The sequence below is a fragment of the Pinus tabuliformis genome, chromosome X (genome assembly GCF_031772625.1).
Source record: "Pinus tabuliformis cultivar Carrire ecotype Pingquan chromosome X, CPIR1, whole genome shotgun sequence".
Classification (NCBI taxonomy): domain Eukaryota; kingdom Viridiplantae; phylum Streptophyta; class Pinopsida; order Pinales; family Pinaceae; genus Pinus; species Pinus tabuliformis.
In genome coordinates this window covers 995,474,428-995,618,606 of record NC_142308.1, presented here as the reverse complement: position 1 = coordinate 995,618,606, position 144,179 = coordinate 995,474,428, and the positions used below count along the sequence as shown (strand labels likewise).

The 144,179-nt window shown below is 38.7% G+C and overlaps 1 protein-coding gene and 1 pseudogene across 1 annotated transcript; one reads left to right on the top strand and one right to left on the bottom strand.

The window, feature by feature from the left end:
• Window positions 1–22,934: 22,934 nt before the first annotated feature.
• On the bottom strand, window positions 22,935–25,843 carry LOC149143079 (putative U3 small nucleolar RNA-associated protein 11; annotated as a pseudogene).
• A 7,884-nt stretch (window positions 25,844–33,727) lies between these two features.
• LOC149143078 (putative phospholipid-transporting ATPase 4) lies at window positions 33,728–93,402 on the top strand. The gene is made up of 10 exons (XM_089449768.1): window positions 33,728–36,050; window positions 36,144–36,254; window positions 46,724–47,000; window positions 47,112–47,200; window positions 47,302–47,392; window positions 47,486–47,695; window positions 47,795–47,920; window positions 91,616–91,714; window positions 91,902–92,093; window positions 92,280–93,402. The coding sequence occupies exons 1-10, from the start codon at window positions 34,204–34,206 to the stop codon at window positions 92,940–92,942; spliced, it is 3,705 nt and encodes a 1,234-aa protein (XP_089305894.1). The 5' UTR covers window positions 33,728–34,203; the 3' UTR covers window positions 92,943–93,402.
• Window positions 93,403–144,179: the final 50,777 nt, after the last annotated feature.

Sequence of the window (144,179 nt, the reverse complement as noted above, 5' to 3'; positions counted from 1 at the left end):
TTCGTACAAACTTGGAAGCGACGGTGTTGTATGCACAAGTACTAGCTCTTGTCGCAGCTGTCACTTGGTCAGCTGGCACAAGTCCGCTAGGGCTCAAGCCAACTTCTATATGCTCTCAGAAGAAGCTTGCTAAATGATGGACGAAGGCTATCTTAAAGGAAATTAATCTATTTTGCAAAAATGAACTGAAAGCCAACCAAAACATGGAAACCCTAGTAAACCCTAATCTGACTAGCTTAACCTCTAGGATGCAATGGATGGAGTGCAAGTGTATGGAAATGATGCCATTACTTCTAATGATGTAAAATGCATGAACTTAAACTACTTTTATTGAAAAGAACATGTTTTTGTATTTTTGCTTAAATGGTTGGAGTGATGATGATTTTGTTTCTTATTAGGGTTTGGTTGTGCAGAGGTGGTGCGAAAGGAAGGAAAGCTTGGGAAAGGTCAGGGGGGGCTAGGAGAGGTTCCAGGGGATCTCTAACATCATCCCATAGAAGTTCCACATGTCCAGATGTTCAACAACCGAGTTTGCAGGCTTCTACAGGATGTCTGCAGGGGATCCTACAGGAAGTCTCGGGATTTCTACAGGAAGGTCTGTGGTTGGAGTTTTGGGTGATGGAGGAGTGGAGGAAGTGTATGGTGAATAGGTAGGATGGAAATGAGGCTTGTGATGGCTCAGGAACAGAGAACTAAAGTGGAGAAAGAGTGCATGCATGGATCTATAACTAAAATAACTATGTGGCAGCTTGCATGAAAGCATAAGACTGCGTTTTTTTTGGTGGTTGGTACAACCCACACCCCCAATCTCTAAACAGAGATGGCAGCGAGTGCACTATCAACCTTTTCTTGACTCTAATGAATTACAATCCTCCTCCTCTAATCTAAACAACTAAAAGCACTTAAACCATAAGCTAATCCTACTTCAATCACACAAAACAAATCAAATCAGCAGACTGGAAATTCTAAATGCATGTGAAAGCAAAGGAAATAAAGTGCTGCAAGGAAACAAGTAACGATACAAGGAAGAGGAGGTCTATTGCTCTCAGGTTGGGCCCTAACCTGAGAGCTATAGCTCCCTTAAAAACTCAGAATTGAATCCAAAGCTGCCTGCCTTTATTGAATAATCATGAATCTAACATCATGCCAAAACTGGCTTACAAAAAGACTAACTGTCTAACCAAATTGACTAACTAGCTAATCCCAAAAATGACTAACTACTAGCTACGAAAATGACTATCAACGAGCTCCCCAAAATGACTAACTGAAATGAGGTCTTAAGCCCTCTTATTTATACAATTTGAGGACCCAACAGTCCTCCTAAAATTTAGGGACTTGGCTGCCCGAGACTTGTAGTTAACAGCAGTCCAACTTGACTTGCTTGGCTGCCCTTGTGCTCATTGATTTGGTGGCCTTTGAACTCCGAGCTGATGGTGGAGAATTCAAGGTAAGGGCCCATAAATGAGGGGGACACCTTCCTACAAATCCTCTAGCTTGTTCTCCCACGAATTTGGCTGCCAAGTGCTCATTAAGACCTTCAATTTTGTCTCCAAGTTGACCAAAAAGGCTACACAAAGCACCCATTAGACTTGTTGGCATAATGACTAACCAAATTCACTCTATTAACATAAAAATAATCAAAAACATGCAATAAACCAATGAGAATGGTGGATTAAGTCAACTTAGGAGGTTGGATGAGCCCAAATAATTGTCCATTTTTGGGGCTCATCATCACCCCCCTACTGAAAGTTTTGCTCATCCTCTGAGCAACCAATCTCTCTCCTTATCTTTGATGGCCCTGGTGGCTTCTTTGGCTAACATCTCGGCTTTTTTCTCCCTTGGCTTCCCTCTTTTCAAACTTCCTGTAGAAACAGTTCACTGGCTTCCTGTAGAAACAGTCCTCTGTCTTCCTGTAGAACTGTTTTTAAGTCCATTGTCTGAATTCTCTCTCTTCCAGTGAAGGTTTTTGGCTTTCGCATTCGTAGGTGATGGACATCCTTGAAGGAGACTCCTCCTTTTGTTTAGCTTTTGTGTCCTCAATGACAGTTTGATTCTTTGACTGTGGTTTGGGGTCTGCCAGTTCTTATCTGCATGCCTTTTCTCGCCTTAAAATGTAGTGGAAGCTCCCTCTTTTACTTCTCCCTCAGCTTGGGAGAGGTACTTAGGGCGGCCAGCACAGCTACTGCCTCCCTAGCTAGGATGTCCGCCTTCTTCTCCTTGGGTTTCGCCTTTTTAAGGCTTCCTGTAGAAGACCCTGTTTTAGCCAATTTCGGGCTTCCTGTAGAAGACCCTTTTACTGTTTTCGGGCTTCCTGTAGAAGCCTGTTTCTGCTTTCCTGTAGACACGGGTGTCACCACCTTTGCTTGCTTTGCTGCGTGGGTTTTGCTTTTTGGTTTGGTTGCAGGTGTTGATGAGGTACTTGGGCTGATGTGGACCACCTCAGCTTTGTCCGTTCTGCTCTTCAACCTCTTTTCTTTTGCTGACAAGATGGGTGTGTCACCTTCTTCTTTGTCATCCTTTTTCTCATGCTTCCCCTTTTGTTCTTTCTTCTGCACTGTGGTCGGGGTCTTCTGGCTTGTTTCTTTCTTTCCCTCGGCCACTGCTTCTTTTTCCTCACTGCTGGAGGAAGTGTAAGTTCACATGACAACCATGGATAATGCAGAATCATGAATCCCCCTGGCATGGTAAGAGTGCTCCCTTTTTCTTATTCTTTTTTCAGAAACAGAAGTGTTGTTTATAGTTTCCCCTGGACTTAAGGAAGAATTCCTCAGCTGTTTGATATCAATGAACAACAATTCCCTCGTTTCAAGACTTTTGCTGCCCAAATACTCGACTGTCAGAAGGGAATTAGGCTCCCACAGACAAAGTGTAGAGCTTAAGTTTCATCCCCAGCACGCATACAACCACATAAATTTCACATCCTTCATGCACATGTTAGTCCTCACAGTGCTTTAACTTTTGTACAAGAGAAATTTGTTAATAGGACCCGTGGAGGGGAATGTGATGCATAACCAACTGAAAAAATTTCGTGTATCAGACAGGAAAACTACCATTCTTGACCCACAGACAGATTTCTTTCATACTTTCTTATTCAAAAATAGTTTTAATTCACCACCTTTCAGATGTATCATGCATGGAAGAGTTTTTTTTCAAGCCTACCACTTTCGGGATTCCCAATTTGTCGAAGAAAAATCCAAGCTTTTCTGCTCTAGAAGGCTCTGCTGTACTTTCCTGTAGAATGTCTTCCTGTAGCAACGCCTGTAGAGTGCGACAGGCGGGAATTGTTTAAGGAATTGTAGAGATCTCGAGAAAAAAAGGCAGAACTCTTGTAGAGCACCATCGGTTAACTGATCTGGAAAGGGTTTCAGTTGACTGCAGTTGAATGGTGAGAGTTTCAGCTGAGTGTTGATTAAATTACTGCGTGATTTTTGGAGTGAGGTGGCACATACGTGTGCTGGCTTATACGACTGTTGTCTCCACTGCAGTGTAATTATGAACTGTAGTCCCCTTCTATTTGTTAATCAACTGATGCCCTGTTCACTGGAGTTCAACACATCTACCATTGCCGGTACTTTTCAACTTCCACGTGAATCTCATCCACGCATGCTATGTGATTTTTCAGGAGTGCTAGAGAAGACAATCGGTTGAGCCTTGCTAATCCGTGGCTTAATTCCACCATTCCATCAATTCATGCAATTTTCAAATTAAATCTATGCAATTGAAGAATGAGATCAGTCACATACCTCGAAGTTGAATGGCTGCCGTGAGCTTTTTGCTGCTGCCTGCTCTGATTCTGCTGCTGCATGCTTGGATCCTTTGATTGCATGAGGCTTGGCTGATGGTTTTGATTGCTTTTCCTTGTACAGGTGTCCTCTGACCGGATCTGAGCTGCATGCAATCGTTTCCACGTTCAACTCTGCCCGTTCAAGCTGCTGCTGCTGCATGGTCACAAAACCAGAAATTCTTTTTGCCATTTCTCCCAAACGGTAGATTGGATTGATCTGAAACTCGGTGAGCATGTTCCTACCATCATTATGCATCTCCCATAGCAAAATCGTGATCAATGGATGCACGGATTTTGAGAAAAATGGGAAATGGCTGAAGATTTCCGAGATCGATTTCTCGGAAACCGTGCATCGGAATCGGCTGAAACTGCTTGGGTAGGTTACCATCACTCACATGCATATCCCCATGAAACAGGTTTTGAAACGGATGCACGGATATGGAGAAAATGCAAAAATGGCTGATGGTGATGGAGGCTGATTTCTTGGAAACCGTGCACCGGAATTGGCTGAAACTGCTCAAGCATGTTGCCATCACCCTTGTACAATTCCCCATAAAACGGTTTGTCAAATGGATGCATGGTTTTCAAGTTATGGCAAAAACAAATTTTGTTCTATGGATTTTTGCCTCAAGGCTTTTTGCAAGTGTTGGCATGGAAGGGAAAACTGAGCTTGGGCTATGATGCAGGTATGGAGATGATGGAGGAGGAGTTGGAAGGTTGCATGAGGACTTCTGAACCCTTGAGGAAGCTACCATGTTCACCAAACCACTTTTTGAAATCCATGTCTAGTTTCCCACAATTTCTACAGGAAGTTCCTGTAGAAGCACAATGAGAAGCACAATGAGGTGGAAAAAATGATGGAGAAAGGCAAGGGATGGACACACAAGTGCTTGTAGGCCTCATCAACAGATTCCCACCATTAGATTCACTTTTGAAATTGGATTTGGCTCTCCAAAGGTTCTACAGGATGTTTCCTGTAGAAATACAGAGCTTCGTGTAGAAGGCACAAGAAAAATTCCTTTGATCTTGATTTGAGTGCTCCTCCTGTCGTGAAATGTCCTTCTTGCAACCTGCAATGTCATTGCTGCAACATGAAATTATTCAATGGAGATTAGCTTTATTTTTCTTTTTCTTTTTCTCTTTTTTTTTTTTGAAAAACAACTAGGGCGCCTCATGGAGGTTTTCACCCTAATTGCCTGCCTTGGGCGCCTCCAAGGGAGGTTTTCACCCAAAGATCTTTTTCTCTTTTCTCTTTTTTTTTCAACCCATTGACCGCCTCATGGAGGTTTTCAATCAATGAGCCAATCTAAGGCGCCTCCGAGGAGGTTTTCACCTTAGATTTCTATTTTCCTCTTTTTTCATTTTTTTTTCTTTTCCTTTTTTCTCTTTTTTTTCTTTTTTTTCTTTTTCTTTTTCTACCCTACCCTACTTGAAAAACAAAATCGTTCTCAAGTATAAGAATACTTCCAATGGAGCCATGTGCACATCGAGATTAGAGAAAAAATGATGTGAAGGCTCAAAATGCATGCTTTGACAGGTATCCAGATCTCAGAGACCAAATGATCTGGCGTTGAAGGGATCAAACAAGGCTGAGGAAGAAAGTACTGCTGCAACTTAGTGACCTTCTGAAACCATATCTCAATATAGCTTTGATATCCTTGGTCATCTTGCTGATTTGGATCATTCTTCATGTCACCTTCTATCATGACCTTCTGATCTTCCTCTTGTTGTTGATTTTTCTCTTGAATACATGGAAGATTTGATGGTAACCATGAGGAAGCTTTCTTGATCTCTGATTCTGATCTCTTCTCTTCATCAAGTGCAGCCCATGGTTCTTTGATCTCTTCTTTTGAATCTTCTTTTACTGGATGTGATCCTTCAATGCTTTCAAGATGATCTCTTTTTTGCAATGCTTTTCCTGAGCTATGGTGAAGATCATTGAGCTCAAGAGGAGTCATTTGCACATGTTGTGCCTCAGCTTTGCAATTGGGTTGAGCTACTCCATTGCATGGTTTTGGAAATGGTGGCACGGGTGGTTGAGTGGAGGTGTGTAATTGAGATGGAGGTGGATGGCATTGTGGTTTGGTAGGCATTTGGGGTTGCCTTGGTGGAGGAGGAGGCGATGGTTGTGGATGAGCGGGTGGTGGAGGAAAATGAGCGGGATGAGAGTTGTACTGGGGCCTCCACTCCTGATAAGGTGCATTCCACTGAGGCTGTGGCTGAGCATAAGAGTGAAATGAATGAGCAACTGGTTGGGCATAATATGGATCTGTGAAGGAACAAGGAGGAGGTGTGAACCAAGAAGGATGAGCAGGGGGACCCCAAGAAGGCATGAAAGTGGCTTGATAGGGGTCATAATAGGTCTCGGATGTCCCTTGCAGTTCCCACTGATGAGATCTAGGTCTATGCGGCCAACTTTGGTTCATGTAATAGAGTGATTCAGTGGCTCCTTTAGCTCTCTGATATGCAGCTTTGAATCTGGGTAAGGAAGGGCACTGATCTGTAGGATGGTATTCTTCACAAACAAAACACACTTCTATGGAGTACAATGGACATTCGTTCCTAGGATGCTTTCTAGTGCACCTAGGACAAAAAATGACCAAAGCCCTCTTGGCTTCTTCTTGCTTCTTTTGGATCCGCAAGGTATCCAGTTGCATGGCAAGAAACTGCCTCATATCACTCTTGAAATCTTCCAGCTGATTTTCAAATTCATCTTTGGACAAGATGTTGCTCCCAACATTTCTACTTGTAGCCATTTGCTCCAGAGGAATGTTTTCTTCTTCTTCTCCCCTAGAGGTTCTTTAAATATGCCTTGATGTCCACCCAAGGGTTCTTTAATCACAGCCATCGAAGAAGAGAGAATCTTGGCTGTGTGAAGCAATGGGGGTGTTGTGCAATCATTTTTCTAACTTATCTCTACTCCTACAAGGCATGAAATGAAATCTTTTTGGTTGATTTTTGCTTTTTTCTACTTCTACTTGCAAAACTGAAATAGATTGAACTGCAACTAACTATCTTGCTAAAATGAAAATGCGGAATTGAAATGAAAGCAGGAAAGGACTAATCTATTTTGCTCAAATGAAATTGCAGGAATGAAATGCTAGGCTACGCTTGCAGAATTGAAATGCTAATCTACGCTTGCAGAAATGAAATTGCGGAATTGAAATGCTAATCTATGAAAGCGGGAAATGCTAATCTATGAAAGCAGGAAATGCTAATCTACTTTTGCATAAACGAAATTGCATAATGGAAATGAAATAAACTACTTAGCAGAAGATTGTAGTGGAAAATAGAAGAAAAGCGACAATCACCAATACTCTGACGCTTCCCCGGCAACGGCGCCAAAAAGATGGTGGGCTCCAGTATTGTAGCAATAATGCTACAACTCCTGGAGCTTCCTATCTCTAATTTTATCAACCCGGTAGTTCGTACAAACTTGGAAGCGACGGTGTTGTATGCACAAGTACTAGCTCTTGTCGCAGCTGTCACTTGGTCAGCTGGCACAAGTCCGCTAGGGCTCAAGCCAACTTCTATATGCTCTCAGAAGAAGCTTGCTAAATGATGGACGAAGGCTATCTTAAAGGAAATTAATCTATTTTGCAAAAATGAACTGAAAGCCAACCAAAACATGGAAACCCTAGTAAACCCTAATCTGACTAGCTTAACCTCTAGGATGCAATGGGTGGAGTGCAAGTGTCTGGAAATGATGCCATTACTTCTAATGATGTAAAATGCATGAACTTAAACTACTTTTATTGAAAAGAACATGTTTTTGTATTTTTGCTTAAATGGTTGGAGTGATGATGATTTTGTTTCTTATTAGGGTTTGGTTGTGCAGAGGTGGTGCGAAAGGAAGGAAAGCTTGGGAAAGGTCAGGGGGGGCTAGGAGAGGTTCCAGGGGATCTCTAACATCATCCCACAGAAGTTCCACACGTCCAGATGTTCAGCAACCGAGTTTGCAGGCTTCTACAGGATGTCTGCAGGGGATCCTACAGGAAGTCTCGGGATTTCTACAGGAAGGTCTGTGGTTGGAGTTTTGGGTGATGGAGGAGTGGAGGAAGTGTATGGGTGAATAGGTAGGATGGAAATGAGGTTTGTGATGGCTCAGGAACAGAGAACTAAAGTGGAGAAAGAGTGCATGCATGGATCTATAACTAAAATAACTATGTGGCAGCTTGCATGAAAGCATAAGACTGTGTTTTTTTTGGTGGTTGGTACAACCCACACCCCCAATCTCTAAACAGAGATGGCAGCGAGTGCACTATCAACCTTTTCTTGACTCTAATGAATTACAATCCTCCTCCTCTAATCTAAACAACTAAAAGCACTTAAACCATAAGCTAATCCTACTTCAATCACACAAAACAAATCAAATCAGCAGACTGAAAATTCTAAATGCATGTGAAAACAAAGGAAATAAAGTGCTGCAAGGAAACAAGTAACGATACAAGGAAGAGGAGGTCTATTGCTCTCAGGTTGGGCCCTAACCTGAGAGCTATAGCTCCCTTAAAAACTCAGAATTGAATCCAAAGTTGCCTGCCTTTATTGAATAATCATGAATCTAACACCATGCCAAAACTGGCTTACAAAAAGACTAATTGTCTAACCAAATTGACTAACTAGCTAATCCCAAAAATGACTAACTACTAGCTACGAAAATGACTACCAACGAGCTCCCCAAAATGACTAACTGAAATGAGGTCTTAAGCCCTCTTATTTATACAATTTGAGGACCCAACAGTCCTCCTAAAATTTAGGGACTTGGCTACCCAAGACTTGTAGTTAACAGCAGTCCAACTTGACTTGCTTGGCTGCCCTTGTGCTCATTGATTTGGTGGCCTTTGAACTCCGAGCTGATGGTGGAGAATTCGAGGTAAGGGCCCATAAATGAGGGGGACACCTTCCTACAAATCCTCTAGCTTGTTCTCCCACGAATTTGGCTGCCAAGTGCTCATTAAGACCTTCAATTTTGTCTCCAAGTTGACCAAAAAGGCTACACAAAGCACCCATTAGACTTGTTGGCATAATGACTAACCAAATTCACTCTATTAACATAAAAATAATCAAAAACATGCAATAAACCAATGAGAATGGTGGATTAAGTCAACTTAGGAGGTTGGATGAGCCCAAATAATTGTCCATTTTTGGGGCTCATCAGGCAACATGGGTCCATTCCATGGACCCATGTTGCCCCTGGATTCCCCAAAAAACGTCGTTTAGGGCCTCAAAACGGCTCCGGAAGTTCAGGACCCGAAAAACTGCTAAAAATAGTAAGTTGTGCTACAATTAAGGAAACTGAAAATGCTGAGAAAGACAATGGTGGGGGTCCAGGTGGACTTGGCAGGTGGCCACCAATATCCACCTGGATCATTCCTCCCCCCTTAGGAAGCAATGGTCCCCATTGCGTTGAGCTCCTCCATGAGATGAGGAAACTTCTGCTGAACCTGTTCCCTGGTGAGCCACTTGCCCTGCTGAAGGAGTTGGCCTGCTTTGACAACTCGATACAGTTGGATATTCTGTTGGCGAGTGTTCTTGATCTGTGTGTCCATGATTCGATCAGTTGCAGCTTGTTCCATGCAATATGGATTTAATTCTGTGGGTTTGAGCTGTTCTGCAATGTCGGATGTGTCTAGCAATGGTGGAAAGTATGGCCGAAGGCGGTCCACATTGAACACTGGGTGCAGGCCAAGGAATGGGGGAATGCTGAGCTCAAATGCATTGTCTCCCATAGCCTTAGTAATGGTGTAAGGACCATATCGGAGTGGTCTCAATTTCCGATAGGCTCCAGTAAGGCGTTCCTTTTGCAAATGCAACCAGACTTTGTCGCCCACCTGAAACTTGTGTGGCACCCGGTGTTGATCATGTCGCTGCTTGTACTTGGCATTTGATTTCTCAAGAATGTCATGGACCTGATGGCGAATATGTTGGATGCGCTCAATGAAGCTGGTGGCCTTATCTGTTTCGGACTGGACATGAGCTGAATTCATGTGAGTAGCTGCAAGGGGCATGGCCACATCAATGGGGCATAGTGGCTGGAATCCCAAACCCACCTGAAAAGGGCTATGGCCAGTGGAGCTGTGAAGAGCTCGGTTGTAGCTATGCTGAACATAGGGGAGGCTCTCGTCCCATGTGCGTGGATGCTTTGAGTTATACATGCGCAGAATGTGCACAATCATCCTGTTGACAACCTCTGTCTGGCCATCAGTTTGAGGATGGAAGGCTGTGGACTTCGTGAGTTTGGTGTCCAGCATTGACCAGAGACTGGACCAAAATGTGTTGAGAAATCGACTGTCCCAATCTGAGATGATAGACTGTGGGATCCCAAAGTGCACCCACACTCGTTCAAAGAAGAGTTTAGCAGTGGCTTCTGCTGTGATATTCTTCTTGCAGGCCATCATAATGGCCATCTTCGAGAACCTGTCGACGACCACAAAAACACAGTCATTTCCATGCTTAGTGGAAGGAAGGCCTGACATGTAATCCATGGAGATGGATTCCCAAGGTCGACTAGGGGTAGGCAACGGGGTATAGAGGCCGTGCTTCTTAATGGTCGGTTTGGCAATGGCACAGGCAGTACATGATCGGATGTACTTCCCAACATCCTGTCGAAGATTCGGCCAATAGAAATAATTTTGCAGTACTGCCACTGTTTTCTCGACCCCGAAATGCCCAGCAGCCCGACTGTAGTGTGCTTCCCAAATCATCTTGGCACGCTCACTTGAAGGAACACAAAGGTGACCGAGGTGGCATAATAGGGCGTCCTGGAGGTGAAAATCTGCAACATGCCGACCCTCCAAGAGTGTCTGGTATGTGTGGCCGAATTCTGGGTCGCTTTTGTAGAGAAGTGGCCAATCAGCAGTCTCGTGCCCACAAGAGTTGAGCACGGTGGTTAGCGCCATGATCGGTGGCCGACTGAGGCAATCTGCAACATTATTGGTGCTGCCCTTTTTATACTTGATATTCAAGTGAAACTGTTGCAGGTATGTAAACCACTTCTGATGGCGATCATTCTGCAATTTTCCTTGGGTCTGTATGAACTGTAGAGGTCGGTAGTCTGTGTGGATGACCGTTTCCTTCCCCAAAATGTAATGCTTCCATTGTCGGCGCGCCTGTACAATGGAATACATCTCTTTATCATAAGTGGGGTACTTCCGGACTGTGTATGAAAGTCTTTCACTATGATATGCCACTGGATGTCCATGTTGAGTAAGGACTGCCCCAATAGCATAGTTAGAGGCATCTGTCTCGACCTCAAATGGTTGTTGTAAATCTGGTAACGCGAGCACTGGTGCTGTGCAGAGGCGATCCTTCAATTCCCTGAATGCCTTCTGTTGAGATTCAGACCAAAAGAATTTTGATTTCGCCCCGCCCTTGGTGACTTGACACAAGGGCCAAGAAATATGAGAAAACCCCAACACAAACCTGCGGTAGAAGTTGGCAAGACCTAGAAAGCTGCGGAGCTTTGTTAGAGTGGTTGGAGAGGGCCAATCCCGAATGACTTGGATCTTTGCCGGATCGACATGCACCCCCTGTTCATCAATGATGTATCCCAGATACTGAACCTGGGTCATGCCAAAAGTGCATTTCTCCAAATTGGCACATAGCTTGTGTTGCCGTAGTGTTTGGAGAACCTGTCGGATGTGGTGGAGGTGCTCTTCCCAACTCTGGCTGAAGATCAGAATGTCATCCAAGTATACTACTACAAAGGAGTTGGTGAATGGCCGCAAGATGTCATCCATTAGCCTCATAAAGGTTGCAGGAGCATTCGTCAATCCGAAAGGCATGACCAACCATTCGAAGAGGCCCTCCTTGGATTTGAAGGCAGTCTTCCACACATCGGAGGGTTCGATTGGTACCTGGTGATATCCTGACTTCAGATCGATCTTGCTGAAATATTTCGCCCCCTTTAGTTGGTCTAGGAGGTCATCAATCCGCGGGATCGGGTACTTATTACAGACAGTGATCTTGTTCAGCGCCCGATAGTCAATACAGAGTCTCCACGTCCCATCCTTCTTCTGTACCAACACGATCGGGCTCCCACAGGGCGATGAACTCGGACGGATGTGACCTTTCTGCAGGAGCTCCTGAATCTGCCTCTTGATTTCATCGTTCTCCAGAACGGAGCGCCGATAAATTGGTCCATTGGGTAGCGGCGCACCTGGGGTCAGATCAATGGAGTGCTTGACTTGACAGTGCAGAGGAACCCCTACCAGGGAGGTGAAGATGTCCTCGTACTCCTCCACAACCTTGTCCATCTGTAGTTGTCGTGCAGAGGGACCCCGTTTGGAGGCCGCGGCCACTGTCTTCTTCTTTCCTTGAGGGCGTATCATCAGGAAAACAAATTTCCTGGTTTTGAAAATGATCTTACTGCATTGTTTTGCAGTAATCAAAGAGATGGCGGCAGGTGGTGCTACCTCTGGTATCCTGAACAACTTATTTCCCAATGTAATAATAACAGCACGGGGCCTTGATTCATACACAACATGTCGCTTCCACAAGTATGGTTGTCCTAGTAATACATCACAAACTTCAAGGGGAGCAATGTCACACAATACCTCATCCGTGAAGGGCTTGATGTTGTATGGAAGGCGACGCTGCTGGCTCACGCGAAGATCTCGTCCTTGGTGAAGCCACCCAATGGTGTATGGTTGTGGATGTGTTGTGGTCGGTAAGCCCAACCGCTTCACGACCTCTGCCGAAATGAGGTTCTTTTGACTCCCGCTATCAACAATGAACTGTATCAGAGAGCCCTTTACCCACATCTGGGAGTGGAAGAGACGCTCCTCCTCCTCTGGATCTTCGGGTTCATTTTTCTGGATCTTTACGGTAGCAACAGTGGCGCTGGGATCCGCATCAATGATCTGCTTCCCTTTTTCATACCCCTTATTGGGTTCTGACTCAGAGTCAGAACATGCATCTGATTCTGAAACCTTTAGCTCAGCCACCAGTGAATGCTTGGCCCGACACTCACTTGTGTTGTGAGTGGAGCTCTTATGGAACTCGCACCATTTTCCAGTGTCCTTTCTCGGCTTCGCGGCGCTGTTCTTTGCTTGCGGCTTCGGCTGGTTGTCTTGGGCTGTCCCGCCTTGGCTTTGTCCTTTGTTCTGTGGTTTGGGGGCGCCTTTCCCCTGCTTTGGATTCGCAGATCCAAAGTCTCGCTTCTTTTGTTTAAACTTCTGCTTGACCTTGACGGCATATCGGTATGCTGCGCCGAGCGAGGGGATGTTTAGGAATTGTATTTCTTCCTGGATGTACTTGTGCAGGCAGCCACGGTATTTGAGTATCAAATGTTGCTCCGAATCCTTGATACCCAACTTTGTGCGAAGGGTATGGAAAAGATTGGTGAACTTCGGCACGTCTTGGTCCCTTCCCTGCCGCAGCGTGGTCCACTTTATGTATTCATCCTCATAGCTTCCGACAGGGTAGTACTGCTCCTTGATGGCATCCCGGAACGAATCCCAGGTGGGTGCGGCTGAAAATAGTGAGCCAGTACTTTCATCCTTCTATTCGCAGTAGGTTTCCCACCAGTCCTTGACATGGGGGGCTGCTTTGAGAAGAGCAAAAACAATCTTTTCCCGACTCGAAAATTCATGAACAGAAAAATAACCCTCTAGCAGATTTAACCATTTATCTACGGCATCTGCGTCTATCTGACCCTCGAATATGGGGATTTCAAAATTAACTTGTACCTTAAAGGGTGTGGCGTTTCCAGAGTAGCTGCTGGAAGCCGATGCGTTGCTTCTGGGTAGCCGCTGAAGGATCTGAGCAAAGGGTTCCATCATCGCGTTCCGTTGTCGCTCGAGGGCTTCTTCGAGCAAGATTTTGATGGGATCTCCTGCCCCCTCGTCTTTCTTCTCGTCCGCCATGGGAGGCTGTCGGGATTTGCGAGGCTGGTCTTGCAAAGGTTCAACCAGTTCAAGCCCTAACTCCTTATATCCCGACCTTGTTGGGGACATGCAAAGAAAAACAGAGAAAAAGCAGACCGCTCTGATACCACTGATCCGGATTTAAACAGGAACGCAACAAATTACAGAGATAACCATATAAACAAAGATGTAGCGGAAATAATACTTCATTTCATTAATGGAAAATACTGAAATATGCTTACAACCAGATATGGAAATAAACCAGCTAGGGCGATGGTAGCTTATCTCTGAGAAGAGATGTGGTGGCTACATGCCTCTGAACTGTGTTACAATGAGGCTCGAGGGCCTATTTATTGTTGAGAAACAATGGAAAACCCTTAACATTCCAAAACCTAACCCTAGGAGATGAAACGCCAAACTGTGGGCCCCGTTTGGGGGTAAATTGGTACATCAACTTCCCGGGGTCGTAACTTTGGCATATGATCTCCGTTTGACGCGTACAATAGCTCATTAGAAAGATCTATCCATGGACCCATGTTGCCCCTGGATTCCCCAAAAAACGTCGTTTAGGGCCTCAAAACGGCTCCGGAAGTTCAGGACCCGAAAAACTGCTAAAAATTGTAAGTTGTGCTACAATTAAGGAAACTGAAAATGCTGAGAAAGACAATGGTGGGGGTCCAGGTGGACTTGGCAGGTGGCCACCGATATCCACCTGGATCAAACGTTGGCAAGCGACAATGCTCACCATCTAGTAATTGGCAAGGGGAAGATAACCTGCCTGCGGCCGTGTGGAGGTGGGTGTGGCGATGAGGTCTCTTTGCTAGTGGCAATAGATTGGCCCCTCCTTGGGAATGGACCTATGACCGTGAAGGGTCTGGCATTGACATCGAAGGGGAAGGGAAGATGCAAGGTGGGGTGGTTATCTGTGATAGTATAACCCAAGGGTGTGATCATTGTTATACCATGTTGAATTTTTTTTGGTTAATGAATTGCTGCACTGAACAGGATTGGGGCATCTCCGCCATGGTTCACCCTGCGAAAAACCATGGTTGTGGAAGACGTGCCCAGGTGCCCAAAAAGGACAAGGAACCGAGCACGTCGGAGCCTCGCAGGGGTAGAAAATTGGTGGAAAGGCTTATTATCGTGAGGGCACATATGAAGGTATTCAGAAAATCTTAGAGGAATGGGAAGAGGAAGTGAAGTAGGACAACCAGACAGATGCAGAAATGGATGACTAGAGGACCCTAGTCCCAGATTCTGGTAACACCAGAGGCAGGATCACTCAATTTAAACAGACCTTGTACCTTTATTGGTTGATGAAAAGCCTGTTGGGCAAGGCTATGGAGCATATTTCGATAGGCATGGCCATCACTGTCCAAGGCATGCCAAGCTATAAACAAGAATTTCAGAAATTTTATTTTTAACTCCATAAGCAAGATATCACGCTGGGCAGAATTGAGAAACATATCCCATGTATCTTGGAATTGTCTAAGATGCCTGGATTGAATGTCAAATACCTGCTTGTGGAATCAACCTCAGAGGAACATAATGACTAGTTAATCTCCCTTGTTTAATTTTGTTTTATATGCAGATAGCTTTTACTTTTCCTCATGCAAGAATATGTATAGGTAGAAATCTAGAGTATGGTCATGAAACAAAGACTTATATAGCTTGGATAGAAAGACTGAAACTTTTTTGTTTTTGGATGGCATACAATGCGGATAGGTGGCCAACAGACTTGGTTTCCCAATGGGCAAGTTGAGGCCACCTAGCCAATCTATGTGGTGTAAATTTGCTTATAAATGAATGGAAAAAGGAGGACCTACCAAGCTTAACAAAAAAGAAAGAATAATAAATCACAACAAATATTTTATATATATATATATATATATTTGAAATATTACACTTCTATTATAACTAAGATTATAAGTATATAAATGTATATAATTTAAGTATGCACGGTATAAACCAACATAGATCCATCTTAATTCTGTATCTACCAAGCATTGAGAGAGATCAAATCTCTCAAGATTCAAACTTATTTTTGAATGCAAAATTTGAGGAAAGGTTTGCACCTCAAGAAATTTGATTCCTCTCATCACTTGGTAGATCCTTAGTTAAAATGGATCTATGTTGGTTCTTAATAATATTATTTATTATATAAATTTCACATCTCTCTATATAAAAGCATTCTCATTTTTAATTTTATTGAAACCTTGATTTAATCTCTATGGAATATCTATGGAATCTTTTTAGTAGTAGTGAGGATAGAAGGTTTAAATACATCTCAAAAGTAATTATAACTTTTCTGTTGTTGGAAACTTGACTATACTGGGGGGTGAATTATTATGGTGCATTCATGTCATTAATTTACAATTTTTACTTTTCTTTTCAATAGTTATCTAACCTATTATATGGGCAGTAGTACATCAAATGAATAACGTATTTAGCATATAAACGACATAGAGCCATAGCTAAAGAAACAACACATAAGAGAAACACGTGTAGACACCAAATAGAAGTGGAAATCCATACAGGGAAAAACCGTGACTTTTATTGTTATGATGTAAATGCAAGCACCCATCCCTTTTTTACATCAGCTTTTGTAGGCACCCACCTACAATAGGCTTCAACCTCTCAATCTATTTGTAAGATACAACTTGTTGGAAGCACCCACTCCCACTTATAGGCTCCAACTTGTTCTTTTTCAAGCTACTACCTGCAAGGAGACACCAATCCCATGATATATGAAAGTTTTAATATGTTGTCTTACATGGTCTTTAATTTTCCATACCTTTATCTCTTTATCTCTACCTCCTCTTCCTCAATTCTCCTTCACATTTGCTCCTCTTCTTCTTTCTATCTTTTCCATGCAATGCATGTACAAGGTCTCGCAATAACTCCTCAACTAACTATTTTTCCATTCAAAAGTATATTTTTTTTTAAACATAACTTGCTAATTGTGAGTGTTCCATGTATAAATCTGAAATGAAAGGCTGTCTCTTTGTATTCCACCTATTCATTTCACATTTTTCAGATTTGAATATTAAAACAAAAGTAAAGATCTTCCAAATAATATTAAAATATAAAGATTAACATCAACCATTGTAATGATAAGCCAAGGACAAAACAATTCCAAGTATTTACATCACAACATTTGCCTAACATATTCACTCACATCTTTACATGATCAACAATACAAACTCAACCATATCTTTAAGACACACTAGCAGCAGTAAATGACAAATGTCGCTTAGACCAACATAAGAAACCTTCAACACCCTTTTCCATCAATGACAACTTTTCTAATAGTCTTCCCCTTTGGCATTGATGGAAATACTGATTTGGTCCTCCCCATTTTGTTCTGAGAATCATTTCTCCTTATCTCCCTGAGAATTATTCCTCCTTACCTCCCCCTTTAACATCAATTGCAAAGCGGTTATGTTGTGTAAGCCAATATGGGGTCAAGGCTAGCTTCAACAGGTTGGTTAATGGAAGACAACTACCATATCAGAGTTTGAGATTCAGCTCCTGCAATGCAAATTTTCTCTTGTTTCTAGTAGTCCTCATAGTTAGACTTAGCAACACATCTGAAGTAAGGAGGGCTCCACAGTGGAAACATACTTATGCAATCTCAACACATTTATCAATCCTGCATCAACAATAACACACACTAACTCTACAACATAAGATTTTCATCAGTCTATAGACCTCATTAATAATGTATCCAACAATAATGCATCATTAATAGTATCACAAACTTCTACGTGCTTAGTCAATATGATAAGAGAAATCACTCTTTGGTCATCAACCATAGGGGTGGATCACTCTTAACACACAACACACACAAATCAATCAAAATAATTCAACACTGATAACTCGGCCCTCAATAACACTTTGATCAATGCATCAACACCTCATTGATTTGAATTGCAACACAAAAACTCCGATCTATTGATCTCTTATGACAAATAAACTTCATCTCAATAATGGTCAAGGGTTTTGCCAAACTAAATCTATTTCGATCCTGTTATGAATATAATTTATATAAAAATAATAAAATTAATGTAAACAATATTAATCATAATAAGGTTAACTAAATAGTCATTAGTAATTAAAAGATGTGTCTTAAAGACATGACCACTCACGAAGAGGCACTTGCCTAGGTATATAAGAAGGTCTCATTTATAACATTCAGACCATCTCACTTATATTCAAATATTCTAATATACATACTTTTCCTACAATGGATGTCTTTGTCTTCGAAGTATTCTAAAGATTATTGTAGTATATGAACCTTGTTTGTTACATTGGTATCAAAGTTGTTCGATCCTCTAGCTGCTCGAATGCTGCACAGAGCCAGTCTGATCCAGCCTTTGGCCATCGAACTTTTGTCAATCTTGTTGTCGTTGTGATTCGAGCGTTTCACTATACAAGTTTTGGAGTTTCTCCATCTTGTCGTTAGGTGTTTTGCCATATATATATATATATATATATATATACAGTTAAAAAATCAATATATTAAAAAAAAACAAAAAAGTTAGAGGGGAAAAAAAAGTTCATTAAAAAAATAGTAAAAAAAAAAACTATATAAATATTATAATTAAACCCCTAATTTTCTTTTTATAAAAATAAAAAACAAGAGTTGTCGAGCTCGCTGACTTCTACACACCATAGGTCATCATTGACCGGCCCACTGCAGACAACACATAACCAACCACAGTGTAACCTGACCCCCACACTACAATGCAACCGCAAGTAAATGTCGGCATCGAAACAACCAACTGCCACTTGTACACCACTGTCTGATCCTTGTCCATGCCCTTCCTATGCCATCATCAGACAGTGGCTTGCTCATCCACCAACATTATTCACAATCAGCTTCCTCTATTCGACCACCATCGTAACAACGTCCTTCCTACATCACCGCAACCATCTGAAACCTTAGCCACAATTGCTTGTTGTCTCTTTAGTTTCCCATGATGTCGCCATCTCCTTTTGTGCATTGTCATCGTCTAAATAAGGTCATCCCCGTTCAAACCCATTCCAACCATTATTTTGTGTTGTTTCGCCATTGTTTGTTTGGTCATCTGCACAAATTCGTTCAATCTGTCGTCATCATTCCCCACCAACAACCTGTATTTTCCTGACAGACTTCTCGTTCTCTGAAGTAGTCATTTTGCTCCACCCATACCATCATGTCTCACCACTTATTTTTTTGGAGGAATTTTTTTATTAAAAAGGTTACAATATAACTCTCTCTCTCTCTCTCTCTATATACATAAGGGGTATAAAGAAAAAGAAAAAGAAAAGAATATTTGGTTATTTCCAAAGTTTTGTTGACGAGACTTTGCATATAAAATAATAATAATAATAATTAAAATATTATAAAAATGATTTGAGAAAGGCATTGAAGAAAAACAAAGTCTCAGTGATTAAATATCAAAGGAAAGAGTATTTAGAGCTTCTATTTTTGAAGACAAACACCAAATACAAGAAATTGAAAATGACTAAGGAAGGAGATTTTCCTATAAATGTCTTTTGATCCCAGATTATAGATTAATTGCATTAAAAGGGAACATCTAAGGGGGGAAAGTTAATATCGTTATCAGTACAAGCAACGACAAAAATTACATAAATATTAATCCAACGAATCAACTATTAATTTCAGATGCCAATGTAAGCGAAACAATAGATATTTTGAGCAGAAATATGAATTTAATGATTTACAAACGACAGTAGATCATTATGAGTACATATATCAATTTTGTGTTGTTACTTTATATGACATAGAAGTTGACATAACTCTTGGTCGACCTTGGTTTAAAGAATTGGGTACGTTCATGTTAAACATAGAGATTTTTTTTTTGATATTTTATCATAAGGGAAAGACAAACACATTCTGAGACATGATAATGAAGTCAGAATCAATAATGCCCTCATCAGAATACTTTATATAGGTTATGAAATTGATGCCTCAAAAGAATCAAAACACAATATCAAAAAAGCAAAAAAGAGCTTGAGGAGTTCATATCCAATAAAAATGAAGAAAAATTTCATTTAAAAGATCATATCCAAATCTACTTGCACAAGTCAAAAAGTGTAAAACTAGGAAGCACAAGTTAGAACAAGAAAAGGAAAGTTCTAACAAGAAGCTCAACAAAAGTCTATAAGAAAAAGAAGAGGAAAATTTACACTTAAAAGAGCTTAACCAAAGGTTATTAGAACAAATAAAGTGTTTAAAAATGAGAAGCTTGAATACCAAAATAAAGTTGAATCAGGTAATGAGGAACTCTTACACCTCAAAAATCATAATCAAAGTCTGATCACTCAAATTAAGAAACTCAAAAATGATAAGAATTCATTGAACAACAAATGAGAAGAATTTATTACGAAAGGCATGTTGAATTATTCAGTCCACACTGAAGAAAAAAATACGAACACCGATCTAATCAATATCACAACTCAAGAAAATGACAAACTAGTTGAAGGAAAAACATATTCAGATGTTGCAATCTAGACGATAGAAATTCCAAGTAAAGATTTTGTAACCAATTCGGCAACATCAGTACCTGAAGTAAATCAGGAAATTTCCACACACATGACAAGGGAAAGTCAAAACAGAAGAACTTTTTATCGACATCTGAATCACAAGAGAAAACTTTTCAATCAATCTACTTATTAGTATCACCCAGAACAGTAAAAAACAAGCTTATGTCTCAAGGAATACTGAAGTTTCTACAATCCACTCATGTAAAAACAATTCATCACAAGTTTCTATTCACCGCAAGATTCCACAAAAGATTAGCTTAGGATGGTCAGATCCCTTCTCAGTTCGATAATTTTATTTATCACTCCAAGGATCATATCGTATTTTATTAATGAACATGAAATTTTTGAGACAAGAAGATATTCAAAATGGGAAAAGAGATCAAGCCCTTTCATCAGTAAGCTTTAAGGACAAAGCTTTTTGAAGAGGAAGACAATTTTATGAATATAATTTATATAAAAATAATATAAACAATAATAATCATAATAAGGTTAACTAAATAGTCATTAGTAATGAAAAGACATGTCTTAAATACATGACAACTCATGAAGAGGCACTTGTCTAGGTATATACGCAGACCTCATTTGTAACATTCACATCATCTCACTTGTATTCAAATATTCTAATATACATACTTGTCCTATGATGGACGTCTTTGTTGTCGAAGTATTCTGAAGATTATTGCAGTATACAAACCTTGTTCATTACAGATCCTTTATTAAATAATTTTTTCTACTCTAAATTACAACATAGGTAATGTGCCAGAGCATCAAAATCTCACTAGGTTTTCTAGTTATTAGACCTACATAGACTCGAAGTAAATTCTTCTCAATGTACTCAACTAGATGAATGTTAACGCGTCCTTCTGTATGAAAATATTTATTCTCAAAAACACATTAGCCTCCCTCATTTTCTTAATGTTGACATTCTTAATGTGCATAATGGTATAAGCTCAAATCCTCATATTGGTAAATTATCGCTCATGAGTTCTCTATAAATTTACTGTAGATAAAAACAAGTCCAAAATATTTAAAGTATCCACTCTCAACCTATTTCTCAGTTCCTGTAGCCTTACATATCTCAATCTCTTTCCTCTTTAGCTAATTAAAAGAATAAGCAAATTTATCTCATCCAAATCGGGTTTTTGAAGAAAAAGTTTCTCGAAGAAGTTTGCATTGATCGACTCCAATATGACACCCCTTGTTGGAAACTTGACCCTTTTCTTTTGTGATTTTAGGATATCTTATGTGTCTTGTCGTTGCACCAAACTTTATTGGCATCACAACAATATCTCTCCAAAAGCACCAAATTTGATTGGCCTCCCAATGATATCTCTCCATAAGTTCCAATAAGAAGAGAATAGTGTGCATCAGAATTTTATTTTTTACAACATTTTCTACCTTTGTCTCAGCTTGCATTCACCTTTTATAATAAGAACAAACTATAAAACTCTAGCATACTTTCATTCCCTTATGGCTATTTGTCCAATTGTTGTCACTATATTGAAGAATTCAAAACACTCCCCAACCATCACATAAACACTCCAGTTTTGAATATGCTCAAGTATTCATTTCCAAATCAACGACTAAAATGACAACAACCAAGAACATCACTTGTTCCTTTTTCGAGTATCCAAACACCATACAATCGACACCTCTTTATCCAACAGTCTTCAAGTTCGATAACTTGACATGAGATAGACAATACCACTACCATATTCATTCTTGAAAATTCTTTGAACGTATCACTTTCTTCTTCCGCTTGTCAATCCTATCAATTCTCTAGCATTCTTGGCATACCTTGCTAGTTAGGTGCATTGTGACTAATGTATAACATTGTCATCTCTAGCATATATTTCTTGTTGGCATCTTTGCCTCTCTATCTTTTCTTTCCATGGAAAATCAGGGTAGGTCAACTTGAAGGGACTACACCCCCCGACCAAACTAATCCGATCGTCAAGGATAATTAAACCAATGACCTCCCAATGGCAAGATGCTTTATCAACATGACCTCGACCAATTGAGCTAACCCTCAGGGCTACATATTTGTCTCTCTATCATTGTTGGCATCTCTGTCATTGCCGTTATACTTTAGTTCCACTACCCCAGGTCCCTTACTCCACAGGTCCTCACTGCAGACATCATTTAAACATATATTTTTGTCAATCATGTGCACTAACTCATAATATTCCTGGAAATCGTGTGAATCATCAACGTATAACATTGTATAATATTATTGTCATTAATTCGTATAAAATTTCCATGACCAGGTCCAATCACAAGTGTCATAATGCTCCTATGACCAGTGCCACTGTGTGTCGGACTATGTAACCGCTCCACACCTGCTAATGCTCGACAATCTTGTAACCACATAAATGCTTTCATGATTAGAGAATGTAACAATGCTCACCAAACTATGTAATGATTCATCCTAATGATTTTTCGCAACATTGTATTCCATTTCTCCTAGTGGTCGAATTCCTTGCTTCCTTCCTCATCCCCTCCTCAATAACTTTTGGAAACAATGTATTCCATTTTTCTTCAAACTTTTGTGAGAGAGTTTTTGCCATTAAGTGTACATCACGATGATCATCATTGTAGGCTATTGCGTTTTTGAAAACCAACCTCACATCTTCATAAATATCATGTACATTCTTGTATCCAATTCCATCTTTGCCATCCATTTACACAATGTCTCAATTACAATGCAAGTTGTGCTCAATGAAGTCGACAAATCACCTTTTTCATTCCTTACACCATTTATAAACTGGTCCAATTGTTTGGGGAACAATTTCATCATCACACAATTTTCTTTTTCTACCCTTCCCCAACAACTCGTTACGCAAACTCATGTCCATAACTATGTTTTGCATCTCATATGATCGTTTCCCTCTTTCCTCTAACATCTTGTATGATTCGGCAAAATAAGTGTGTTTGTTTGAAGGAGGGAAACTAATGCAATGAAGTGCAGAATGAAGTCACTCTACTTTCTTCTTTTCACTATTGCTTTTCCAAGGACATTTTGAAGGTCACGGGCCTTAATTAATAACAATTCCTCATTGGAATATTGCTTTGCACCACTTTGTGGATGGTGCATTCCAACAACAATCCTAATGTTGATCATCTTAAAATAAAACTCATCATGGTTTCTAAATCATGCTTTCTCTCTAAGCCTTTGGATGTTTTCTTGGTTCTTGTGGTAATCACGAGCCCTAAGTACATAGTCTTTGTGTTTCTCTAGTAACCGAAATTTACTTCTTGCAGTCGGTTGGGCTCTACCAATTTACAACATTTCTTAACGACAACATAATTGAAAACTAGATAACGTAAAGCTCAAGTTGTTGAGTCCAGAGTTCAATATTCTAGCTATTGAGTTGTTGTCGTTCTCTTCGTATTATATCTCTACTTTCTCTCATGGAATTACATGTGACTTTGATAACCATTACCCTCAATCTACAATATATTTACAACTATAAGAACCTTGATCTTCTTCAATACTAGTCCCCTTGATCTAGCAATATTGATTTAGTGGCATAATAACTCAAAATTGTAATTGTAATAGGGTCCACTAATTCTTTATGGTATGGTATGATTATTCCTTCATCACTCTAAATTATCCCTGTATTTTGATCACGCAGGCTTTTCTCTGTTTTAACTTGTGTAGTAACTTTTTTTCATTGGGCATACAATTGATATCTTGCCTAGATGAAATCAATGATTTCATGGCACCATTGCTTCTTAACTTATAATTTTACCACCATGAATGCATATGGTCTTTTATTGCTTGTGATCTTTGACACCTCACCTACGAGATTTGATGGTTTCCCTTCATGATCTGGTTTTATTTGACATTATATCTCACAATCTTATCTCATTTTAAGCAACTGGATGGCTATCAAATATTGTCCTATAGATAATTTCTTTGTGGTTCAATGAAATAATGATGTGGTGACATTCTGATGCAAGTTGTTGAAAGTTTTATTATATTTAGTGTTGAACATAATCCTCTATCGCTATTAAATCCTTTTCATGTTGGTTTCGTTTTATTTTGCAATTTATTTGCTTCAACTTTGTGGTTAACTAAGCATGTGATTCCCTTGATATCATTATACTATTCCCTTGCCTTGTCTTTTCCTTGTGATATGGTGGTTCCACATTATTCATTGGCTGCCTCTAACAATGCCATAACACTTTTATCATAGTCTCATATCCCATGATGATAGTTCCTTTGCAATTCCTTTGATATCTCTGCAAATCTTAAAAAAAAATCATCTCTAAGACTTAGGATACCCTCCCCCGAAGAGTTTCACTTGCATAATAGGTGTAAATGGATGACTGTTGCTCTAATATAAACATTTATTGGCTACCTTTGTTTCCTTTAGAAACTCCCCTTGAGCTCATGTTGACTTCAATTTTTCATAGAAGTCACATGTTGCTCTTTATTCTTTTTCCAAACTTTGGTGGGCTTGCTTTTGGTCTATGCATCTCCTTCAGTTTTCATGTATAATCTGCTTTGATTGTTCTCCTCCATTTGTCTAGTTTGCTTTATAGAACTAGGCAACTTCCAACCTTTAGCTACGTGGTCAAGATTGCCACATATAGAGCATCTTATGTGACCTAGAAAGGGAGGAAGATGCTTGTGTTTTCTCCTGCTATTATCCACATATGGCCTTTTTTTTACATACAATGAAATCTTATTCTTCTTTGCATAGGATTTGCAGTCAGTAGCCTTATGGCCAAAAACACTGCATGAATAATGTTAGCCATAAAAATGATTTGTGTGCCTGATGGTATATGGTCTTCGTCAGGGGATAAATCTTCTTTGATTTCTTACTTGAGAGGACTTCTTTTTCTGCTAGATCTTTTGCTAATGGATCTTAACTTGAGGGAGGAAGAGGGTTGTGTTTTCTCTTGCTGCTATCCACATATGGCCTTTTTTTATATACAATGCATTTCTATTCTTCTTTGCATAGGATTTGCAGTCAGTAGCCTTATGGCCAAAAACATTGCGTGAATAATGTTAGCCATAAAAATAATTTGTGTGCCTGATGGTAGATGGTTTTCGTAAGGGGAGCAATCTTCTTTGATTGCTTGCTTGAGAGGACTTCTTTTTCTACTAGATCTTTTGCTAATGGATCTTAACCTGATTGTTCCTACAACCAACTACAATATGTCCAAAATTATTACAAAAGTAACATTCAATACTATTCTTCGAGGGAGCAATGGCATTCCTTTGGATCCTTGTAGATTTTTTGAATTCATCTTTTGGAGCAAATGCCCTTGTTGCAAAGGTCGCTTTCTTCGACTCATTCCTCTGTTGTTGGTTTTGTTGCTTGTTTTTATTTGTTTCCTTAATCATCATGTTGTTGGCATCTTCTCCTACAAGCCTTTTGGGTGCTACTTTATTATCACCTATGGGTGCCTTTGAGATAAATCTGCTCTTTTATAACTCATTTATTGCTGAAAGTACCTCAACTTCTAATTTGTCACACTGTTCAATCTTTTCTTTAAGTTGGCTACCTAATACATCTTCAAATCTTCTCACTTCTTCCGACTGTATCCTCATGCTAATGACTTCTTCTTTGAACTCATGCTCTTTTTCTTTAAGTATCTGAAGAAGATTCTTCTGATATTTATTTTCCATAGAGCGTCTTTCATTTTTAGCCAAGGTTGAGTCAAGCTTAGCTTAGTCTTCATCTATCTTCTTCTCGTTACAATCAAGTAATTTCACACTAGGAGAATAGATCTCATTCGATTGAACAATTTCTTTCTGAGAGGTCTTTTTCTCGTTGCTATTACTGGTATCTCCTTCATGCATGACTTGTAGCTTGTCCCATATTTCTTTTGCATATTTGAGATATATTCCATCTCATGATCTAGATTGTGAAGATTGTTGTAAATTGCACATTTATCTTGTGCACTGTTGTTCTTGTTTTGAGGGGGAATATTTACTATATCCATCACATACTAGCTTCCAGACATCAAATCCATAAGCTATCAATTCATATTTTACCTTCTCTCTCCATTTCTGAAAGTTTGTAGCACTGAGCACATGCACACTTTAATGATCCATGATTCAACCAGGTGTACCTTCCAACTGTTAGGTTGATACAGAAGGAACCTGCTCTGATACTGATTGTTGGAAACTTGACTATACTGAGGAAGGGGGGGGGGTGAATCAGTATAGTGCATTCATGGTCATCATTTTGCAATTTTTACTTTACTTTTCAATAGTTATCTAAACTATTAGATGAGAATTAATAAATCATATGAATAACATATTTAGCATATAAACAACATTAAGCCACAACATAAGAAACAACACATAAGAGAAACACATGTAGACACATACAAGTGGAAACCCATAAAGTGAAAAACCACGACTTTTGTTGTTGTGATGTAAATGCAAACACCCACTCCCTTTTTACATCAACTTTTGTAGGCACTTACCTACAAAAGGCTTCAACCTCCCTTCTATTTGCAAGCTACAACTTGCTGGAAGCACCCACTCCCATTTAAAGGCTCCAACCTGTTCTTTTTCAGGCTATTACCTGAAATCACACTCTAGTCCCCTCATACATGAAAGTTTTAATATGTTGGCTTACATGGTCTTTAATTCTACATATCTCCATTTCTTTGTCTTTGCCTCCTCTTCCTCAATTCTGCTTCACATCTGCTCCTCTTCTTCTTTCTCTCTTTGCTAGGTAATGCACGAACACAATCTCACAATAACTCTCTAACTAACCATTCTCCCATTCAAAAGCATATATTTTTATAAACATAACTTGTTGACTATTAGTGTTCCATGTAGAAATCTGAAATGAAAGATTGCCTCTTTGTATTCCACCTATTTATTTCACATTTTTCAAATTTGATTAACATCAACCACCCTAATGATAAGCCAAGGAAAAAACAATGTCAAGTATTTATATCAAAACAACTGCATATCATATTCAATCACATCTTTACATGATCAACAATACAAACTCAACCATATCTTTAAGACACACAGACATCAATACATGGCAATTGTGACTTAGACCAATAAAGGAAACCGTGAACACCCTTTGCAATCAATGACAACTTTGCCAACATCTATTTTTAGATTTAAGTAAAAAAATGTTATAAAATTAAATTAAATTAAAATATTTTGATGCAAATGAGTTGTGTTTTGGGCATGTGATATTGACAAGCCATGGTATTGTAACAATGCCTATTTACAAGTTAATAATATTCATGGTAAAATGCTTGTGAATGTCCATGGTTAAAACTCTTGTTATATTATAATTTAATTGTAAGTATTAAGTTTTTATATGCTTATTAATTAAATTTAAACATGATTATGAAATCATTATTTTAATTTATATGGTGAAATGGATCTTAATTTATACCTACTATTCACATGTTATATATTTTTATGTGATATTTTTTTTTTTTAAAATTTTATTATTAAAACAAAATTACAATATAACAAATTAAATTTTATTATTTTTATTACTTTTAACTTTTCATTATTAATAGAGCAAATATTTAAATGTTTATACTCATTTTATTTTTATTTTTTTAATCAAACCTCATGTAAATGTTTACAAACATTTATACAACTATAACATCACCTTATCTTGGATTGTAGAATGTCTCATGCCGTGTGTATATACATATTCCAAAACAATAAATAATTTACATATGTTCTATATATATATATATAACTTTTATATTTTATTAAAATATTACACACATATATAAATATATATATATAGTGTATGGTATAATTAAAAAGTTAATATACCAAAATTGTAAAGATAAAGATAAATTGATAGAAATGAAAAATATCATTTAAAAATTTATGTTCTATGTAAATTAACAATATGATTTCTAATATCCTCCCAAAACTACCTTAACCATTATTTGTCTCTCGTGATTGTTAATTTTGACAGACAACATTCTCTTAACACAAGCAACTTGTTTTTTTTTTTAATTAAACCACATGTAAATGTTTACAAATATTTACACCACTACAACATCACCTTACCTTGGATTATAGAATGTCTTATGCTGTGTGTATATATATATATATATATATATAGTGTGTATGGTATAATTAAAAAATTAACATACCAAAATCGTAAAGATAAAGATAAATTGATAGAAATGAAAAAAAAAATTTAAAAATTTATGTTCTATGTAAATTAACAATATGGCTTCCTATATCCTCTCAAAACTAACTTAATCTGTATTTGTCTTTCCCTCGTTGTCAAGTTTGACATTTAGAGACAACATTTGTTAGCAGAAGCAACTTGTTGAAAACTAACTTAATTTGTATTTGTCTTTCCCTCGTTGTCAAGTTTGACATTTAGAGACAACATTTGTTAGCAGAAGCAACTTGTTGTTGTTGTTGTTTATTTTTTAACCACATGTAAATGTTTACAAACATTTACACCACTACAACATCACCTTATCTTGGATTATAGATATATATATATATATATATATATATATATATATATATATACACCACTACAACGTCACCTTATCTTGGATATCTTCATTATGTCCAACATATCACCCATCCAGAAGTGTCTTAATAGAGTACTAGATCAACATCTATCCAAGACCCATGGACATGGTAAAATAAATTTAAATTTATAACTATGATATATATATTTCATGTTTTCTAATATTCTTATTTTTAATTATATATTTATTAATTAACTATATACATATATATATATATATATATATATATATATATTTTTAAGTATTAAGTTTTTATATGTTTATTATGTAAATTTAAATATGAAGTTTTGGAATATGATGGTTATGACTAGCATAACCATATTATTAAATGTGGTGCATATATGTTGATGAACATTATTCCCCTCTTTAAAATAATGGGGCATTTGTTATTTGATCATTTGCATGACAATTTCATAATTGTATTAGTTGAAAATGTAAATATGGATTTACACGATGCCATTTGTTATTTGATAATTTGCATGATAATCTCATAATTGTATGGTAAATGTGAATATATAAACATGGATTTAGAGATGCAAGGTAGTTAATATTTGAAATTCCATCTATTGATGTAGAGGATATGACAAGAATATCCCTGCATCTTTCATTTATGACCATAGAATTAGCACAACCATATAAATTAAATGGTTCTTAAATGTCAATAGGCATCAATCCATAATAAATATCAACATACTTAATCATACATCTTAAATTACTATTTTTTTTTAAATTTTTTGTGTCCTCTAGAGAGGACTACATGCTTAACCTTCGCTTGAGAAATTGTGATCCACCCGCATCTAAGTCGTCAAAATCACTCGAGGCGACGTGGGCCACACCAGCCCTTAACATGAATAAGACTGGAAATTTGCCCACGGAGTTTAGAACCATTGGTCTTCACATCACATAATGAGTTAACAATACACCCCATCATTGTATATTCTACATCACGTGGACCAAGTTGCTAAAACTAAAAAAGTTATAAGAATTAATTAAATTATAAATTTATTTAAAATTATTATTATTATTATTATTATTATTATTAATGATAAAATTAATTAATATATAAGTTAAACATATATAAATTAAAAAAAATAAGTAACAAGATTCTTAACCATGGAGATTCACCTTCATTTTATCATGGATATTCTTATTCTATAAATAAGTTATGTTACAATACCATAGTTTATCAATACCACATGCCAACAAAAACATAACTCATTTCATATGACATTTGTTTATATGACATTTTTTTAATTAATGAATTTAATTAAAAAGCCAAAAAGATGTATAACTATTTTGGAAATATATTTCAATCTTTGATTTGTGTACACTAGTAAGAATATTCTAAAATATTCTATGGAGATTAAATCCCTACCATCTATTTTATAATTATTGATAATTAAATTAAAATTCTCGAAGCGCTATTCCAAAATAGACATGCAAAAGATTTAGATTAAAATAAAGCTTAATCTACCAATATTCAATATGAAAGCCTCTCAACTTAAATATAAATTATTACCAACATAAATCCATCTTAAGTAGGATCTAACATGACAGGAGAGAGATCAAATTTCTTCACGTGTAAACTTCTTTAGAGTGCAAAATACAGTGTGTTATTTTTCATTGTTTAAATTGTATTTTTGAATGCTAAATATAATATATATAAGACCAAATAAACGTTTTCACCATAAAAAATTAAAATTTTCATCATATATACATAATTTTTTTGAAATGATATATAATATATACTTAATTTACATTAATATATATATATATATATATATATTTTTTTTTTTTTTTAATTAATTAATTAATTTTTATTATTTTATTATTATTATTATTATTATTTTTCTATATATAGATATATATGAAGTTGATATCCACATAAATTAGTTAACATAGATCCACATAAATTAGTTAACATATATTTTCAATTGGTTTTTTAAATCTCTTGTTGAAATATTTTTGAAAAGTATAAAATTTAAACATCTTACTTATACATTTTTCATTTCTATTCATTTTTTTGATTATAGCCCACATTAATTTTCTATTTAAAACTTTTTTTTTTTAAAGACAAACTTACACATCCCCATCAAACTTACACATCCCCTTACACTGGACTATAGAAAGAACGTCTTTGCTCAGTGATTTAATTTTTTTAATTATGATTTTTTTTAATATTTATAATTTTATTAATAAAATCAAAATTACAAATAAAATTAATATACTTATTATTTTTATTATGTTTAAAATTACGCTGACATTTATTATTCAACCTATCATCTAATACATCGCTACAACATTTAAAATACACCACATGTTTTTTAATTAAATATAATTTTAGAATTAGATAAAGTTTGGGTAAAAAGTTCTTTTAGTTGAGTATAATTGTGGAGTTAGAGTTCATCTTACAATGTGATTTTAAAAATAAAATTAAATATAATTTTGGAATTCGATAAAGTTTGGGTAACATGTTAATTTAATTAAATATAATTTTGGAGTTAGATATAATTTATTTTTACAATTAAATGTGATTTTTTTTGGAAGTAAGACCCACGACGATTTGAACCAATAACTTATGTGCCTTAGCAATGCACTCATTGACATTCAATCCAAAATTCGGATGGATTACAATTAAATGTGTTTTTTTAAAGTAAATAAAGATTCATTATTAATTATTTACTCGAGAAATAAAAGATCACATCTAAATTTCACTATGATTTGCTTCCCTGATGATAGGTGGTGAGCCCATCTAAACGTTAGATGATAGGTGGTGAGCCCATCTAAACATTACATAACTCTATATGTGCACACATTAGAAGTCTAAAAAATGATATTCATTCAACAAATTTTTGAATTATAAAAAAAATGACAACTAATCCATCAATATATAAATAAATGTAAATGTTAAATTTGGTTGTTATAGAAAAAAAAATATGAAATTTAGTTCATAATATACATTTCCACACTGCTTAAAGAGATTTCTAATGAAGAGAACCAAGTTCACATATGAAGTTAATGTGGAACAATGTAGTATTATTTTGTGATGACGAACACACACACACACATATTGAATTTAAGTTGGAGCTAGCTCGTTTATTAGATGAAAGAACAATATACCTACTAGTGAGATGCTATAAAAAAGATTGTGCAAAGCTCTGTGGAGGTTAGATGCACCTTGGAATAACTTAATTCCCCAAAAAATGAGTTCCATCTTCAATCCCTTCCCATAAGGTTTGAACTTAAGACTTAGTGACTTACTAATGTTTACTCAACAACATCCCATAAAGTTTAAACTTAAAACTTAGTGACTTACTAATGTTTACTCAACAATAGACTACACTAAAATTCTCTTATTAAATCCATAGTTTCAATAATGAAATCAAAATATATACAATTATCATAAAAATCAAAATATAATTTATAATTAATATGTAATTTTTTTTTTTTTTTCATTATCATAAAACCATTACCAATTTTTAAGAGTCCAATTGCAATGGAGAAAAACCAACACCAAAGAAAATTTAATTAATAACTTTAAACACCAAATATATCATGAAATTGTACTTTATACTAATGAAGAATGCACCATAACTACTTCCATCCAATACTAATACTTAATCATATCATTGCTCAAATGCATATATGAGTGAGGAATGCACCATAACTACTTCCATCCAATACTAATACTTAATCATATCATTTCTCATATGCATATGAGTCATTCTTAATGTAAAGTTTGTGTTTTATTTCATTGTTAATAAAATAATTTAGCAGAAAGTTGTTTTATATATATATATATATATTTTTATTTTATTTTTATTTTTATTTTTTATTTTTTATTTTTTTATTTTTTATTTTGCGTCTGGTTCATGGATACCTTTGGTCAAGGAGTGACACTACGTCCACTGGAAAAATCTAGGCTAACGCCCCTCGGTCTACTGTAAGACTTGACCCCAAAAGCTTTATGGAATTGATCCTGTGACCTCCCATCTGGTGAGGCACCGACCGATTGAGCTAACCCTTGAGACTAAGTTGTTTTTATTATTATTAAAAAGATTAATTTTTATTAAATATAATGATTTAATGTTTAATTATATAATAATACTGTGAATAAATATAGTGATTTAATATTTAATTATATAATAATATTGTGAATAAATATAATAATTTGATGTTTAATTATATAGTAATATTGTGAATAATTATTTTGATTTAATATTAAAAAATTACTTAATTAATATTTTTAAATTAAATTAAAAAATAATAATATTTAAATATTTTTATAAACTTTTAAAATATATTTAATAGAAATTAATTCTCTTTATTATAAAAATACTAATATTAATAATTTAATTTAAATAATTACTAACAATTATAATTTTTTTACACCTCTAATATTCTCCATATAAATAAATATTAAATATTAAGTTCAACAACCTTTACAATAAGATAAATTTCACATAATAAATACTTTGCCTTTCCCACAACCATACAAATTCCAAAAATATATGTATTTACCAAACTCTCACAAATTTCAATGGTTAGAAGACTTAATTAGAGTTGGCTTAAAAATATATGTACTTAACAAACACTTGGAAATTTACATTACCAAAAGACTTAACTAGAGTTGGTTTAGATTTAAACCTCACTATTAATAAAAAATAAATAGTGTTAGGGAACTGGAACTCATTAATTAATAATTAACATATAAATATATTTATATATTTGAATGTATTGGATTTATATATACAAATTTGAATTTATGGGAAGCCATGATGGCATTGGCAACGGAGGCCCCACTTACACCACTTCCTTTATTTTTGGTGTGCAAATATCTCATGCTTAAAAACCGTTGTCAATTTTCAACAATATCATTTATTTTTGTATAGTTATTTTTCTTATATTTGGCTGTGTCGAACAATGATTCGAATTATTCGAATCTCCATCACTGCTGGCGACGAAAAAACAGGATGCAAGAATAAATCAAATGGACGAAGAATTGGTCCTTCCTCGAACCCACAATGGCCCCCTTCATGCATCATACGCGCTTTCCCATAGAAATCCATGCCAAAATTTCTGCCTCTCACATCATATTTCATGGTCTCACACAATCAATTTTGTTGCAGGCATTTTGCTTACTGAAGGCATTTGTTCCAGGCAGTCCCATGGAAAGGATTATGGGGGCTGGTGCTGGATCGGTTAAGAGTATCGAGAATGCAAGGACTGCCGTTTAAATCAGTAATTGTTCTCTGAATCTCACTGCTTTTTCTGTTCATTCCAGCTAGAAAAGATAGTAATGCATTCAGAATTTATTTAGTATTTCACGGATTTCTGCATTCGATCGACCCAGCTGTGCGCCTCTAAGGATTACGTGGGTTTTATATTTTTTTCGATCGATTCTGTGAAGTTTAGGTGTTCAATTTGAAAATCCACAGGCATTGAAGGCTATTTCAGTTAAAGAAGTGAGATCTGCAAGGAATTGTTATGGCTCGGGGTGCGAGAAAGAAGGGGAAGGTCCGATGGAGCAAGCTGTACTCGTTCTCTTGCATGAGGCCGAGTGTTTCGGAGTTGGAGGAGCCGCATCATCTGGAAGGCCCAGGTTTTTCTCGTGTAGTTATGTGCAATGAGCCTCAACTGCACAGGAAAAAGCCTTTGAGGTATCCCTCCAATTATGTCTCGACAACCAAGTACAATGTTATCACGTTTCTGCCCAAAGCTCTGTTTGAGCAGTTCCGGAGGGTTGCAAACCTTTATTTTCTCCTAACAGCCGCGCTGTCTGAGACATCCCTGTCGCCATTTAAGCCTGCCAGTGTAATTGCGCCCCTGGTTTTTGTGGTAGGGGCAAGTATGCTCAAGGAGGCCGTGGAAGACTGGAGGAGGTTTATTCAGGACATGAAGGTTAATGCCAGGAAAGTGAGTGTCCATAAAGGAGATGGTGTCTTTGGATACAGGTCATGGGAGAAACTTCGGGTGGGAGATGTGGTTAAGGTAGAGAAAGACAACTTTTTCCCCGCTGATTTACTCCTCCTGTCTTCCAATTTTGAAGATGGCATCTGCTATGTTGAAACCATGAATCTGGATGGAGAAACTAACCTGAAAGTCAAAAGAAGTCTGGAAACGACATTGCCCCTTGATGAAGATAATGAGTTCAAGGACTTCAGAGCAACAGTTAAATGTGAAGATCCTAACCCCAATCTGTATACTTTTGTTGGAAATTTTGAGTTTGAAAGACAGGTTTATCCTCTGGGCCCTGATCAGGTGCTTCTCAGAGATTCAAAGCTCCGGAATACTCAGTACATATATGGAGTTGTGATCTTCAGTGGCCATGACAGCAAAGTGATGCAGAATAGCACGGAATCTCCTTCAAAAAGAAGTAGCATTGAACAAAAGATGGACAAGATAATTTACTTTCTTTTTTCTCTTCTATTACTGATTTCATTAATCAGTTCCATTGGTTTTGCTATTCAGTTAAAATTCGACGCTCCTAACTGGTGGTATCTAAGACCAGATTATGCAACCAGTGATTATAAACCCGGTAACCCCGGGGTCTCAGGCTTTTATCATTTGGTCACGGCACTGATGCTTTATGGGTACCTGATCCCTATTTCGCTTTATGTTTCAATTGAAGTTGTAAAGATTCTGCAAGCATCGTTCATCAACCAAGACATCCATATGTATGATGAAGAGACGGGTACCCCTGCTCAAGCTCGGACTTCAAACTTGAATGAGGAGCTAGGACAGGTAGATACCATTCTCTCGGATAAAACAGGGACCCTAACTTGCAATCAGATGGATTTCATTAAGTGCTCAATTGCAGGTACTTCGTATGGTGTTGTTGCAAGCGAAGTTGAGATTGCAGCAGCAAAGCGGATAGCAAAGGATCTTAATGATCAGAGTTTGAATCCACTAGATACCCAAAACTTTGATATTAAAAGCCAAGGTTTGAATGCATCAGAAAACAGTTTCAACAGCCCACGTTTTCAGGAGCCAGATATTGAACTGCGGATTGAGGGACCAGAGTCAACTGAAATGACTGAAAGACCTGTCATCAAGGGATTTAACTTCAAGGATGACCGGCTTATGAATGGGAACTGGTTGAAAGAACCGCATGCAGATATGCTTTTATTATTCTTCCGCATATTAGCAATCTGCCATACAGCCATTCCAGAACAAGATGAAGAGATTGGTACCATAAAATATGAAGCAGAATCACCAGATGAGGGGGCTTTTGTTGTTGCCGCGAGGGAGTTTGGTTTTGAGTTCTGCAAACGAACACAAACGAGTGTGCTGATCAAGGAGTGGGATCCATCGTCTGGACAAAATATTGAGAGGTGAGAATCTGAATGAGTTTTCTCGAGATTAACCTCATTTATATTTTTCATTTTACTGCAGAGCCTGTGCTAGACACATGAAACGTTTTGCAGGGAGTACAAGCTGCTTAATCTATTGGAATTCAACAGCACACGCAAACGTATGTCTGTCATCGTGCGGGATGAGGATGGGCAGATCTTTCTACTTTGTAAAGGTGCAGATAGGTGGGTGGTTTTTACTTATCCTGGTTGCTCATTCTTATTGCAGAAGCTTACACAATTAAAAAGAACAATGTGGAGAGTGGACCTCTGTCATAGTGCGTCAGAGAACCAATTAAATAGGTATTATAATGTTATGAGTATAGAGAAGATCATTCCAGGGTTCCATGTGTTCAAGAAATATCATAATTTACATTTCAAGTATCACCTGATCCTCACCTATCAAAGTTACTTGTTTATATGGTTACCTTAAATCAACACTGAACAACTGTAATCCACTTCTTTCAAATAGAGACAACTTCTGCTGTTTATTCACTATTTGACACCACTATATGTTGAGAAATCAGGGGGCAGTTAGATTAGGTGATTTCTCTTACTTTTATAATTGCTTGTGATGTCTTTTTACTTAACTTGATTAGCTTCTTCTTTAACTTGATTATTATTGTGTTTTTTATCATCAAACGGCTACCAAACAATGAAGATCAAAGAAACAAGAAGAGACAAAATGTAGGCTGCTAGCCAGGGCCAAAACCTCTCATTTTGAGAGGAAAACCCACAAGAATTCTTATCTTCTTATAGAATCTTCAAATGACGAATTCCAATACCTAAGACCCTTGACAAAAAACCCCTCCAAGACCAAGTCAACCTTCCTTTCTGATGAGCTTTATTTACTCAATTGACAACAACAACTTTTGACCTTCCAACAACAGCTTCGACCCCAACAACTTCTCCAACAACTTCGACCCCAGCAACTTTTCTAGCAACTTTGACTTGCCTAGCAACTTCCAACAACTTCTACTTGCCCAATAACTTTAGAAACCCTAACACAAGAGAGAGAGAGGTCCAAAACTTCGATCTTGCTTCTTTTCTTCTTATCCTTGATTTTCGTCCTTTTCTTCTGGTCTTGCTGCTTCTTTCTTCTGGAGATCGAACTTGCTTCTTGTTGTGTCCAAATGAGGTTGAGTTCCTTCTTATATATAGGCTTTCTAGGGGTATGAATTGCTTCCATGAGGCCGACTTGATCTTTCATGTAGGTTGACTTGCTTGACAAGGTCTTGGAGGGTCTTTATGACATTTTTGACTCTACAAAAATTTCTTTACAAGATACAACATGCCCAAATGGGTCTTACATGTATGACAATGACTTTTTTGACTTCATAATTCTATGACAAACCTAGAAGAACTCAATGGGTGCTTGACCTACAAATAAATTTACCTGGCGTGAAACCCATGCCTCAAGAATGACAATAATAAATTTCTTCTCTTGAATATCAAATACATAAAATCATAATTACAATAAACATTATGAAGACCGAACCTAGTTACATATTTCAACACTCTCTCTTAACTAGGGAGGTATTCATAATCCATACATGGTACTTGGACATTCTCCAACTGAAGAATTCTCATAAGAAGAGTCCGATTGGTAAGCCATCTCATAAGCTATCATACCAAATTATATCAGTGCATCTCATCATATCAACTAGCATTGTCACATAGCAAGGGCTTGGCTAACATCTCTATCTCTCTACAAGATCAGGGCACAATGCTGGTGTGATAATGACTGATAGACACCATCATCATTGTCTCTTAAGGCACATACCCCACCCGGATGTTCACAAGGTATGTCCTTTTAGGACAATTCCTGTCTTGGAATAACACATCCTTAAGGAATTTCCTCTTCGACTACTCTTACCTATTGGATTCCCTACCACATCCTCAAAGAGTATCGGAAATTAGATTCTTACCCAATCCTCCATTCTTTCTTCATAACATGAAGACAAGAATGATGTGTCCATCTTTCCCTCATGGCCTTCACTAAGACTTACGATTGTTAGTCTTGGTCTAGTGCATAACACATGAAGTAGAGAGCAATGTCCATCACTCCCTCTTAACCAGGGAGGATCTAATCATTCCTATAAAAAGAATATACCGAAGCTCCCTCTTATCTAGGGACTTGTTACCAACAACAACTATCTACTCTTTGGTGGAGATCATGGTACTATCAACTACTTTTAGGGCTCCTCTTTCTGCATCATGTCAAAACTTCATCTTCTTCATCATGGAGCCTTCTTCATCATCACTTTATCATAATAGGGCATCGACCACCTTCTCCATCACTTTCCCTTCAACGAACCATAGTGTTGAACCAATAGTCATGTCATCCTTTTCTTCATCAGAAAGTGATCTTCTAGCCCAGATTTGATTTTTCTTCATACAACTATCTCTTCCAAGTCATGTTTCTTTCAGGATCTTCCATCCAATCACACGAGTATTAGTTGTAGGTGACTTCTACAACTGTCTTTCGGAAGCCTTGTAACAACCCAACCAGATGTTTTCAAAAATCAAAATGAACATCAAATCAAAATTACCTTTTTAATGATGGCCTTTTTTCATGACATCAACTTTTTGCAATATCAACATCCTGCACATGTATTATTGTAACTCTGATACCAATTGTTGTAGATCTGATCCAAAATATTATAGATCTGATATAAAAATATAAGATAATGCAAAGAAACCCAGAAATAATATGAAATGATTCTTTATAGATTAAACCCTTAAGGTAGGGCAACACCATACATTCACTCCTTAAGGAAGGAGAGCACTCCACAAGCCATATGCCTGTTCATACAATAATCCTTGACTTCTCTTCATATCTCTCCATGTGGAGTCTCTAGCCTCTATATAGGCCTCATACATACAATACCATGCATCATTACCATGGTTTCCTCATACCATCAACTAATACCATGGGCCCCTTACATTATTATTAACTAACTGTGGTCCCTTACATGACATGGGTTAACCACCTTATTTATTACTATGACCCATCCCATTATTACATTATTACCTTGGGTACCACCCTTGGTACCCCATATTATCCCCCCTAGGTATATAACATGTATGAATCCATCTCCAAGACATTTATTACCAAGGTTCTCTTTTTCCAACTTACCTATCAAGGTCTTCATACCTTCTTCATGGAGATGTCATAGTTAATCCTTCTTGTTATCAAATGTTGATCACTTATCTTTTCTTACATGACTTTAGTTGTATCTTTCATGAACTCTCCTTTTTTTATTGACATATTGCTTTCCTCAGGATCTTCTTTACATGGTTCTTTCAACATGGGAACCGTGATTGTCAACCACCTCATATTCCATATGAGGTCATATTATGTTGATTTCATCTTATCAATATGTAGAAGAGTTCAAGGCACCTTGTCTACATGCCTTCATGCATCTTTCTAAAGGAAGAGTTTCTTCTTCTTTTATCATGCTCATGAGATAGAGCATTCTACCCATTCTATCTGCAACCATATGATAACATGACTTTATCTATCAATTATATACATACCTCTTCCTTCATGTGGTCATCTAGGCTTCCTTCAGGGAGCTTCCTTTCCTTGCTTGAAGATGAAAGTACTTCAACCATTTTGTTATGTTGCACATCTTTGTCATCATACCATCATCCTTTTAACCTGTATATCCCACATAAAGTAGAATGTAGGCCATCTGCGAGACACTTCTTTTTAAGTAGAGGTGAATCTTCTAACAAAGATTCCAATGGAGGCTTTTAATGATCCTTATTTTGCAAATGCTCCTTTCTAATGATGATGATGTATGATGATCTCTTTATCTTCTATCTTGCTAGATGACTTTCCTCCAACCATATATACTGCTATTTCGGTTGTCCTTATATGCTTCCAATGGAGATGCCATGAGTTACTTCCTTTCTATCAGGATGACTACTACAACCATGTAGACTTTCTACTTCAGCTATCTTTCCATGCTTCTATGATGATGTCATCTTGTTAAAATTGACAACTAAGGCCAAACTCCACATGGGTCATCTTATTTATCACAACTGATATTTTTATTAGATTCCTCTCTCGGAGAGGTGTAGGATTGATCTAAAGATCATCCAATTTGACATGTACAAATGGAGATATGAATTTATTTATATTATGGACAAATTGTCAATGTCGGCCAGCAAGCAAAACAGGCACACAAGCCCCCAATTCATCATCAACGTTGCATATAAAAAGAAGGAGACCTCAATTCATTTTCACCATCATCTCATCACACATATCTCTCTCTCCTCTTGTGATTGGGCACACTATCCGAGGCAGTGTTTTCTCTCTCCACACGTGTGAACTAGGGTTTCTGTTTGCTACGTTGACCAATGTTGACTGAGCTGTTGGGATGCTGTTTGACTGCGTTGACCTGTTTTGACTTCAGTTTGGGTGAGGAATCTTTGTTTAAGCAAGCCGCAATTTTGGGCACAAAAATCGAGGAGTTTTGTCCAGTGTTGATTGTGGTTAGGTCTGACCGCAGGTTGACTGAAGTTGACCAAATTTTTGAGGGTCAAATTTGCCTTGTTGACCAACATTGACTTTTCTGGATAGGGCTCTTTTGCTGCTGTTAAAAGTGATCAAAATTTGTAAATTGTACTATCCAGGGTTGCGGGGGAGCGCCCTCCCCCCTCTCGCTCCTGCTTCCAATTCGCGCTCCAAGCGGGAGCGCCCCCCCTCTCGCTTCCGCTCCCAATTCGCGCTCTGAGCGGGAGCGCCTTGGGAGCACGCTCCTAAAAATGCTCCTCCCCCCTCTCGCTCCTCCTCCCAATTCGCGCTCCGAGTGGGAGTGCCTCGGGAACATGCTCCCTAAAAGAAAAACGCTCGCTGCCTTTTCGGGAGCGTTTAGCTTTTTTTGCAAATTTTCTTTTGCAGTAATGTTCCAAATGCAATTTTTTTTTCAAAAAAACAAGTAAGTTTTGAGTGGGGTAGCTTAATAATGAAGCCTGTGGCCCTAGTATTGATATGCGATTCATGGTAATGTTAAATTCTTAAAGTAAAAGTGACATTCTCCTTAATTTTCATTTTCATCCTTTTACTTAAATTTTTAACATTACCATGAAATGACTCAGGATGTTTGAGAGTGGTTTCGACCTCATTGTATTTCATATGGAGAAAGTAGAATTTTAGATTTCATTCAAAATCCAGCAGACTTATCAATTTTTCAGGATTTCAGGATTGGGGGATTGCAATGTTTCCATTGAATTTTGTCATGTATGACGGTATGGAACTCGTATTTAATCAAGAGCACCAATCCCTCTATGTACCTTGATGTTAGTGACATTGGTTGTTGAACTCCTCTATCATGACCCTCCTAAAAATGTACACATCACTCAAACAAAATCTTGACTTGACATGCTATGCTTTTTCTATCTTATGTCAATGCTTAGAGGGTGATATTAATGACAAAGATCCCTATACAGATACAGAGGTAATGACAAAGATACCTCTGGATATTAATGCTTAGAGGGTGATATTAATGACAAAGATCCTGATTTTCCAACAAGACTAAAAAATTAGACATTTCTCGTAGTGGCAAGAGGCCCAAGCATAAGCAATAGATAATAGATTTACTTGTCTTTTCTAGTTTCTAGTAGTTTTTATAACTATTGACTCTTTCGTATTTATTATGATATTTTTTAAACAATATATGACAATTTAAGTTTGAAGTTGGCAATTATAACTCATTAGTAATGAATTATGAATATGATGCTTCATGAAAGCTGAAAGTTGTTTCATTTCATTTCATTTTATAACATTTCATTTCATGTTAGATATTACTTGTTGTAATGGTTACACTTAACTTACAAGTACAACTTTGGTGATCAATGATGATAAATGTTATATATTGAATTTTGAAAGCTTGAAACTTTAAGATTGATGAATCATAAGACTCAATATGTTGTATGTCACTATGTTACTAACTTGTGGACGTGGTTGATGAATATTATAACTTCTAAATGATTGTTGTTATATGGTTCAATCTATGTTTTTTTATGTTTTTTATATCTAATTCATCATTCTACATGTTTTTGTTGACATATATGTATCAATATATATATATATATATATATATATATATATATATATATATAAAACGCTCTGGGATTCGCTCCCAAACCGAGAGCTTCTGAAAATGTTGCTCCCGCACTCGTTTTCGCTCCCGCTCCCCGCTTTCACTCCCGCTCCCAAGTAACATTGCTTGTGCCAGTGGCAACAAGGAGTCTAAGGGCTGAAGAGATAAGCCCTGACTCAAGTAGCTATTGGAGGAACTGCTAGGAGGGCAGAGGAGGACTGAGAACCAAATGTGGAGTTGGCTCGACAGTGTTTGGAGGCAAAGGATAGCCAAAGACAGTGATCTAAAGGAGTTGATCTACTGTGGACATTAAGACTGAGAGAGCTAATTGCTAAGGAGGGTCAACCATTACGCAAGTCAAGTTAGTTGTCTGTATTGTGTTGGGCAGATTGTAGATCTGATGGATTAGATCTCAAGCCCTAATTGTATACTATGTATACTAGTCTTGTATCAAGGTTTTATGAAGGGAAATATGGGTGACTGTTGGGTCTGCATTAAGGTTGAAGACCGATGTATCGATGCTCGCTAAAGCGAAAAAGTGCATGGATAAGCATGCAACACTTACAGGCCAGTTAGAGTAGACAGGGATCGTTGCAGGGAATTATGCCGTGAGCAAGGTGCCATGCTAGGCATGATCAAAGAAACTGTGAGATGCAGTGGACAACAAGAGTTGTTGGGCCAAGGGATCTGCCGCGACAAGCATGGGTTGACAGTTGTTAGCAGAGTTGGTAGTAGCCAACGACAGTTACGAAGGATAATACCATCAACTAGCAGGATTGGTGGAGGTCAGACCTCAGATTGAGACTGTACCAATCGAGAGATTAGCGTTAGAATTCGTGGGTGTCTCAAAGGATCGAGAGACACCCACAACCATGCTAGAAGGACTTAGCACAGGGTTATGGCTAGTGGACAGTAAAGCGTCTAGCCACATGATGGGGATGAGGTTAGTGTTTCGCAGTATTTCAAAGATAGGCTTAGACTGCAGCGTGTTTAGTGGGACTAGTACCATGCATGCAGTGAAAGCGGTTGGATGTGTCAGATTCCAACTAGATTCAGGAGGATTTCTGGAGGTGATAGGGATGTTGTTTGTTCCAGGGTTAATGGTACATGTGCTCTCAACATCAGCCTTGGAGGATGCTGAATATAGAGTTTTGTTCTGAGATAGACAAGTGCTTCTATATTCAGAGGGAGCGACCTTGGACGCAGTTGTAGTGCTTGGCATCAGACAAAGGCAATCATATAGGTTGTTGGGATAACCTGTGGGTATATCCAAGGGGATCTTGGATACATGAACAATGTCAGTTGCTGAGAAGGAGCAAGTGGCAAGTAAGAGTGAATCGTTACGTGCTGCTAGGAGCCTTAGCTGGTATGATATGACATTGTTAGATGCTTAGGATCAGGATCCTAGGAGCATGGTTGGAAGGAACAAGTCTTTAGTTCAGATTCCGAAGCAGGTAGCAGGGAAGTCTTCTAATTCAAAGGGAGCAACTACAACAATAGATAATTGTGAAAATTCTATCATTGCAACATCTGATTTACTTTGCCTAATTATTTTCAATAAGTTATTTATGAAATCCTTCAATAAACATTAAAATAAATGCTGCTGCAGATATCACACCATGATACAGAAATAAACACATGCACAAGAATCAACACAGATATTTTGGACAACAGTCCCCCAAAAAACCCAATGTGGGAAAACCAATGTAGCAAGGGAGGATTTTATTATTCAGCAATTCTTCAGTACAACTGGGGTGCCAAACTGGCTTACCCAATAGAGAGAAAAAATTCTCTAGCACTTCTCCTAGTCTCAGTGTCAACCTGGTTGACCTCTGCGTAGCTCCCAGACACTTTGCGTCAGCCCCTGCTTGTCTGCGTCACCCACGCAGGCCTTCTAGTGACCGCGCAGTCTCCTGCTGCCTCAGCGTTTGCCTGAAAGGCCCTGCGTCTACCTCTCTTGCCTTTGTGCTGGTCTTTTGTTGCTGATCCTGACTCTCTGCTCCGTACTTGCTGCCTCTTGTTGCTCTCCAGACCACTAGTTCGAATTTCTCAGCTAACCCTGCTCCAGAAATTGAACTGACTGGTCTCTCTCTGTGTGTCCTTCAATTGACCCTCAAGCCTCTTCTTATACTTTTCTCGTTGGTCCATCAATGATCGAGATTAAGTCCCTAATCAATGACTAAGATTAGATCTGGCTTGATCCATGACTTTTGGACCATTCTAACTCAGTTTTATATTAATTCACATTAATATTTTATTTTCCCTAAGTTTAGACTTAGGGACTCCATTAAAAATATTAATTATTTTAATATCTTCCAAACTGGTTAGATTCTGCCCAAACCATTTCTGGGTCTTGGAGATCTCATGTGCTTTAGCCTCTCCACCAATTTTCATGGCTAGAGCACATCCGATGCTACCCCAAATCAACAATAATGTGGTGGTGTTGGAGACAGTACCAGGTGGAGGAGGTTCTTCTAGAAGTACCTTCTTGACTAAGAGGGATTGTTGAGTTTTGTAGCTCTGAAGGTACTTCTAGTCTTGTGTCTTGAATAAAAGGACCTTGATTTGCCTCTATAGGATCTTGCATGCAAGATGCAAAGTGTGCAAGTGAGTTGCACACATGCGAATGTGTTGCATGTACCATGCATGAGATGCACATGTAAATCAAGCTAAATTTATGATTTGTACTAGAGAAAGCTAAAGATATAGTTAACTAAAGTAAAGTAACTTATCTTCAGTTAACTTGACGAGCTAATTTTGGATGTCAATCTTATCTTAGGAAAGTTATAAATTGAGCCTAAAGTGAGGAGCGAAGACACAACAATAGCACAAGATTGAAGAGGCTTCTCAGTGAGCATGTGCAGGGTCCGAGAGAGTGCAGTGAGACTTGTGATCAGTTTTTTATTTTCTTAGTTGGGCCAATATCCCAAGAGGGGGCCCAAGTAAGTTCCATGATTAATTTTTTAATGAAGAACTGTTGATTGGGGAAAAAATTGTTTGTGTGTATGTGATTCAGATCGAGTAATTTTGCTTTCGCTAAATATTTTGGTTAGGAACTTAGACATGTTTCGTTCAGTTAATAATTGCGTGGAATTAATATCGGGTGCTGGGTTTGGGAAATTCTAACACCAACTTATGGGTGATTCATTTTCAGTCCTCAACACTAAATTAAAATTCAGGATTAATGCCATTTGCAAGCACTTCATTTCATGATGAAGTACCAACGTGTTGATTTTCTCGGTTGTCCTCTTGCTTGTGCATCTGACCTCCATACTTTTTATTTCCAGATGATGATGTTGAGATTTGGAGATTGTATGGTATCTCCGTTGTTCAACACACTTAAACTCTATGAGCCAGCCATTTTGGAAGATGAAGTACAATTGGGTTATGGACTCAATACCTTTTTTGATTGACATGAATGATGTATCCATCTCTGGGAACATTACGCATGTCCACTGGTAGCATCCCATTGTTCTCTTTTGGAAATGACTCAAGGCAATAGGATGAAAAGATGTTAATCTGAAAATTGAGACAATTTCTTGCAAGTACAGGGAAAATGTTGAGGAGATTGGTCTCGGATAGGAAACTATTTGCACTCATCATACCGTGAAAGTAGTAAGTGTAGTGTTATAGTTTATTCTCAAGTTTGACTGTGCTTTCATCTTGTACTGACATGTTGTCCTTTATTTGCAGGTTTGTCATTTAGTATTTGTCCTTGGATCTTTGTGTATTTGACCATGTGACATGCCAAATTCTCGAAAGTAACAATATTCAACCCAAAATAATGATTTACATTAACTAATATTTTAAGCATAAAGGTAAGTGCAGTTAAAGCAGTTTGTAACATAGAAGGGGTAAGAGAAACTTCATACAACTGAAGGCACACAGCTCCAATCAGCCAGAAGAAAGGGGACTAGCACAATAACATGTGAAAGAACAATAAGAACTATACACGAGGTTAATGGGGGTGACTAAACATTTGAACTTTGAAGGCTCCACCCATAAATTCATTGGTGCAGTCATAACCCAACATCTAAACTATGCACACTTTCTTGATAGTTCTCTTCTTTAGCCTCTGGCCAAACAATTTTTCAAAGGACTCCGTTCCTTGTCCAATGACCCTCTAAGCAAATTCTGTCCATGAGCTGCATGATGATCCTTCTCTTATCTGTGGATTAAATAATATTCAAATGACAAAAGGTTGCTTTGATTTATGACCTTTACTTTCCAATTAATTATGTCCTTGGCCTCAATTATTTGATTTACTTTCTTGTTTGAAATGCTTCTGTCAATGGCAGGAATTGCACATATGGACTTGCACATAAATTATTGCCTATTGGCTGTTCACTATCTGTTCACTATTTTTACCAGTATTCTAAAATAATTTTTCCTATTTGCATGTTTACCATTTAGATGTGAAACGTTGTTTTTTGCTTGAGTTGAAGAAGGCTTTAAACAAAATTTTCTGCATCCTTTACAAATTCTTAACTCTTTTTATGACTATCTGAAGTTAGCGTCTTTTTTCCATTTGTGCTTTTGTAGTGTTATCTTTGATAGACTTGGGAAGAATGGTAGAAATTATGAAGAGTCAACCCGTATACATCTGGCACAATATGGAGATGCAGGATTGCGCACACTAGCCCTTTCCTATAGGACCATCACAGAAACAGAATATTCAGAGTGGAATGCAACATTTCTGAAGGCCAAGACTACTATTGGGGCAGACAGAGAAGCATTACTGGAAGTTGCGTCTGATTTGATTGAAAAGGATCTGATTCTTGTGGGTGCTACAGCTATAGAAGACAAACTACAGAAAGGGGTAGGTACTGCAGCTCCTTTCATCACTAAAATTTATATTTATATTTATTTAACACTATTGAGTTCAAATCAGGCTCTATATCTAATGCATCTATTCTTCTCAATATTCAAGGTTCCCAGGTGTATAGACAAACTTGCACAAGCAGGTCTAAAGATTTGGGTGTTGACTGGTGATAAGATGGAGACTGCAATCAATATAGGGTAAGTAGCTCGGAGTCTCTTTTAGATTTCATTATATTGCGTGTTTTCTTTGGATCACTGTCTAATGTACGTTTGCAACCTGACCTGTATATGTGGTATAGATTTGCATGCAGCCTTCTTCGGCAAGGCATGAAACAAATTTGTCTGACTCTAAAAGGCATTGAATTTGGTAACCAAGATACCTCCACCAAGGTATGCTTCTGCAATTTCTGAACCGTTTATGAATTTATTAAGAAGTACATGGACAGGAGTGGTTCTGAGTATGGCTTTTGTTCATTTGGTCAGGCTGCAAAAGAAAGCATTATATTGCAAATTACGAATGCTTACCAGACAATAAGTCTGGAGATGAATCCTGATGCTGCTTTTGCTTTGATCATTGAGGGAAAAGCTTTGGCATATGCCTTAGAGGCCGACCTAAAAGATCAGTTTTTGCAGCTGGCAATACTCTGTGCATCTGTAATCTGCTGTCGAGTTTCTCCCAAGCAAAAAGCCTTGGTAGATCTATTGCTCATTTTCATTGTATCTTGTCCTGACTTAGTTTTCCATCTACTTTCATGACTTCTGTAGATTTGATAAATGCCATGTTTGTTGTAGGTCACAAGGCTGGTTAAAGAAGGCACTCGTAAAACTACTCTGGCTATTGGTGATGGGGCTAATGATGTGGGCATGATTCAAGAAGCAGATATTGGTGTTGGTATTAGTGGTGTGGAAGGCATGCAGGTATCTATTGATATTTATGTTATAAGTGCTTTACTTGATTATAACATCTTTTTAGTTGTTTAATAAGAAATAAACATTCCCCTACTCCCCCATTTTGTAGTATGTGCTTATGGTCTGTTGGTATATGTGAATACTGGATATTGGAAAGCCAGGGCAGTTTGCTTTAATCTCAAGAAAACCATTTCTATGTTCTTGTTTTTTCCTGTAATAGATCATATGAGTAGACTTGTCACTTGACCAACATTTTCTTATTGCTTTTGGTCCTTCAGCAAGTGCTTTTTGGCTTCATACTGTCTTTTTAAAAATTTCTTAAACACAGCAGACCAGACAAGTCTGGAAGCTAATAGCTCGAACTAATCTTCTTTTCCGAAAAGGAAAGAACAAAAGATGATCTGCCAACAAATCAAATAGCAGGGAAGATGAGTCACTCTGATCTGTAAAGGGGTTCTGCATCTGAAAAAAATCTAGGAAAGCTCAATTGGAGAATCTATTAATAGGTTGTGACTCTTCATTGCCAAATTATCCATGATCATGGTCCCTGCCTCAGAACACCTTTGATGGAATTTATTGAACTGCAGAATATGATTTAAGCCAATTCTATGAATTAAGGTGCTTTTTCTGTATAAATTACGAGAACGTAGAGATGTGATTGCCAGAGAGGAGCCTTTCTGATATGAAAGTGAAATTAGTCATTTTCCATTAGGCATCTAACATCAATAGGGGGATCAATGAAAATGTGGTTGCTTCCAAGTTCCAAGAAGTTTCCTAGGTACCCATATGCATATATTGTTAAAAGACCAAAATATCTTAAGGTGAATGATAAGTGAAATGTAATCAGAGTAGCGTTTCTCCAAGTTTTTAGTACTTGGGAGCAGGGAAATGCACATGGGGATGTGTGCAGATACCTTCCAAATTTTAGGGAAATTCATGGGGGACAGGTGGGCGTCAGGTTTCCTAGCATAGGGTGCATCGATTAAAAAATTGTTAAAAAAAATAAAAATTTCAACATAACAATTCATCCCATGTAAATTCATCATTGTGCTACGAATTCTTCGCTTGCATAGATTTTTTATTTATTCATTTATTTATTTTTTAATGTATTTTTCTATAATTTTTTTTTGGGGTTTTCTGGACAAAAATAATTGGGGGATGCCTTAGCATCCTGCCTTTTTTTTTCTTTTGTTTTGGGGGGGTGGATGCACAAGAATGCCAAGAAGTCCTCCATTTTGCGAAACATGTCTTGCACATTGGCCAAATGTTTCCCTGAGTTTTGAAAAATGTGGAGCATGGCAGATTGTTTTGCTAGGTGCCCCACATCCTAGGGACATGGGAAGTGTTATAAAAATTTTTAGTTTCCCCACATGATGTAAAGGCCCGAGCATCAATGAGCTCATTTGTGCAACTCAACAAGACTACTCACTGTCACCTTAGGTTAGCTCTCCATCAACTCAAGGGGGCTTACCTAAATAATATTGCCAAGGCAATGGAGTGGGGCTCTTAGGTGATGTAGGAAGAGTTAGCCTCAACAAAATATATGGTTGTAAGAGTATATGAAATGGTATAGAAATGGAAATGGGACAAGGACAATATAGGAAAATGAAGGACAAACAAAAGATGAAAAGAGATGGAAAAAATCTAGTGCCTATCAATCTAAGTTGCCAGGAAATGCGGGTTCGGGTATGGGTACGGGTATGCCACTTTTTGAAACAGGGTGCGTGGGTTCGTCAAGGGTATATACTATATTATAGTTTATATATATTATATATTATATAAATTATAATATATATGAAATTTGAATTATGAAATTTTCAATTTTGAAATCTTCCAATTTACAACAAGAAAAATAAAACATTGAACATTCACATTGAAATTTCAAATTTAATATCAAGTAGAGAGATATGAATCATGATAATAGATATATATTATATGTCCAGGACTCCATTGTCATACTACATTCAAAATTTGCCTCAAGGCATTTCCACACATGAAATAGAAAATTCCAAAAAAAAGTGAAACTGAACAATGAACAAGTCTCAAGATAACTGATTTGGCTTCCTCAAGCCATGTCATCACTCATCAACATCCATGTCATCATGATCAACATTACTAAGTTCATTAGTCAACAGGCTCTCTAGGGAGGGATCACTCTCATCTGGAGGCTCTTGCTCATCCATAGCAACTGGAGGTAGCTCAATAAGACTATCTGGTTGTATCTCCTCGTCCACACATGCAACATCATTTGTGTATTGGTCCCATCTCTTGAAAGGACCCTCCTTGTACCCTAGGTCTTTTCGAGATATAAGACGAAGTGTGCTATAAATGTAGACTAACTAAGTAACTCCATGATTGACTACGTAGACTAACTAACTAACTCCGTCACTGACTAAGTAGGCGTACCCTCCGCATACCCATTTTCGGGGAACCACACACCCTTTTACGGGGTACTGAGCACTCATCACGAAGAAAGAACCTATTTTCAATTTTCGAAGTATCGGGTTCTCCATACCCGAACTGGGTTTGCAAGGGTGCGTTTGAGAAGAACCCGAACCAGTTTCCGGTGCTTAGGTGTGCGAATCGGGTATGGGTACGAGAACCCCACCCCTGGGTTCAGGTACCCTTGCTTCACAACTGTCAATCAAATGAGAAACTAATGTGTCACAAAGACATAGGCTATATGTTTGAAAATGGTTATTTACCACATTCAACCAACTAGTAGATGAAGAAACTATTTGGTACATTCACCTTAAAGGTGCATACTGAAGGTAGAAAGGGCCTAATTTGATGCATTTGAACCTTAAGTATTTGCTGGAAATGTGTTGTATAAAACTAGTCTTGGAGGGGTAAGGCTGCCGCTCATTAGTCAAATGATAAATTTGTTGTTTACAGTTGAAATGTGTTTCCAAATCTGCAACTTAATTGATATAAGAAAGGAGAACAAGTGCAAAAATAAAACAACAAATAAAACGAATGGGAGAGCTTTCTCAAATTGCTTAACTCCTAGACAAATAAATTCATTAATAAGCCTTTATAAAAGAATGACAGCATGAAGATTCTACAACAACATGAACAACAAATATAATAACATAAATAAACCGTACATCATAGTGGATCAATACCTCAATCTTCCATTAGTCTTCAAAAGTGGTAGTACAAAGGAGCTCCATCAAGGTTCGACCCCTAAGCTCGATACTTCATCATTTCTCCTACTCTGAAATTTCCAATTGTCAATTGCAACTGAAATAGAGAGAAACTCCTCTTTATGAACCTGGCACCTTAAAAATTACAAGAAACCAATAATTATAGTCCACTTTGCGGGGGAAACCTCCTTTTACAGTGAATACAATGTATAAAATGTAGAAAATCCACAAAATTCTACAACTGCTAATATGAACAATCTGAAAGTAATTTCTTTTCATATAGACACAAATTTTCTCTACTTATTTTGCAGCGGAATAGAAACAAAAATAAACCACAGTCACACAGTAGCAAAACACAATATTTTTCTAGGGAACCCAACTAGGAAAACCCTTTGCTTGCTTGAGAATTTTATTGAAGAAATTTGAGGAATATATTCTCTGACAAATACAACTTGTTTCAATAGAGAATACAATCTGATTCCCTCTGCTTGTACTAAGCTGAAACACTTCTTACAAGAACCCTGATCTTCTCCTCGATTTCCTCCTAATTCCTTGTGCATCGATTGCTCCTAAATTCTTCCACAATACACAAGGAAATTCCTCTCTCCAATAATGTGCACAAGCTGCTCTTGGCACACCTTTCTCTCACAAGCTCCACACATAAACCTGTGCAACCTTCTCACAAACCTGTGAGCTCTATTGTCTTGTCTCACCAGCTCGTGCTTACAAGACAATGAATCAAATTTTGCATCCATTCCTCCTTTTAAAGTGATTTGAATGGCTAAGTTTAGTGAGTTTATAATTAAGGAGTTTGTTTTTGTGATTGATTGAGTTAGCATGAGTTAACTACTCATGCAATTCGTCCTTTCTCAAAATAATGACTTGAGACTCAAACACGTTCTTTTCCTCAATCAACTCGCACTAAAAGACTACTAACTCGACCTTCCACTTCAACACATTAGTTAACTACTTCATAACTCCTTCTAAATTTTAGGAATGAATCCTAAATTATAGGAGTTTGTCCTAACTTATAGGAAACTTGAGCATGCCAAGGAGAAACTCGTTGTGGTTCCTTTGATTAAGGCAAAAATCATGGAACCTTTCTCGCTATTATTTTCAACGCTCCCTCTTAGTGAGGAAGGTGTTCCTGGAAGAACCTCGTCCACTTGGATCTGTCTCCAACACTACCAAGTTCTCTGCTGTTGTAGCTGCTCCCTCTGCACTAGAAGACTTCCCTGGTTTCTTTTGTGGAACTTGCTTTTAAGACTTGTTCTTTCCCACTATGTTTTGCGAGTCCACCTCTTTAGTCAAAAGTGCCATGTACCCTATGTACCTTTGTGTTTGCTTCCTCTGGCAGGAAGTGATTCTGGAAGATTCAACTCTCTTATGATCTCCCTTAACCAAATCCTCTGTACACTTGGCTCAAACTCTCCCTATACTGGAAGTCTCTGACTGAGTGGCTGCCTCCACTCGCCCTGGGCTATGCTCCTCATCATCCTGCTTATTAGCCCAACTACCAACTAGCTTAGACTGAAATTGAGATACTGGCCGAGGCTTCATCTTGAGAGCTCTATCCTATTCTCACTCAACTAAGACTCCTCTACTCTGAGCTCTCCTTGCCTTGCTACTCAAGGCTACATCTGTCTCTACCTACAACTTGTAGAGATTCTTCGCCCTCACACCTATCTTCTTCTTACATTCAAAAGCTAAGTGTTGGAGGTACGCCTTACCTCTGTTGAAGATGATATCAAATTCTTGTCCTCAAGGGTGGCAATCGAAACAAGATTTTGCCTCAATCCTGGAACGTAGAGAACAACTTTGAGATGAAGAGGATTCTCTGACTCTCTCTGAAAACTGACAATACCAAATCCTCTAGCTGCATACTGACCATCATCTCCTAGCTGCATACTGACCATCATCTCCTAGCTCAATTTGAAACTGCATGTACATCCCCTTCAGGTGGCTGAAACTCTTCTTGTTCCCAGTCATGTGGAAGGATGCTCTTGAATCAATATATCATACACTGCTATCTGCTGAGCTTGCCATGCAAGCAATCAATGAAAAATCTTTCTTGAACTGGGCAGAAAATGCATCTACCTCCGCTGATGTAGCTACATGGTCCTTACTACACTCCTTCTTCTTCGATTAGGACACTTAGAGGCATAGTGCCCAAACTCATGGCAATGGAAGCACTTGATATTTCTTAGATCCTTCTTCTTGCCCTCCTGACTGGACTCGACCTCCCTGGCCATTCTTGCTCTTGGCCTTTCTTGCCAGGGCAAGGTTCTCCTCGTCCACTGTCATAAGTGATCTCCCTTCTATGGTTCCTCTTCAGATCTCTTCCTATATGTAGTTAGTCCAAAGCCTTTCCCAATTCGGAAAGTTTTCATCTTGAACCCTTTCCAAAAACTTGTGAAGTCCAAGTAAGGCAAAACTCACAAGGTCATGATCAAATACAACCATGCACACACCACGGAGTTCATCTCGTACCTAAGTGAACCTTGAAAAATATGTGACGATGGGCTCATCCTTGCTCATCCAGATACTCCTCAGCTTCTCCTTAAGAGCAAGCTTCCTGGTATCACTGGTACTTTGATATAGTTTTAAGATGGTATCATACATCTCCAAAGCTGTCTTCTTCTCATGGATAGGAGGCACTACGTGATCTCTAACCCCTTCTAGCTCCCTGCCTTGATATCATTCTTATTATGCCGGGCCAATTGTTGGGGATCTTGTGGTGGCTCTATCGCCTGCTTGATGAATTCTCCCACCCCATTATCTTCCAACACTATCATGATCCTCCCTTTCCATGGAACAAAGTTCGATGCTCCCTCTAAACAATGATCTGCTCTCAACCCTTTGTATGCCATCCTGCTTACCCTAGAGATCTCTCCAACACCTACCCACTAACAGCCTTGTAGTCCTTCACAAGAGGCTGTACTTAGGGCTTGGAGGCTGCCCACTTCACTGCTCCTTTAGTCCTTCAAAGTCTGCAAACTCTTGGGCTTCAATATATCTGCCACTGCTAGCACTCTTGTTGTCCTTCACAAGACCTTCTCTTTGGCCACAATTAGGCACCTATTAACAATCCTCCACCTGTACTTAAAATGCCACGTGCTCTGTCCCAAACTTGGACAATCAACCTTACATCAACACAAAACTTGGAAGAGCACAAACATACCTTTGGTCTAGACAATCACTTCTGTCCCCAAATCAACCTGACCTGTGCACCTATATCTGAAGTTTTGGCCCTCTGGTTAGGGCTTGTTGACTGTCCACGTCAGCCCTTCAAACCTGGTCCAAAACTTCCACAGAACCTGCCCTATTTCCCTTCCTTTAGACCAGGACTCCTGTGCTATATGTCTAGCAACTCGACCTTCCCTTGTCCGCTGTTCAATAACCAGAAATCAACTCCTAGTAGGGCTCGGCCTTCCTTGCAATAGACATAGAAAATACAACGGCCTGTTCACAGAGAAAAACTTCCAACAAAAATGTGCACAGTTCTGCCCAGATTGCTCCTCCAATACTCAGCCAGCCTCCCTGCCCAACTTGGCCTAATCCCTGTCACAAGAAAAGACTCCTAAACTGATCTCTCCTTCACTTTGGATAGTCCTCTTGAGCCTGTGGCCAAAACAGAGATGTCTTCTCCTAAGATGCTCGCTCTTGTGATGTGCTGACCTTAATTCTATTCCAAGAGCTTTGATACCATGTAGAAAACCCATGAAATTCTCCAACTGCTAATATGAACAACCTGAAACTAATTTCTTTTCATATAGACACAAAATTTCTCTACTTATTTTGCAGCGAAATAGGAATAGAAATAAACCAGAGTCACACAGTAGCAAAACACAATATTTTTCTAGGGAACCCAACTGGGAAAACCCTCTGTTTGCTTGAGAATTTTATTGAAGAAATTTGAGTAATAGATCTCTTACAAATTCAACTTGTTTCAATAGAGAATGTAATCTGATTCCCTCTGCTTGTATTAAGCTGAAACACTCCTTGCAAGACCCCTGATCTGCTCCTCGATTTCCTCCTAATTCTTTGCGCAGAGGGTGCTCCTAAATTCTTTTGCAATTCCTAAGGAAATTCCTCTCTCCAATAATGCACACAATCTTCTCTCGCCACACCTTTCTCTCACAAGCTCCATACATAAACCTGTGCAACCTTCTCACAAACTTGTGAGCTCTATTGTCTTGTCTCACCAACTCGTGCTCACAAGACAATGTATCAAATTGTGCCTTCATTCCTACTTTTAAAGCAGTTCAAATGGCCAAGTTTAGTGAGTTTCTAATTAAGCAGTTTGCTTTTGTGATTGATTGAGTTAGCATGAGTTAACTACTCATGCAACTCGTCCTATCTCAAATCAAGGACTTGAGACTCAAACACACATTCTTTTCCTTAATTAACTCACACTAGAAGACTAATAATTAACTGCTTCATAAGTCCTCCTAACTTTTAGGAACGAATCCTAAATTATAAGAATTTGTCCTAACTTATAGGAAACTTGAGCATGCGAAGGGGAAACTCGTTGTGGTTCCTTTGATTAAGGCACAAATCAAGGTACCCTTTCTTGCTATTATTTTCAACATAAAACAAGATTTTATGATCCTAAGACTAGGTCTCTTTCGTGTATATATAAGAGACAAAGGGTACAATTATAATGATTTGGTACAATGAAAGGCTCTAGGCAACATAACAATGTAACAATAGAAATGTAATAACTCAATATTTAGGGTTTAATAAGTGGTTTTGGAGTTAACATGGGGCTTATATAGGACTTACCACACCTCTCCCTTTCAAACAAGTGTTGTCCTCAACCCTTGACCAACTATGAGTGTTTCCGCATGAATAAATCATCTTTCCATGTCACCTCTTCCACTAGTAGGTTCTTCCATTTGATGAGGTACTCAATAATTGCTCGATTTTGCAACTGCTTAATCCTTGTTTCTAGTTTTAATATGATTTTCCCTTGTCTGCTGTTCAATAACCAGAAATCAACTCCTAATAGGGCTCGGCCTTCCTTGCAATAGACATAGAAAATAAAACGTCCTGTTCACAGAGAAAAACTTCCAACAAAAATGTGCACAGTTCTGCCCAGATTGCTCCTTACTCAACCGGCCTCCCTGCCCAACTTGGCCTAATCCCTGTCACAAGAAAAAACCCCTAAACTGATCTCTCCTTCACTTTGGATAGTCATCTTGAGCCTGTGGCCAAAACAGAGATGTCTTCTCCTAAGATGCTCGCTCTTGTGATGTGCTGACCTTAGTTCTATTCCAAGAGCTTTGATACCATGTAGAAAACCCATGAAATTCTCCAGCTGCTAATATGAACAACCTGAAACTAATTTCTTTTCATATAGACACAAAATTTCTCTACTTATTTTGCAGTGAAATAGGAATAGAAATAAACCAGAGTCACACAGTAGCAAAACACAATATTTTTCTAGGGAACCCAACTGGGAAAACCCTCTGCTTGCTTGAGAATTTTATTGAAGAAATTTGAGTAATAGATCTCTTACAAATTCAACTTGTTTCAATAGAGAATGTAATCTGATTCCCTCTGCTTGTATTAAGCTGAAACACTCCTTGCAAGACCCCTGATCTGCTCCTCGATTTCCTCCTAATTCTTTGCGCAGAGGGTGCTCCTAAATTCTTTTGCAATTCCTAAGGAAATTCCTCTCTCCAATAATGCGCACAATCTTCTCTTGGCACACCTTTCTCTCACAAGTTCCATACATAAACCTGTGCAGCCTTCTCACAAACTTGTGAGCTCTATTGTCTTGTCTCACCAACTCGTGCTCACAAGACAATGTATCAAATTGTGCCTTCATTCCTACTTTTAAAGCAGTTCAAATGGCCAAGTTTAGTGAGTTTCTAATTAAGCAGTTTGCTTTTGTGATTGATTGAGTTAGCATGAGTTAACTACTCATGCAACTCGTCCTATCTCAAATCAAGGACTTGAGACTCAAACACACATTCTTTTCCTTAATTAACTCACACTAGAAGACTAATAATTAACTGCTTCATAAGTCCTCCTAACTTTTAGGAACGAATCCTAAATTATAAGAATTTGTCCTAACTTATAGGAAACTCGAGCATGCGAAGGGGAAACTTGTTGTGGTTCCTTTGATTAAGGCACAAATCAAGGTACCCTTTCTTGCTATTATTTTCAACATAAAACAAGATTTTATGATCCTAAGACTAGGTCTCTTTAGTGTATATATAAGAGACAAAGGGTACAATTATAATGATTTGGTACAATGAAAGGCTCTAGGCGACATAACAATGTAACAATAGAAATGTAATAACTCAATATTTAGGGTTTAATAAGTGGTTTTGGAGTTAACATGGGGCTTATATAGGACTTACCACACCTCTCCCTTTCAAACAAGTGTTGTCCTCAACCCTTGACCAACTATGAGTGTTTCCGCATGAATAAATCATCTTTCCATGTCACCTCTTCCACTAGTAGGTTCTTCCATTTGATGAGGTACTCAATAATTGCTCGATTTTGCAACTGCTTAATCCTTGTTTCTAGTTCTAATATGATTTTCCCTTCTTTAATCTCTGGTAAAATAGTTTGGACTAGGATAGGATGTTGTCACCCATTATCTTTTTTTTTTTTTTTTTTTTTCTCGATAACACTGATCTATTTATATTACAAAAAGTCAAAAATATTACAAAAATTACATCTGGGCCAAAGCCCTGTACCTTCAGAGAAGATATCAGTCATTGCTACCTTGCATAGAAGAGCGACACGTAGCATACAGTAATCGACACGGTGGATTCATTACATGACACGGTGAGTACCGAAACTGACACGATGGATGCATTACTGGACAAGGTGAACACAAATCGACATGCTGCGTATGGAAAACGACATGGTGAACATGTTGAACGACGCGTGGGCTGAGACTATGAACCGAAATTACAGACATAAACTCCATAATAGATGTACAAAATCATGAAAATGAAAAGGTCAGAGAAATTCATTCCTTGCTGCCCAGACTTGGCGACTGCTGAGTTAATCGTCATCCGTGGTGTGAGGTTCATCAGATGCTGGACCCTTGAGCTTTTCCGCTGCTTCCTTACCCTGGCACGAGCTCCTTTGAGCAGGTTCCTTACCCTGGCACGAGCTTCTCTGAACAGGTTCGCTGGGGCCAGCTTCATCCGTCTGAACCGGACGCGTGAAGTCTACAGTGGGAGTCTCCATGTCGACCCGCGGGACAGTCACCGTATCCAAGCGCCCACGAGCACTGCTACAATGCTCCACAGTAACCGACACTATCAGAGTGTTATTAGCAAAAGCACAGGGAATTCTATATCGAATGGCCGGATGTTCCGAGTGACCACACTCCGGAATGCCCCAATTGCCTCTAGCATTGCGGCCTGGAGGCCTGTTTTGCTCAGAGGTAAATTCAACTGAGGACGTTGGAGAAATCTCAGGCCTCTGAGAGGCAGAATGCCCTCTAGCCATTCCTCTGCGACTGCTCATCCTGAGCCTCTCCCTTGGCATTTGGCGATGGCTTCCCTCACCTATAATTCCTCCAGAAACCTTGTTCCAAGCAATAACCCACTCAAACGGCCTGGAATGCGGCAGAGAGGTCAGGGAGGCAACCTTAATAGCTCCCATGCTCCTCGGATGTTGCAGCGCATTGAATGGCGCCAGCAACCTCCTGTACATTCCCCCGTCGTTCCCCTGCTCCAGACTAGACAGCCTAACTACATTCCTCTCCACGCAAAACATTGCGAATTTGCTGATTGCATCGCCTTCCGGCGAATTTAAGGAGCCTGCTCCTTGGCTTGGCGTGGCTTGTCCGGGCTGACAGAGGCCCATGTGACAAGCCACATGCCTCATAACTGTTCTAACTCGCGGCATGGACAGTGATGTCACCCGCATCCGGGATTGTCACCCATTATCTTATTTAAGCAAGAAACATGAAAATGTTAGCAACTCCAATTTTATGCCATACTTACAATCTTCAACATCTTATAGGGGCCATAATACCTTGGTGCTAATTTATTGCCCTTCATTTGCTGCTTTGGGGACTTTTGTTTATATGGTTGTAATCTATCATCCCCGTGCAACATCATCCCCATGTCATTCCCACGCCACGAGATTGACAGGCTACACCCTTCCTCCACGTAGTACAACATGACAATGTTATTACACAACATTCACATGCCCTGATTCATCTCTCATACGCAGCCTTCCTCAAACGATCAACAATTTGGATGTGCAATGTGCATGAGAGGGAACATACACATTTTTTTCATCACGCAAATTTCACTGATAATGGCAGGTTTGAAAATTTGACTAGTAGAGATGTGAGGCCATTAGAACTAATAGAGTGTAGGCAGAGAAATGCCGAAATTTCAATGGAAAAGGTGTTCGACAATTCAACACAGCTCTTGTGGAAAGACTACAATGAAGTCTGAAGGCAATTCATGACCACTTGCAGAAAATATGTGATCCTACTGAAAGGTTGAAGTTGTGATCTTCCTTGAAGAGGTTGCATTGAAAGCCATTTCAGATATGGCAAGAAATGTGGTTGTTGAGGATGACTTTAGGGTTGTTGGAAATTTGTTGCATCAATGCCTGAGATAACAGATGCATCTCAGATTGAGATTCACTGGTACTGTGACTGAGTAATAACCTCCAGTATTGAGCTATAAGACTTTGGTGCCATCACTTGAATGATAGAGTTATGTAAAATGGTTATCACTCCTCTCCGAGCAAGAGGGAGTTAAAAAGGATGTTGGAATTGGCAAGCATTATTGTAAGGACTGTTCCCTTGTTTAATTATTAGAAGCTTGAAAGATTCCTTGATAAAAATGAATACTAAATGAAAGGAATTGAAGCAGATGTAGAATTTCCACGAAATTCTAATTTGCTAATATGAACAATCTGAAAACAATTTTCATTTCATATAATCACAAAATTTCTCTAATATATAGCAGCGGAATAGAACAGAAATAAAAGCACAATTCACACAATAGAACAACACAATTTTTTTTAGGGAACCCAACTGGTAAAACCCTTGCTTGCTTCAGAATTTTATTTGAGGAAAACTGAGCAATAGATTTCATACAAATGCAAACTTGTTTCAATAAAGAAAATACAATGATTCTCCTGCCTGTCCTAGGCCTGAAACCCTTGCTTGATCCCTGATCTTCTTCCTCCTTCTATGCGCACTAGAGTCTCCAATTCCCTTGCGGATTTCCTAAGGAAATAGCCTCCTAGTTCCCAGCGCAGCTCGAGCTCCTATTAAATAGGGAATTTCCCTATCTCTATTCGCACAAGAAGAAACCCTTGGCTCATTCCTCCACAAGCTCTCTTGCTCACAAACTCGTGCTCAAGAATAATGAATACAAAGTGTGCCTTCGATCTCCTTATATGCACTTCAATTTGGATATTGTTAGTGAGTTTCTAAATTATGAAGTCGAACTGGAACTTTTCTAGTTAACGAAAGTCAATACAACTAGTTAATTGGATCCTCCTATAATTAGGAGGCTAACTCCACTTGAACATTCAGTTCCCAATTTAACTCACACTAAAGGACAAGAAACTCGGCCTTCCACTTTTGCACATTAGTTAAATGCTTGATAACTCGTCCTAAATTATAGGAATTTGTCCTAACTTATAGGGAACGCGAGTATGCTAAAGAAGAACTCGTTACGGTCTCTTTAACTAAGGCACAAGTCAAAGAAACCTTTATCGCTACTATTTTCAACACTCCCTCTTGGTGAGGAAGGTGCTTCTGGAAGAACCTCGTCCACCTGGATCTGTCTCTGACACTACCATGTTCTCCACTGCTGCAGCTGCTCCCTCTGAACTAGAAGGCTTCCTTGATTCCTTCCGTGAAACCTAATCTAAAGCCCTGTTCTTTCCCACCATGTTTTGTGGGTCCATCACTTCAATCATAAGTGCCATGTACCCTATGTACCTCTATGGCTGCTTCTTCTAGCTGAAGGTGACACTGGAAGACCCAACTCTCTTTTGATCTCCCTCAAACAAATCCTTTGCCCACTTGGCTTGAACTCTCCCTATACTGGGAGTCTCTGATTGAGTGGATGCCTCCACTCGCCCTAGGATATGCTGGTGAGCCCAATTGCCAACTTAGACTCAAACTGAGATACTGGCTAAGGCTCCATCCTGCTCTCCCTCAACCACCACTTCTCTACTTTGAGCTCTCCCTACCTTGCTTCTTAAGGCCGCACCTGTCTCCACCTGCAAATTGTAGAGATTCTTCACCCTCACACCTATTTGCTTCTTACATCTAGAAGCTAAGTTCTGGAGGTACGCCTTACCGTTGCTGAAGATGATATCATATCCCTTGTCCTCAAGGGTAGCTACTGAAACAAGATTTTGCCTCAATCTTGGAACATAGAGAACATCCCTGGGATGAAGAGGATTACCTGACTCCCTCTGAAAACTGACAATACCAACTCCTCTAGCTACATATTGACCATCATCTCCTAGCTCAATCTGAAACTGCATGTCCTTCTCCTTCAGGTGGCTGAAACTCTTCTTGTTCCCGGTCATGTGGAAGGATGCTCCTAAATCAATATATCATATATTGCTATTTGTTGAGCTTTCCATGTGGTCAATCAATGAGAAATCTTTCTTGAACTGGGTAGAAAAGTCATCTACCTCTGCTGATGCAGCATGATGATCCTTCTCGACCCCCTTATTCTGACCAGGACACTTAGAAGCATAGTGTCCAGACTCCAAAATCATGGCAATGAAAGCACTTGATCTTGCTTAGATCCTTCTTCTTGCCCTTCTGACTGGACTCGGCCTCTCGTTGGACCTTCTTTCCCTTGGCCTTGCTACTCTTACCTGCCAGGGCACAATTCTCCTCGTCCTCTGTCATAACTGATCTCTGTTTTATGGTTCCTCTTCGGATCTCTTCCTGTATGCAGTCAGTCCAAAACCTTTCCCAATTTGGGAAGTTCTCTCTCCCACTAACAACATCATGGAACCCTTTTCACGACTTGTGAAGTCCAAGTAAGGAAAAACTCATAGGATCATGATTAGATACAACGACACCCACCCCACCTAGTTCATCTCGTACCTAAGTGAACCTTGTCAAATATGGGACGATGGGCTCATCGTTGCTCATCCTGATACTCTTCAACTTCTCCTTAAGAGCAAACTTCCGGGTATCACTGGTACTCTGATACAAGTTTACAACTTCAAGATTGTATTGTACATCTCAAACACTATCTTCTTCTCATGAATATTAGGCACTATATGATCTTTGACCCCTTCTAGAATGATCCTTTTTGCCTTGATATCATTCTTATTATCCTGGGCCAATTGTTGGGCATCTTGTGGTGGTGGGATAACCTACTTCACGAATTCTCCCACACCATTATCTTCCAACACTATCATAATCCTCCCTTTCCAAGCTATGAAGTTCGATGCTCCCTCTAGACAGTGATCTGCTCTCAACCCTTGGTAAGCCATCTCGCTTCCCTTGAGAGCTCTCTAAAAACTTGCTCACTAACGGTCTTGTAGTCCTTCACAAGAACTGTACTTAGGGCCTCTAAAACTGCCTCTCGTGGTGGACCTAGTAGTTCTTCACAGGTTTGCACTTAGGGCTCCTTTGGACACCTGCTAGCAACCCTCCTCATTGCTCTTAAGATGCCAAACACACATTGTCCAACCTGAACATTATCCACTTAGCAAAACACCAACATGAAACACCAATCAACATACCTCTAACTGTTCTTCTCCTTCTTGGCTTGTGCTTTCCTTTTTTGATTCTCGACCCTAGTTAGGACTACTTGTAGCTATTGCTACAACCCCGTTCTTGGCCCAAATTTCCTCACAACACTGCGACTTCATCTTCTAGGCAAGCTCCTTTACTTGCTGATCTTTCTGCCCTCTTACAACCACCTGTAATGTCTTTCCAACCCTCAAAATGTTGAAGTTTCTAAGTTTACTTAGAAACCCTTAATGCACTTTTTCTGATTTATTCCTACCTACTTGTTATTTTTCCTTAACAAGTTATTTACAAAGTAAATACTGAAAATAAACACCAGTGCATGCTCAACATATTACAGATCAACAACTAAAAGAAACAAGAACAAACACACCATATGACACCATTATTTTTGGACTAATGTCCCCAGACAAAACCTAATGTGGGAAAACCAGTGCAACTATCTGAGGGTTTTCTTATTAAGCAATATCAGGGTACAATCTGGGTGCTGAAACTGGCCTACTCAACAGAGAATTTCCTTAGCAGTAATACCTCTCAGTTTCTGACAAATCTACTAGCTGAAACCCTAGATAATCCTTCTAGCAGCTACTCAGCACCAATCTGCCCCAGAAACCCCAACGTCTGCCCAATCTGGACTGCGTCAACCTCTCCTAGCCTAGCGTTGGCACTGCGTCAGCCTATCTTGGCCCGTGTCAGCCCCAGAAGGCCCGGCGTCAGCTCTCTGAGCCTCTGCGTCAACTACGTTGGCCCCTTTGGTGCTCTGCGCAACACTTAGCTGCCTCTACGTGGCCCTACGTGAGCACTGGCTGCTCTTGCGTCTCTCTTTCTGGCTGCTTTGCTGCTATCCCGACACTATCTCTGCCTCTCTGTCTCTCTATACTCAATGCCCCTCAGTTGCTCTCCCGATCACTGATTCTATCTCTCTTAGCAAACCCTGCTTTAGAGAATAGAATCACTAATCACTCTGGTGTATTCTCCAAGTGACCCTCAAGCCTCCTCTTATACTTTTCTTGTTGACATCTCAACGGCTGAGATTAAGTCTCTAATCAACGGCTAAGATTAGATTTGGCTTGATCCATGTCTTTTGGACCAGTCTAACACAGATTCATATTAATACACATTAATATTTTATTTTCCCTAAGTTTAGACTTAGGGACTCCATTGAAAATATTAATTATTTTAATATCTCCTCATTTTTTTAGAATCTGACCAAACCCTTTCTGGGTATTGGAGATCTCATGTGCCCCAACCTCTCCACCAAATTTTGTGGTTAGGGCACATCCAATGCTACCCCAAATCAACACTCCCTCTTAGCGAGGATTGTGCTCTAGCATTACTCACTGAGTATTACTCTGATCATCCGGCATCGGTACCTGTGCTGATGCTAGGCCTTCCTGCCTAACATCCTTTGCACTGCTGCCTCCTGTACCACTGCCCATGGTTCTGCCACCGCTACTATTGCATCTGTACGATAACTCCCTTTGCATCCGTGCTGCTGCTGGTCCTTCCTCCTAGCACTGCATCTGCACTGCACCTCCTCTCATCATGTTGCATCGTGCTGCCCATTGCTGCACTACAACTCAGTTACTGAGAAGTAAGTAACTGATCTCCCAACTGACCTCCTTGTTGGGCTAGAAACACCCACTGATGCTGAAGCTCCCTCTGTCGCTGACAAGTGCTCCCTCTCTCTGACCTCTGCGCTGCTGCAACAACTCCCTGCATCTCGCACCGTTGCACACCTCTCTGTGCCTTCCTGCACTAGTGCAACACTCTTGTGCCTCTCGCACTGCTGCAGCGTGCAAGCTCTGCGCTTTCTCGAGACTCCTGCACTATAGCTCTCTCTGCCGCTCCATCCGCATTTGTCTCTACCCACCCAACCAATCCTGCTACTCCTCGTCGGGGCTCTTGTAGCAAGGTCTAATCCAAGAGGTTGGGTACCTCGAGGATCCTGCCCCTTATCGCCTGTAGTCCGCTTGACTACAACTTGATGTCTCACCACTTCTGCTCAAGTGGTGCGTGTGCACTCATGGCACAATCATCATCTGTCAAAACTTCCTTCTCTGCCCGTGCTGGCGCTGCCTTAGTCTCGGAAGACTCTCCCTTACTCTTCTTCCTTGGACATTGGGTCGCATAATGACCAACTGCCCACAGTGGAAGCACTTGATCTTGGAGAGATCTTTCTTCTTCCGCTTTTCTTGCTTTCCCTCAGATTCTAGGGCCACATCCTCCTCCTCCTGCTTGACCTTGATCCCTTTGCTGCTGCTTCCTGTCTTCGAATGCCGTCTGATCTCTTCCTGGCGAAGAGATGCCCACATCTCGTCCCAATGTGGGAGAGTTCCTTTGCCCAAGATACTCTGGACAAATACTTTCCAATCTTCTAAGACAACATTCAGGGCTGTCCTCACCATAAGCTCCTGATCCGGTGTCGCTCCTATAGCGGTCAACTGGTCCTGGATCTCATTTAGTCCTTTGAGGAAGGTGTTAATTGATTGACCCTTCTTCATCTGATACGACCTCATCTGGTTATCGAGCAACATTCTTCTCTGCACAGAAATATATTGGTACAGCTTCTTGAGAGCCTCCCACATCTCAAATGCCGTTTCCTTCTCGACTATATGTGGTACCACATGATCCTTGACCTCGTCAAGGATAATGCACTTGGCCCTCACCATCGCCTCTTCGTACTTGTCATTATCATTGGGGTCGACTGGGACAACTATTACCTTCAAGGCGAAGTTCTTGACACGATGCTTGTTAAGCACTGATAAGATTCTGGCCTTTCAGACTGCGGAGTTCGATGCTCCGTCCAGTCTATCCTAGTCTCTTACCCTATGTAGTGCCATGATGCTCCTCTACTTCCCTCCTGGAAGTTCTCTGTTCGAATCCTTTGAGTCTCTACTTCCCATCTGGAAGTTCTCTTTTGGACTCCCTCTGAGTCTTGATTTCCCTCTTGGAAATCCTGCTGCCACTTGTCAAGATGCCCCCAACTCTGATCGACTTGTGCAGATGCACTTCTGATTCGGGTTCCTCAGCTGGAAACCCTCGGCAACAACTCCTCTAGCCCTGCTCTGTCAGGTACTGTTCTGACTACAGTACCTCACCAGCTCCACTTTGCAATATTTTTGCAACTTTCTAGACCCCAACGACTGCCTTTCTGTGAATTGCGTTAGCCCCTCTTTGCCCTACGCTGGCTCTGCGTCACCCCAGATGGGTTTGCGTCAGCCTTGGGATGCCTTGTGTCAGCAACGTTGGCCTTTCTGGGGCTCTGCGCAGCTCCCGACTTCCTCTGCGTGGCCCTGGCTAGCTCTGCGTTACACTCCTTGGCTTTTGCGTTGCTAGAAACAACTTCTGTCACCTCGGGACAACTCTTTTTGCTGCTATTGCTCTGCTTGGATGATGTCTTTTAGTCCTCCTGTGATCTGCAATCACGCTCTGATACCATGTTGAAGTTTCTAAGTTTACTTAGTTAGAAACCCTTCATGCACTTTTTCTGATTTATTCCTACCTACTTATTATTTTTCCTTAACAAGTTATTTACAAAGTATACTGAAAATAAACACCAGTGCATATTCAACATATTACAGATCAACAACTAAAAGAGACAAGAACACACACACCATATGACACCATTATTTTTGGACTAATGTCCTTGGAAAAACCCAATGTGGGAAAACCGGTGCAACTGTTTGAGGGTTTTCTTATTAAGCAATATCAGTATAATTTGGGTGCCGAAACTGGCCTACCCAACAGAGAATTTCCTTAGCAGTAATACCTCTTGGTTTCTGACAAATCTACTGGCTGAAACCCTGGATAATCCTTCCGGCAACTACCTAGCACCAATTTGCCCCAGAAACCCCAGCGTCTGCCCAATCTGGACTACGTCAGCCTCTCCTAGCCCAGTGCTGGCACTGCGTCAGCCTATGTTGGCCTGCATCAGCCTTAGAAGGCCCTGCGTCAGCTATGCTGGACCCTCTGGCGCTTTGCGCAACACTTAGCTGCCTTTGCGTGGCCTTGTGTGAGCACTGGCTACTCCTGCGTCTCTCTCTCTGGTTGCTCTGCTGCTATCTCAACACTATCTCTGCCTCTCTGTCTCTCTGTACTCAATGCCCCTTAGTTGCTCTCCCGATCACTGATTCTATCTCTCTTAGCAAACCCCGCTCTAGAGAATAGAATGACTGATCACTCTGGTGTATTCTCCAAGTGACCCTCAAGCCTCCTGAGTCCTCTTCTACTTTTCCTATTGACATCTCAACGACTGAGATTAAGTCCCTAATCAACGGCTAAGATTAGATTTGGCTTGATCCTTGTCTTTTGGACCACTCTAACACAGATTCATATTAATACACATTAATATTTTATTTTCCCTAAGTTTAGACTTAGGGACTCCATTGAAAATATTAATTATTTTAATATCTCCTGATCTGTTTAGAATTTGCCCAAACCCTTTCTGGGTAGTGGAGATCTCATGTGCCCCAACCTCTCCACCAAATTTCGTGGCTAGGGCACATCCGATGCTACCCCAAATCAACACAAAACTGTCCCTACAGTACTCGGTTTGAACTAGGGCACACACAGAATAGAGCAAGCCTGTTTACATGAGAAAACCAACCTAAACCAAGTCACCTTCTTTTCGTCGCTGAGCTCCAAGAGTATGCAGCCTATTTTAGATGTCTCATTGATATGTGTTTTGCACTTTGGATATGCTATCTTTATTTTGATCCAACTCTGATACCATCTAAAATTTTCATGAAATTCTGATCTGCTAATATGAACAATCTGGAGAATATTTCTTTTCATATAATCACAGATACTAGATAGCAACATAATAGAACATAAATAAAAGCACAATTCACACAATAGAACAACACAATTTTTCTAGGGAGCTCAATTGGGAAAACCCTCGCTTGCTTTAGAATTTTATTGAGGACAACTGAGCAATAGATCTCATACAAATACAAGCTTGTTTCAATAAAGAAAATACAATGATTCTTTGGCCTTTCCTAGGCCTAAAACCCCTTTTTGATCCCTGATCTTCTTCCTCCTATCTGCAATAGAGGCTCCAATTCCCTTGCGGAATTCCTAAGGAAATAGCCTCCTATTTCCTAGTGCAACTTGAGTTCCTATTAAATAGGGAATTTCCCTATTTCTGTGCGCACTTCAAGAAGAATTGCTCTGCACAGTAATTCGCACAAGAAGAAAACCCTTGGCTCGTTCCTCCATAAGCTTTCTTGCTCACAAATTGGTGCTCAAGAATAATGAATACAAAGTGTGCCTTCGATCTCCTTATAAGCACTTCGATTTGGTTATTGTTAGTGAGTTTCTAAATTAGAAAGTCAAACTAGAGCTTTTCTAGTTAACAAAATTCAATACAACTAGTTAATTGGACCCTCATATAATTTAGGAGGCTAACTCCACTTGAACATTTAGTTCCCAATGTAACTCACACTAGAGGACAAGAAATTCGACCTTCCACTTTTGCACATTAGTTAACTGCTTCATAACTCATCCTAATTTCTAGGAACGAATCCTAAATTATAGGAATTTGTCCTAACTTATAGGGAACTCGAGTATGCTAAAGAAGAATTCGTTGAGGTCTGTTTGACTAAGGCACAAGTCAAAGAAACCTTTCTCGCTACTATTTTCAATAGCAGAATCTTGAACTTGAATAGATCTGTTGTTGGCACATATACTGCTGTGGAAATTTGGATTCCAAGAATAAATGTTCGGTCCAGAATGGTGGAACCCATTCTCTGCACATTGAGATGAAGAGTGAGTAGCTAAAAGATTAAATATTGTTACTGGCAACTGCTACAATATTGCTTGGTTTGCAGGCATCAAGGATAATCTAAGGTTTTTGGTCATATGAAGATGTAAAGTGAAAATCCTAGGATTTGGAAGTATTGACTATAAAATAGTCTAAGGTTTTAGACATTTGAATTTCTAGGGTTAGTAAATCCTAGCAAGTAAAAGGGTTTATGAACAAACCCTAGGTTTGGATGTTTCCGCTAAAAGAAGAAACCCTAGTTCTTGCAAGAAAGGAATGACATTATAATGATGTGGATGAGGCTGACAAAGTTGCAGATGGATGCAAGAAGACCAAAGATCAAGAGGGAGCCAACATTATTCTCAAAGATAAGTATCTTATATCTCTCTTATTTGAGTATTACTACTATTGATATTTTACTATTAATTAGTCTCTTGTATTTGAGTTCTTTGCTTGGTTGTAATTGTTCTTCCATGTCCTGCTGGTGAGGATTGCAGGTACATAGTAAAGGCTCCCAAGGCTTTGACAAGCAGATTGTAGAAGTGCAAGAACGAAGCAAAGCGAGAGGACTTTCCCTGAATCGTGACTTGTGTTGAGAGATATTGTACTAGACGAGAACTCAAAGGGAGCGATTAGATCAACAAGCTTGAAATATGCCTTGATCATGGTGTTTACAAAATCTAGCAATAGAAGGTTCTTTGAGTAAGAGGGAGAGGATCATGGCATTTGTATCAGTTGTGAGGTACACTTCTATTATTATTGTTTTGAAGACCGTACCAGGTTGATGTAGAAACCAATGTGGAAAAAGTCGAAGTCGGGATTAAATCGGCAAGGGTCCAGAAATTGAAAAAGTCGTTAAAGTTGGGAGTTTTTTGAAAAAGTTGGCAAAAAGTCTGCAAAATGAAAAAAATACAAAAATATTCATTTTTAAAAAATCCTAACTTTAAAAAAAATAAAATTAAAAAATCGTTAAAGAAACTATCTCTCATTCACGATTTTTTGGAAAAAGTCTCGTTTTAATCCCGATTTTTTCAATTGGGAAACAATCAGCAAAAAATCAGCCGATTTAATTGGCCAACAAAAAAAAATCGCATTTTGGGGATTTAATCCCCATTTTTTCTGGACTTTTTCAACACTGGTAGAAATTGCTTTCCTCAATAATTGAGGAGGAAGTGTGCATAAGAGCTACCTCAAGCTTGTGAGTAGAAGAGGTCATTGAAGGAGAAGTTAAGACTTCCTCAGGAACCTTGTTTTAACTTCAGAGGGAATTGACCTTTGAGTTCAAGATGACGAATTGTCATTGATAGTTAATACACTGAAAGACAACAGTGGCAAAGGGAGCAACTTGAGTTGCCATAGAAGGATGTGTCTCAATCCAAGAGGGAGCACCTAGTTTGGGTGACTTGAAAGCATCTGTGATCTAGTGAAGGGAGTAGAACAATTGATGGTTGAGCCAAGATATGTTGCTCAACATGTGTTGGAGTACCAACATGGTACAATTGGTCATGGATGATTTGAGAAGAACAATTACAGATTCAGAGTGTTGAAGACAGAAAGAGTTTATGAGGATATCGCTTTAGTTTGGGCTCTGTTATGATTTGTTGAATGAGCAGGAAGCAAAGGCAAAGTATATTGCAACCTAGTTGGTGAGTAGTGAAGCAATGTGGCTTTAGAAACTACTCGAGGGATTGTTTGATCATGTGCTAGAATTCACTGTGATATGTTGTGATAATTAATGCTGTGTGATCTTTCTAATAACCTTGTGTTTCATAGCAAGTCAAAGCACATCGAGATCAAGTACCACTGCTTTCATGATGTAGTACAAAAGGGAGCAGTAAGGCTTCGATATATTCCTACTAATAAGTAGATAACTAATATTCTGATGAAGCCTTTGTCCCAGGTGAAGTTTGTGTACTTCAGGAACAAGTTGGGACTTGTTGATACCTCTCTTACTGAGAAGGAGTGATGGTGATAAAGCAAAGGACGGTCATTCCTAGGTCAAGTGTGTTGACCTGGATTAGCAAGAATGATCCTCAAGGTCTGGTCACTCAAAAGAGTGGGTGCCTTTCAGTGTTTTGGCCCTTTCACTTGAAATAGTGGGTGCATTTTAGTGTTTTTGGCTCGGTCACTCAAAAGAGTGGGTGCCTTTCAGTGTTTTTTCTAGTCACTCTATAAGAGTGGGTGCCTTTCAACATCAGAATCGATTACTTGTTAAGTGAGCCCATACAACATCATGGCTTGGGGTGAGGCCTGTGGAATTAGGACGTAGATGTCCTTTAGGGTTTGACCATGGTGATGGCAAACATTGTGGAGTGAGGATGTGGATGTCCTCTAGGGTTTGGCCAACCTTGTGAAGTTGGAATGTGGATGTTCCCTAAGGTTTGACTGTGGTGATGGCAAACCTGTACTAGTCCATATACCATGAAGTTGAGGTGTCGATCAGATCATGGTGACTAGTTGATATTGATGTTGTACCATAGGCTAGGTGTGCTAGCCTGGATGATGGTACCTTGTGGATATTGATGATGTACCATAGGTTAGGTTTGCTCAGTGAAGCACCACCTGTTTTAAACCTGTGGGTAAGGGCAGGTCTATGGCTGGGCTAGATAACCCGCATAAAAGCCGCGGTCTAGACTTCGACCTGGCGGGTTTTCCATAAGACCTGGCTACCGACATGAAACCCGCAGTCTAGACTCGGACCCGACGGGTTTTTCATAAGACCCAACTACCCGCATGAAACCCGCGAGTAGCCCATTAGACCCCTGTCGGACTCGTATAGGACCCGTTGGGCATGAAAACCCACAAACTGTCCAAAATTTCAAATTTTTATTTTTTATTTTTTGGAAATGAGGTGGAGGGAAAATGAAATTTGAGGGGAAAAAATGCTTTATAAGCACCTCTCTCCCTTCCATTTCTCATTCACTTGTCATTTGAGTGTTTGGCTAATTTGTGTGAGTGTTGAGAGTGAAGCTAAAGGAGCCTGAAGGAGCTGTTGGAGGAGGCTAAAGGAGGCTTCATCAGATTAGACTAAGCTTTAGGTAGGCTTCATGAACCTAGTTAGAATGTTTTCCATGTATTCATTTTTATTTTTTATTTTTTTATGTTTGCAATTTTTTATTTTTATATTTTTATATTTTTGGGGTTGCTTGTGGCTGAGTTTCTTAGCCATACAGTGGCCTTGCGTGGTTGAGAAACTTAGCCACACAGCCAAAAAAATTTGCAAACTAAAAAAAAAAATTCAAAACCAAAAAAAATTTAAAAACCAAAAGATTTTTTAAATGTATTTTTTTTTCTTCCAAATTTTGTCACCATGCCACCAAAGGGTTTCAGACAGTCTCATGATTCGGCATGGGCACATGGTCAATGAATCATTGCTGGTAATGACCACAATATCAAGTGCAATTATTGCAATGCCACAATGCATGTAGGCATAAACAGGTTGAAATACCACCTAGCCAAAATTCTTGGGAATGGTGTGGGATGTTGTTCAAGTTGCCCTGATGAAGTCACCATAGAAATGGTAGTTGCTTTGGAATCCATTAAAGAAGCAAGTTTTAAGAGGGCAAGAAGGAAGGATGAGATTGTTGGGATAGGTAGATTTTCATCTCAGAGTGAAACACAGTTTCAAAGTCCAAGTATTGGTAACTCCTCTTCAAGTGTTGTGGCAAACAGGAGTATAACCTCTTCTTTCTTCAGTCCTCATACAACTCCAGGATCTCAACCAACCTTGGACAATTTCAATGAAAAGAAGAGGAAGGAGGCAGATATGGCAGTGAGGAGGTTTTGGTACCATAACAGTCTTTCATTCAACTATGCAAAGTCTTATTTTTATCAGCCCATGGTGGATGCCATTGCAAGTGCTGGCCCTGGATACAAAGCCCCATCTTATAATGCACTTAGGGGGAAAGAGCTAGATGAGGAGCTTGAGTGTGTCAAGGAACAATTGGAGAGCATTAAAAGCTCATGGAAATTTACAGGTTGTACAATTATGTCTGATGGGTGGACAGATCAGAGGGGTAGAACAATAATAAATTTTGTTGTAGTTTGCCCTAAAGGAACCATCTTCCTAAAACCCACTGGTGGAGGAAGTTGGGGTTGCAAATGTTGTCCAAGTAATCACGGACAATGCAACAAATTATGTGGCAGCTGAAAGGTTGATTTGTGCCAAATATCCCACCATTTTTTTGACTCCATGCACTGCCCATTGCATAGACTTGATGCGTTGCCCATTGCATAGACTTGATGCTGGAGGACATTGGGAAGTTGGAGTGGGTGAAAGATGTTGTGCAAGAATGCAATCATATTACCAAGTATATTTATAATCATGCTTGGGTGTTGAACCTTATGAGGGAATTCACATAGGGTGAGCTTAGTCGCCCAATTGTCACACGGTTTGGTACAAACTTTCTTTCCCTCCAAAGCCTTTTGTATGAGTACCAAGCTTTGAGAAGAATGTTTTGTAGCCAACAATGGGTATTTTGGAAAGATAGCACAAAACCAGAAGCAATGTCTATGAAAACATCTGTCTTTGCTGATAGTTTGTGGGACAAAGTCACTGAGATTGTCAGCGTCACTAAGCCCCTTGTGAAAGTCTTGAGATTGATGGATGGAGAGAAACTTGCAATGGGATATATTTATGAGGGCATGGACAGGGCCAAAGAGGCCATCAAGACTTTCTATAAGAGAAATGAATCTAAATATCTCCCTATATGGCAAATTATTGATTCCAAGTGGGACAAGCAACTACATTCACCATTTCATGCAACAAGAGCATATCTCAATCCGAGCTTATTCTATAATGAAGGGTCTAGCATTCAAAGAGATCCCAAGGTGATGAGAGGTGTCATGATATGCATTCAGAAGATGTTTTTGGATCAAGATATTTAGGACAAAATCAACATACAACGAGATATGTACAAGGAAGCATTTGGCATGTTTGGATTCAGTTCAAGCCAACGTCTCAAGGACAAGAAAAGGCCTTGCAAGTGCAAATTGTTAGAACTTAACTTGTAATTTTGCTAGTTCTCTTTTATATTTTTGGCATTGCAAACTGATAATCTTTGTTATTTTTTTACAGCGCATTGGTGGATAGATTGTGGCACTGAGGCACCACAATTACAAGAATTTGCCATCAGAGTTCTGAGTCAACCCTGCAGTGCTTCTTCTTGTGAGCGCAATTGGTCAGCGTTTGAGCACATCCATAGCAAAAAGAGAAACAGGTTGGAGCATGAGAGGTTGGAGAAGTTGGTTTTCATCTACTACAACCTTCGAATGCTCATAAAACAAGTGCAACCAAAGGATACATATCCAATTTTATTGCATACTATTGATTTAGAGTCTGATTGGGTTGTGGAGGAGGAGGCCCCAGATTTGAGTTGGCTTGATGAAGAGACTAAGGATCTCTCTAGTTTGCCATCTCAAATGGAGACTCCAAATACACATGCGTCACAGTTGCTTTAGCCTTCCGATGTTACCGCTAGCTCAACAAGGGCTTATTTTAGGCGTGGTCGTCCATGAGTGATGAGACTCAAGATTGCTGTGAGACAATCATTTATCATTTATGACATGTATTTGAATTTTGAACTCGCTGACATTTTTGATTTTAATTATGGAATCATGAGTCATTTTCTTATTCAGTTCTAAATGTTTTGCTTACAGAAATTGAATATGTTATGATTCATGAATTATTGCATATATTGTGGTTTTTATAACTTATAAGGATTGGAATTGTCATTAGTTTCTTTTTTGTGCTTAAAATTTACCATATTTTAAGTTTTTATTTTTATTTTGACGAGTCTTATACGAGTCGTTCACGAGTCTTATATGAGTCGACGAGTCAATGCCGTGACGAGTCTTATACGAGTATGAGTCGTGCAACATTGGGTTTGCTAACCTGGATAATGGTACCTTGTGGATATTGATGATGTACCATAGGTTAAGTGTGCTAACCCAGATAATGGTACTGAGTGGATGTTGTGATTGTTATAGGTCGGGAGTGTTGACCTGGATGATTATGATGATGATGTTGATGATTCATGTCAGAGATGCTGACAATTTGATGTTGATGACTTACCTTATGTCAGAGATGCTGACAAGGTTGATGATGATTTGTTATAACCTTTTCATAGAGAAAATTTGTCAACATGAGAACATCTAGATAGTCATTATGAATACCTCCCTAGTTAAGAGGGAGTGTTGATTTTTGTAACTATGGTCGATCTGTATATTTTAATCCTTAATATATTTGTAAGCATGTTCTTCATGCTAGAAACAAAAAGAAAAATTTAAGAGACATGTTCTTCATGTTGATTGAAAAAGAAGAAAATTTGAATTTGTAAAAGCTAAATTTTTGGCTTAAAAAGATGAAGTCGGCCTCCTCCTAGTCAAGTTGGCCCCTCAAATGTTCAAGTCAGCTCAGTTGAAGGACACACCCATTCAGACCAGCAAAGCCTATAAATAAGAGGCAATTCGACCTCCCTCAAGGCATGAATGAAGCTCGCATATATCTGAGGCAAGAAGAGCCCATTACGAGGCAAGAATGAAGTCTGTAACTAGCAGTGAAGGTCTGGGGCATACAAAGTATATTTAAAGCCAACAAAGAGCCTATTCTGAGGCAGCAAGCGAAGGTAATCTATGTCATTGCTGAGGCCAGTGAAGGGCCTATTCTGAGGTAGCGAAGAAGGCCATCTCCGAAGTCAGCGAATGGCATATTCTTACCCAGCAAAGTATCATCTATGAGGGCCAGCGAAGCAACATTTCTAAGGCAAGGTCAGAGTTCTATGGGCAGATGACTTGACTAGGAGGGCGGACCAGGTTTGACTAGTTATTGACTAAGATGTATCTCTGTTGAATTGAAGATCTCTCTATTGAAAGGGTTGTTGGGTTTTCCCAAGTTAAAATGTTGTGTTCTTGTGTAGTTGTCTCTTTATGATCCTTATGGCATATTGTTTTTATTGTTGAAGTGCTCTTTGTAATTGTTTTATGATGTACAATAAATATAAGAAAAGATCAATCTATGAAAGTATCATAAGAAACAATTATCATATTGGAGAATTACTGAAATTCAACAGGCCTTGTCTTACTTGGGGCTGCTTAGTTTCTTTAGCTTGGTTGGCTTCTCTTACCTTTCTCCCTACCTTTTTTGCTTCCCCATTTTTTCTTCTTCTTCTCCATTCAACATCTAAAGGTTCTTGATCCTCTAGTTTTTTGGATGATCTTGCTAAATGCCTATTATCATGTGATGCGAGTTGAAGTGGGAGTGTGAGGGAGCAAGATGCGTAATGACAAAGCTTTGGTTATGAAGACATCAGTCTTTCTAAAAAACCTCAAGATTCTGCCAACTCAAAAAACTCATCTTATTCTAGTGAAAAAGTAGTTTCTGGAAATAACTGTGTGAAAAGAAGTTGAAACGTTAGATGTTTTGGGTGAACTTCATAATCAAAGAAAAAAATCAAAACCATTCATGAATCACAACACTAGAAAAACATATTCAAAGAAAAAAAAATCAAAACCATCCATGAATCACAACACTAGAAAAACATATTCAAAGGAAAAAAATCAAAACCATTCATGAATCACAACATTAGAACTGAAATCATCAGATAATTTATAAATCTGAATATTTCGAAAATTCGAGAATCCCCGAAACATTATTGCAGCCAGTGATATTACTTCTTCTACTTGTTAATCCGTGCAAGTTATTTACTGTGTTCTATTGTAAATATCGAAGTAAATACAACTACAACCTTCACAACATCAAATAATACGTGGAAACAAGAATCTGAGCAAGAAAGAAATAACACACAAGTGACATCGTTGTTTTTGGACCAATGCCCCCTGAAAAATCCAATGTGGAAAAACTGGTGCAACAACTGAGGCTTTGCATTATTAAGTAGTGATTTCTGAATACAATCTTTGGATGCCTTGTTGGCTATCCAATACAGAGAATCTGATTGACAGAGAGATGAGTGAGATATACCTCACACTATCATTGGTGATACAGCACTGATCCAACCATTGAATGACTAGCCATTAGCTACCTCTGCACAATCACCACACTGCTCTGCATCACAGCTTCTGGGGGCTACGTCACTCCTTTGGCTGATCGTTTTGCCTCTGGAACTTTGACTTTTTGCCGTCTCGGTCTCACCCTGACTTCTGGCTCTGGAACTTGATTCTCCAGCAAATTTCAGATCTCCTCTCAGGCTTTGCGCTGCCTCTGTGTGGCCCTACACTGCATAGAGTGGCTCTGTTCTGCCTCTTCTAGATCTCTCTCTACCTTCTCTGCGACGTATCCCCGAATTAGGATACGCTCCAACTAGAAACTATCTCTACCCCTCACTACAAGAAATCACTTCGATCACTTCTCCGACAACTACTGCGCTGCTCTCTTCAGAAATCGATCTCTTGTCTCTTACTCGATGTGTTTGCAAAATGCCCATCAAGCCTCTTCTTATAATCTTCTCGTTGAGAATCAACGACCCAGATTAGATTCTAATCAATGGTTCAAATCATTTTGGCTTGATCCTCGTCTTCTTCTAGAAGTTACACCCTCAGTTTAATTAATACTGTTATCACCCCGAGAAACTCTCTAGGTTGTATATCAGAGATGCTCGGGAACATTACAAACTCAACAAAAATGTTGGAAATTGGTGGATGTATGAAAGAAATGCTGCATATTCAAGCCAGATAACCACTTCTACTATACTTAACCCCAGACATGGGTGAACACCCCCAGACTACAAGGCTTTAGACCACCAATTACTCACAGTTTAAGGAAAATGTGATAATGGAGAACACTGATCACACCAGCACATGCACAAGACCTTGTGATGGTCAGCTGCAACTAGTTAAAAGGTCTGTAAATCTATTTTCTAATGCACAGACAGGATGACAGCTCTCTGGCATTAAAACAACAGAAACCTGCATACAAATTCAATGAAACTAACTAGATTCTAACACAGAGGTGGGATGACAACCCCTCTAATGCTAAACATCAGCAGCACATGAATAAATGCACAACAAGCACAACTTGGAACAAAGAATAAGAAGTGGAAAGTGAACAATTAACAACAAAAGAAGCTTGTATTAGCTGAAAATGAAGACCAGACGCTGCAGGTGTCACAGTAGTTACAGTCTCCAGAAGTTGAAGCTTACAACAAAATATCATTCATCAACCTCATTACATCTTTCTTCTGGGTATATATGGAGGTTGATTACAAAAAATCTCTGCTAAGCCTATGCGTGGAGAGGTCATAACTGACCACCAACCGCATTTACAATCAGATATGGGCTTTGATACAATTTGATTGCTTAAATGGATCAATTTGACATTTACTGGTACTTTGATGTCCTTCTTGAACAAGTAAATGCCGTGTTTATCTGCTCAAGGCTGTCCTTCTCGTCCTTGGCCGTGCTGCTCTTTAAATATGGTTGCCAGGGATTCAATGCGCATCGTGATGGTAGGAAGCTGAACACTGTTATCCTTCATCCCTTGGAAGCATGGCAGACGCAGTGGACGCAGGCGGCATGGAGGTAGATCCACCGTTGGATATCGTGGATCGATGGCGGGAAGCATTTTGCAACAGCTATCGGGAGAAAGCGGGAATCAAATGTGGGCCGTTGGATTAAACAATTGGGCGGCGGAGATTGAATCGGAGGGGCTATCGGAGGTCAACGGGATCGGACGAATGAAGGCCGTTGGATCACAATCGTGCAGATCCGATGACTATCGGCGGCGGAGATGAGTGCGGGTTAACGAGCGGGGGGGCTGTACCGGAAGGGCGGTAAGCGGTTTCCCCGCACCGCTTTACGGGAAAAGGTGGTTTACGTACGAGGCAGCGTGATCCTGTAATATGACGACGCGTGGCTGATGGGATGGTGGGGATACTGCTTTCACCGCTGACTAATGGACGTGCGGTTCACAGGGGCGGCGGTTGCGAACACCGTTGGATCATGGCGATGGATAATCAGATGGTCATGGTTAATCACGCACATTTATTAAATGATGTGACAGGTGAGGGCCCGACGGGTATGATTTTTATTATATGCGCGGCGTTATAAAGGGTTAGGACTTTAGTGCCGTGGACTAAATGAAGAATGGGTTTATACGAGGTTATTAATGGGTTATCGGGGTTTATAAGGTTTATAAACAAAAACGCCCGGGAGCTAAGTAAATAAGGGTTTGTGAGGAAGTTTAGCGTAAAACGGAGGAATGGGGAGCCATAAGGGTGCAAGCGGAGTGATAAGGGAAAAGGCAAGTTATGGTGTGAGGTAACATTATCGGGGGTTTTATAGGGTTTATAAAGGCAAACACAAATAATGAAGTTAGGAAGAATAAGGAGAATGAAAGGGAAGGAAGAAACGAGGATAGCGGGAGTTATAAGGGAATAAGGCAGAATGAAGGAGAAAGCATGAAAAACTGCTGCCAACCTTATACAACCAGACTAGCACTGCTCAACACCTATTTTGATCCATCAAGTATCAAAGAACATAGCAGAGCTAACAAAATACCCTTTAATTATTTTAATTTCCTAAGTTTAGACTTAGGTTTCCATTAAAAATAATTAATTATTTTAATAAAACCTTTTTTGGGTGGAATTTTGCAAAACGATTTCTGGGTATTCTGGAATACATGTCTCCTAGTCTCCCTGCAAATTTTGAGGCTTAGAGCACATTCGATGCTACCAGAAATCAACACTGCCTCTTAGCGAGGAATGTGCTCTAGTAATGCAACCTTCTGAAGCATCGCCCAGATTCTGTAACATCTTCCTCTGTGCTGCTGATGTCTGACATCATTGCCCACTAACTAATATGCAAATGTTGCATCTGTGCTGCTGCTGGTCTTGCCACTGCCAATGCTGCATCTGCACTGCAACTCGTAAATGCTGCGTTTGTGCTCCTGCTAGTCCTGCCACTGCCAACACTGCATCTGCAATGCAACCCTCGTAAATGCTGCATTTGTGCCACTGCTGGCTCTGCCACTGCCAACACTGCATCTGCACTTCAACCTTCTCCAACTGCTACTGCTACTACAATAACAACGAAAAAGCATCCAAAGTTATTGAACAAGTGTTCGACATGATGCATCTGTTGTTGGAGTTTTGGTTGCTGCTAGTCTCTGCACTGACCCTTTGAAGCCTCTGCGTTGCTGCTGACTCAACACTGTGCCAACTGCACTGCTGCTAACTCTGCTGTGCGTTGCTAAGTCTCTGGCGTTCCTACACTCCTTTGCATCAACTGACCCGATCCATCCTGCTACTTCTGATATGGGCTTCCATAGCAAGTTATTGATCCAAGAGGTGGACTCCTCAAGGATCTTGTCCATCTGCAGTAACTACAATACTAGATCACCCCACCTCTCCCCTGGAGGTATCTGGGCAATCATGGCAAACTCCTCTTCTTCGATCTTTGCGACTGCAGCTTGTGGATCATGTTTCACATCCTTGTCCTTCTTCTCGAGAGGACACTGTGTAGCATAGTGACCGTGTTCACCACATCGAAAACATTTGATCTTTGAGACATCCTTCTTCTTTCTCTGCTGCTCCTGCTGCCCCTTAGATGCAAGGGCTGCATTCTCTTCCTCCTCCTTGGGCTTCATCCCACTGTTGCTGCTGCCATCAAGTTTGCACTTGACTAAGTCTCGCCTCATCTCTTCCTGCTGAAGAGCGGCCCACATTCCTTCCCAATTCGACAATTTCTCTCTGCCCAGGATACTCTGGACAAACACTTGCCATTCTTCTGAAACTGAATTCAGGGCCAACTTCACCATCTTTGTAGGCTGAGGTGTTGATCCTACGGTTGCCCAGTGCCAACTGATCTCAAACTTCTTGAAGCTTTGATAGGAACAGATCAATGCGTTCCCCTTTCTCCATCCTAGCTGATCTCAGCTTCTCCTCCAAGTACATCTTCCGCTGCTCGGAAGATCCTTGATATAGCGTAGCCAAGGCATCCCACATCTCTTTGGCTGTCCCTTTGCCAACAATGTGACATACAATGTGATCCCTCACTCCATCAAGGATCAACCGCTTGGCCTTCGCCATCTCGGCCTTGTACTTTTTGAGTGGATCTACATCACTGGGTACAACTACCACACTATCGACGTACATCTTGAGATCATGCTCATCCAGAAGGCATGGGATACTAGCCTTCCAGATCATGTTGGATGCTCCATCCAACCGATCTTGATCTCTCAACCTGTTAGTTGCCATCTCTGCCAACAAAATGTCGAACTACCTCCTCTCTCCTCTGCGTTGCTGCTGGGTTGGCCTACGCACTCCCTGCTGGAGTTAGTAGATCTACTCCTCTCTACTGTTGCTCAGCAAATGAGAATTCAAACTTCTTGGTTGGAAGTCTTTTGAGGAAGAATTCCCTCAAAATAGTGTCTCCTTCTCTCTTCTGATGTTTTTCTGCCCCAGCATCTGCGTCTTACGAGAAACTGCTCTGCGCTGAAGCTTCTGCTGTGTTGCTCCCTTTGCTGCTGACAAATCTTGATCTGGAAATCTTACCTTTGTCGACTCACTTAGAGAGAGATATTCCACGAAAATCTTGCCCTCCTGGCTTGGATTGCGCAATCCCTTCGATCTGCTCAGTGCTGCCTATGCAACACTTTGATCTCCCTTCTTTTCTTCAATGGTGGCTCTTCCAGTTTGCTCCCTTGCTTCACCTGCGCTCTGATACCATGTGAAAATTCGAGAATCCCCGAATCACTACTGCAACAACAGATATTACTTCTTCTACTTGTTAATCCATGCAAGTTATTTACTGTGTTTTATTGTAAGTATCGAAGTAAATACAACTGCAGCCTTCACAACTTTAAATAATATGAGGAAACAAGAATCTGAGCAAGAAATAAATAACACACACAAGTGACACCGTAGTTTTTGGACCAATGTCCCCGGAAAAACCCGATGTGGGAAAACTGGTGCAGCAGTTGAGGGTTTGTATTATTAAGTAGTAATTTTTGAATACAATCTTTGGATGCCTTGCTGGCTATCCAATACAGAGAATCTGACCGATAGAGAGATGAGTGGGATATACCTCACACTATCATTGGCGATCTAGTACTGATCTAGTCACTCAATGGCTAGCCCCTAGTTGCCTCTGCGCAGTTTCTGCGCAATCACTGCACTACTTTGTGTCACATCTTTTGGGGACTGTGTCACTCCTTTGGTTGATCAATTTTCCTCTGGAACTTCTACTTTCTGCCCTCCCGGTCTCACACCCGGCTTCTGGCTCTGGAACTCGATTCTCCACCAAATTTCGGATCTCCTCTCAGGCTATGCATGTTGAATTTTCTAAGTCTATACGTTAGAAAATTAATCTGTATTCTGCTGGTTTATTTCTTCTACTTGTTTGAATTCAAATAAGTTATTTAAAACATTTAAATACGAAAATAAACATAATACAGTCACAACATCTACAAATCAACAACTGAAAGAAAACAAACACACAAGTGACACCGTTATTTTTGGATAAATGTCCCCAGAAAAACCCAATGCGGGAAAACCGATGCAACTACTCTGAGGGTTTATTATTATGCAATATTTCCTTAAGTACAACTGGGTGCCTAACTGGCTCACCTAACAGAGAAAAATACACAACAACAATACCTCTTTATTCGGAAACAGGTATTCAGAAAACCTGTTCCACGAAACCCTCTTCGGCGACTCTAAAGCTTTGCGCTAGCTCTTTTGGCCTTTGCGTCAACCTCCTGTTGCTCTACGTCAGCCTCAAACCTCTTTGCGTCAGCCTTTTGAGGCACTGCGCAGTCTTTGGGACCCTTTGCCTCACTCCAGTTGCTATCTACGTGGATGACGCAGTCCCTCCGGCCTCTGCGCTGTCTCCGCTAAGCTATGCGTGGCCTGAACTGGCTGTTGCCTCTCGCTCTCTGCTTTTGCGTTGGTCTCTTGGTACTGTCTCTGCTTCTCTGCCCAATACTCACTACCCCTCACTGCTGATCACTGATTCACTTTTGCTTAGCAAACCTGCTCTAGCAAAATGAATGACTGATCACTCTGGTGTGTTCTCCAACTGACCCTCAAGCCTCCTCTTATACTTTTCATGTTGGTCCTTCAACGACCGAGATTAAATCTCTAATCAACGGCTAAGATTAGATTTGGCTTGATCCATGACTTTTGGAACTTTCTAACCTAGTTTTATATTAATACCCATTAATATTTTATTTTTCCTAAGTTTATACTTAGGAACTCCATTAAAAATATTAATTATTTTAATATATCCCAAACCAGTTAGAATCTTCCCAAACCATTTATGGGTCTTGGAGATCTCACGTGCTTTAGCCTCTCCACCAATTTTCATGGCTAGAGCACATCGATGCTACCCAAATCAACACTCCCTCTTAGCGAGGACTGTGCTTTAGTAATACTCCTCACTGAGCATCACACTGATTATCGGACACCGATACCTGTGCTGATGTTAGGCCCCCCCGCCCAACATCCTCTGCATTGCTACATCCTGTACTGCTGCCCATGGCTCTGCCACTACCACTGCTTCATCCGTACGACAACTCCCTATGCATCCGTGCTACTGCTAGTCCATCCTCCCAACACTGCATCTGCACTGCATCCCCCTCTCATCATGTTGCATTGTGCTACTGCACTACAACCCAGTTATTGAGAAGTAAGTAACTGATCCACCCAACTTTTGACATCCCTGTCAGGCTAGAAACACTCCCTATGCTGAAGCTCTCTTTGCCGCTAACAAGTGCTCCCTCCACTGACCTCTGCACTGCTGTAACAACTCCCTGCATCTCGCACCGTTGCACACCTCTCTGTGCCATCCTTCATTGTTGCAACACTCTTGTGCCTCTTGCATTGTTGCCGCCTGCTAGCCTCGTGTTGCGCAGAGACTCCTGCACTGTAGCACTCTTTGCCGCTTCATTTGCATTTGTCTCTACTGACTTCGCCAGTCCTGCTGCTCTCTTCTTGGGGCTCTCTTAGCAAGGTATAATCCAAGAGGTTGGGTACCTCAAGGATCCTGCCCCTCATCGCCTATTGTCCTCTGACTACAACTCGATGTCTCCCCACTTCTTTTCTAGTGCCACATGAGCACTCATGGCACAATCATCATCCTCCACGAATTCCTTCTCCGCCTTTGCTGGCGTCGCCTTAGAGTCAGAAGCCTCTCCCTTACTCTTCTTCCTCGAACTGGTTCGCATAGTGACCCAGTTCCCCACAATGGAAGCACTTGACCTTGGAGAGGTCCTTCTTCTTCCTCTCCTCCTGCTTTTCTACAAATGCTAGAGCCGCATCCTCTTCCTCTTCCTTCTTGATCCTGACCCCTTTGTTGCTACTCCCCGTCTTGGTCAGTCGTCTGATCTCTTCTTGGCAAAGAGCCGCCCACAATTCTTCCCAATTTGGAAGACTCGCCCTACCTAGTATGCTCTGTACAAATGTCTCCTACTCCTCGGAGACTGAATTTAGTGCGGTCCTCACCATCAACTCCTGATACGGCGTGGCCGCTATGGAAGTAAGTTGGTCTCGAATTGCCTTCAACCGACTGCAAAAGTGATATATCTGCTCCCCCTTCTGCATCTGCTATGACCTTCGCTGATTCTCAAGTAACATCTTCCTCTGCATGGAAGTATTTTGGTACAACGTCTTTAAGGTGTCCCACATCTCCTTTGTCGTCTCCTCGACGATATGTTGGACCACATGATCCTTGACCCGATCAAGGATGATGCCTTTTGCCTTGGCCATTGCCTCCTCGTACTTCTCATTAGCTGCCAGGTCAACTGGGATAGCCATTACTCTCAAGGCGAAGCCCTTGATACGATGTCTGTCTAGAATGGACAAGATCCTGGCCTTCCAGACCACAAAGTTGGACGCGCAATCTAGCTTGTCTTGATCTCTCAGCCCATTCACGACCATCTCTCTGCTCTTTTTTCGACTCCTCCGAGTCTCTCTACTTCCCTCTAGAAATTCTCCTTTCGACTCCTGCTGAGTCTCTCTACTTCCCGCCTGGAAGTTCTCTGCTGGACTCATTTTGAGTCTCAATTTCCCTCCTGGAAATCCTTTTTCCAGTCGTCAAGTTGCCCCTTTCCGATCGTCTGTGCACCCACAACACTAATCCAGATTCCTTGGCTAGAAATTCACCTCATCAGCAACTCCCTTTACCTTGGTTTTGCCCTATTAGGTACTGTTCTGACCACAGTACCCCACCAGCTTCGCTCCCGCAAACTGCCCACAACTTCCTATGCCCTAGCAATTGAAGGAATGAGCCTTTAGGCTCTGCGCAATCTCGACATTGGCAAAAACAACTCCCTCAACCTCTGCGTCGAACTTTCTGGTCTTTGCGTGGCTCTGCGTGAGCCTCTCTCTGCCCTCCTCAGCCTCTGCGATGGCCTCTCTCTGGCTTGGACTGATGACGCATTCCCTCTGCGTCAACCCTTCCTCTGTCGCTTCTGCAAGGATCAACTTCTGTCACTCGGGACATCGTATTCTCCTGCAAATGCTCTACTTAGCTGATGCCTTCAGCTCACATGTGATCTGCAACCACGCTCTGATACCATGTTGATTTTTCTAATCCTATCCATTAGAAAATTCACTGTATTCTACTGGTTTATTTCTTCTACTTGTTTGAATTCGAACAAGTTATTTAAAACATTTAAACACTGAAATAAACACAATACAATCACAACATCTACAGATCAACAACTGAAAGAAAATAAACACACAAGTGACACTATTATTTTTGGACAAATGTCCCCGGAAAAACCCAATGCGGGAAAACCGATGTAGCTATTATGAGGGTTTATTATTATGCAGTATTTCCTTGAGTACAACTGGTGCCTAATCGGCTCACCCGACAAAGAAAAATACACGGCAGCAATACCTCTCTATTTGGAAACAGGTATTCAGAAACCCTGTTCCATGAAACCCTCTCCGACGACTTTGAAGCTCTGTGCTGATCCTTCTGGCCTCTGTGTTAGCCTCAAACCTCTCCATGTCAGCCTTCTGAGGCACTGCATAGCCTCTGGGACTCTCTGCGTCACTCTAGCTGCTCTCTGCATGGATGACATAGTCCCTCTGGCTTATGCGCTGTCTCTGCTAAGCTCTGCATGGCCTGAAATGGCTGCTGCCTCTCGTTCTCTGCTTCTGCGCTGGTCTCTTGGCACTGTCTCTGCCTCTCTTCCCATACTCACTACCCCTCGCTGCTGATCATTGATTCACTTTTGCTTAGCAACCCCGCTTTAGCAAAATGAATGGCTGATCACTTTTGTGTGTTCTCCAACTGACTCTCAAACCTCCTCTTATACTTTTCCTATTAGTCATTCAATGGCAGAGATTAAATATCTAATCAATGGCTAAGATTAAATTTGGCTTGATCCATGACTTTTGGAACCTTCTAACCCAGTTTTATATTAATACCCATTAATATTTTATTTTTCCTAAGTTTAGACTTAGGAACTCCATAAAAAATATTAATTATTTTAATATCTCCCAAACCGGTTAGAATCTGCCCAAACCATTTCTGGGTCTTGGAGATCTCATGTGCTTTACCCTCTCCACCAATTTTCATGGCTAGAGCACATCCGATGCTACCCCAAATCAACAATGCATTGCTTCTGCTTGGCCCTATGCTGCCTAGAGTGGCTCTGCGCTGCCTCTTCTGGATCTCTCTTTGCCTTCTTTATGATGTATCCTCGGATCAGGAAACTCTTCAACTAGAAACTATCTCTGCCCCTCACTACAAGAAATCACTTCGATCACTTCCCCGACAACAGCTGCACTTCTCTTCAGAAATCGATCTTTGAATCTCTTACTCGATGTGTCTTCCAAATGCCCATCATGCCTCTTCTTATAATCTTCTCGTTGAGAACCAACGGCCCAGATTAGATTCTAATTAATGGCTCAGATCATTTTGGCGTGATCCTTGTCTTCTTCTAGAAGTTACACCCCCAGTTTAATTAATACCCTTTAAGTATTTTAATTTCTTAAGTTTAGACTTAGCCCTCCATTAAAAATAATTAATTATTTTAATAAAACCTTCTGCGGGTGGAATTTCCCAAAACGATTCCTGGGTTTTCTGGAATACATGTGTCCTAGTCTCCTTACAAATTTTGAGTATTAGAGCACATCCGATGCTACCAGAAATCAACAAAGGCTGAACTCATGATGCATCATGCCTTGTACAAAAAAGAAGACTGTAGATACAAAATTGAGCATCTCATTAATGATTACTCTATTGATATGATGATATAGAGTAGGTCTAACTACATATCTATAAATGGGTCTACATCCTCATCATTTGAATATTTCAACTCTAGAGTCTACGTCATGATCAACCAGTCATCTTCCTTGAAATATGCCTTAAAATTAAAAAAATTCCCAGCTAGTTATGATTGCAAATGAATATTGTACACTGTTTGAGAACATGCTATATTCTATGTATCATACGATTCTAAGAGGAGTCTTTACCTAGAGTTGGGTGGGATTGATTTAATTACATTATTAATGGCACAGCCATCCTTTGTACACAAACAAACTGAAAACTGAGTATATACTATATACTATCCTTTAAATATCGTCTCAAAGCTTTCCTAGAGCTTTCTGCCAGCATTATCAAAAATTGAAAATTAAAATTTTAATGTCTTAGACCTTTCCTGCTAGCATTATCATGTGCTATACAACCTATAGGCTACAGGCAATTAATAACTTATACAGCTATACAGCTTACAGATTAATAATAAACTAACTAAAATTATAAATAGAATATTTGCTTTTTAGGGTTTCAAACAACTGGCAAATATCCTTAATTATTTTTAATATAAAAGTCTAATGTTATTTTCTTGGGATCCAGCATGTGAGAGCTAGTTGGCACAGGTCCGTTTCAGCAGCATGGGATTTATTTCTGGGTTTGAAGGATGTGCTTATGTGGTGGACCCTATGCGGATCTGTATGGATCCATATCCATATCTGGATCTGAAATGCGGATCTGTATGGATCCATATCCATATCTGGATCTGAAATGCGGATCAGTGGATCTAGCATCAAGAGCCCGCAGAGCCTGTAACATTGCTTATACTTGACCATATGGAAAAATTGTACTTCAAGATGAAAACTTACAGCCACATAGTTTTTAAAAGATGATGATTACGATTTCTATAAGTCATCTACTAAGGTGCACATTATTTTTTTCCTACTTTAAGTGGAAATCATACTAATTGCAGATATGTATCTTCAATCAGGTTGTCTAAATGTAGGAGTTGATGAGGTAGTAAAGGTTTCTCTACACAAGTGATTTGCAATCTTCTTTGAACTTGTGCTCTGCTCTGGAGTAAGCATTGAAGGAGGTTAGATATGTATTTTGCTCTTGGTCCTATATAGTCTAGATCACTGTTGTGAGACTTGATAAGGACTCACCAGTCTTGTGAAGTCTCTCCTGAAATGAGTACTCACTTCAAACTCATGGTAAAAGTCACATAAACCCTAGAATCTGCTGAAAGTTGCCCAGATTTGAGGAGTGTCACCCAAATTCATTGAAACTTGCTAGTAATTGTGAGTTTGACCCCTGCCAGGCAAATGAATGATAATATTTATTTCCCTTTGTATTTCCCTTTTTACCCTTTACTGTTTTGTCTTATTGTTAATAGTTTGAGGATGTTTGAGAGTGGTTCCAACCTCTTCAGACCTCATATACCAAAAATAGAATTTCACATCCTCTCCAGAATTCAGCAGATTTAACAGTTATCAGGATCCCAACATTTTGTAACGCAATTCTGTAATGACCCGTTCTTCATAAACTTTGCTTGGAATACAGTGATACCAAGACTTTAAATGAAGGTAGCCCATGGTAACACGACACACCTGCTAACAAAGCCTGCTTAACGATGAAACTGCCATCTAGGCAGATTGACAAATATGTTCCAGAGCCAATCTCTCTATTGACAGCTTTGATAAAATAATTATAAGAGGGTTTTTATTTGAACAGTAGTTGAATTGTTGAACTTTATATTATTTAATGCATTGCAATCTATTTGATATTTTGATTTATGTTTCAGTTTTTGAAACAAATTTCAAGTGTCAAATCATATATTATTACCATATTTCATGAGCTCAATTTATGGAATTTTTGTTTTATAGATTCTACGGATATATATGTCATTCTTATTTTTTCTGCAAAAACTTTTCTATATTTTTGGTCTTTTTCTGTTTGCCTAGTTTTGCTGAGTTTTGCAGAGTTCCAAGCTGGCTGAGTTTTTGCCATGTTCAAGTCTCACAACTTTGGTCTAGATAGTGGTGCCATCACTATAGGGTTAGAAACGTGGACGAGGAAATTCTACATACCTGATTGTTTCATTTTGCACTGTTGGAGGAGCCAATTGGCTACAAATGTTCGATGGTGGATTAGCAGGCCTCGGATTGGATTACTTCTATCTTGGACAATTGCAAATAATACAATTTACTCGGTGGTATTCACTTGTAATTAATAGGCTCGTTGAGTTGCCCCTAGCTTTATAACTTGTATATCAACCAGAGCTTAAGAGTGGAAAGGACCTAATGACCATCTTGGCCAACAATCATAACGATGATGATTGTATATCTTTTGACTTTATCTCACATGATTAGGGCCACAAAGAAAGGTTTGTGTCCGAAATGGGATCCAAATATTGTTGAAAGTTTGAAACTTGATACATGTTTGAATGAGGTTGAATAGTATGTCCTTGTTGGGTTGACCCCAGTTTTAAAGATTGCAAATAATCCAGAACTTGAGAGTGACAATCATTTCGGAGAGAATGATCAACAAGGATCTTGATAACGATGATCATATTTTTTGCAGTACAATGTACCATAAAAGGATCATGAGTATAAATCTATGATCCTGGAAATCATTTCCTGCATCTTGAAGATGGCTTTTCCATACTGGAAATCTATGGGAATATAGAAACCTCAGCCTGGACATTTCTTGGGTGATCTGAAGACTGGTGAGAAGTTTATAATGATCTCAGATAACGTTGAAAAAACTTGGCAGAAATATCTGGTTAGTGTCGGGTCAGTTTCTGTCCTTTTATGTGTTTTTCTTTTCTCTGCGTTCAGAGTTTCTTTAGAACTTTCTAAATAAACTTCTATCTAAACAAACTTAAATAAAATAATTACTAACACAATTGATTTGTGATTAAAAATTCCCTTAGAAACTGTCGACATAAAAGAAAAAGATGGGAGATGTTGAAGAATATACACATTATATTTATAGTGAGAGTGCTTCAGAAGTCTGATTTGTGAAAGAGTTACTTGTAAATGGCAAGGAAAATTGTTAGTTCAAAGTTTCATTGAACTCGTTCATGGATCTAAATCATGATGCAATAGTTGCTATATGTGACATTTGGCAATGGAGAATCTGTCATCTATGCATGAAGGTGGGTCTTGTATTTATTTGTATTGTGTAGGATTATATATGTATTGTTTAGTATCAAAGTTTGATTTCAGTGTACTGAGAACTCAGCACTTTCAAATTGTAAATTTGATATTAAGACATGCTATAATTCTTGCTTTAGCTTTGATTTTATTCTTGATTTATTGAAAGTCAATCAAAGTTTGTATCTAAAATTGTCAGTCTATGTTATTGTTTTGATTTGTCATGGTACAGCTTTTCTAAAATTATTTTATGCCTGTCATATTTACTATGCGTCATGCTTATCTTCCATCTATATGTTATAATTCAAGTATTTTGCCTCACCTTGTACCTGCCATGTTGATTTTGTAAGACCAATCAACTCAAACCCACACCTAGAATCAATAACCCAATAGCATATACCTGAACTGTACAAACCTGACTAGACTTCTTGTGAAAGATATGAAAACATTGCGATCTAGGTTAGTGAACTATAATTGTATGTGCAAGGTGCTTAGTTTCTGTAGCACTCTTTGGTAAGGTGCCAGGTCTATTTATGAAGTTCTCTTAAGCTTTAATATTTAATCATTATAATGATAATCTCTCTTAGCAGGGCTGGTCATTTAAGTTGAAGGTATTTTGATGAATATGGACTTGGATTTTTTCCATTTGGGCTTGTGCATGACAAATAGGAGTATGTCACCGAAAGGACAGGGCCATGGTCTAAAGGTGTTCCCCATTCAAAGGACAAGTTTTTGCATATTATATTCTCTATGGGGATCAGTAGTTTTGAAGTTCATATTAGCAGTGTTTAAAGGTTCAAAAACTCCAAATTTTCTTACTTTAGAGTTTGGAAAGTTGTCCAAAAATGCCATAGTTTTTTTGGGGTAAATATATATCCTTGTAATTGTTCATATCATATAATACAATTCTTTTTTGTTATTCTTCTCGCTATCTCTTGCTTCTTGATGTGGAGAGGTTCGAGATTGTTTTGTAAATGAAAAAGAAAGGACCATGGTTTCTTTTAGGGGACTTATTTGTTTTAAGGAAGCTTGCAATGCAATTTGTTTTTTAAAATGTATCCATTGAAAGGATTTTCTATTATCAAGGAATCATTATTATACAACTATTTTAAAATATAATGCAGGATTGCAAAATAAAAATCAAGCCTTAAGCTTACTGGTCAAACATATACCTATCTTGGCAGAAGTAAACATGACTAAAATTGGTCGTATATGTCTAAGAAAAGGTTTCTTTTGGTCTTCAAAATCCTCAGTGGTCATCTCTTACTAGCATCGTAGAAGAAATTTGATAGAATGATTTTCACAGCAAAAATAATTAACAATTATTTTGGGATAAATTGTGCTACTATATTGAAGTTGTTTCATTCACTGCTAAACCAACTTATATCTTAGTCAGCTTCATAGGTTAATTAAGTTACTCGACTTTCCAAATGTATTTGATAGGACATGCCATTGGTTCTTTTTGTTTCACTCATGATGAAGTTTTGCAATACTTTAAGACCATTTTTATGGTTTCCTTGTTTCTTAAATACATTGAGCTCCATTGTTTATTGTTGGCTCTGAATTTTTGCAGTTGTAAAGTTCAGGTTTGTAGCTTCTTCGAGGTCTTATCTAATGTTTTTATCTGATTTTCACTTTCTTCAATTACAATTTCAGTTGCTTCATCTCTGTTTATCTTTGCAGGCAGTCATGGCTAGTGATTTCTCTATTGCACAATTTCGATTTTTGGAGCGCTTGCTCGTGGTTCATGGACATTGGTGCTATAAGAGGATTGCACAGATGGTATGGATTCCTAATGTTGAAATAAAATAGAGAATGTTAATGTCACAAGGAATTTGTAACAAGTATAGTGCCACTCATGTATTGCAATCATTTTGTGTTCTGGCTTATTGGTGATGATGATTTCCTTTGTGTTATTTTATTAAGAAATTGTTTAATCTTATCCTCATCATTTGACTATATGGTGCAGATCTGCTATTTCTTTTACAAAAATATATCTTTTGGGCTTACACTCTTCTATTTTGAAGCATATACAAGTTTCTCTGGACAGCCCATATATGATGATTGGTATATGTTGCTTTTCAATGTTATTTTGACATCACTGCCAGTCATATCTTTGGGGGTTTTTGAGCAGGATGTTTCATCTGAAGTATGTTTGCAGGTACAAAAATCATATTCCATCTGGTGAAAATTCTTAGAAAATTCTGAATTATTTTATTATATTCACTCATCATTGCTTTTGAATAAAGCTTGTATAAAACATCTTTACTTATATGTACTGATTTACTTTTGTTCATTGTCGAAGATGGAGTCTCTTTCTGATTATTAATTCTGTGTTGTGCTGTAGTTCCCTGCTCTCTATCAGCAGGGCCCAAGGAATATATTTTTTAACTGGTACCGTGTACTTGGATGGTTGGCAAATGGAGTTTATGTGTCTCTTATTACATTCTTTTTTAATATCGGTATCTTTCGACATCAAGCATTTCGTGTTGGAGGGCAGACACCTGATATGGCAATTGTAGGAACAACCATGTTCACGTGTATCATCTGGACTGTCAATTGCCAGATTGCACTAGCTATCAGCCATTTTACATGGATACAACACCTTTTTATTTGGGGAAGTATTGGTCTCTGGTACATTGTGTTGCTCGTATATGGTATGATGTCTCCCATTATCTCAACAGATGCATTCCAAATCCTAACTGGAGTAGTTGGGCCTGCTCCTATGTACTGGTTCACTACAGTTTTTATTGTACTTACTTCTCTTCTTCCATATTTTACACACTCTGCCTTTCAGAGAGCATTCAAACCCATGGATCACCATATTATTCAAGAAATTAAGTTTTTAAGGAAAGATGTCAATGATGTTAAGATGTGGTTCAGAGAGCGGGCAAAAGCCAAGCAAAAAACTAAAATAGGATTTTCAGCAAGAGTAGATGCAAAGATCCGAAATTTGAAGGAAAGGTTGCACAGAAAGCGTTCAGCTTTGTCCAGTCCTGATCTCGAGTAAGTTCACAATTTGCATGAAGTCAGCACCAGAGTAGATGCAAACATCTGACATTTGAAGGAAACATCGCATGAAAACAGTTGGCCTTGGCCAGCCTTGTTACGGAAAGCCTACATTTTGCATGAAGCTACAAATTTGGACATGTTTTTGTAGAGTTGCAGATCTATACCATGAATATTCTTTTACCGGCTTTTTTTGCCATTATTCTATTCATTTAGCCAAGGGCTCAAGATTTGTATTATTTCACAATTCAACTTTTGTACCATTACCGATGCGGCAGCAAGTTTTTGGAAGGTCTGCTGTGTATTTCAAAATATTTTAATTTTGAAGTACAAAAGGCAATTTGTCAAGACCAAGGTTCTATCTGCAAACTGATTCTGTAAATTGTAAAAGAGCTCATTGAATAACTTTCTTAGTATTTTCAGAAATGATGAGAATTTCTACTGTATGCTTTCCATCTTGATGACTTTTGCACTTTAAAAGACGACTTTGTATTATTGCTGCATTAGTTCTGAATTTGTATCTGACATGTAGCTTGATGACATAAACTCTGGTTCCTTTTGGAGCACATCAGTGCGATAGGCAGGTGGTTGTCTTTGGAAGAGCCAAAAGCTCCCAAAGCACAATGAGTTGTGTATAAATAGTTGGATCACACTGTAATGCCCAGGAGTGATTTTTCCATGCATAGGAATTTTGAGAGAAAATCCTTCTGTTTCTCTTCTGCTTTCAGCCATGTGCTGTTTTTTTTTAAGAAAGATCCTCTCTTGATGATGCAAAAATCGAATGCAGCGGAAGCTATTTTTTTTTTTAAGAAAGATCCTCTCTTGATGATGCAAAGATCAAATGCAGCGGAAGCTATTCAGATTTTATTTGCAATAAAACATCTATAGATCCTGGAAATTGACTTGCAGTAAGTGCCACTAGATATCAACCTACTGACAGTAAAAGGATTCCATTGTGATATTGTTCTTGTTAGTTATGATACTGTAAACTTTTTTGGATACTGAACTTTCATTTCAACATGCACACTAATGAATGTCATTGTTAAATTTATCTGTACAAAATTCTTAGAATCATGCTCGCCAAGCAGAAACGTTTGCTTCTTAATGATGTACAGTTGTAGATGAGTTTTTTCTATCGTACTAAATAGATTTTTTAACCTGTCAACCTTTACATAGTAGAAAGAAAGGGCAGAATCATGAGTTTCTCCTATTTTAAAAACATTGAAAGTGCTCAACCTTGGCACAATTTGGATTGGTTTCCATCAAAATTACTATCTAAATGGCTGATAACAGAGTTTATTTTTAAAATTTTTCATTATTTAATTTGCATGAATTGGTTGAAATTCTAGTTGTAACTTATGCCATTAAGTGACGACCATTAAAAGTGATCAGCATTATGGCTGCAAAAATGTCCATATTAATGACCTTAGTAATGTTCATGTCGCCTCTATTGCGATCCTAGAAATGTCCATAATTGTGGTAATGTTTCTAATGACCACATCTGCAGCCAAATAAATGTCCAAAATTGCATTAGCAAAAATATCTCAATTTGCATCCTTTAAATTGTCTAAAATTGAAATCATAAAAATGTCCAAATTTGTAACTAAGGAAACACCCAATTTTGGGCCCCAAGAAGCATCCAAATTTGTGACCAAGGAAACACCCCTACTTGAGACTAGAAGTGTCCACGGTGATGCCTATAGCAATGCCCTAAAACTAAAACTAGGTAGCTCTTGTGATCAATTTTACATCAACAATAACATCCTCACTAACATCAATGACATTTGTAAATGTTTTCAATAGTGTTTTTATGAATGGTCATAATTGGATCACATATAGCATCCTAAATAAAGTCCACAAGGGGTTGGAATGACCTCCGTTGTAATGGAGCAATAGGATTTTGCCTTAGTTTTTGTCCTATTTTTCTCTTCAAATGGCTAGGGCTTCAATAAACTTCCAAGTGTTGTATGCAATCAGATAAGACGATATAATCAGATGTAACTAACAATACTGTAATCAACAAAATAGCTCCTCAACTCAACAAATATGATTGCAATGATATTAAATATAACAACAATGCAACGATATTAATTGTAACAACAATGCTACAAGAAACAATCCAAATCAAGTGGGCCCATGTTCCAATCGAGAAAGGACAATTCAATAATTTATAGTTCGGCAACCTTCCGTAGTTCAACAAAAAATAATCTAACTTCAATTCAACGTCCCTGCGACTTTAGACATCCATTGACCTTGCGATAACCCTCCTACAAACATCAATAAAAATACCTCAATCAAACTTCTGCAATTTGTAAACCCCTTCTAGGGTTGACCCAAAGCCCTAAACAACACTACAGGAAAACACTACGAATGCCAAAAATCAATTTGGATGCCACAGTGCAAAGCCACGTTTGGTTAGGATCTGCCGCCATAAGAAATCGACACCTGTTTGTCAATGATTTGCCTCATGAACTCTCATAAGAAGAAATGGCATACAATGAACATATTTTGATTAACTTGGTTTTAGTTCAGGAATCCCTCAGACCACGACTCACCAATAGAAAAATACACAATCCATAGGAGTGTAATCACATACCTGCACTGTAAGTCACAACCTTTGTCGACATCCCAAGAGAGTTGACCTTCGTTATCAATTGGATGACTTCTTCTGCTCAGGACCAACGGATCAACTTTTGCAAGGAATACTTTGCATTATAGGAACGACATGTGCCCAAAATCAGAGCAAATTGGAGTTCACTTTTCACATCAAAATCCCTGCATCCCTAAACTGATCACTACATAAAATTATCGCCAAATAGAGAACAACCTTCCCAGAATCTCACTATCCAAAACAAAGCTCAACCTTCACAATTTTTTTTGCCTAGATAGAAGCTTGTACCATAACAGGGAGAGGAAAGAGAGCGGGAAAGAGGAAAGACGACTAGTGTGGAATCTTTCACCACCGAAATTGTCTAGGGAGAAGGGGTGTTAAAACCCTTAGATCTAAGCTCAGGAAAACAAATGAATTGATCCAAACTTGATGTTCCAAAATGAATTCAAGCCTCCTCTATTTATAGATTTTCTAAGGGGTTTCATCTTTATTCAATTGATTGAGTGAACCTTACTCAAAACCCCAGTTTTGGGTTTTTTCACCCAATTGACCCAAAATTTACCCAACAATGGGTATTTTTTATCCTCTTAATGGAGGACTATAGCCTACGGGGATGTATAGGCTAATAAGTCCTAATTTTCCTCAATTCGTAGAGGACATTACAATCCCCCCTACCCGAGATTGCTTGCCCTCAAGCAATTGAAAGTCCGGGTGCTGCAAAAGTTGTTCTCCCTCCCACGTCACATCCTCTTTTGGTAAAATTTTCCATCGAATGAGATATTCCAGAATTGCTCTTCCTCTTAACTTCTTTTAGCACATGACCATGATCGTTTCTAGAACCAATTCCAATTGTCCCTCTTCATCTAATGGTGGCAATTTGACAAAGGTGGTGACTTGCTGAGCCGCAACCTTCTTGAGGCATGATACATGGAATACATTGTGAATTCGACTGTCACTTGGCAACTCCAATTCATATGCTACCTCGCCCACTTTACGGATAAATTTATAAGGCCCATAAAATCTCGGCTTCAATTTTTCTGCCTTGTTTTTCTTGAGTGTGGATTGTCTATAGGGATGCAATCGCAAGAAAACAAGATCTCCTACCTCAAAATTGTGCTCTGTTCGATTCTGGTCTACGTACATTTTCTGCCGATTTTGATCAACCTGTATGTTTTCCTTGAGTACCCTAAGAAGGTCTTGACTCTCCTGCATCCAGTGTTTGGTAAGAGGTTTCTTACTGTCTCCAAATATATATCGATGAAGGATAGTGCATCATTTCCATACAGAGCTTTGAAGGGTGTTATCCAACTGGATAAGTGGTAGGTGGTGTCGTAGCAATGCTCCCATGGTACAACCACTTAATCCATGCCTTTTGTGCTCTGTCCAATGTTGGTTTGCATACATTTTCAACCGATTTTGAGCAGCCTGTATGTTTTCCTTAAGTACCCTAAGAATGTCTTGACTTTCATGTATCCAATGTTTGGAAATAGGTGCTTCGCTGTCTCCAAAAATTCTATCAATGACGGATAGTGCATCATTTCCATACAGAGCTTTGAATGGTGTCATCCTAATGGATAAGTGGTAGTTGGTGTTGTAGCAATGCTCCCCAAGGTACAACCACTTAATCCATGCCTTTTGCTGACATGTTACATAGCTTTGTAGGTACCCCTCAATCCACTTATTCACAATTTCTATTTGACTGTCAGTTTCAGGGTGATAGCTAGTGCTAGGGGTCAATTCAATTCCCACTAGGTTGAAAATCTCTTTCCAAAATGCGCTCATAAATCTACTATCATGATCGCTGACTATATTCTTTGGCAACCATTGCAGTCTAAAGACCTCTTTGAAAAACAATTTCGCCACTTGTTTGGCTAAGTAATCAGTTGAGATGGCAAAAAAGTGTGCAAATTTAGTCAGCCTGTCTACTACCATGTAGATGTAGTCCTTCCCTTGCGCCTTAGGTAACCCTGTGATGAAATCCATTAAGATGCTCCCCCATTTTTGTGCTAGGATTGGTAGAGGTTGGAGAAGACCCGCAAGATATGTGTGCTCAAACTTATTCTATTGGCAAGTCATGCATTCCTTGACGTATTTCATCAAATCTTCCTTGATCTCTTTCCACGAGAATCATTCCCGAATCTGTTGATAGGTCTTGAAGAATCCTTGATGCCCAACTGAAGGAATATCATGTGTAACCTTCAAGATCTTTTCCTTGAGTGTAGATTCAAGAACCAAGTATATCCTATCATTATAATAAATGACTCCATCAATTATTTTGTACCTGTCATCTTCGATGATCTTGTCGATTAGTGCACAAGCAAACTAGTTCTTGGCATATTCTGCTGAGAGGTGTGCCTTCCAATCTTCTGCAATTTCCATGAGAGCACATGTCGCTGGTTTCTTAGAGAGTGCATTGGCCACAACATTCTTCTTACCTTTCATGTACTCAATGTCAATGTTGTAAGCTTGGATTTTACTTTCCCATTTATGTTGTCGTTCATTCAGGTCCCTTTGTCCCAAGAAATGATGTAGGTTGTTGTGCTTTGTCTTGAATATGAATCTATTGCCCATTAGATACTGTCTGAAATTTTCCAACATGTGCATGATAGCTAACATATCCTTGTCATATATGGAGTAAAGTCTTTCTTAATCTTCCAGTTTCCGGCTTTTGAATGCGATGGGATGGCCCTTTTGAAGAAGGACGTCCCCTATTCCTTCTCTTGACACATCACACTCCAATATCAAAAGTTGACCAAAGTTATGAAGAGCCAGAACTGGACATGAGTTCATTATTTCTTTGAGCTTGTTGAACGCCCTATCAGATTACCATGTCCACCTAAATGCTTCCTTTGTAGTTAAGTCCGTCAAAGGTGCACTTAACTGGGATAACCCTTTAATGAACCGTCATTAGTAGTTGTAGATCCCAAGGAACCCTTGTAATTCTGTTAGGGTTTTGGGTGTAGGCCAATTCACTATTGCTTGGATCTTCTCTTGATGGACTTGTACCCCCTTTGCGTTAATCATATGTCCCAAATAAAGGATTTCCGTCAATCCAAACTGACACTTTGACTCCTTTGCATAAAGGGATTGTTCCCGCTTGATGCTCAATATTTGATCCAAATGCCCCAAGTGATCACCCCATGTATTTCTATAGATGAGAAGATCATCAAAGAATACCAACAAAAACTTCCTTAGTTGCTTGTTGAAAACACTGTTCATTCGTGATTGGAAATTGGCAGGGGCGTTGGTTAGATCATGTAGATGCAGTCCTTCCCTTGTGCCTTAGGTAACCCTGTGATGAAATCCATTGAGATGCTCCCCCATTTTTGTGCTAGGATTGGTAGAGGTTGGAGAAGACCCGCAAGATATGTGTGCTCAACCTTATTCTATTGGCAAGTCATGCATTCCTTGACATATTTCATCAAATCTTCCTTGAGCTCTTTCCACGAGAACCATTCCCGAATCTGTTGATAGGTCTTGAAGAATCCTTGATTCCCAACTGAAGGAATATCATGTGTAACCTTCAAGATCTTTTCCTTGAGTGTAGATTCAGGAACCAAGTATATCCTGTCTTTATAATAAATGACTCCATCAATTATTTTGTACCTGTCATCTTGGATGATCTTGTCGATTAGTGCACAAGCAAACTGGTTCTTGGCATATTCTGCTGAGAGGTGTGCCTTCCAATCTTCTGCAATTTCCATGAGAGCACATGTGGCTGGTTTCTTAGAGAGTGCATTGGCCACAACATTCTTCTTTCCTTTCACGTATTCAATGTCAAAGTCGTAAGCTTGGATTTTAATTTCCCATTTATGTTGTCGTTCATTCAGGTCCCTTTGTCCCAAGAAATGGTGTAGGTTGTTGTGGGTTGTCTTGAATATGAATCTATTGCCCATTAGATACTGTCTGAAATTTTCCAACACGTGCATGATAGCTAACATATCCTTGTCATATATGGAGTAAAGTCTTTCTGAATCTTCTAGTTTCCGGCTTTCGAATGCGATGGGATGGCCCTTTTGAAGAAGGACATCCCCTATTCCTTCTCTTGACACATCACACTCCAATATCAAAATTTGACCAAAGTCATGAAGAGCCAGAACTGGACATGAGTTCATTATTTCTTTGAGCTTGTTGAACGCCCTATCAGATTCCCATGTCCACCTGAATGCTCCCTTTCTAGCTAAGTCCGTCAAAGGTGCACTTAATTGGGAGAACCCTTTAATGAACCGTCAGTAGTAGTTGCAGATCCCAAGGAACCCTTGTAATTCTGTTAGGGTTTTGGGTGTAGGCCAATCCACTATTGCCTGGATCTTCTCTTGATGGACTTGTACCCCCTTTGCGTTAATCATATGTCCTAAATAAAGGATTTCCGTCAATCCGAACGGACACTTTGACTCCTTTGCATAAAGGGATTGTTCCTGCTTGATGCTCAATATTTGATCCAAATGCCCCAAGTGATCACCCCATGTATTTCTATAGATGAGAAGATCATCAAAGAATACCAACAAAAACTTCCTTAGTTGCTTGTTGAAAACACTGTTCATTCATGGTTGGAAATTGGCAGGGGCATTGGTTAGACCAAATGACATGACCAAAATTGAAAGTATCTGTAGTGACATATGAACACTATTTTTGGCACGTCTTCCTCTCAAACTTGTAATTGATGATACCCAGATCATAAATCGATATTCCAAAAGTACACTGCCCCATGGAGTTCATCCAACAATTCATCGATCTTGGGAATGGGATACCTATTTTTGATGGTCTTCTTGTTGAGAGCTCGATAATTAATACACATTCTCCACGTGCCATCCTTCTTCTTCACCAAAAATATGGAGGATGCAAACAGGCGTGTGCTAGGTCTGATATGGCCCATGGGAAACAATTCTTGAATAGTTTTTTCTATCTCATCCTTGAACTTATTCGAATTTCGGTATGGTGTGGTGATCATAGGATTAGCTCCTTCCAATTCAATAGTATTCTCAAATCCTCTTTTAGGAGGTAATCCTGGAGGAATGTCACCAAAAATTGGAGCATGCTTGTCTAGCATTTGTTGAATATCTACCCTATATTGCAGTCTGTCATTGTTGGGAGTCCTTTGGTTCATAACCTTACATTCTGCTGCGTATGCTATATCCCCATGCCTAAATAGGGCTCCCATCCTCCTGGTTGAAATGACTTGCGACCCACCATTTGACATGCCTCTTAATATGACCTCATTACTATTTGGTGGTCTAAATTCCATTTCCAAGGCTTGGTAGTCCATAGTGTGTTTTCCCAATAAATACAGCCATTGAAACCCCAATATCATGTTGAGGTCTGCAAGATCTATTACATATAAATCACTGGTAAAAGTAAAGTTACCGAGAGTTACACTCAAACCTGGGATCAACCATGTGCAATCCAAATTGTACCCATCTACAACTATCTCATCCAAGCCTTCAAACTCTTTGGTGGGAAGTCCCCTTTTAGCTACTAGTGTTGCATCATTGAAGTTGTATGCGGATCCTCCATCATTAGGGAAGTGATGTGTTGTCCCTTGAATACTCCCCTAACCTTGAAGGTGTAATACTTGGGCATGCCCGAAAGGGTTGCAATCTTAACCTGTGGTCCTATCTTCTTTTCTCTGCTGGGCCTATCCTCTTGTGGTGGTGCTTCCTTAGGGATGTTAGGTTTTTCTTCTTCCTTTGCTTCCTTCTATGGTGGCTCTTCATCGGTACTTGGAGTGGCATCTTCTTCTTCTTTGTCATCAGAGAGCACTTCGATGTAGTGTATCATCCCCTTTCCTAAACAACAATGTCTAAGTTCCCATGGTTCTCTGTAAGTAAAACATAGCTTTTTCTTCCTTAGTTCGCTTTGAGTTTCCTCATCTAGTCTATCCCTTTTAGGCCCATCATGTTGGAAAGACTTCTTCTCCTTATCTTTTGGAGGAATGAAAGGCTTGGATGGAGCCTTAGCTTTATTGGTTGCATTTCCCATGTCTCTAGTCTTCTTGATGGCTTCTTGAAGAGTGGAGATATTGAATGCTTTGAACCATGCTTGTAGGGGCTCAACTAATGCTTCATTGAAAAGCATAACTAATCGCTCTTCAGATATATTTATTATCATAACTGCGGTGTGCTCAAATTCTACAATAAACTCTTCATGTGACCTTGTTTGCTTAAGTAGTGCCAGTTCTCTGAAGTGGATGTCTGGGTTCTTTCGATCAAATATTTCTATCATCCTTTGTGTACAATATTTATAACAAGTGATGTTGGCATGTCCCTAAGTTACTAGACCATGATACCACCACTCATGTGCTTCCCCTTCTAAATGTAATGTGGCAAATTGGATTGTGCCTTTTTGAGGCATAGGATTACACTTGAAGTAGGTGTCCATTTTTTGCACCCAAGCCCTTTTTATACATTTAGATGATCCATCAAATGAGCGTAAAGGAAGTTTGATCACCTTGTGTGCCAATTCTCCATTAGGTTGCCCTTGAGGTCTATTCTGGTATCTAAAGTTGCTGTACTTGTTGAAGGTCATCACCACTCAAGTGTTTTCCTCTAATCTTACATAATCTCAAACATACTCATTAAACAATTGATTTGGCTGAACTGCTTCTTGGGTTGTTGGTACTTGATTATTTGTGAATTGTGGGAGTAACGACTGACTGCTTCTTTCACTGCTTGCTCTGGTATTGGGTGGTCCAGGAATATGGTTTCCACTTCCTTCAGTTGTTGGCAGCAACATTTTTTTTCCTTGTAAGATGAATGATTAGTTGGGCGAGTTATTGTTATCCTTGAGCCAATACTTGGGCTATCTCTCGTTGACCCTGAAGAATTTGTTTCCCTTATTGATGCAATTGCTGGCTCATCTATTGTTGGCCTTGGATTAATTCATGTAGTAGGATGCTAGAGTCATCTTGCCATGTTCTTTCCTCCATGGTTGAACGATGGGCGTTCTTTCTACATATTACCGTGCCTTTGCTTGTATCCGTAGGAAGCATACAAGGCTCATATACTTATAACTAACAAAATGCTTTGCACTCTAATACCACTATAATGGGGCAGTAGGATTTTTCCCTAATTTTTGTCCTAATTTTCTCTTCAAATAGCTAGGGATTCAATAAACTTCCGAGTGTTGTATGCAATAAGATAAGACAATATAATCATATGTAATTAACAATATTGTAATCAATAAAATAGCTCCTTAGCTCAACAAATATGATTTCAATGATATTAAATATAACAACAAATCAATAAAATCGCTGCTTAGCTCAACACATATGATTTCAATGATATTAAATATAAAAACAATGCAACGATATTAAATGTAACAACAATGCTACAAGAAATAAAGTAAATTAAGTGGGCCCGTGTTCCAACCGTGAAAGGACAATTCAATAGCCTATGGTTCAACACCATTCCGTAGTTCAACAAAAAATAATCTAACTCGAATTCGGCATCCCTACGACTTTAGACATCCATCGACCCTACGATAAGCCTCCTACAGAGTTCAATAAAAATATCACAATCAAGTATAGTGATGTGTGGTTTGATGGTAAGTCGCATGGACGAAGCCTAGGCAGACCGAAGTTCAAATCTCATTGAGTACAATGACCTGCTATGGTAGCAGCTAGAGGGGCGGATTCCCCTTTCCTGTGAGTCTGCTCTTGCTAAAATAATAGGAACTTAGTATACCCGACTTGCAGGTGGTTGGTTATGTTCTTAGTGTTATAGTGGCAGCGATGAGGTTTGATACTTTGGGCAATCAAACTTCCTCACTTCGTAGCCCCTTCTAGGGTTGACCCAAAGCCCTAAATAACACTACACCACGGCAGCTAGAGGGGCGGATTCCCCTTTCCTGTGAGTCTGCTCTTGCTAAAATCATAGGAACTTAGTATACCCGACTTGCAGGTGGTTGGTTATGCTCTTAGTATTATAGTGGCAACGATGAGGTTTAATACTTTGGGCAATCAAACTTCCTCACTTCGTAGCCCCTTCTAGGGTTGACCCAAAGCCCTAAATAACACTACAAGAAAAGACTATGAACACCAAAAATCAATCTGGTTGCTACTATTCAAAGCCACGTTTGGTCAGGATCCACTGCCATAGAAAAACGACACCTATATGTCAATGTTCTGCCTCACTAACTCTCATAGGAAGAAATGGCATACATTGAACAAATTTTGGTTGAATTAGTTTTAGTTCAAGAATCCCTCAGACCGCGACTCACCAATGGAAAAATATGAAATCCACAGGAGTGTAATCACAGACCTGCATTATAAATTACAAAACCTTCATCGATGTCCTGAGAGTGTTGAACTTCGTTATCAATTGGATGACGTCTTCTGATCAGGACCAACGGATCAAATTCTGCAGGGAATTCGTTGCCTTACAGGAATAACATGTGCCCAAAATCAAATCAAAGAGGAGTTCACTTTTCACATTAGAATCCATGTTTCCCTAAACCAATCACTGCATAAAATTGTTTCCAAACAGAGAGCAATCTTCCCAGAATCTTGCTGCCCAAAACATAGCTCGACCTTCACGGAGTTCATTGCCTAGATAGAAGCTTTTACCAAAACAGAGAGAGGAAAGACAAGAGGGTGGAATCTTTCACCATTAAAATTGTTTATGGAGAAGGGGTTTTGGGTAGGTACCCGTCAATCCACTTATTCACAATTTCTGTCAGACCTTCAGTTTCAGGGTGATAGCTAGTGCTATGGGTCAATTCTGTTCCCACTAGCCTGAAAAGCTCTTACCAAAATGCGCCCATAAATCTACTGTCAAGCTAGTGCTAGGGGTCAATTCAGTTCCGACTAGCTTGAAAAGCTCTCACCAAAACGCCCATAAATCTACTGTCACGATTTTGATTATATTCTTTGGCAGCCCATGCAGTCTAAAGACTTCTTTGAAAAATAGTTCTGCCACTTGTTTGGCCCCGGTAATAAGCTGAGATGGAAAAACATTGAGCAAATTTAATCATCCTATATACTACAGTGTAGATGTAATCTTTCTTTTGCGCTTTGGGTAACCCTGTGATGAAATCCATTGAGATGCTCTCCCATTTTTGTGTTGAGATTGGTAGAGGTTGGAGGAGACCTGCAAGATATGTATGCTCAAACTTATTCTGTTGGAATGTCATGTAGTCCTTGACGTATTTCATCACATATTTCTTGAGCCCTTTCCATGAGAATCGTTCCCGAATCTGTTGATAGGTCTTGAAGAATCCTTGATGTCCCACTGAAGGAATATCATGTGTAACCTTCAAGGTCTTTTCCTTGAGTGTAGATTCAAGAACCAGGTATATCCTGTCTTTATAATAAATGACTCCATCAATTATTTTGTACTTGTAATCTTGGATGGTCTTGTAGATTAATGCACAAGCACACTGGTTATTGGCATATTCTGTTGAGAGGTGTGCCTTCCAATCATATGAAATTTCCATGAGAGCACATGTGGCCGGTTTCCTAGAGAGTGCATCGACCACAACATTCTTCTCCCCTTTCATGTACTCAAAGTCGTAACCCTGGATTTTTCTTACCCATTTCTATTGTCATTCGTTCAGGTCCCTTTGTCCCAAGAAAAGGCATAGTCTATTGTGATATGTCCTGACTATGAATCTATTTCCCACCAGATATTGTTTGAAATTTTCCAACGTGTGCATGATAACTAACATCTCCTTGTCATTTATGGTGTAAAGACTTTCTGGCTCTTCCTGTTTCTAGATTTCGAATGTGATGGGATGGCCCTTTTGCATAAGGACGTCCCCTATTCCTTCTCATGACGCATTTCACTCCAATATGAAAGGTTGGTCAAAGTCATGAAGAGCTAGAAATGGACATGAGCTCATTATTTCTTTGAGCTTGTTGAATGCCCTATTAGATTCCCATGTCCACATGAATGCTCCCTTTCTAGTTAAGTCCGTCAGAGGTGCACTTAATTGGGAGAACCCTTTAACAAACCATCAGTAGTAGTGGCATATCCCAAGGAACCCTTTGGGTGTAGGCCAATCAATTATTGCCTGGATCTTCACTTGATGGACTTGTACCCCTTTTGCAATAATCACATGTCCCAAATAAAGGATTTCCGTCAATCTAAACTCACACTTTAACTCCTTGGCATAAAGGGATTGTTTTTGCATGATGCTCAAGGTTTGATCCAAATGCCCTGAGTGATCAACCCATATCTTACTATAGATGAGAATATCAACAAAGAATACCAACAAAAACTTCCTCAGTTTCTTGTTGAAAATACTGTTCATGAATGATTGGAAAATGGCAGGGGCATTGGTTAGACCAAATGGCATGACCAAAATTCAAAGTGTTCATAGTGACATATCAATGCTATTTTTGGCACGTCTTCCTCTCGAACTTGTAATTGATGATACCCGGATCGTAAATCGATCTTCCAAAATTACATTTCCCAATGGATTTCATCTAACAATTCATTGGCCTTGGGAATGGGATACCTATTTTTGATGGTGTTTTTATTGAGAGCTCGGTAATTAATACACATTCTCGAGGTGCCATCCTTCTTCACCAAAACTATGGAGGATGAAAACAGGCTTGAGTCGGGTCTCATATGGCCCATGGCCAAAAATGATTGAATAGTTTGTTCTATCTCGTCCTTGAACGTCTTCAGATATTGGTATGGTGTGGTGATCATAAGATTAGATTCTTCTTCAAATTCAATAGTATGCTCAAATCCTCTTTTAGGAGGCAATCCTAGAGGAATGTCACCAAACACTGAGTGTGCTTGTCCAACACTTGTTGAATATCTGCCTTGTATTGTGGTCTGTCATTGCCCGGAGACTTTTGGGTCATAGCCTTACATTTGTTTCATATGGTATATCCCCATGTCTGAATAGGGCTTCCATCCTCTTAGATGAAATGACCTGTGGCCCGCCATTTGACATGCCTCTTAATATGACCTTACTTCATTTGGTGCTCTAAATTCCATTTCCATGGCTTGGTAGACCATAGGGTGTTTGCCCAATGAATACAACCATTAAACCCCCAATACCATGTTGGGGTCTGCAATATCTATTACATAGAAATAGATGGTAAAATTATAGTTGCTGATAGTTACACTCAAACCTGGGATCATTTGTGTGCAATCCAACTTGTACCCATCTACAACTATCACATCCTGTTGAAGAATCAAGGGAAATTAGGTGTAGTGTGATTCTTCTTGATTTGATAACAATTTGTGGAGTCTTTTTAGTTTTTCTTGTTAGCTTAATCTTCTTCTTCTTCTTATTAATGCATGTGTTTGTACTTCATCAAACTGCTACCAAAAACATAAGAACAAGAACACAAGATATTGGCTCTCTGCCAGGGCCAAAACCTCTCTTCTCTTGAGAGGAAAACCCTTCGGTAAATTTATCTTATTGAAGCTTCTTATTGATCAATGCCAAACCTTAGACTCTTGACTAGAATTTCCTCCAAGCACAAGTCAAGTCCTTTCTCCTTTCTACACAGTTTAGTTCTCCGACACTTAGTCTTCCTTCTTCTTGCACTTCGTTCTTCGACACTTTGTCCTTCTTCTTCTTCCAACACTTCACTCTTCTTGTAACTATTGGTAGTCCTTGTTGCACTTGCTCTAGAAGATATTTTTTATACTTGATCCTTAGTACACATAAGGAGGCCTTTCTCTCTTGCCCAACCGAGCTCTTAATTGAGATATAGTTGCAGACATGTTATTACAGTAGTGCAGCCTTGTTTCTTCGCATGAGTGAGGGGATTTCTTGTGAGATTGACCTCTTCCTTCTTTGCTTGAGTGAGCTCCTTCTTTGTTTGAGTGAGAGGCCTTATAGGCCTAATTATCTAGTCAAAAAAATGAGGTATGTGTGACTGTGGTGGAGGGCTGCTAAGACAGTAGAGATAACCTCTTTATCTTCGCACGTGTGACTACGACTTGCCCTAGAAACAATCCTCTTGAGCTCGATTGTGTACCCTTCTTCTTCGTTGCACTTGGAGACCCTTTCTTTGTCCTTCTTTACCCTTTTCTCAACTTCCTACCTTCGTTGATTTCATAGGTGATTGCTTGACGTTATAGTGGAGTGTATAAGCTCTATATATAGAGTACTGTCCCTCCTTTTAGGCTGACTAGAAGGCTGACTTGAAGACTGTTTGTATGCCGACTTGCTATCTTTGCTTTGGATGGCTTCTTTGGTGGTGTCTTTGCTTTGGAGGAGACTTGAATTTGCTTGGAGGGATATTCTTTGACTCTTATGCATACATTTACATGGTGTAACATGCCCTTAAGGTCTTCAACCCTTTCTTTTGACTATTTGGCTCACCTATAACACTTTAACATGTGCTAGACCTATTTCAATGAGCAAGAAACTCATCGACATATATTATAAAAATAATATTTCTTTTCTTGAATAAATACAAATATCAAAAGTACATTTATGAAGACCGAACCTAGTTACATTTCCTTCAACACTCCCTCTTAACTAGGGAGGTATTCATAAAACATTACAAGGTGTTTGGCTATGTTTCAATCGTGAAGAATTCACATAAGAGAAACCAGATTGGAAATCCATCTGTTATAGCATCATAGTAACCAACATTGTTTCCACATCAAGGCCTTGATTGACAACTCTATCTCTCAATAGATCAGAGCACAATGTTGGTGAGGCCAATGACTTATAAACACCTTAGTCATTATATTTCAAGGTACACACCCACTCAGGTGTTCACTGAGTATGACCTTCTAGGACTATTCTTGTCTTGGGTTCCCAACCCTCAAATAATATCGATCCTCTTTCCTACTCGTCTTGGATTCCCTACACATCCTCAAAGAGTATCGGATGCCAAATGATTACCCAATCCTGCCATTCTTTCTTCCCAAGTGAAAACAAGAATGTTGTGTCTATCACTTCCTCTCAATTGAGGAAGACATTCCCAAGGATCCTCTGATAAGGTACGTGTCCAAGTTCCTTTGTAATTGGGAACTTTTTATAACTCCCTCTTAGCTAGGGACTTGTCCATTCATCAACAACTTCTTCTTCGTGGGTCCTCTAGCTGCTTGATCTCCTTCTTTCCTTTGATGTCATGAAGTCTTTGTTCGAGCTTCTTCCTGGTAGGGCACCATCCAACGATCACTTTCCTTCCTGGTTTTTCATGTCATAGATTCCTTAGTGGAAAGTGGCCTTCTTGTCATATATCAAGTTCTCTTGTCATCTTATCTATGCTTTAGACTACTCTTCAGATGGATGCTTCTTTATACTTGCTTGTTCCCATGCTTTGATCTAGTAGCCCTTCATGACTTCTTCCTGATATTGCTTCAACATTAAATGGTGCTTTTGTTGGATGGCTTCTTCATGATGACATCTTCATAGAGTAGAATCAATTATATGCACCTTTCATATCTCCAAGGCCTTCATAGGTGTCAAGGGTCCTTTGATCTTTTTCTTCCTTTGTCAGAGTTATCATACCTTCTTTCGGGAGATGTCAAGTATATTTGTCAGATAGAGAGATTCTTTGTGATCATGGTGTTCATCACATGCTTGATCTCTTTCTTCATTTGCTTCTTCATAGATAGATTAGTCAACCACCTTATGCTCCTTGTGGGAGCACTTATTTATTGCTTGCTTCTAGGAATAATCAACATTCCTTCTTGCTTCTTAGTCAACAATCCTATACTCCTTATGTGAGTATTTCATTTTGTTGACCTTCATTGTATTGTAGTACATGCCTTCGAGCATGTCATTGGTGAAAGATATTCTTTCCTACTTGATCATGTTATAGAACTATGCCAATGACTCAATAATATACATATGATAACATGACTAAAATTTGATGCATACATACATTAGAGAAAATTTTATTTTAAAAGGTTAACATTGAATTTTCATGTCAAAATGTGTAAGCCAATCAAAATCCTTTAAATTCAAAAGAGACGCATGTGTGACTGTGACTAGGCATTGAATTTTTTTTTAATAATACAATTTACCTATCTTAAGCGTGAATAGTGTTCAAGTGACCCAAAATACATTAAATATTTAAAATAAAATTAATATCTTATTCTATAAAAGTTATAGTATCGACAATATTTTTAATGACATATAACTAATTTAAATTTTAGATTTACTTTTTTAATTTAAATTTTATTAAATCTTGTGTAAACAAATTAACTTAAATATAAAATATATATACTATTATTTTGATAAAAGTGCATTTATTTGGTTAATTTAAATTTAAATTTAAATTCACTTTTTTAATTTAAATTTTATTAAATTAATTTAAATATAATATATATTGTTATTTATTTTTATTGACGCACAACTAATTTAAATTATATATATATAAATTTAAATTTAATTTTGATTTTAATTAAATTTTAAATTTTCTTTTCTAATTTGAATTTTATTAAACACTGTGCTAATAAACTAATATAAAGATAAATTACATATACTGTTATTTTGATAAACGTCACATTTATTTGGGTAATTTCGAAAAAAGTAAAATAATAAAAGTGATATATTAAAAACTTGTCTACATGACATTATTTTATTAATTTCTTAATTTTTTTTAGGCGGCTATGTTTGAGTTGAAATTTCCTCTAATGCCTTATCTTGATTCTCCTTCGATCATCTTAGCTTCATTTGGTTGTCCTTGGTGTGGCCCTTCTTGCTTCATCTTAGCTTACCTTCACATCATCCTTTTCTTAAATCCCATGAATGGGATTCCCAATGAGATATCTGCTTTTGTTTATGAATCTTCTTTTGAAGATTCCATCATAGGATCTTGAAGACCCTTACCTTGCAAATGTTTCTTTCCTTTTGATGATGGAGGTCTTCTAAGATTCTTAATCATGATCAATTTTCTTTCATTGTGGATGAGGTCCTATACTAGGTATGCTCCTTCTACATGAATATCTTGAGCTATATCTACCATGCTCCTATATTCTAGAAGATATTTCTAACCATGCATTTAGTTCTATTATAAATGCTCCTTCTACATGAGTATTTTTAATTGTATGTACATCATGCTTCTAGATTATAGAAGATGTTTCTAGCCATGCAATTTATTTTATTCCTACATGCTCCTATCCTACTCAAAACTTTGAAAGAAGAACTTAAGTAAAGAAGTTTGACCTAGTCATAGTATAGATCTAGAGGATCTTCCTTCTTTTGCTTCTTTTTTTCTTATTTCACCTCATGAGTCATGTGAGCTTCTTCCCTTTTTATTTTGTTGTTGTTGTTTTCCTTTTTCAGTTTAGGACAATTCCTTTTGTAGTGTCAATATTCTTGGCATCCATAGCATTGCATTTTGGACATACCTTTGTTGTTTTTTCTTCGTGGACCAAATTTGCTAAATTTTCCCTTTCTCTTGGCCATGGTAGAAAATGCCTGCTCCTTTGATCCCACACCTTCCTTTACTTTAAGTCTTGTTTCCTCTATCTTGCATAGAGACCACATTTTACTTAGTGGGGTGGATTCCTTCTTGGCATATATGCTTGATGTGAAGTTGCCCCAATCCTCAGGTAGAGCATTGAGTACTATAGTTGTCATTTCTCTATCAGACATGAATTCCCCTAGCTCTTAAAGTTGATACCTCATCTCATAGATCTTCATGAAGTAGGGAGCTATTCCTTCCTTTGAGATCTTCATATTGTACAATTCATTTCGTAGAGATATCACTTCTCCAGCTGTGCTTATCGAGAATACCTCTACTAGTTTATCATAGATTTATTTGGATGTCTCCAACTTGGAGACATAAGGAATGAGAGAGTCTTTGATGAATTCTGTTAGAATCCTTTGAGCTCTTGTCTCATCGTTATTAGACTTGGCTATGGCTTGAGTCCATTCCTTAGAAGGAATAGTAAGATTCCATTTAATGTGTTCTAGAAGTTCATTCTCCTTGAGAAGTAAATCAATCCTCTTCTTCCATGCAAAAAAGTTATTGGTACCTCCCAATTTATTGCTTTCCTTACAAAAAGACATTGATGTATATTCAGAAGGGGACATATACTTACTTGATAGATTTTGAGATGTAGTAGACTTGATTTATCCTTGAAGACTTGATGGCTTGCCTTCCTTAGATCTTGATGTTCTTCAAGTTGCTTTCTCCAAGTGGACTTGCTTGATGACTTGTAGCTTGATGTAGGTCCTAATTTGATTTTCTCTTCTTGTAGGTGCCTTTATGTAAGGCTCTTCTTGCTTTGTAGTCTTCCTTGATGAAAGATAGTGGTAGAACTTATTTTCCTTGAAGTTATTGAGACTTCTTGGATAGATGCTTCAACTTTTGTAGATGTCCTTCCTTGATGAGTGCTCTTGAGATGCCCTTTCCTTGATGTGTCACCTTAGCTCCGATACCATGTTGAAGAATCAAGGGCAATTAGGTGTAGTGTGATTATTCTTGACTTGATAAAAATTTATGGAGTCTTTTTACTTAAAATTTATGGAGTCTTTTTACTTTTTCTTGTTAGCTTAATATTCTTCTTTTTCTTATTAATGCATGTGTGTGTACTTCATCAAACTGCTACCAAGAACCTAAGAACAAGAACACAAGATATTGGCTCTCTACCAGGACCAAAACCTATCTTCTCTTGAGAGGAAAACCCTTTAGTAAATTTATCTTATTTAAGATTCTTATTTATCAATGCCAAACCATAGACCCTTGACTAGAATTTCCTCCAAGAAAAAGTCAAGTCCTTTCTCCTTTCTGCACTTAGTTCTCCGTCACTTAGTCTTCCTTTTTTCGGCACTTCGTCCTCCTTCTTCTTCCAACACTTCACTCTTCTTTCAATTATTGGTAGTCCTAGTTGAAATTGTTCTAGAAGAGATGTTTTATACTTGATCCTTAGTAAACATAAAGATTCCATTCTCTCTTTCCAAACTGATCTCTTAATTGAGATATAGTTGCAGACCTATTATTACAGTAGTGCAACCTTGTTTCTTCGCATGTGTGAGGGGATTTCTTGTGAGATTTACCTCTTCCTTCTTCGCTTGAGTGAGAGGCCTTATAGGCCTAATTATCTAGCCCAAAAAATGAGGTATGTGTGACTATGGTGGAGGGCTGACAAGACAATAGAGATATCCTCTTTATCTTCGCATGTGTGACTGCGACTTACCCTAGAAAAAATCCTCTTGAGCTCAGTTGTGTATCCTTCTTCTTCGCTGCACTTGGAGACCTTTTCTTCATCCTTCTTCACCCTTTTATCGACTTCCTACCTTTGCTAATTTCAGAGGTGATTGCTTGAAGTTATAGTTGAGTGGAAAACCTCTATTTATAGAGGAATGTCCCTCCTTTTAGGCCGACTTGACGATTGTTTGTAGGATGACTTTCTATTTTTGCTTCAGATGGCTTCTTTGGTGGCGTCTTTGCTTTGGAGGAGACTTAAATTTTCTTGGAGGGATATTCTTTGACTCGTATACATACATTTGTATAGTGTAACGTGCCCTTAAGGTATTCAACATTTTCTTTTGACTATTTATCTCTCCTATAGCACTTTAACATGTGCTAGACCTATTTCAATGAGAAAGAAACTCATTGACATATATTATAAAAATAATATATATTTTCTTGAATAAATACAAATATCAAAAATACATTTATGAAGACCGAACCTAGTTACATTTCCTTCAACACATCCAAGCCCTCAAACTCTTTAGTGAGAAGTCCACTTTTAGCTACTAATGCTACATCATTAAAGTTGTGCGTGGCTCCTCCAATTAGGGTTGTGGTCCGTTGTCCCTTGATGACTCCATTGAACCTAAAGGTGTAATACTTGGGCATGATTGAAAGGTTTTCAATCTTAACTTGTGGTCATGTCTTCGTTTCTCTGCTGGGCCTATCCTCTTGTAACGATTCTTCCTTGGGGATGTTAAGATTTTTATTCTCCCTTTGCTTCCTTTTGTAGTGGCTCTTAATCGACACTTGGAATGGAATATTTTTCTTCTTCTTCATCAGAGAGGACTTTGATGCAGTGAATCTTCCCCTTTCCTAAACAACGATGTCCAAGATCCCATGGTTCCCTACAAGTAAAACATAGATTTTTCGTCCTCAGTTCGATTCAAGTTTTCTCATCTAGTCTGTCAATTTTGGGCCCATCACGTTGGAAATACTTCTTCTTCTTATATTTTGGAGGAATTAAATGCTTGGATTGAGCCTTATATTTAGTGGCTGCATTTCCCATGTCTCGAGTCTTCTTGATGTCTTCTTGAAGAGTGGCAGGATTGAATGCTTTGACCCATCCTTGTAGGGGCTCATCTAATGCTCCGGTGAAAAGAAAAAGTAATTTTTCTTTAGATACATCTGTTACCATAACTATGGTACATTCAAATTGTGCAATAAACTCTTCATGTGACCCTGTTTACTTAAGTAGTACCAATTTCATGAAGTGGATGTTTGGGTTCTTTTGATCAAATATTTCTATCAACCTTTGTGTAAAATATTCATAAGAAGTGATGTTGGCATGTCCCAAAGTTACTATACATTGTACTGTTCAAAAAACCCATTTTAATATATTATAAATTTCCTATGAAATTTATTATATTAAAATAGGGACCCTTTAGTTTTAGAAAATCAACAAAAAAATGTTAAAAATTACTATAATCAAAGTTTAATACTTAAGTTTTTTTAATTAAAACCCAAATATTAAACCTTGATTATTAAAAACCAAAATTTAAATAGCCCCCAAGACCAAGATCACACTTAGTTTTTTAATTAAATCCTTTAGTATTAAAACATGGGCTATTTAAATGAAAAATCAAAATAATCAAAAGTTTCTAAAGGCTAAGACTCCCCCGCATCGCAAATAAACAAAGTTCTAAATACAAGACCCCTTCACATTCTCTATTACGATTGTGATTTAAGCTCGGACCTGACGGAAAAATTAAAACAATTCATACATTCCCTGCGTCCACAGCTATCGCAATAAACCACAAAAGCTTAAGTCATGCTTATTGTGATTGTGATTAGACCAGACACGACGGGATTATACAAACCATTCCATAAATTCCCTGCGTCCAGATCTATCACAGTTACCGAAGAGTCTTGCCCCATTACCTTCGCCGATTTGTGATCTGCGATCAAGCCTAGACCTGATGGGAAATCAACTGTAATATATAAAATCCCGCATCCTGAGGCCATCGTAAATTTCATTAGGCCAAGCACTCTGCCCCTTCCCGATTGTGATATGCGATATAGCTGGACCCGCCATGATTATAAAACGCTTATAAATTAAATATCGCGTTCGAACAATCGCAAAGTTCCAAGAGTCATGCCTCATTTGAATTGCGATTGCGATATCCTTTCAATTGCTGATTGTGATATGAAGTCAGCAGTGACGTCAGTTCCACGTCATCTGCCACATCACCTTCCATATACCACGTATCCATTCCACGTCATCTACCACATCATAGTGACGTCACCATGACATCATCCCTGATTTCATCCCACATATTGCAAATTGCAAGTCTTCCGGCCACCTCTTATAGTCTGCAAACCCCAAACGCCGATTGCGATAATCTTGTGTATTGTGATATGCGATAAAGTCTCGGACTTGATAGAATTATAGAATGCAATTCATTTAATCCCCACATCTGTGGCTATTGTAAATAACAAAGGATTACCATATCACTTCCTCCTCCGCCCATTCCGATTGCGATTCCGATGTGATTAAAAAAAAGGGCCCCCTTTCAATTTTATTTGGAATACCCCAAATTCTAATCTGATTGCAATTGTTTTATGATCTGCCCCAAATTCTGATTTTCCGATTGCAATAGACCGTAAAGTCCCACTCCTCACTCCGCATTTGTCTACATGATGTTTGTGTGGGATTTATTGCGCTCTACGTTTTTCCTGATTTCCTACAAAACATGATTTGTTTCAAATAAAATTCACTTATCATCTCATTTATGTTTATTTTATCAATTTTTGTTTGCCGTGTTCAGGTTCATGACAGAGGAAGAAAACTGTGATGATAAGGGGCATATTAGTTCAAACAAATGAACATACATCCCGAGAATTTGATGGAACAAACAAAGATGATGAAGACAACAAATCACTTTCAGAAACTTCTACCAAAATATTGTTTTCCTTTGAGCATTGTTGAAGGCATCTGTTTAAATGCCCTCACTGCTCTGCATAATAGATTCAATTGTTTTCTGCTATTTAAGTAGACTCGTTGTATGAAATAAAGGTCCTGAATTTTATGGAGAAAGACTTACGGAAGCTCGCACTATGTTACTTTCATACTTTTCTCAATAGAACGACTAGAACATTGTTTTTTTGATTTTTCATAAAGAATTTTGAGAAGTTGCACTACTGTACTCCCGGAATCATCTTTGTGAGAAGGACTAAACTGTTGCTATTTATTTTATGAGCTGAGCGAAGTGCATCTGGTATTTCTATCATTGTACCTCTGTTTTGTTCATAAGTAAATAGTAAATTTATCTTTTCAGATTGCTTATTACTTGATATTTAAAGAACAATGTTACATGTATTCACTACTGATCATGTTGCCATTGATATTTTTATACATGTTAAGCAATTTTCTTTGATATTCTAAATGCAATATGAGTTTACACATTATTTTGATTAACTATTTAATCAAACTAATCATCTTGAAATAGTTTCATTTTCATTGGTATTTGAGCAATCTATATTGTCATTTACTAAGAAAAATCATTATAGATCGCATAGACTAGATAAAAGTTAAACAATCCCAGGTTATATAATAGATTAATGCATATATTTTCCATTTGATTCATTGTTGCAAATCCATCCATTTCACATTCATTCAATAACCTTTAATTGGGAAACTGGTCCCATTATCCCCAGTTGGAGCCACTACCTAAATGGAAAAGGAGCTGTCTTAAGGTCTAGACTGGGTGGTTTCCCCCCTGTGTTGAAGCAGTGATTTTCGAGGCCTCAACACTTTTTGGCGCTAGAAGGAGGGCATGCAGACTATGAATGGCAAGTAAGTCCAATCCAAAAACAAAAGGCCATTCCAAGAGTCATTCTCCCTCCAAATCTCCTACAACTTCCAGATCCCCTCTAGAATCTCCTACTTTTAGATCAAGAGTTGTACAATCACCTCCCAAGTCTCCTAGAATACTTCCTGAGGTAATCCCTGCAGATTATACTCCAGAATCACCAGAAATTACAGCTTTGATAAAGAAATTGGAAGACATCTCCATTTCAACAGAAAAGCTTGAATCATCCAAATATTTTGAAGGAAGAATAACTTCTATTTTTCAAGGAACTAGTGTTTTAACTCAGTCCCAAAGTGCAAAACTTGGCATCTCGCCATTTGAATTTCCACTTCAATCCCGCCGAACGAAAACTGATACATCAGATTCCAAAACATCTACTAGTGAGATTACCTCATTCTCTCATTCACCAACATCTCCATTTCTTCCTTTTTCATTTCCTTTCTCTCTACCATTCACTTCATCTATTTCCATTTCCTCTACACAAACAAATAGTGCTACCTCAAGCAGTACTATCACAACTACCAGTTCTTCTTTCATCACATCCACCTCCCCAACTGTTACAATGGTAGCTAGACCATGGTCCAATTCGGGAGCTATTCAAATGCCAACACCACTTCATCCTCTACCAAAACATCCTGAAAGATGGCTTCCCAAATTCAATCTTGATGATGGGTTACCTGCTGAAGAGCACCTTCATAATTATATGTTAGCCATCAATCTCAATGAGGTAGATGAAGAAGATGTTGTTGTTAGATTATTCTCGTACACTCTTACAGGATCAATAGGGTCTTGGTACTTTTCATTACCAACCAATTCTATTACTAGTTGGGATATTTTTGAAGAACTATTTTTGACTAAATTTGGTGATGATCGCTCAATTGCATCTCTTATCAATGACCTTTCCAATTTAAAAATGAATTCAGGGGAAAAGATAAAATATTTCAATTCTAGATTTAACAAATTGTTAAATAAAATCCCAACTACTTCTAGACCTGGTGTTGATGTACAAATTGAATGGTATATTTCATCTCTTCCTTCTAGCATATGAATTTTTGTAGATAGAGCTAATAAAAATACCTTGGTAGATAACATGAGAGAAGCTGTGTCTCTAGAGAAGGGGATAAATGCACTAGAAAATAAAAAAGATCAGGAAGACAAAAAATTAAAAAGAGTTACATTTAAGGATGAAGCTAAAAAGAAAGAACCTAAAGATCCCTTTGATCTTGAAGGCTTACAACAAGTCCTTAAAACTTTATCTAACGAGATGGTAGAGATAAAAAAACAAGTAGTTGAATCCTCTTCCAAAAAACCTTTTAGACCATTAAGAAGAAATTAGCCACCTAATCCACAACCTCCAAATACGATCTCTAATGTAGACATTGATGATGAAGATGAGGAAGAAGCAACATTTTCTGCAGATGAATCCCAAGATGAACAAATAGATGAGTTAAATGGAATGTGGGATTTTATTCTTCCTATTTCTGATAGTGAAAATGAATATGAAGCATTACCTGTTAGAAAAGAAGAAAAAAGTCCAGTTGATCATATACAACCAATTCAAAAACAGAAATCTTCAACTTCCATTGCTAAAGAAAAAGCTGTTGTTAAAAAATCCACTTCCACTTCTCCCCAAATAATTCCATCTTCATCCAATTCTCCATCTTCACCCAGAACCTTAGTAGTTTTAGATATTATTGAGTACATTATAGTTGAGGATATGAAGAAAATAAAAGAGAACATTTCCCTTCATGAACTCACTAAGCTCAAACAACAACAAAAAGTTTTACTAAATGAATTGAACACAATGCCTGCTTCTCCTCTTCCTATTGGTGTGGTACCTAAAGCTTCTAACGGAATGGGTAAACCTCCTGGTAATCCATTATTCGATTCCTCTGATGCTATTCTGATAGGTGATAAGTCTAACTCACATAATCCTCCTTTTCTTTTGACTTATGAAATATTTAGTAAAAATGTACATAACTGCTTGGTAGATTCAGGAGCTTCTTCGAATATCATGCCGTATTTAGTTTGTTTGAAATTAAACATGTCATCCTAGAAAACTCCAGTTCACATTGTGCAACTAGATAGGACAAAAGTCAAAGTCATGGGAGAAATTAATTCAGTTCTTATTAGATTATCTTCGAATCTTGAAGTTTTTCAAATAATTGATATACTTGTTGTTGATATCCAAAATTTCTACAGTTTAATTCTTAGTAGAGATTGGTTAGAAAAACTACATTGTTATTTTGCCATTGATTGGTCTCACTTATGGCTACCATTTAATGGAAAGCCGAATCAAATCAGAATCAACCGAGAAAAACAGATGAGACATTTAGTAACATATTTTGAAGGTGAAAATGAGGCAGTATCATTTAATGATCCAGTTGGCTCTAGACACATGCAAAAGTCCAAGAGGGCTCAGAAATGGTCAAAATTCAAAGTGGTCATATTTCTCTTGAACTAGCACTAGATCGAAGCGCTCATCGCCCTGATTCCAACGGTGTGAACGACACTCAAATCCGAGCTCGTATGAGGGAGATAGATCTAGTCAAAGTTTTGGTCAAAATTGCCATGTGGGCTAGGTTTAATAGTCCTACAAATTTACCAAGTTCGGGACATGGAATTTGGCTCCCTAAAATACTACATGGCTATGTTAAAACCAAAATGTATTAAAAAAGGGTGGCGGGCCACTAATCTCGCCACCCAAATCTTAACTATACGATATAAAATCAAATTGAATGGGGGGCAGGTTGTCACCCCCACCACCCTCGAACTGTTGCTTAACCATAGCCATATATATATGGGTGGTGGGCGGGCCACCACTAGTGGACCCAGCCCAAGCCCCCACCCTTTTCCCCATGTCAATGAAGACCGTGGGCGGTAGGGCATGAACCCGACTGGCCAAACTAGCCAGCCCGCCTCCCGGACGCGCACACGAAACCATATACAACACACAAACCCCCACTTAAAACACACAAAACCATCAGTTCCATAACGTGCAGCCATGAATCAAAGCGCCAACGGAAAAAACGACATCGCGTTATATTAAGGAGGGGCGAGATTTGATCCCCTAACCTCTCCTCAACCAACCGCCCACGATACAACTACACCAATTGTAGAAATTCTCACTGTAGATCATCTGATAATGCAAATACTAAAGCAAAATACTTGATCTACTTCTACTATAAAACTTTGCGGAAGCTTAATAAATTTGAGCAAGATCAATCAGAACACATATAACAGAGAAGAAGATTCAATCACACATGACACAGAAGAATACTCTGGGGAAAGCCTCAACTAAAAACCCCACTATCTGTATTATCATACAAGTGGAAATATCTCAGGATTACACAAAGCTTTAGCTCTCAAGCTATCCATCTCTCAGTACAATCCCTCACTGCTTCTCATAGACAGAATAGACAACACATATGTCTTCCTTCAGTCCTCCAAGCCTCCTATTTCCTTGCGCAGTTTCTCATGGGTCCTCCAGTTGCAACATATGTGATTCTCACCTCACACACAACACTGACCTCTGAAATAACTACATAATCCTGAAGGAGATAATTCCTTCTGCATGGATGAGTTTCCTTTATAGGAAAATTCCTCCAACTGATAGTACACTGTTCCTTCCTTTAATCTCAACTGGGTCTTTCTCTAAACTGACATGCATGAGTTATTTATGAGAGAATATTTAGTTATCTGGAGAACACTAGTTGCACGCACGCATGCATTAACTGACTGAACTCACAATTAGTTCCGTTATGTACCTATACCAATAGGTGTCATACATTTTGAATAGATGAGATCAAGTCTGTAATATGTACATACCTTTGCTTTCTGCAAATGTTTTCCATATTTGTAAAAAATCAAAAAAATAAAAAAATGTAAAGAGGGTATGTCCTAAAAGAAAAATCAAAGGACAAAAAGAATGAAAAAAGGTCAAAAAAGATGAAAAATGAGCCCCAAGAAAAAGAAAAATACCATGAAATTGTAAAAGTCCAAATGCCACTGCTATTTTAATTTTTGAACAATAATGATTGTGTGCAACTTGTTATTCATGCCACAATCCATGGTAATCAAACAGTTTAATCTTGGTTATTCCATGCTTTCAATTTCATGCTTAGAGATAGAGAATAAGATCTGACCAAACTGTTTAATCTTGGCAGATAAGTAGATAGGTAGAGTAAATAAAAGGAGCTCAATAGTTTAATCTGAGCCCTTGGATGTAATAAGGATAGATTTAGATATATTTCTATTGTAAAAGAAAAGAAAAATGTTTTGATAAGGGTTTGCCAGCTTAAGTGCACCCTAATAAAGAGTAGAAAAATGGTAGGATGAGTAGATGGGTAAGTAGTTGGATGGTTGCAGAATTATGGTGATTGATTAGTTAAGATCATATCATTTACTTTCATCATCAAATTGCTTAAGATATGGATGATAATGGAATAGTTACAAAATCAAGTGATTAATTTCGCCATTCATATTACCCCTAATTTTACTAATTTCCCATAAGTAAAGTCAAAAGTACCTAAAACCGTAAAGTTAAAGGGGCTTAGAGCATTTCTCTGACTTTTGGAGGGACCAGACCCTCGGCCCAATAACTTATAGGGTCTAAGTACTAAAAACCCCCTTACCAACATTCACTTCCTCCATAATACATTCATTTCACCTAAAAATCCCTTTCCCTAAGGTGAAATCATCATTTGCCTAGGGAAAGTAATTAATCCTACATAAAACCCATTTTTCCCACAAAAAACCCACAAAAAAGCATTTAGCCTAAGTAATGATGTGTAGATGTGGATATAAAAATAAATATCAAAACATTATACTTAACGCATTTTCTTTCCCGCTTTCACTTCATATTGACTCCTATTTTTTATTATATGTAATTCCCAAAGAAAACCCCCTTTCCCGTATGTTTTATTAAAATCCCTATACTAATATCTCGCCCCAATGGTTTGAAAGATAAACCTTATTAACTAAGTTATTTAAATGGATTAATTAGTCGATCCGTGACTAATTAAGAGCCATAACCTTCCACCAAACAAAAAGGGGTTAATTAATCAAACTGTGATTAATTAATAACCTGTTCCTCCAATCATATCACCCCCGACGTCATCAATCTGCCCTAACCCGCAGTTAATAACTCGTCGGGACCCTCCATTAACTCCCTGATCAAATCACACCCTCGATCACCGTATGATCTGACCCCTTCAGATCCAACGGTTGATGCTCATATCGGGCGGCCTCCGAAGGCCGACCTTTACTCGCCCGATGTGAGTGGTTTCACTGTTCACCCCACCGCTACGTGGCGCCCGATGAATGGCATCGGGCGGCCTCCCCCCAAAACCATTTTTCCCAAAAAGCGGTGTGATGGATCCTGCTTACCGCCTCCGCTACGCGACAAATTGTCACATCCTCCGATTGGCGCCAACTGTCGTTTTCCCATTATACCTGCCAATATCATTGAATTTACACATAAAGCCAAAAAACTCATTGTTTTTGTTTTTTATCGTGAAAAGGACGTTCTGGCTTCCATGCAAAGCACAGAGCATGTTCAACTGCAAACCTGCTATCAACCGTCAACTTTCCGCAGCTGCTGAACTCCAGACCACCTTGCAGACCTGTGTGCTTCCTGCAAACAGTGCACAGTCACCATTTCACCATTCAAACAACCAAAACCAGGTATTTACCCCATTTCCGACTAAGAAACCCTGATTTCTTGCCAAACCTGAGCTAAATTTCTTTAAATGCTAAGTAATTTAGTCAATTAAGCCACCTGGTAATCCTGAAATACTCTGAAATAGACTAATTGTTCCCAATTTCCCTGAAACCTTTTGCCCCGTCCTTGAATCCACAAGAACCAAGGATGGAAGCCCCAATTGCACTGAATGTCATGCCCATTACGACTCCCCACAGGGATTTAGACCACCTTCCACTTGCAGACAAAGATTTCCAAATAAAAGACACCTCAGTCTCAAAATCCCCTTTGAAACTCTTCTGCAAGTATAGAGACCAGTACCTGAACCAAGCTGACTCCATTGGACTTTGGGAATCAGGTTTTCCTAAGTACCAGTTCCCTAGAGTGCATGTATTCCCAGAAATTGTACATTACTGCCACATGAACTATGATCCTATCCAAAGGGCAGTAAGAACTCCTGACCAGTTTGTTCTGTTTACTATCACTGCTGAATCCATCAACCAGATGCTTCAATTGCAGCCAAGCCAAAACCTAACCCCTCTTTCCATTGGAGATATGCTGAACAACCTACACTCACTTCAATTAGACTAGCCTAGTTATTTTAGATTTTTATCAGAGAAGAACAATATATCCCAAAGGACCCTCCTCCTTATCTATGGACTATATTCTCCAACCTTGGTCGAGATATTATAGATATGATATTTGGTATACTAGGCTGCACCACCAGTGAATATGTTGATGAAATCATAATATCCATCATGTCAATCTACTCTCTTGACCAACCACCAGCCATCATATTTGACTATGCAAAGTTTATTGCTGACAGGATGCATGATCAATTCATGAGGTTGGAAAATGAAAGAGTGTTTAAATATTCCTTAGTTCTGTATTATTTATTCTTGTACTACCAAGTTGATAGGTTTCCAATTTCCCTCCAAAAGCTTGATACTAAAGGAAACCCCAGATCAGTGATCTTCTGGACTTCTTTAATTCATCAGTTTGATTCTCAATACTCCTATACAGACTTCATAGACCTCTTTGTTTATCCTGTCACAACCATGCTTCTAGGAAGCCCTCCACCCAGAATCAGTGCAGACATCAGGAAGGTCCTGTAGTTGTCAAAACAGTACAAAGTAGGGGATTGGTATTTGTACCAAAACCATACTGAAATCAGAATTTATGGATGCGAATTTCTACCTTACAAATTGCCAAAGTACCTCCCCATGAGATTATTTGCTCTGGAGTACTACAAACAAATGATCAATTTAGATGAGGTGTACTTTGTAAGAGCCAAGAAGAAAGCCCAACTTAGGATAAAGGATCAGCTAGGTCCATTCATTTGTAATAGTAGAGAAGCAGGAAATGAGGCAGATGAAATCCTCCAAAGATTAAAATTGAAACAGAGTTTCATGTGGACCTATGACCCCTATAGCTTCATTTGTAATTGGAGACAAAATATCAAACTATCTCCTTACATCCACCACAGAATCCCTGAAATTGAACAATATGCTAATCAATCTGAATGGGTGGAAGGCACTTTGATAGATCAAGATAGTATAGAGGTTGCTGTTGATAATGTATTAATGGAATTAGACAGAAGAATTGATGAGGATTCCTTTGTATAGGTTCCAGGCGAGTCTCAGTATCAGAGACAAGCACAAGGCCACAGTGGGCAGAAAAAAGAAGCAGGTCCATCAGCAAAGGCAGGACCATCAGGGCAACCAGAATCTTCAGAACAAGTAGAGCCATCAAAGCAACCGGAGCTTTCAGAACAACAAGAAGAATTTGACAGCCTAAAATTTCAGAGGAGCTTGCTCAACCTGAACAAATCATGAGCAATCCCCCTATTTTGCAAACTCCTCTTAATGAGGAGAGGAGCCTTAAGAGAGACAGAGATGAGGCCACTCCTTCCAGCAGGCCTGCTGCCCAAACCTATGCTAAAAGGCAAAGGTTAAACCCATATGCAGAGCAAGAATACACTGAAGAGATAGCAGGGATGTCAGGGGCAGAGAGGACAAAAAGTAGACATAACACTCCTTCACGAGGGACACAAGAACCTTCCACCTCTCGAACTCAAATGTTAGAAAGGCAACAGAGTGTGGAAGTATCCTCCTTCAGGGCTCCCACAGGACAGAGCCAAGATATCAAATAAAAATACAAGGAAATCAAAGCAAGGAATGAAAGGTTTAAAGTACAAAGCTATGCACATAATCTGAGAATGGATCCAACAAACCAAACAAGGCTAATTTCAGCCTTTGATATAAAAGAAGGCAAGATGAAAATGAGCTTTCACAAGCCCACCATACAACAACCAAAATAAATGGCAAATTATCTTAAGACAGATTTTGAGGTTTTGGCAAAGGATATCCATCCAATTGACCAAATTGAGTTGCATAAACAAACTGGAGAAATGGTCTATTCCACATTGACCAGCAAGGCCATAGCAGCTCACCAACTTTAGAATTCACTGAACAACATCTCAGCCCAATTCCAGTTGGAAAAGGCCTCTTCTCAAGCCAAAGACACTAGAATAAAGTCCTTAGAAGACTTGGTCATAGAACCAGGACATGATCCCAAGGATGTTAAAGCAGCATAACAACTGATAAAGAAGAAAAATGATGACATATATGCACTGGAGAAGCATCTCAAGATTCCTCCTCTTCATCATCCTCAAACAACTGAATTTTTGGAGACATAGAAAGAGGAAGAACTTATGGACTTAGTCCTTAAGTTAAATGACCAATTGAAGGAAACTGAGAAAGAATTGGATAAGTTGATACAGTCCAAGCAGAGTGAGTTGGCCACCGCTCCTCAGACTGTAATACCTACAGTTTCCACAACAGTACCCTCCACCTTGGCAGCTACCTTGGCACCAACAATTCCACCAGCAACAACATTGCCAGTGACAGGTAATACATCGGGCATATGTACATCAACCAACACAGAGACACCCACAGAGAAAATTGCAGAGTTGATCAAGGCCATGGAAGAAATGAGTATCCAGGCCACTAAGGTTAAGAAGCTCAGAGAATAGGTGTCAAATCTAGAAACCAATTGTAAACTTGTACAAATACAACATAAATAAGAAACTCAGAGGAACCTAAGGATGGCGGAAAGCATAAAGGCCCTCGAGAAGGATTTAACATTGCAACAACCATTGGGAGACATGAGAGAAATCATATGGGCCAACATCATTGACTCCATCAATGATTATTGGCTTTCTATTCAGATTATTTTTGAGAAAACAGAATTGGTCAAGATGGCTATAGAGGCAATCCACAAGACAATGGAAGAATTGGGAAATAAACCAGAAGAAGCCAATCAGTTGATCACCTTTTTGAACAAAAAAAACAGATATCAACTAGATGAATTGGATATAGGTGACAGAACAACAACAATCATAGAAATCAAAAAAGTTCTTACCAAAAGGAACCTAATGCTTAATCTGGAGAAAAGATGTCAGAGCATTCAAACAGACATTGACAGCTTTATGCTAAAGTATGGCATCTTAAGAGAAAAGGACTCCCCAGTCCTATGGTGATCCATGATAAACTGATGATCCAGGAAGATTATGTTGACAAGTTAAACAAGCTGGCCAAAAGCTAAGCTAATACTTCAGGGGTGAAATCTTTACCCACTGGAAGAGTGCTTTATGATGGCCTGGAGAATCTGTTCTATATAGAACATGAAGTCAAGCACTTATTCACAAGCAAACCCAATTTTGCTAAGTATACAGAAGCCGATGAAATCTACAGGAAAATGATCAGAACAAAGTTACCTGACAGCGAATGGTGGACCAGTTTGACTGATTTACTAAAAGTTACTGTAGTAAATCTATAAGGTAAAAGATAATTGCCAGGTAAAATAGGTAGGACAGGATGAAACAACATAGGTAAAGAGTATCAGTAGGTTAAAGATAAAAGTGATTCCAGCACATAACTACAAAGCAAACTGCAAGAGCCAAATCTGAGCAACAACAGCCAACACAGTCACAATTAAAGGGACAACAAACAAACAGTTCTCCATTTGTCGCTATCTTCGTGTTGAAGATATTTTCTGTTTCCTAGAATAATTCTCATATAGTTATGAGATATTTTGTATCAAATTTTGTATAAATACTTCAAAAATTGAAGTAACTAGTGTGGATTAAAATACATTTCTGTAGACATATTATTTTTTAGCCAAGGACCTATTGTACTCATGACTGGACTGGTTTTGCTGGAAATGAAATAAAGCTGAGGACATTTCACTGGATTGCGCAGTTGGAACAAATAAGTATCATTTTCTCATGTTTAAATTCTCTTTATGTCATGAAATATTCATATGTGTTTCTTATAAAATACTAAAAGCAAACAAGGAATGATATCATCAAAATTAGCTTAAGTGCTCTCTGTTTTAACTGTTTGCTTTATTTATGTTTTCTACTAAACTGCCTTGGTCTGGGGATTCTTAGTTGCCCATTTACTTCCGTAGTTTATCCCCCTTTTGGCCCATAGTACAGGATTCTTCATTGCCCTTTGCTACTGTCCATCCTTCCCTTCCTCATCTTAATCCCTATTAAGGATTCTTCATTTCCCTTAGCCGTGGTTAGGACTTTCAGCCATTTAAACCTGCGGATTTTCTCTTGCTGTGCTAGCCTGCCATGTGGACTCTTACCTCAGTAATAAATCAAATCCAGTTAAGCCTTTCTTGATTGACTCCATAGCCCAATGGCCTAAATAGTTGCTATGCCCATTTGTCTTCTTAATTCCACCACGCAATCAAAACAAACAATCCTAAACATTAAGAACTAGCCTGAAATCTTATTCAAACAAAGTTAAATCATAAAGAGAGAGCCCTCTTTGGACTTAGGTTGGCTAGAACCTAAGTCTAAGAGATTAGATTTGTGGTTACCTTGGGTTATTCCTTCTTTGATAACTTCTAAGGAAAAAACCTGAGTGATAAAAATTTCCTCCAATTGTTTGGAACTAATTTAACTGGACTTAACTCAGTTAACTGAGCTAACTAATTACAACTCAAAGTACAACTCACCATGATCTCTTTAATTAAGGGATAAATTCCTCAATAAAAGAGATAACTGTTGCATGTCTTCACATAGACTTCATGTTTGATTTTTTCCAACTAATTAACTCAAGATGAATTAATTAATTATTTTTCAAAAAGTTGCTAAGATCAAATTCGATTTTTAATTCTCAATTTTAGTTCAGGGACTAACTAAAATTGGAATCTATCCTGAAATGCTATTTATAGCAATGCTATTTTTAGCATTTCTATTTTATCATTCCTTGTTGCTATTTCCAACACTGGTACTTGAAATGCTATTTATAGCATTTATTCTTGCTATTTTCAACACTCCCTCTCAACAAGAAAAGAATTCAGCTCGAACCCGATCCTGAACCTTTGGAATGTTCTGCATGCAACACTTCTCCCTAGTGTTGTTGCTCCAACAACTCTAGAAACAAAAAAAAATATCCAACCTGAATCAGAATGATTCCTCTGTCATCAAAGTCTCTGACTGCTATTGCCTCTGTCGACTGAAAAACTCTGCACCTCTGTGCTCTTTAGTATCTGACTTCTCTAGCCTCTATCACTTTGATTTCTGATTGCATCAATCACACTGATTCCTCCAGCTGCATCCGTGCTGCTGCTAGTCCTTTCTCCCAGTACTCCATCCACACTGCACCTCCTCTCATCATGTTGCCCACTGCTGCACTGCAACTCAGTTACTGAGAAGTAAGTAACTGATCTCCCTATTGGGCTAGAAACACCCTCTGATGCTAAAGCTTCCTCTGCCGCTCCATCCGCATTTGTCTCTACCCACTTAGCTAGTCTTGCTACTCCTCGTCGAGGCTCCCATAGAAAGGTCTAATCAAAGAGGCTAGGTACCTCAAGGATCTTGCCCCTATTTCAGCCTTCTTGGGACAATCACTTCACATCGCCCCAACTGACACTTGGAGGTATGGATGCATGTGATCCCTCTACTGAATTGGCTCGAAATTTCCCCCTACTGGAGGTCTCTGCATGAGTGGATGCCTCCACTTGGTCTCCTCTCGACTTTTCTAGTTGTGGCTACTCCACAACCTCCTGAAGCTGCTTCACCAATTGTGGCTCCTCCACAATTGTCTGAGACTTCTTCTGGCCTTGAGTGTTGAGAGGTAATGTACTCTCCCTCTCAACCACCAAGTCTCCAACAGTTGCCTTGCTCCTCAAGGCTTTGTATGCATCTTGAACCTCACGAGCATACAGGTTCTTGACTCGTGAATCGATCTGCTTCTCTTGCCTTGCGATGATGCGTGTAAGGAAAACCTTTCCCTTACTGAATACTACATCATAGCCTTTGTTCTCCACCATCGCGATTGATACCAAGTTCTTCTTCAGTCCTGGCACATACTTCACATCTATCAAGGTGATGCAAGCTCCGTGCTTCCTCTGAAAAGCAAATGTACCTTCACCTGAAACACGGTACCTTTCATCGTCACCCATTTCTATGAGTATCTGGAGGTCTTTCTCCTCCAAGGTACTGAACAAACTCTTATTCCGGTCGTGTGGAATGAGGCTCCACTATCAAGAAACCAACCACAACCCATCATCGATGAAACCATGCATGCAATGAGGGTAAAATCTAATTTGAATTGAGAGGCTAATGCCTCACCTTTAGATCCTTCCGAGGACCCCTTCTTGGATTTATTCAATGGAAAATTAATTACATAATGGCCCACCTCATGACAATTAAAGCATCTCACTTTAGATTTGTCAATCTTCTTCCCACCATGAGAAGAATTTGATTTGGGATGAGAATCCTTCTCCTTCCCTTTCTTTGCCTTACTCCCTAAGGCTAGATTTTCTTCATCCTCCTTGGATGAAGAACCATCTTTGGTGCTCCTCTTGATCTCCTCCTGCATCAGATCCGACCATAGCCATTCCCAATCTGGAAGTTTCTCTCTTCCATTCACTGAGTCCTGGTAGCTATGCCAACTCTTAGGAAGACCGAGGAGAGCAAGACTCACCATGTCATCATCGGTTGTCATGATTCCTACACTTCCAAGCTCATCTCTGCAGGTGGTGAGCTTGTTCAGATATGTAGAGATCGTGTCACCCTTTTCACACTTGATTTTCCAAAGATTGTCTTTCAGCGCCAACTTCCTCTAGTCGTTATTGTTCTGATATAGATCCTTCAATGTCTTCCACATTGAAAAGGGTGTCTCCTTTTGATGGAGACTCGAGACAATATGGTCTCAAACTCCTTCCAGAAGAATCCTCCTCGCTCTTGCCACACATTTCTTCCATTTTTTGCCAATTCTTGGGCATTAGTTGCTGCTGGCTTGGGGACTTCTTGATCAATGAAGTCCTTCAAACGGTTGTCCTATAATACCGCTTCCATGCGATCCTTCCATGATGTAATTTGAGTTTCCATCTAGGGCATACTTGATTCTCAAGCCATTGAACGCCATTGGTGAAATTTGAGATGTGATAAAAAATCGATTTTGTACCTACAATCAAGAACTTCAAACTTTGAACTTCTCTCTTCTTTGTATACTGTTCTTCGCTTTGACCACTTTTTCTCCGATACCATGTAGAAATTCTCACTGTAGATCACCTGATAATGCAATATACTAAAGAAAAATACTTGTTCTACTTCTACTATCAAACTTTGTGGAAGCTTAATCAATTTGAGCGAGATCAATCATAACACATATAACAGAGAAGAAGATTCAATCACACATGAAACACAGAAGAATACTTTGGGGAAAGCCTCAGCTAAAATCCCCGCTATCTGTATTATCATACAAGGGGAAATATCTCAGGATTACACAAAGCCTTAGCTCTCAAGCTATCCAGCTCTCAGTACAATGCCTCACTGCTGCTCATAGACAGAATAGACAACACATATGCCTTCCTTCAGTCCTCCAAGCCTCCTATTTCCTTGCGCAGTTTCTCCTAGTTTCTCTAGCTGCAACCTGTGTGATTCTCACCTCACACACAATACTGACCTTTGAAATAACTGCGCAATTCTAAAGGAGATAATTCCTTTTGCATGGATGAGTTTCCTTTATAGGAAAATTCCTCCAACTGATAGTACACTATCCACTCCTTTAATCTCAAATGGGTCTTTCTTTGAACTGACATGCATGAGTTATTTATGAGAGAATATTCAGTTATCTGGAGAACACTAGTTGCATGCATGCATGCATTAACTGGCTGAACTCACAATTAGTTTCTCCAACAGTTTGGAACTAATTTAACTGGACTTAACTCAGTTAACTGAGCTAACTAATTACAACTCAAAGTACAACTCATCCTTATCTCCTTAATTAAGGGATAACTTCCTCAATCAAAGGGATAACTGTTGCATGTCTTCAAATAGACTTCATGTTTGATTTTCTCCAACTAATTAACTCAAGATGAATTAATTAATTATTTTTCAAATAGCTGCTAAGATCAAATTGGAATTTTAATTCTCAATTTTAGTTCAGGGAATAACTAAAATTGGAATCTATGCCGAAATTCTATTTATAGCAATGCTATTTTTAGCATTTCTATTTTATCATTCCTTGTTGCTATTTCCAACACTCGCACCTGAAATTCTATTTATAGCATTTCTTGTTGCTATTTTCAACACCAACGACGGGAACCTTGAAGAATCCGCCCTCGACCTCATACTTAAGCTTGTAGGCCACAGAGGCATAGAGCGGAGAACGGAATGGAGAGAGAGAGCCAACGGAATGGGGAGGCCGAGAATGGAGTTCCATGTAGCGGAATCATGCCCAGGTAGAACCATGACATAGTTCCAAGAGGCGGAACCTTGACAAGCTTTTCGAGATGGGGAATATTTTCTTGATGCCAAAGATTCCTTGCGAGGTAATTTTTCTCACTGTCAGAATGTAATCAAGTTTAAAATAATTTTTCTCAGATTTTCACAGGGAACGCAATGGTGAGGTTAGATTCACCTTTTGAGCAACAGGTTTTTAGATTCCCATCAGAGGAGAATCTTTGAGAATTTTAAGGGAATCTTCCAGATTCCTTGGAGGCTAAAATTTCCCAGATCAAGAATGAAACCAACTTTATACTCATTCTTCTCAGAATTTCACAAGGATCTCAATGGCGGGATCAATTTTCTGATTTGAGTTGCAGATCTCCAGTCAACCCAGAGGAGGGAATCTTTGGAGAATCACAAGGGAATCTAAAAGATTCCTATAGCCCAAATTTTGCCAGCATCAGAATTCGACAAATGGACAATTGATTTTACACCTCTCTACGACAAAAATTCAGTGGTGCAGTCAGTTTTTGTAGTCGAGCCTTCTACTTCTAGGCCATTTTCCAGATTAGAGTGACGATGTCAGATTTCAAAGCATGGACAGTCGATTCTATGCCATTCAATTCAATGATTTTGATGGTGCATTCAGATCCAACAACTAAGTATTCTATTCTTCAAACATCATTAGATTTGAGGTATATGAAGTGTTGTTGTCATGTAATTCTTTGATCATTTGTTGTGAGAGGTACTATGTTGTTTCGATTCCTGCTTGATGTATGATGCAAAATCTTTGTGTCTATTTCATGTGAGATGTATTCATCATGGATTGTTATGTATGTTTTGATCGAGATACCTTTGTTTCCATGATGACGGGATACTCATTGTCACCATGGGTGTTTTGGTTGAGATCCCTTTGATTCCATGATGGCGGGATACTCATTGTCACCATGTGTATGATTATGTTATGCTAATAGGAGGCCTATTGTGAGTGATAGTTCTTGTAGCGGAACGTCTCGTGGAGAGATTTTTCCACTCATGTAGAGGGCACATGTCCTTTTATGACAGCAAACATAATCCATGTACATCTTCACCATTTCTAGCACTGAATGAAGCAGCCAACACCATCTTGACACTGGGCTTGGAGACGTAGTCCACACTGGATGAACTCCGTTATCAATGTCTCTTGTTTATGATCTTCTAATCATCATTATGTTTCCATTTGCTTAAGCATGCATATATGCTAATTTATGCTCTTATAAAATGAAATTCTAACTACATCACAGAAGCAAAAGATCTTGGTTGAATTCGGTAGTCGAAGGAACCCGGATCAAGTTTGGTATTAGAGCGGTCTTCGCGTGGATGTGAATTGTGAGCGTTAAACGTATAGAAACAGAGGATGATAAATAGATGTATGAGGCCATTCTTAGAGTGTCCAAAAACATGGACATAATGTATGAAGCTCTACAAGAAGAGACAAAGGAAAAGCAACGATTGCAGCTTCAGTGGCGAGCTATGGAAGAGGCCCAGGAAGAATTGAAGCACAACAAATAGAGTCTTCAAGTAGATAACACTGAATTAAAGATGCTTCTACGAGAAGAGGAAGAGGAGAAGCAGAGACTGCAACTTCATCTACAAGACACGATAGAGGCCTTGGAGGAGTTGAAGTGCAACAAAGGCTTAAAGAAGCCCTCATCACCTGTTTCCAAATCGACAGTTGAGGTAAACAATTGTGATTTTTCTTTAGTTTCATCTTCACATGACGATATTTTTGTTGGATATGTAGAGGTGCCGATTCCAAGAACTGGCATGAGACTCCTTACCAAGATGGGGTACAAAGGAGGAGGACTTGGCGTTAATGGCCAAGGCATTACTCAACCATTGGAGGTTGTGCAGAGACCTCGATTTACAGGGCTGGGATACACTGAAAGAGAGAGCTCAAAGGTGTTAGATGCTTCCATGATATTGTTGAAAGCACCGATGCTTCTATAATTACACAGAGACAACAAGGAAAGGTATAACAAGTCTCAATATTCAAATGTTCATTTTGATTACAATCATGTTGTTAATGATGGACATAAATCATGGCATCGAAAAACATGTACTTTTTGTGGTTTACATAACCATATATTTGTTGAATGCTAGAAGAGAATGGTAGCATGAAAGAGGATGAGGCGTGAAATGCCTTCTCCATTGCAGGGGAAGAAACATTTTAAGCATATATGGAGGAAGAAGACTTTCTGTAGTCATTGCAACAAAAGTGGTCATCAAAGGGCCACATGTTGGAGGATCCATCTAGAGCAGCGTCGCAAAGACAACGTGTCGGTTCATAAACCAGTTGAAAGAGTCGTTCAACAAGAAAAACCACCACAGGGGGATGACCCATTCATAGTGATAAGTGAAAAATGGTTTCTAGATATGTTAGCTTGTCATGGACATGTTTTTGTAAATCATTTGTTGCAATTTAAAATGTAAAAGTGATGATGTGTTTTCCATCACTTGTTAAGCACCAATGATGTCTTGGTCTTGTGTGTTTGATAGCTGTGGTATTGTTTCCATTTTGATGTAAACTTGACCACTGAGTATGTGTTATAAACTCATGGAAAGTATGGGATGCTTGGGTCATTAGTTGAATGTAATTTGCAAAACAATGTACTACAGGGTTACAGGGGATGCAGGTGTCGTCTCATCACTTATGGCTCCAAAGGACAAAGGCAAAGGAGAAGGAAGGGTGACTTATTAGAAACTTGTAGTGTAGACAAGGTACAAAGAAGTTGCAAATTAATTTCATTCTTTTGGAGGACCAAAAGCTCCTTAGTGGGGAGGATTGATCCAGGTGGCTCTAGACACATGCAAAAGTCCAAGAGGGCACAAAAATGGTCAAAATTCAAAGTGGTCAGATTGCTCTCGAACTAGTACCAGATCGAAGTGCTTGTCTCCCAGATTCCAATGGTGTGAACGACACTCAAATTCAAGAGCGTATAAGGGAGATATATCCAGTCAAAGTTGCCATGTGGGCCAGGTTTAATAGCCCTACCAATTGACCAGTCTGGGACATGGAATTTGGTTCCTGAGAGAAGGAAAATTTGTGGTATTATTAATTTGCTTAATAACTCCTATGGTTCGAGAAATTCCCTAAAATACTACATGGTTATGTTAAAACCAAAATGTATTAAAAAAGGGTGGCGGGTAACCAACCTCACCACCCCAAATCCTAAATATACGATATAAAATCAAATTGAATGGGGGGCGAGCTGTCACTCCCACCACCCCCAGATTGTTGCGTAACCATAGCCGTATATATATGGGCGGTGGGTGGGCCACCTACGGTGGAACCGACCTAAGCCCCCACCCCTTTTCCACATGTCAATGAAGACCATGGGAGACGGGGCTTGAACCTGCCCAGCCCGCCTCCTGGGTGCCCACATGAAACCATATACAACACACAACCCCTACTTAAAACACACAAAACCGTCAGTGCCATAACATGCAACGCCATGAATCAAAGCGCCAACAGACAAAATGATAGCACCCATATTAAGGAGGGGTGAGATTTGATCCCCCGACCTCTCCTCAACTTATCACCTAGGATACCACTACATCACGGCGGGAACCTTGAAGAATCTGCCTTCGACCTCATACTTAAGCTTGTAGGCTACAAAGGCATATAGTGGAGAACAAAACGGAGAGAAAGAGAGCCAATGGAATGGGGAGGCCGAGAAAGGAGTTCCGTGCAGCAGAACCATGCCCAGGTGGAACCATGATGCAGTTCCAGGAGGCGAAACCTTGACACACTTTCCGAGATGAGGAATATTCTCTTGAAGTTGAAGATTCCTTGGGAGGTAATTTTTCTCAGTGTCAGAATGTATCAAGTTTACAATCATTTTTTTGAGATTTTCATAGGAAACACAATGGTGAGGTCAGATTCACCTTTTGAGTAGCGGATTTGTAGATTCCCAGCAGAGGAGAATCTTAAAAGAATCTTTCAGATTCCTTAGAGGCTGAAATTTCCCAGATCCAGAAATCCAGAATGCAGCCAACTTTATACTCATTCTTCTTAGAATTTCACAAGGATCTCAATGGTGAGATTAATTTTCTGATTTGAGTTGCCGATCTCATGTCAACCCAAAGGAGGGAATCTTTGAAGAATCATAGAAGAATCTAAAATATTCCTACAGAATTTGACAATTCGACAAATGTATAGTCGAATTTACACCTCTCGAAGACAAAAGTTCAGTGGTGTAGTTAGTTTTTGTAGTTGATGCTTCTATTTTTAGGCCATTTTCTAGATTGGAGCGACGATGTTAGATTTCAAAGCATGGACAATCGATTCTATGCCATTCGATTCCACAATTTCGATGGTGCATTTAGATCCAGCAACTGAGTATTCTATTCTTTAACTAGCATTAGAGTTGAGGTATATGAAGTGTTGTTGTCATGTACTTCTTTGATCATTTGTTGTGAGATGTACTATGTTGTTTCGATTCCTGCTTGATGTATGATGCAGAATATTTGTGTCTATTTCATGTGAGATGTATTCATCATGGATTGTTATGTATGTTTTGATTGAGATACCTTTGTTGGCATGATGACGGGATACTCATTTTCACCATGGGTGTTTTGGTTGAGATCCATTTGATGCCATGATGGCAGGATACTCATTGTCACCATGTGTAAGATTATGTCATGCTAATAGGAGGTCTATTGTGAGTGATAGTTCTTGTAGCAGAATGTCTCGTGGAGAGACTTTTCCACTCATGTAGAGGGCACATGTCCTTGTATGACAGAAAACATAATCCATGTACATCTTCACCATTTCCATCACTGAATGAAGCGACCAACAACATCTTGACACCGGGCCCGGAGACGTAGTCCACACTAGACGAACTCCGTTATCAATGTCTCTTGTTTATGAATTGTTGATCATCATTATGTTTCCATTTGCTTAAGAATGCATATATTTTCATTTATGCTCTTATAAAATTCAATTCTAACTACATCACAAAAGCAAAAGATATTCGTTAAATCCGGTTGCTGAAGGAACCCAGATCATTTAATAACAACATTCTTGGAAACTACTATACTTAATCATTTTTTGAGAATTTTAAAGCACAAACGTCACCATTTCTGAGTAATTCTATAACTTCTCAAATTGAAAATTTTTCACAGACAAACTTTTCCAGATGTGTAAATATGCTAGAAAAACCATTAGTTAATTATTTATTCTGGACATTGTATTTTGATGGATCGAAATCAAGCGATGGTGCAGGAGTAGGTTTCATATTGATTAATCCTGAAGGTGTGAAGATAATGCTGACTTGCAATTGGAATTTGAATGCACAAATAATATTGCAGAATATGAGCATTAGTCCAAGGTATGTACAAAGCAATTAGCCTTGACGTTAAATACCTTCAAGTTTATGGAGATTTAGAAATTGTAGTTAAACAAGTAAGAAACATGATGCATTGTATCTCTACACACTTGAAGCATTATCAGTCTTTGGTTCAGTCTCTCACTTCACATTTTTTAGCGTTTAACATTTATGCTATTCCTAGGATTCAGAATGCCAATGCTGACCTTCTTGCTAACATTGCATCAAAACTAATCCCATCTGAAGATTACAGTCCCGATAGATTTTCTGTAGAATTAATCTTTAGGCCATCCATTCCCGATAATATCACCAATTGGTGGGTATTTAATGACGATGAAGACATTTTAAGCTTCTTAACTTTTGAAAAATCATACGATGACCAAATAATTGATGAAGATGAACACAACAATCAATTAAAATAAAAAATTGAGGATAATCCCATACCCAAATATGTAATTTACGTTGATGACATTACTGTTTACTCAAAGATCAGAAATAGTCATTTGCAGGACATAAAACAAAATTTTGAACACTGTAGAAAATATGGGATTTCATTAAATCCGAAAAAGTCTTTTTTCGCTCTTAGTGAAGGGAAACTTTTAGGATTCATTTTGTCAAAAAATGGAATTTACATTAACCCTGATAGCATAGAAGAAATTTCAGAAATTTCTCCACCATATAACAAAAAAACATGCAATTATTTTTTGGACAGATCAATTTTGTCAAAAGGTTTGTCCCTAATTTCTCACAAATTATTTTTCCGTTACAACAAATGATTAAGAAAGACACAATTTTTAAATGGGGTCATCATGAAAAGAAAGCATTCGATTTAATCAAACAGACAATTATCGATGCTCCTTCTTTAAATACTCTGAATTTCTCCGATCATTTCATCTTATACACTTTTTCTTCTTCAATGTCTTATGCTGTTGTTTTGACACAAATTAATAATCAGAAAATTGAAGCACCCATCTCATTTTTCAGTTCAAATTTTCAGGGTGTTGAATTGAATTATTCAGAAGTAGAAAAACAGGCATTTGCTGTATATAAATCTGTAAAGCATTTTAGACCTTTTCTCTTAAAAACACACACGAAAGTAATAGTCCCATTCCCAGTAGTGAGGCAATTACTATTGCAGAAAGAATTAGGAGAAAATAGAGCAAATTGGGTAACAGCTTTGCAGGAATACAATATCGAAATAAAACCAGCCAAAATTGTTAGAGGGAAAGGTTTCTGCAAGTTGCTTACAGGAGAATCCAACATACCAACTGAAGGGGACACAGGTAACAATGAACACATTTATGAGGTAAGTGTAATTGATGCTGATTCCCAATACGCTAATTTAATTTTTTATTTAAAAAATGGATATGTTCCTCTTGAACTCAATTATAAAATAAAAAGATTTTTACGATTAAAATAAAAAAATTATGAGATTGTGGATAACGTGTTATTTAGGAGAAACTATGATTCCATATTGTTAATATGCTTAGAAAAGTTCGAAGCACAAACAATTTTGCAGGAACTTCACGATGGACCAACAGGTGGACATTTTGGAGGAGATATTACAACACACAAAATATTACATGCTGGATACTACTGGCCCACTCTTTTAAAAAATACCCATGCATATGTGAGGAAATTAAAAACATGCCAAACTGCTTCTGGAAGACAAAGGAAACCAGCTTTGCCTCTACAACCAATCAACATCGAACAACCTTTCGAACAATGGGGACTGGATATCATAGGTGAGATCATTCCTCATTCTTCTATACAACATATATATTCTCACTCCCACATATTACTTCACTAAGTGGGTGGAAGCTGTTAGGGTCCTATAATAATAGGATTCATAATTTTGAAATGGATATGGTTAGTCTTGTAATATTGTACATAATTTTGCTTTCTGCAAAATGTTTTCCATATTAGAAATTAAAAATTGTAAAGAGGGTATGTCCTAAAAGAATAATCAAAGGAAAAAAAGAAAGAAAAAAGATTAAAAAGGTGAAAAATATGAACCCCAAAAAGAGATAAAAATAGATCACGAAAGTGTGCAAATTCAAATGCCACTACCTTTTTAATTTACTTTGCAAAATAAGATTGTGTGCAGCTTGTCAAAAATGCCACAATCCATGGTCATCAAATAGTTTAATCTTGACTCATTCATGCTTTAAATTTCATGTTGATAGATAGAGAATAAAGATCTAGTCAAACTATTTAATCTTGGCAGATCAATAGTTAGGTAGAGAATAATAATGAGCTCATCAGTTTAATCTGAGCATTTGAAATTATAAGGTTAGAATTAGATATTTTTCCTATCAAAAGAAAAGGAAATAAAGGGTCAGCAAACTCAAATGCACCCATTGAAATGAAGAAAAAATGTTAGGGTAAATAAAGGGTAGGTAGAAGAAGTTTTGCAAAGTGCACAAAGTTTTGAAGTCAAAAGCACATTTATCATGCTTAATATTATGTTTCATGTGCAGGAGGAATGGTGAAAGAAAAAGGATATTCACCAAAGCTTGTTTAATAAATTTCCCCTCATTTCACTACACCCCCACATATTTATTTGATAATTTCCCCATTAGCCCTTCATTACTTATCAATACCCTTCTCCCTCATTTTGACCTTTACCCCTTGGTTTCACATATTCCCCTAGAAATTACCCTTCAAAAATCATCCCCCCTTCCCAAAACTGCTTTCTCTAGTGTGAAACCCATTCCCCATTACAAATATTATTTTCCCCCATTATTAATTTCCTTTTCCCCTTAAAAAACCACAAAAACCCTTTATCCTAAGTTTATTTACTATTGTTGCACTAAAAATTGTCACCTTGACATTTTGCAATCTGTGTGAGTCCATTACAACTCATACTTTCCTCCTCTGCAAGTCTTAAGCCTCAGTTCCTCATATCAAGCCTTGAAAGTAAGAGAAAAGCCCTCAAAGTCTTTAAAACTCTGGTTGCACACTTTCTCTTAGTCTTACCTGCGGTCCTGCACCTAATGGTCAAATCTCCTACGCACCTGACCGCTTTGTCTCTGTGTTATGGGTGCAGACCCCTGTAAAAGTTAAAAAGGAGCGAGTACATTTTGAAAAAACTCACTTTTAGTCATTTCTAGAAGCTTCTGGAAGGAATCTTGAGGTGGAAAGTTCGCTCTTTTAAGGTTCATGCACTCCATACCTTAAGGAGCTAACCCCTTGATGTGAGGAGCTTATCCCTTTGAAGGAGGATTCTATCCCTTCATAGGTGGACCTATAACCTCCTCCTTTGCACTATAAAATGAAGCATTGGGCTAGTTACTTGGGAGGTTAGAAGCTGAATATTTTTGAGTTAAAATGCTGCTGGAACTTAGTCTTCTTTAGTTGAGTTTTATGAGGAGAGATAACATACCTCTAATATCTCATTTGGAAGAGTGCAAGGCTTGTCAAAGTAAAGGAAATTCCTGTTTCGAACCCTAGGAAGAGCTTGTTCAACATCAAGGCTGAAAAGGTTGTAAGGTTCTTCTACTTCAAAGTTAATACAAATAAGTTTGTTTTTCTCAATAAGCTGTTGATTGATGGTTTATTTTATGGATTCCTTGATCACCATAATATACATGATTTATGATATTTTCTATGTAGGTGCTATTTAATGTTTGCTTGTTTGTGATTGCAAGTCTTTAAAGATAACTCTTTCGAACGATTGGAGGGTAACTCTTTCAAATGGTTAAAGGATGACTACTACGAACAAGCGTTGGATATAAGGTAGGATCTTAACACCTTTGTAGTATTTATTTATAAATCGCATATGTCTAGAGAAAGATAGGTTTGTTTGTCTATTTGTTGATAGACTATCTTCTGATACTAGGGAGATCAGTATTATCCGCAAGATAGATTTATCTGGCCAACAAATTGGTGACTCCGCTGGGGAATGAATTTGGTTTTTGGTTTTCTTTTATTTTGACTTGAGAAAATTGCTTTCTTTTCTGGTTTTTGATTGATGTATACTGGCTTGGGTAGTTTTTAGAATTTGGAAGTATTTTTGTTTTTTCTGAAGTTTTCAGGGGACCACACTTTCTCTTTACAGACAGTGCGGACATCTCCGCATTTCCTTTAGTACACAGAGCGAAACCACATTTGTTTCTTATGGAGCCTGCAGACCCTGTAAGTTTTTTTGAAAAACTTAAAATGTCTTCTTCCTGTTAAGTTTAGGTTTGAGTTAGAAGTTTTAGTGTCTACCCAAATTTGTATTTTTCCTGTCAAAAATCTCTTGTGAGTGAGTTCCGATAGTATTTTTGTTTTGGATGATTTTCTAGAAGTTTTGCATACTTGGAGTGGTTTTCACTCTCTGCAGTGACTCAAAGATCAGAAGCTTGAGAAACCTTAGATCACCCTGGTGTCTTTTTGTCTTCTTGATGATTCTGACTTGATTGTGAAATCCATCCTTTGTGAGAAATAGATTTAGTTTCTCGTTGCAAATATTTGAACAAACTTTGTTATAAGTTCTGAATCTCATTTTTACAAAAGAAAACATATCTGAATGTTTTTTTGATTGATTTGTTATTCTGAACAAATGAATCCTTAGTTTACTGAACAACTAAGTAAAACATCCTCAAAAAGAATTGAAGCTTTTATTTACTTAGATTTTTAAAGTTTTTAGATCTCAAAATTAGCTTTTGTAGTTTTGAGTGCTTTTCTAGAACTTGTAGATCTCTTTTGAAAGGAACATTTTTTTTCTTGCAGTTGCGAGTCTTGAAGTGAAAGGGATTTATTGTGAGCATTAATTTTAGTCTCGTTATGAGTTATTATTGAAAAAGACAAAAATATTTTCTTTCCATTTCCATGTTGAAGGAAAGAATTGTTTCTTAAAGAATTGCATTCTCGAACTCTTTCTTTTAGCTAGAATTTCATTGAAAGAAAAACGAATTGCTTGTCATTTTAGGTGCATCTTTTTAGTGTTTTGGAGTCGAGTCTTCACACCATCAATGTTTCATTTCCATACCTATTGACTTAAACAAAAACCCATAAAAGAAACACTTAATTAAAATTGATCTAGTAATCTTTTTTATTTCTAGGGCTCTTATCACCAATATAGCTTAGGCTAGTATCTTGGAGTAGGGAGTAATTAACTCTCCAAGATAGTTAAAACAAACAAGTAGCTACATCTTGCAGTAGGAAATAAATCCAATTGTAATTGATTCATTCTGGTAAGCTTCTCTTAAAGGAGTCAATCACGAGATCATGTCCGAACCTTTGAGACAATCAATTCTGTTTCATTGGGAAAGATAGAAGATTTGCACATATTATAAACGGTGAACCTCGGATTAACCATTATCGAGGAGCCTGGGGTCACTTGTTGGTAAACCTTGGATTGACCATGTCGAGGAGCCTTCAAGGGGATTGAGCTTTGTTACTCTGCCCTTGCGCATAGATCGGATCGTAGAGTGTTCCCCTAGTTGTATTTGTTGCTGTTGGTAACCTTAGTGTTCATAAACTTAAGATTATTTCCTAAGGTGACGATGAAGGAAAGATCTCAATGTACCTGGAGCAGACATCGACTAGACTCACTTGGACTCTCTGGGGTTTCTCTTCACTCGAGATGGTTTTGTGAAGAAACTTGTGCCAGTCTGTTTCATTAAGCAGGTTGTCGGGGTAACTGTTCCAACCGCCTTTTCTATATTAAACTTCTACTAAGTTGGATTTCATCACCAACTAGTGCTTTTAGTACGGGAAGTTACTGTTTGTGTGTGGTTTGAATGCTTAGATTTTTTAGACGTGTGATTCAATTGTTCGTTTCTTTAGAGACTTTAGGTGTTTTTATTGAAATTTTCTTTGTTTATGTGTGATTAATTAATTTAATCGTGGCTGAATTACCGAGAAAATCTCGTAGACTTCAGGGGAAACCTCTTGAGTACACACCAAGCCAGCTTGAAGGGCGACGAGCTCTTGTATCACCTAGTGACAGTAGAGTTGGATCACTAGTAGCTGGAGAGTCATCTTTAATTGTTCATCTTGATTATCAAATATAAACAACAAAGCATATTCAAGATCCAATTTCATTTTCTGAAGTTACTGGTAGTGTTTCTGCTTCCAGTGAATTAGCTGAAAAACCTGAAATTTCTGAGCCTGACACTGAACCTACTGTTACTCCAACTTTAGGATTTGCTTCTCCAACTTCTAGTGGTCTTGGTTCACCTAGGGTAAGCAATATCATTACTCAAAATCTTCCTTCTGGCCTCATTTCTATTGAAGAACTTGTTAGTCCAGAAGAAGACGTAACTCTTCCGGAAAACCAACAGATTTTAAATCTTAGTGAGCATGAATCAATATTCTACTGTCCTTTTAGGAGTGATGCTTGGTACATATCATTGACAATTTTTTTAGAAAAACTAAGTCTTCATTTTTCACCACCTCGAATTCCTTTTCATCCTACACCAAGAGGTTATTATCCTTCATCGATCATGTCAAGAAAGTCGTCTATGTTTTCCCAAACACCGGAAACATTTTTATCCGGCGGTCCTTCTGTTCCTTCGGGGTACCAGTCACTCTCTAGTATTTTTTCAGGAGCAACTCCTCGACTGATTGAACAAGTGTTATCATCTGGAAGTAATGGAACTCAAACGTTGAACGCAGAACAAATCCTTATGATGTCTAGTAGTATTAAAAATCCTCAACCTCAAGGTAGTCAATTATCACCTGGGGGGCAACCTCAAGGTAATCAGTGACCGCCTGGGGGCAACCCCAAGGTAGTTAGTTACCGCCTGGGGGGAAACCCCAAGGTAGTCAATTACTGCTTGAAGGGCTTCCTCAAGTTTTTCAACCTTCAGGACAGTACATACCACAAGGTCAACCTCAGAATGAGTACATACCTCAAGGTCAACCCCAGTTTCAGTAAATACCTCAAGGTCAACCCCAGTTTCAGTACGTGCCTCAGGGTTATCAACCTCAAGGTCAGTACCCAACTCAAGGTTTCTAACCGCCTCCTGGTCAACCATTTTTTCAAGGACCTGGAAATGTACCGCTTAATTATCAACCCTACGTTCAACCAGGTTATGGTCTTCCAAAAGATGGTCTTCCTCTAGTGGAGTCGCTAAATAGATCATTACAACCAAAAAATGTGTTCAAACCTTGTCTATCATCAAAGCTTGAAGCTGTGTCATTTTCCCAAGGAAGCTAAGCTTCGATTCTCCTCTCCCCGACAACGGCGCCAATTAATGTTATCACCCCAAGAAACTCTCCTAGGTTGTATATTAGAGATGCTCGGGAACATTACAAACTCAACAAAATGTTGGAAAATTGTTCGATGAATGAAAGAAATGATGCATATTCAAGCCAGATAACAACTTATACTATGATTGACCCCAGACATGGGTGAACACCCCCAGACTACAAGGCTTTTAACCACCAATTACTTAGTTTTAAATAAAATGTGATGATGGAGAAGACTGACCACAGTAGCAGATGCATAGGACCTTGTGATGGCCGACTGTAACCAGTTAAAAGGTCTGTAAATTTGTTTTCTAATACACAAAAAGGATGACAACTCTCTGGCATTAAAAGAACAGAAACCTGCAAAAAAATTCAATGATACATGCTAAATCCTAACACAGAGGTGGGATGACAGCCCCTCTAATGCTAAACATTAACAACACATGAATAACTACAAAACAGGCACAACTTGGAACAAGAAGAAGAAGTGGAAAGTGAGCAATTAACAACAAAAGAAGCTTGCATTAGCTGGAAATGAAGACCAGAAGCTGCAGGTTACACAGTAGTTACAGTCTCCAGAAGTTGAAGCTTACAACAAAATAACACTCATCAACCTGGTTGCCCCTTTTTTCTGAGTATATATAGAATTTGTTTACAAGATTGCTCTGCTAGGCTATGCG

What these genes read in the sequence shown, in the direction of transcription:
- LOC149143078 (XM_089449768.1), top strand. Translation starts at nt 34,204, where the DNA reads ATGGCTCGGGGTGCGAGAAAGAAGGGGAAGGTCCGATGGAGCAAGCTG. An exon ending in AAGACAAACTACAGAAAGGG is followed by an intron (nt 47,001 to 47,111) that starts GTAGGTACTGCA and finishes TCAATATTCAAG; the next exon opens with GTTCCCAGGTGTATAGACAA. An exon ending in ATAAGAGGATTGCACAGATG is followed by an intron (nt 91,715 to 91,901) that starts GTATGGATTCCT and finishes TATATGGTGCAG; the next exon opens with ATCTGCTATTTCTTTTACAA.